Below are 143085 nucleotides of genomic sequence, written 5' to 3'. Positions count from 1 at the left end.
GTTACTGTTTACAGTCAACTGTAGGTGAACTGGGGTCAGGCCTGTGGTTCTCACTTCAAAGTCTGAGATAATCTGTAAATGGTTTTCTCCCTGGTTTCCTTTCCCAGCAGAAGTAGTTCACCAAAAAAAGTTTGTTTTTGCAAGAAAAGTGGCTCAGAACTTGATCATTGATTTTGCTTCTTCTTGAAGGTTTTCTGAAGGATTTCTAGAATCATGCAGCAGATCCCACACCACCGGGAGGGTTGCAGCCCGTGGAAACGGGGAGGCAGGAAGCACTGGGGAATCCCGGAGGGAAGTGGGCAGAGGAGGGAGGAGGGAAGAAAAAATAGATCTGCCCTACGATCCAGCAATTGCACTGCTGGGGATTTACTCCAAAGATACAGATGCAGTGAAACGCTGGGACACCTGCACCCCGATGTTCACAGCAGCAATGTCCACAAGAGCCAAACTGTGGAAGGAGCCTCGGTGTCCAACGAAAGATGATGGATAAAGAAGATGTGGTTTATGTATACAATGGAATATTACTCAGCTATTAGAAATTACAAATACCCACCATTTGCTTCAACATGGATGGAACTGGAGGGTATTATGCTGAGTGAAATAAGTCAATCGGAGAAGGACATTTTATGGTCTCATTCATTTGGGGAATATAAAAAATAGTGAAAGGGATTAAAGGGGAAAGGAGAAAAAATGAGTGGGAAATATCAGGGAGGGAGACAGAACATGAGACTCCTAACTCTGGGAAACGAACTAGGGGTAGTGGAAGGGGAGGTGGGCAGGGGGGTGGGGGTGACTGGGTGACGGGCACTGAGGGGGCACTTGATGGGATGAGCACTGGGTGTTATTCTATATGTTGGCAAATTGAACACCAATAAAAAATAAATTTATAAAAAAAAAAAGAAAGAAAGAAAGTAAAGAGGAGAGAAAAGCAAGGAGGGAGGGCAGATGACCTTTGACCAAGGCTTCAGGTTGGGTGGCTTCAGCTCTAGCTGCAGCAGCCCTGCCTGCCTCTCTAAGCTCACCCCTGCGCTGGGCTGGGTTGTCCTGGGCCCATCCCCAGGTCCCCACTGTGCACCCACTTGCTGCTATTTTAGAAGGCTGGCTCTTGATGAAATCCTCAGCTTCTAGCTGAAGCTGCCCGGGAATCGGGCCCCGGGGAGAGGGCAGCCAGCAGAGATGACTAGGGGAGCTTGAAGCTCTGCACAGCATTTCCCACTTGGAGCTGGTGCCCCAGGACTCTCTGCAAGCTGCTGGCCCAATGCAGTCGTTGGCCGCTGTGGCTCCAGCGGGAGGACCCGCTTCAGAACTCAGCCCCAGACTTCCACACCTCATCCTGGGGCCAAGGGAAAACAGAGACAAGAAGATGAACGGAGCAAGGACCAGACACATTTTAATTAACAAAGCACTTTTGTATTCATCCTTTGGTCAGCTCGTTGGGACTTCTATATTCCCCATTTCACATATGACAAACGGAGGCTCAGAGAGATTTGCTCAGGGTCCATCCACAGGGAGCATCATAGACCACATGCTCTACGGGCCAAAGCCCAGGCCGTATCTCCCATAATTCCTCTCCCCAGCCCAGTGAGACAGACGGTACTGTCCTTACTTAAGCAGAGAATGAGGTTGAGTGACCCAGGGTCTCACAACTAGTGAGTGACCAACTGGGGACTCACCACCAACTCTGTGTCCACTTGATCTATGTGGGAGGTTTCCTCCCATCCAGATAGAACACCCTACTTAGATAACAATACAAATAATCTGCATGAAAAGTCTGTTCTGTTCTGCTCTTGTGCTAACTCCCTAGTCTGTAGAAGTCCGGAAAACAAAGCATTTCACAGATACTCAATACAAGCAATGAAAACATCCCCATTGTCTTTTCAGTGACGTGCTCCTAAGAGGAAAACTGATGTGCCAACAAAGACTGGCCCCAAGCACAGAATCTATATGAAAGAACAAATGCTTTAAAAAAAAAAAAAAAAAAAAAAAAAAAAAAGCTTTGTAAGCAGAATGCAAAATGCTATGCTCGCTGTGTGATTACCACTGAGTACAAAAAGTGCACGCATACGGACAAAGGCTGGAAAGGAAATGCAAAAAATTGAATCTGTTCTATGGCAAAGAAATGGTTTGTTTTTCTTTCTTTCAAAAATATATTTAAAGTTTTCAGCCTATTTGTGTAAGAGCAAAAAGACTCTGATATCGTGCGTAGTGGAGCTTCATAATGTAAAGTACAAAAGATCTTCATGCCGCGCTCTAAATCCACGATGCAGCCGATGCAGCTGCTGGAGTCCCCGGGAGAATTGCTGCTAGTTTGACCACGTTTGACCTTGACCGGTCCTGGTGATGGCCACCATAGCGATAGACAGGAAGGGAGAGGGGAGGGAGCTGCCTTCCCACCCAGCAGTTTTGCTGGTTGCTTGTTAGTTGTACCATTTTGAATGCAGACTGTTCCCCGTATATGCATTTTTGTGGAGCCTCATGGTCAGGTCAGAATCAATGAAATGCTCTCAAGTTCACTGGGCACCTACTCCTCTCTGTGCTGAGCCCCAGGACCTCTGCCTTCTGAGAGTTCACACCCAGTTCAATTCTTGGCGGGTTTTGGAGCCTGTGGAGGGTGAAGCCATATGGTCTTCGTACACCCCTTCCTCCCACAGCCTGTCTCTCCCTTGCCCCCAAGCAGAAGTCCCCCAGAGTTAGAGGCTCTCTCTCTGCATCTCATCCATTGTGTCTAACACTCAAGCGATGTGAGGCACATGGTACGTATATATTTATCAAACAAATCTCACCGCTACCTCGCAGCTGACACCTGCTCACTGGATGCATGACCTAGGCAAATCTCCTGAACTCCCTGTGCATCATTCTCAATACAGCTAAGTTATGAAGCCACCAGGGTCGGCTAGTGTCTTATCCATGCACAGCCAAGCCTGGCATGGTAGATTGCTATTTGGGGGGCTCAGCCAAAGCCTATTGAGTTGACTCAACTTGACTCAACCTGGGCTTGAGTGAACTTCAAGTGGGCTTCTGTGAACCTGTGCCACCTCCTCAGCCCCTTACAGATTATCCAGGAACTACCAAAGAAGCCACTGCAAGGGCTTCACCATGAACCTAAAATGCTTCTGGCTTGCCTCCCTTTCCATGATCCAATGTTTGATCTCAGATCTTGCCTCCCTCTTGGGTGGACCAGAGAATGAGGAGAGGTCTGGCTCAGGGGCCCAAGGAAGAGCCATCCTCCCAGGACATAGTAGGTGGCAACTGGCCACCAGGAAGCCTCTTTCAGAAGGAGACATTGATCATTTAATCTGGTCTCTCTCTTTCTGTCTCTTAGAAGACAAACAGAATATTTTAGAGCCAAACTACTTCAAAATTTAAAAATAACAGAGCCCAGAATGTACCTCCTAATTCGTCTCCAAATTGTGCTGAGTAATTCTCCAGGTTTTTCTTTTGTTTTGCCACTAGATGCAGAGAATTATCAGAAAATGGAGTGTGTATATTTTAGTCGTATGCATGGACTGTAACACCAGCTTCTGGAGAATAAGGACTGTGTATTATTTGCTGCATTCTTATTATAAGACTTAGAGCCAGCCATAGACAGCACCACAGTAGGTGCTTAGTGTTTGCTAAGGTATTGAGCATCCACAATGAACTCTGCACTGTGTAGAGAGGAAGTAGTATATGGGTGGGTGGGTGGGTGGATGGATGGATGGTAGGTGAACGGGTGCATGGATGGATGAATAGATGGATGGATGATGAGCGGATGGGTGGGTAAGTGAGTGGATAGAATTGTGGGTGGATGGATGGGTGGATGGGTTGGTAGGTGGATGGATGGTGGGTGGACGGGTACATGGATGGATAAATAGATGGATGGATGATGGGAGGGTGGATGGATAGGTGAATGGCTAGTAAGGAACTGTGTCAAGAAACATGCACAAATTGGGAAACTAGAGGAGAATTTAATCAAGAGCTATTTACAAAGAAGTAGATAAGGGTTTAAGGAAATCAACAAGATATGGATGCAGTTTCAGGGCAAAGGGAAAGAGTAATTACCAGAACCCTGAAAGAGTAGCCAACAGGAGAGGAAGCTGTGGCTTCCAGTAGAGGAAATCAGTGAAACTAGAGAGCAGGCAAGAGACCTTGATTTCAGCTCCTCCTGGGGTATCACAAGTTGAATTATTCCCCTAAAGGATATGTTGAAATCCCAACTCCAGTACCTCAGAACATGACCTTCTTTGGAAATAGAGTCATTGCAGATATAATTAATTCAAGTGGGGTCATCCTGGAGTAAGACAAGCCCTTAATCCAATGTGACTGCAGTCCCCATGAGAAAGGAGAAAGCCACGTGAAGACAAAGGCACCCAGGGAGAAGACGGCCATGTCATGACAGAGGCAGAGATTGAAATGACACATTTGCAAGCCAACGAGCATCTAGTGGCAAAACAAAACAAAACAAATACCACCTAAAGAATTACTCAGCACCAGAGGCCTGGCCATTTTAGAGACAAAGTTTAGGTTTGGAAAGGGCAGCTGTCTCAAGTCACCCAGGGAGTAGGTGGCAGAGCCAAAGCTAGAAGATCTACAGTCTACACCCCATTGCTCCCCTAGCATGGGACCCAGGGGCCCGGGCCAGGTGTGGGAAGGTAGCATGCTCTCTCCAAGGCATGCCACAGAAGCCAGGTGTGGGGTGAGGCCATGTGCAGCACCTGCCTGGACTGCTAGATGTCGGGTGTCCCCATGAGTATAATGGGTTGGAAGGAGGGCCTTTCACAAAGGCCTCCCTGGTCTGGTTCCCTACATCCCGGAGTGTCCCTAGTTGGAGATGGCAGGGGAGGAAACCTCACATGCATTTTACACTTATAGCAAGCACACCTCAGGGCTAGCCACATCTCAAGTGTTGAGTATCCACATGTGGTTAGTGGTTACCATATCAGACAGGCTGGTCTACACCTATTTCAAAAATAAATGCCCCAAAAAGGCAGGTAACCTTTCAAAGTCACACAGCTAGTAGAGTTGAGATATGCATTTTGTCTGCCTGACACCAAACCAGGGCATTGCCCGCTACCCCACATAACCAGGACGTTAGGGTTCACACCCACCACTGGTCCGAGGCATCCCACATCGGCTGGGCAGAGGTGCTCCCCACTGCCTGCCAGCTCAGGAGATGGCCCCTGAGATGGGGTGGGGGTACAAAGGAGTGAATCAGGGGCAGAAGTTGCAGTCACAATCCTGGGCCGGAGGGAGGACTTGTACTGAAGCATCCCAGGAGAATCTAACGAATGAAGCTGTTGGCTGGAGGCCACTCACCCAGGCAAGGTCTCCACATGTCCTCTGCCCAAGCACCAGCCACTGTCTGTCCCTCACTTCTATCTCTACAAACCCCACTTGGTTGCAGGGCCCAGTACCTTCCAGAGAAGCCAGGAGCACACAGCTTCTAATCTCCCAGTATTTGCTGTCTCTGCAAACCAACAAGGCTGCTGCCAACAAAGAATGTTGATGGGAAGGCTGGCATCTGAGGGTGATGTTGGGAAAGAACTGGCATGGGCCTGAAAGCACGCTCGCTGGTCATGAAGACACTGGGAGACCTGGGGGAGGATTAACACCCTGTGGGTGGATCTCATGCAAAGCGGCAGCACTTGAGCAACCAACAGGCCAGCCTCCAAAGTGGGCTTCTAAGGAGTCTGGAAGGAGGTCTCAGTGCTTACAAGCACGTGGTTTTTCAAATTCACATTGATGCTCATGGAATGGACGTCTGCTCAACAAGTCATGGGTTTCAGGGATTTTCTCAACTTCAAAAAGTCTGAACTTCCTTGCCCTGCATATCATTTCATAGCCCATTTCAATCCTAAATAAATAAGAAGCAGTTTCAGCTCTGAGGGGTTTGCTTTGCACACCAACTACAAAGCACTGGGACCTCATGCTGGGACGTTTGGGGATCTGGAGACTAGTCTTGGTTCTGCCACTAAGCAACTGGGAGCTCTCAGATGTCACATTAACTAGTTGGAGTTCAGTTTCCTCATCTGTAAAAAGGGTCTAGACTCTGTGGTGTCTCAGGTGTCCCCAGGAGTTAGCAACAGGTAAAAATGAGGACTGATGAGAAGGTCCGAAGACAAACAACTTGCATACAGAAAGAGCTCAATAAGTGATAATGAATGGAATGAATGTAGCGTGTAACTGAAGATCTCTCTGCAAATCTCTTTACAACCTGTCTGGCTCTCACCCCCGCCTGTCTTCAGCCCTACCCCTCATCTCTCTGCCCTGCACTTGAAGTTCCCAACATGACCACCTGCTCGCACTTTCCCAAGCACTCTTTGTTTCCCACATTCGATTCTGTGACTTTGCATATGCTGTTCCCCCTGTCTGGAATTGTCTTCCACCCGCACTGTCCCGGCTGACACTTACTCATTCTTTAAAACCCGAGTTAGATGTCATTTCCTCTGGGAAGTCCTCTTTATCCCCTCCCTCCACATCACATGGGAGTTTCCTTTCCCCTGTGGGCATTCATCTCTTCCTCTTTCTCGGGGCTACTGGGCATTTGGGGCAAACTCTTTCCTACTGTACATCCTGTATTGGACTGTCTGGGGGTTTACCCTATCCCCACAGACCCGGGAGCTCCTCGAAGGCAGGGCGTCCTTGTTCCTCTCTGTGGCCCAGCCTGGGACAGAGCTCAGGAAAGTGGGTGCAGTTCTGACAGGCCCTCCAGTGCCTATTTCTCTGGGGAGGCCTGAGGATGCGCCAGACACCCTTTCTGGGGGGTCTTTTCCTTAAACTCTGAGGCTTCAGGGTGCCTGGATGGCTCAGCGGTTGAACATCTGCCTTCGGCTCAGGTCGAGATCCCAGGGTACCAGGATCGAGTCCCATGTCGGGGTCCCTGCAGGGAGCCCGCTTCTCCCTATGCCTATGTCTCTGCCTCTCCCTGTGTGTCTCTCATGAATATACAAATAAAATCTTAAAAAAACACAGACACAGCCTCCGAGACAGGTCCCCTGAAGGATATGTGCTTTTCTGTGTCCAGGAGACCCCCTATGCCCAAACACACCCCCTGAGAGGTGGGCCTGTTGTGTACTCCCTGCCCCCAGACACTGCCGAGGCTGTGGGGCTGGGCAGGTGGAAGCCAGGTGAGGAGCCCTCCAGGCAGCCAGGAGGCCCCGAGCCTACCCTCCAGTCTCCCGCTGTGCCTACCGCCTCTCTTCTTCCTCCGTGGCTGCCACTGGCCTTCAGAGGAGCACAGCGCCCAGGGCACCAAGAGACTCGGGTTATAGACAGGGCCCCTCCATCCACCCCTTTCTCTGTCCCTGTACTTCTCTTTCTCTTGGAAGCAAACATTTGTGAACAAATTGCCATGTGGTCTGGTCACTCAGCCAGGCGCTTGGGGACATAATAGGCCCTGTCTTTGGAAAGTTCACCAGGAGGAAACCATGATAGCAACAGGGGATGGGAAATGCAGTGCCAAGGGCTGCCAAGGCCCAGGGGTGCAGTCAGGGGTGATCCACAGGGCGCTGTCCTGCCAGGCCGAGGCTGGGGAGGTGGGGACACCCACAGACCACCTGCACGATGGGTGGGGGGCTGGTTGCCTTGGCAGAGCCTCTTCACGGGGAGCAGGAGGATGCCATGTGAGGGCCAAGGGGGTCGTGATGGGGGGTAAGAACCAGGAGTGGGTGCTTGGAGCCACACCTGGAGGTTTGGATGTATCCTGCGTGTGATGGAGAGCCATCAGAGAGGTTCACACCAGGAGTGGCATCATCCTGTCCTCTCTCGGGTCCCTCTCTCTAATCATTTCTGCCTCACCTGGTCAGCTACCTGCAGGTAGTGCCATCACTTCCCATGGACACCACTCAAGCGCCAGCATGTGAGTCCTCAACCTTCTGCTACCATGTCACGAAGGGCTAGTCCCCTGCAGCACCTGACTTCCCTCTTCCGAAGTGCTCATCGGTGGGACTCCCTGGTGCATCGGCTGCAAGTCCACTGCCCAGCAGTGACAGCCAAAATATCTAACCCCCCAACATGGCTGCACAGCTGGACTCCCTACCTCACCCCCAGGGCTGCAGCAACCACTGAGCCTTTTGTTGCTAGAAAGGAGTGTGGAGAGTCTAAGGGGTCTCAGAAAGGAACAGGAGCAACGGGGTGGCATTCATGAGGGTCAGAAGCAGCCACCGCTTACTCACAAGAGCAGACCATTCCAATATGTTAATATTGGTGTATATCATTGTCCTGGGGTGCACACAAGTCCGGCATGGGCCCCCAAGGGCTTGTGACCTCACAGTTCCACGGAATAGAAGCTCACTAAAATTTCTTCCCACAACAAATAGTACAGACCCTAGTCTAAGGGAAGCATAGTTCAAGTTAGACTCAACAAGGACAAAACCGGAAGGAGCATTTGTCTGTCAGAAATATTCTTCTTGGGATCCCTGGGTGGCACAGCGGTTTGGCGCCTGCCTTTGGCTCAGGGCGTGATCCTGGAGACCCGGGATCGAATCCCATGTCGGGCTCCCGGTGCATGGAGCCTGCTTCTCCCTCTGCCTATGTCTCTGCCTCTCTCTCTCTCTCTCTGTGACTATCATAAATAAATAAATAAATAAATAAATAAGAAATATTCTTCTTGGCTAACCAATACAACAGCCCTTTGTCCTCAAAATTCTGGGTAATGATGAAATTCCATGTAAAATAATTCTGGGGGGGTGTAGTGATTTTCCTGCCTGCATTTCTTTTTTTTTTTTAAACATATATTTATTCTGTTAGTGTCTTTTTATTAAGTTCATTTATTCATTTTAGTAATCTCTACACCCAACGTGCGGCTCGGACTCACAACTCCAAGATCAAGAGTTGCAGGCTCTTCAAACTGAGCCAGCCAGGAGCCCCTGAACTTCTCCATAGAAGCTGTCAGGGGACTAGAATCTTACCCCAGGAAATATAGATAAACACTTGCTGTCATCAGAAACCAGGAAAATGGTCACAAAGTGAGAAGTGTGTGTGAAAAGAGACACATCATGTTTCTGGGAAAGTGTTCCTGCTGAACACACACTCACAACCACCAGCTGGCTGCAGGGTAACCAAAAAGGACACCAATGGGCACATATGTGCTTATTCTCAGGCAGCCTTGAGCTGGGTCTCACCTGCCTGAATCAAGGAATCAGATGTGCCCATAACTAAGAAGTTTCTGAGTTCAATTGTCTGGAAATGAATCATTTTTGCTGTAAAAGATTCCTGACATTAATATTAATTGAGTAGCTGCTATGTGCTTGGCGGGGGGGGGGGGGGGGGACACAGTCCCTGCCCTCAAGTTGGGGAAATACTTTGGCACATAGTAAACAATAAATCGCTCATCAAAGACACCGAAAAATGTTTGAGCATGAAGAGTAAACTGCGTGGAGTGATAGAGACCCTCAAGCCGCACACTCAAAGTACCTTCAGCATCTATGATGTTTGACTTCAATGAGCAATTCTGTAAAAGAAACTTAAAGCTTTTTTCATCCACAAATATTGGATTCTCTAACCTGGCAATGAGATACCTGCCCTGACCCTGTGGATTTTGTCTACGAAGCCTGTGATTTAAAACTATATGCCACTGAGGAAGCAGAATGCATGCGTTCTCCCCCAGGCAGACAGAGCCTAGTCCTGTGGGAACAGACAAGGCTTGCAGCATTTCCTATTGGCATGAGTTTCTGAGATGCCTCCAACCCTGTCCCATCCCCAGCACCTGCCAGTCTCTTCTTAATCAGCAGAGTTCACAATGGCCCACACCTTGCTCTCAGTGCCCCCCCTGCATCCATTCACACACCACCAGCCCACTTGGAGCTCAGGGTGTCAATGCATGGAAAGCCTCATTATTTTAGTTTTTAGGTGAAATCCTGCGCCCAGAACACACCTTTCAGAAGGGCACCGGCAGGGGAGCTCCAAGTGGTGGGAAAGGTAGAGAGAGAGGTAGGTGGGCAGGCAGAGAGAGAGTGTGCAAGGCAGTTGGAGGGGGAGCCGGCTGTGAGGAGGGGCTCATCCTCCACCTCCTGGGCTCCCAGACCCAGCAGGAGAGGCAGGCATCGTGGAGGCAGGAAAGGACAGGTCTCAGCTGCTAAGGGACACAGGGTGGTTTGGGACCAGAGCAAGTTGGGAGAAGAAATGGGGGGTGGGGGAGAACAAGGTGGGCAGAAGTGTCATGTGCAACATTTTTTTTCTTAGAAAGCTAAGGCCGAGTCTTCAGGGAGAGGATGATTCCTTTCTTTTTCAGAACAACAAGGAATGGGTGATTCCATCTCCCTCTCAGGAACGATGCACAGCTCAGGGCTTCAGCGCTGAAGGAGCCCTTCGGGGTGTTGGTGGTGACCATCATCATCATCAACATCATGACCGCATAGCAAGACAGCCCAAATTGTGCCCTTACTGCAGGTCAGACACTCTTCTCGTGCTTTTTCCAAATCAGCTCATTTATACAACAACAATTTTACTGAAGGAGATTCAGAAATGCAGAGAGGGTAAGTAACTTGTCCAGGGCCACACAGTCGAGAAGTGGACAGAACTGGGCTGGAACCCAGGTTTTCTGAGACCCTACCATCAGCTGGCTTTTGAACATAAGCCTCAGCTAATTTTCCTAGCACGGAAAATGTTCTGAGTTGCCATCACACATTTAATGGCCACAAACTACTCTTGTGAATTATTTCTCTTTTGTAAAATTGGCCAAAGTGTGCAATGATCCCATCTGTCCCAAAGTCATCTTGTACACCCTACAGTAATGATGTGGGGATGAACTTCATTCATCTACATAGGCTGTAATTTTGAAATATTTATGACCCAATACAGCCTGAGGATTATTTAAAAATCAATTTTATAGCATCATCAATCTCCTTTCCTCACACAAGAAGGCATGCAGGGGTCAACAAAGAGAAAATAAAGTAGAAGAAGACACCTTGGAGTAGTCTTGGATGGCTCTCCACTCCTACATCTAATCACTATCCCTAAAAGATCCTTGCCCCTTCCACTCCCATCTGCCACCCTGCACATTGCCATGATTCCTCTTCCTTAGCTCTTCTAGAGTTCTCTGCAATGGCTTCCTGCCTCAAGGCTGCTAACCCATCATTTTCATCATAGCCAGAGGAATCCTTCTAGAAAATCCCATCAGGTCATTCTCTTGCTTAAAAGGATCTGATGACAGAGACAGAAAGCAGGTGGTGGTTGCCAGAGCTGGGTGGAAAGACAAGGGAGGCAGAGTTGTTTCATGGGCACAGAGTTCCAGTTTGGGAAGGCGAAACATTTCTGGAGCCGGATGGTGGCAATTGGTACGCCATGATGTGAACATACTTACTGTCACCAAAAGATACACGTAAAGATGGTTAAAATGGTCAATCTTACTTTATATATATTTTACCACAATAAAAAAAAATAAAAATAGGAACACCTGGCTGGCTCAGTTGGTAGAGCACATGACTCTTGATCTTAGGGTCATGAGTTTAAGCCCCATGTTGGACATAGAGCTAAATGAATGAATGAATGAATGAATGAATGAATGAATAAATAAATAAATAAAAGTGTATCTGGTGATTCCTAGTGGTCTCAGGATACAACACCCATTCCTCAGAAAGACAAACAAGGCTCCTCAGAATGTGGTCCCAGTCTTCATTAGCAACCTTATCTCCCACTTCCTTGGAGGGGCCACATGCTCACAGCATGTCCCACCCATTCTGCTACCCAGACACAGCATGCCTTCTCACGATACCTTGTCTCTGTCTATACTGTTCCTTCTCTCTAGAATGTACTTTTCCCCCTGCCCCCTCAATGGCCAAGAACAGCTTAATCTGTAAGACCCATTTAAACCAGGTCACCTCCTCCGAGAAGCCTTCCCACCTCGACACACCTGGCACAGATATGCCTTCTTTCTCTAAGGCACAGGCCCTGCCTTTGTCCCCGTCAGGCTCGGCAAGGCCTAGCAGACACTCAATAAATGTTTGTTAACTGTTTAATGAATAAGATTTTTGTCTCCATCCTGGGGGAGATTTTGAGACATACATAAATGAAGTGATTCATTTCTTAAAAGTATGATGCAATCTAGAGGTGGAATAGCATCTTCTGAGAGAGAGAGAGAGAGAGAGAGAGAGAGATCTTTGTGGATCTGGGAGGAGGTCAAGTTTGAGTGAGGACAAGCCTTCTGGACAGAGGTGTCAATGACAGCAAAGCCCCCCTGTCTTTCTTCCAGGAAGAGAAAGATGAGATCCAGGCTAAGGCTTTTTCCAGATTCCAACTTTCATGCCCCCCACCCCCACCCCAGGCTTTTGTGTTTCTCCATACAGATCAGAAGCCCAAGTGTAACTAAGGGACGTGGGCTGTTTTCAGGCTGCCCGGCATCTGAAACCCCTTCTGTTGTTTGAGGAATTCCTCACTTTATGAGTTTTAGTGGAGGCAGAGCCTGCTTTCCTCCCTGGAAGGTATATGTTCCTGATACCTGCTTCCCCGGCCTTACAGTGAGGTGTGGTGCAAGTGACTCAGGCTTGGCCAGATGCCCCACCCAGGATTTTGATTCTAGAAAGAATGACCCAAGAAAAGGGGATGGTAGAGAGTCCCTTCCAGGGGCAGCAGCTAGGCTGCCTTGGGTTTCAATGAGGATGGAGCCAATGCAGGATCGAGGGCCAGTGTCTTGTACCCACATGAAGTGCAGAGGGGACTGGTGTCAGGGGTCCAGAGGCTGAAACAACAGGGATCTTTCTGAGCAAGGTGATTTTGTCTGCAATGTGATTTTGGCTGTGGTTCTGGCTAGATGCCTGCCCTAGTCCCCACCCATTTAAAGGCCCGGTTTGCCAGCCTCCCTCATGATCAATAAGAAGTAATGGTCTCATATTTAAGTCCACTGGAGTCGTTTCTGCTACTTGCAGCTAAGGGCTCTAGTGCAATAATTAACTTTGTCCAAGCTGGGTCCCGGGACTCCAGGAAGGGGAAGGGAAACTTGCATTTTCTGAGCACCTAAGAGGTAACACAGCAAAACATGCTTTTCTCATTGAGGCTCTGAGAGTCCCGAGGGCCCCGTGAGGCTCTCCTCTAGGCCGGCCAGATGCCTGTGGATGCATGTCCAGCCTGAGCTTCAGCAGCGAGGCTCCCCATCCCCAGGCCTTCAGGGGCTGCCTGTGTGGCCACAACCTGTCAAAGCCCCAAGACTGCCTGCTGCCCGCTGCTGAGCAAATTCGCATTTCACCAACTTCCTGGAGGTTGTGGGTTTTTTAAATCTCTCTTACTGGGTCTCGTGTTCTATATCCATTGGTTCAAGAAACAAGTTGCTGCCTTTTCCCCTTTATTTCCGGAAGCTGTGGGACAGCTGTAGCAGGGCTGCTGGGTTCCGTTTGAACACACTGGGGCTGGCTGGCAGCTCTCCGAGTTGCAGAGCCAGGAGCAGGGCCGGGGATCCTCCATCCATTAGCATTGATTAGAACAATCCCCGTCTCCAGGCACCTCAAGGCACATTAATAGCAGAGCAAGGTGGCAATCAGCTCCCCTCTTCCAGGGGCTGCTTTGGATAGAACAAGCTCTTAAGGGTTTTGCTTAGATGTGTGACACCCCCAAATTTCTCACCTGGGCTTATCCTGGCTTTCAGGAAATCCAGAAAAGAAATTGTCCAAATTAGGGAGTTATTGTATTCAAAAGCGTTCCTTCCTCTGCAAAAGGTTGCTTCCCTGGATTCTCTTCGTTACTGGGCCTGATGCAGTTGGGAGTTTGTTTACAGAGCCCGAGAGGACTGAGAGGAAGGAGGGCCACAGGGGGCTGCCTAGGAGCTTCTAGCCCCTCCCAGCTAGAGTCCTGGGTGCCTCCAGCTGGGGGCTGGACCCAGGCCAGCCCGAAGCCTTCCTGAGCAAGTAGCCTCAGCTCACCCTGTCCTGCGGCCACTGTGCGCTTGCCCGTGACTCCTCCCTCTGTCCATCTTTTTGTTCATTTGTCCATTGGTCATCCATTTCTTGGCACCCAGTGTATCCTCCAGGCACCTTGCTAGGCACTGGGGCTCCCCAGGTAAATCCCGGAGGCATAATCCTGCCTTCCTGGTGCCTCAGCCTGTTGGGGAATCAAACCCAGGAGAAGTGATGTCATGTGCTTCATGTCAGAGAGCTCGCCCAGCTGGGAGAGGAGAGGAGTGTCATTTCTGCTGAGATTCTGGAAATGAGAAGATGAAGATGTAAGGAAAGAGGGAAAGAGCAGGAGCAAAGCTCAGAAGGGGCTGAGGCCCAAGAGAAAGAGGAGAAGCCAAGGCATAAGGAGAAAGGCTCCAATGGAGATCACTGGGGGCTCGTGAGTCCCCTGAAGTATTCTGAGTTGATTCTGTTTATCTCACGAGCACAGTACATAGCACTGTTCAAAGCACTTTATCCATCTTAACTCATCAAATCCTCATAATGACCCTCTGAAGAGGTATTATTATCATCATTCCCATGTCACAAATGGGAAAACCGAGGCACGGACTAGTTAGGTAACCTGCCCAAGATCACATATCTAGTGAGAAGTAGAGCCAGGATTCAAACTCAGGCCATCTGGCTTCTTCTGAGTCCAACCAGGAGCTGCAGCTAAGCGCTGCTGAGGATTTTTAAGCAGGAAAGTAATGTAAGGGTCAGACTTGCATGTTTTACAAGATCCTCCCCATGAGGGGGCAAGGAGGTTAGCGTAACCAGTCTCCCCAGCGTGGCCTGCACTTGTTAAGCTGCCTGTGTGGCTGAGCTGGTTACGGCAGAAGGAGGTGAAGAGGCGGAAAAGATTGCTCCTCTGGACACCAAGCTCTCCCTGGGTGGGCTGCTTTCCAACATGCTGTCCAGAGCTCTCTTCTTGGGGTCAGGCCCATCCAAGGCTGACTCCCACACAAGGAGAAGCAAGTGTACCCCTTCTGTCCTCCCAGAGGCATCCCCTGGGGCAGCGGACCAGCGGAGGGAAATGCAGACCTTCCTCCTCCTCTCAGTGGCTCTCCTCTTTTCCTCTGGTGACTCCTTTTCTCCCGAAGCTTTCTGGTGCCCGACATCTGCTGCAATCTCTCCAGCCCACACTCGTGTCTCTCTTCTCTCGACGTGCATAGCACTTACTGTGAGAGCCACACAATCGATTCCTGTGTGCATTGTTCTCTAACTGTTCTGTGTTCATTCAACCGTTCAACTGTCCTGAATTGTCTGGAGATGAGTCATAATTTGGGAGATGTTGAAGATTTGTTGCTTTTATGTACCCGTACTTAAATATATATAAGTATATCACTGACTTCTTCAACAACAACAGAGTGAGAACATCATGAACATTTTTTTGTGATGATTAAGGCTCATTGCTGTATGCCTCAGCCCTGTCTGGGAGAGATTTGTCGGGTGCCCGTCCCCTGATTGGCGCCAACCTCTAGAACTTTTTCATGTGCTTTTTATGGGTTTGATGTCTCTGCCCTGACAACTGATTGCCTTGCATAGAGGGGATCCCGACACAGCCCCTGGGGACAGGCCTTCTAAAGCCTCAGCTCTTACTCTGCCCTGAATCATCAGATGAGAAAGGTAGAGTGTATTCGGAAGGACTTCCAGGTCTAATTCTACTCCTGCCTTCTATGCAACCACCTCTAGACCCACCACAGGCTTGGAAACCAGGTAGGTGAGCACCCAAGAACCAAAAAGAGAAGGACACCCTCCCAGCTCCTCGTGAGCTCGAGGTTTAGCACCCCACCTCTGGGATCTCTGCCAACGTCCTTAGAGGTACAGGCTGTGTCGTAATCGTTTTTGGAATCCCAGCCTCTAGGATAGTGTCTGAACATGGTAGACCATTCAATACTTTGTGACCTGTCAAGAAATGGATTGAGCGTGAGTTAGGGCTTGGGAGTGCTCCTCTGAGCGTGGTGTGTGTGTGCACTCATGCGGGAAGTTGAGGAAGGACTTCTCAGGGGACCTGCCACACTAACTTCAAGGCTCTTCGTGTGCTCTTCATAGCAGATGCAATCCCGTGTTTATGGCATTTGTGAATTTACTACCGTTCTAGTGATTTCATGTATGATTGGGTGCATGGTAAGCATTCAGTGCAAAGAATTGCTATGAGCTGGGCAGCCCAGGTGGCTCAGCGGTTTAGTGCCTGCCTTTGGCCCAGGGCGTGATCCTGGAGACCCAGGATCGAGTCCCATGTCAGGCTCCCTGCATTGTAGCCTGCTTCTCCCTCTGCCTGTGCCTTTGCCTCTGTCTCTCTCTGTCTTTCTCTGTCTCTCTCTGTGTGTGTCTCTCATGAATAAATAAATAAAATCTTAAAAAAGAAGAAGAAGAATTGCTATGATTGGAAATGCCCCCCTTGACCACCTGGATTCACTCACCAAACAAAACTTTGCTAAATGCCTTCTATGGGTCAGTCAGGGAGGCAGAAGGCACATGAAGGTCTGCCTACTGGAAGGTCACGGGTTAACCGGAGAGATGGGCATGTAATTAATTAAAGGGAACAAACAAGGAACGAGAAGGTGCCCTCTCCCTGCAGATGTGTTGAGTGTAAAAACAGAGATTTCCATATGAAAATAAAATCAGCCACCGACTCACTGGCAGATATATACTCAGCCACCCACCAGCCTCAAATAACTAAACATTATTTCTGGGCTGGCAAACCTGGGAGTTTCTGTCTTCCATCTCAGATAGCACAGTCTTATTTATTGTGGTAGAAGAAGATTGAACTCAGACAGCCTTGTTTTTTTATCTTAACTCTATCGTTTACCAATTTGGACATGTAATGTAGCCTCCCTGAGAGTCAGTTTATTCAACCACACAGTGGGATTATAATACCTGTCTTTTGTTGAAAGGGTACTAGTGATACAGGATCAGTAAAGAAAACTCTTGGGGTGCCTGGCTGGCTCAACTGGTAGAGCATATGGCTCTTGATCTCGGGGTCCTGAGTTGGGGCAGGGCACCTGGGTGGCTCAGTTGGTTGAGCAGCCAACTCTGGACTTTGCCTCAGGTCATGATCTCAGGGTCCTGGAATTGAGCCATGCTTTGGGCTCTGCTTTCATCAGGGAGTCTGCTTCAGGATTCTCTTTCTCCTTCTCCCTCTGCCCTTCCCTTGTTTGTGCTGTCTCTCAAATAAAGAAGTAAATCTTTAAAAAAGAAAGAAAGAAAGAAAGAAAGAAAGAAAAGAAAAGAGAAAAGAAAAGAAAGAAAAGAAAGGAGAAAAGAAAAAAAAAGAAAAGAAAAAGAAAAGAAAGAAAAGAAAGAAAAGAAAGAAAGAAAAGAAAAGAAAAGAAAAGAAAAGAAAAGAAAAGAAAAGAGGGATCCCTGGGTGGCGCAGCGGTTTAGCACCTGCCTTTGGCCCAGGGTGTGATCCTGGAGACCCGGGATCGAATCCCACGTCGGGCTCCCGGTGCATGGAGCCTGCTTCTCCCTCTGCGTATGTCTCTGCCTCTCTCTCTCTCTCTCTCTGTGACTATCATAAAAAAAAAAAAAGTTAAAGAAGAGAAGAGAAGAGTAGAGAAGAGAAGAGAAGAAAGAAAAGAAAAGAAAAGAAAAGAAAAGAAAAGAAAAGAAAAGAAAAGAAAAGAAAAGAAAAGAAAAGAAAAAAAATTCTTACCACCAGGAAGCTCACAGTCTGGCTGAGAGAGATTAGATATGTCATAGACATATGCTTAAAGCTATTTAAAAATATCATGTCATTTGTTGAGTGAAAAAAGAAAGTTACTATTGTATTAGTTGAGATTCTCCAGGGAAAGAAAGCCAATAGGATGTGTGTATATACAGAAAGATTTTTATTACAAATAATTAGCAAATCCAAAATCTGCAGGGTGGGCTTATAGGCTAGAGACCCAGGAAAACCAATGTTTCTGTTTGAGTCTGAAGGCTGCCTGACTAAAGAAGAGCTGATGTTTCAGATGAAGTCCAAAGGCTATACGCTCGAGAAGTATCTCTTGCTCAAGGGAAACTACTCTTTTGTTGTTTCCAGGCCTTCAACTGACTGGATGTGGCCCACCCACAGTATGGAGCACAATCTGCTTACTCAAAATCCACCAATTTAAATGTTAATCTCTCCCCAAAACACACTCACAGAATAATGTTTGATCAAATACCTGGGCACCCTGTGGCTCAGCCAAGTTGACACATTAAATTAACCATCATACGGAGCAGAGTGAAGAATGTAATCTCATAAATGTGAAACCACAATCATATGTCCAAACAAAAAGAGAGAGATCTAGAAGGCAATCACCAAAATGCTAACAGTGGTCACCTCTCAGAGTCAGGCTCTCAAGGTCTTTTTAATCTCCCTTGTACTTTTATGTATTGTTTCATTTTTTTGGTAGAATGAGTGCTATTACATTTTCGGTTAACATTATCATCATCACTATCATCATTACAAAACCAATCAAGCATTTTGAAAAATACTCTATTGCCTGGCACACAGGAAATGCTGGGGAAATGGCAGGATGCTGGAACCCTTCACCAAGAGGCCGGTTGTCCAAAAGCCAGTTCAGAATGCCTGACATTCTACCAGTGAAGTTTTGTTCTTCAAATGGAAGAGCTTTCTTTCCTCTTAAAATACAAGTTGTGAAAAAAAAAAAAATACAAGTTGTGGCTGAAGAAACACCACTTGAAGACTTATATGTTTGTTTGGAAGTAGGCTCTTTATTTATTCATGAGACACAGAGAGAGAGTGGCAGAGACACAGGTAGAGGGAGAAGCAGGCTCCATGCAGGGAGCCCGACATGGGACTTGATCCCGGGCCCCCAGGACCACGCCCTGGGCTGAAGGCGGTGCTAAACCACTGAGCCACCCAGGCTGTCCAACCTACATGTTTTTTAATGAAGGGGTGACTTGATTTTTTTTTCCCCTTAAAGCCCATACACTGAGGGTTAGAAAACAGTTACACGGCCAAGGGGTGTCCAGGAGACTCCAGAAATGGGGCAACCATGGGCAAAGAGAGATGCCTGCACACGGCAAGAGTAAACTTCACCCACTGCAGGCCTGATGGAAAACAGTTCTACAGGCGTGACCCAGCCCTAAGCCAGGGAATGTCTGGAAGACTTCCCTGACCAAGCTCCCTTGATTTTCCCACCTGTCTGGTCTCTATGGGACTCTCATTTAGCACCTCCAGGTGGAGTGAACAGGGGGTAACTCTTCAACTATCCACTAAACAGAAATATCGACAAGGATCATCCAGGGATTTGAATGAAGAGTCCCACTCAAATGTTTTGCGTGTCAGTAAAATATCTGCCATATGGCAAGAGAGGAAGAAGTTCCTCTGAAATGACCCACTGCTCTGTGCAAATAAACCACCAAAATAATTTATGAGTAAACTCAACTGGGAAGACTCATTCATTCTGCAAAGTACACCGACTGTGGCCATTCCGCAGGCCATTAACTCCACTAATTACAGCAGTGATTCAAGAGAGAAGGCTCCTTGCTGCGGACGGGGACAGGCATCTCCCTCCCTCCTCTGTGCCCCATCCCCAAACACAGGGAAAGGAGGGGGAAAAAAAAAAAACTAGCATTCACCAACATGTGCGATGAGCCCAGTATCTATCTTCCTATGGGGTAGCTCTGCAACAACCCTTGAGGTAGGGTTGATTTTCACAGGTTCGGGAGATGAAGTTGGGCGGTGGGGTGGGCGGGGGTCATGGGTACCCAAGGTCAGGCTGGAATTTCGGATCTTCAGGCTTGGAATTCAGCGTGCTCCCTCTTGTTCCAGCAGCTTCTTCCCACCAAGTAATTTAGCAAAACTCACAAGATATGTAACAACTTCTCAGTACTTTCTTTGTGAGCAGTCTGCTCCCTCCAGTGCTTCCCAGCATGTTGGGTGTGGATGTTTAACACATTTTATCTTCACAGGGTGAAACCCCTGGAGAGAGGCTGGTCTGAGCTTTCCCAGGGGCCCTACCGCACCCAGTAGAGTTCTGGCACAGTGCAAGCAGAGATGCGCCTGAGTGCCCAGACCGGTGCCCAGGTCCGCATCCAGGTTCTCCCGCTCACCAGCTAGGGGTTCTGGTGTAATTCTTAACCTCTCTGTGCTTTAGATTCCTCATCTCTGGGCCGCCTGGTGGCTCAGCTGTTGAGCGTCTGCCTTCGCCCCAGGTCGCCCCTGGGTCCTGGGATCGAGTCCCATGTCGGGCTCCCCACGGGGCACCTGCCTGCTTCTCCTTCTGCCTGTATCTCTGCCTCTCTCTGCGTCTCCCATGAATAACTAAATAAGGGGATCCCTGGGTGGCTCAGTGGTTTGACGCCTGCCTTCAGCCCAGGGTGTGATCCTGGAGTCCCGGGATCGAGTCCCATGTCAGGCTCCCTGCATGGAGCCTGCTTCTCCCTGTACCTGCTTCTCCTTCTGCCTGTGTCTCTGCCTCTCTGTGTCTCTCATGAATAAATAAATAAAATCTTTAAAAAAAAGAATAAATAAAATCTTAAAAAAAAAGATTCCTGACCTCTGAGACAGATGTGATGGTCATAGTAGTACCTACGTCACAGTGGCAGTAAGCAGATTAAATGAGTGAATACGAAAGACTTAAAATAGCATCTGACACATGCATTTCACTCAATAAATGTTAGCTTTTTATGTGTCAGGGAACTGCAAGTTCCCAGGGCTTTAATTTCTCTCCTGAGTTCGGTCAAGTGCAGAGGTGTTCAGATACGCACTTGTCCCTCTAGACCCTTGTAAAATACTTTGTAATTTCATAGCGTGCCATTATTTCCAAGCAGTTTTTCATCCATGATTGCAGATGATCGTAATGATAGGAGTTGGTGCTCAATGAGTGTTTGATGATTGAATGAAAGCAGAAATGTTAGAGGCTAAGTTACAGAGTGCAGCAAAAACTTGCCCAAGGTCACCCAGGGAGATGGCAGGACAACTCAGACTTTCTGACAAAGAATTAGTGTGCTTGCCTGTTCCCTCCCTGCCTCCCACAGAGGTTCAGTCCCCTGACAGTCGCCTTCAAGGGTCTCTGTCCCACCCCCACTCCGGTCAACCTCCACCAGTATGTCCCCTTGCTTGGGCTGTCTCTAATTTCTAAGCTTGAAACTCACTGGTCATACAGAAAGCATTTTATCTGACCTTCCACATGCAAATTCTTTCCATTGGGATTTCTTGGTGTCCGGCTCCACCCCAGCCCACATGGCCATAAACACTTGTGTGTCTGCAGCTTGGCCCCAGGGATTCCAGAAATAACAGCAGGGCCCTACATTAGAACGCTAGGACATAGTAAGGCATTTTTGCATCCACACAGGCCCTTCCCAACCCAGGCCTCTCCTGTCCGTCAAAGCACAAAGCAACCTTTACAAGTCAGGACAGGGAGGGGCACGTAGGAGGGAGTTTAGATTTCTGGAAAGTCTGTACCTTCTCCTGCCATCTGTGTGAACTCTCAGATCTTCCATTCTAGAGATTCTCCAGATCTGCTCCAGCCCCCATTTGGATTTAAAATTCCTTCTCAGCTCTGGCATTCTTTGGCTTTGAAACATCCACTCCCTTAGACGTGCTAGAACTGGAATCGTAGCAGTGTGAGCCCAGATGGCAATTTTCATCTTAGGATGGCACAGAGGCCTCTTCCCAGACACCCAGGACGGGCTACCTTATGTGCCAGGCACTGGCAAAGTGCCAGGAGAGAAGGGAGTGGCTGGAGGGGTGTGCCTAGTTTTAAAGAGGAAAGAAAGTGCTAGAGATGACCCCAATACAAAGCATCTGGGGCAAACTTTCTCACTTCTCAAGAGTGTGAACAGCAGAAAGTCCAGGAGAAAGTCAAAAGTGAACATCGAGGGAGACAAGTTTAGGTTTTCACGTGTGCTCTGAAAAATAATACTAGAAAACAAAACCCATATACACATAAAACGAGATGGAAAAAACATGTATTTAGATGCATAACCTGCAAAGACGAGGAAGAGATATAACAACAGCTGCTTTGGGCGGGGAGGGGTGTTGAATGTGTGTTTTTCTCCAAAACATCCTGACTGTCAGAATAAAATTAGAATATCTGGCCATTGCCCGAGAGACCTGCCTGGACTTTCTTGGGGGTTTTACAAGAGAATTTTAGGTTTTGGGTGCCCGCCTGAAAACTCGAGTTGATCACGAAGACACATTCTTAAGCGACTTTCTCCTGGAACAAATTCCTCTTTAACGGGGATGGGATTATTTCTAATTCGCAGCTCCAATCGCAACGTCATTAAAGGCTGCGTTCAGCGTCTGGAGCTCCAAACCTTTGTCACGAATGGGAAGGTGGAGGAAAGAAAGGGGCTTGTGCAACCAAAGAGCCGCTTAGGTCAGCCTCGCGGGTCCTCCCCGCCAGGGCCGAGTGGAGCCGCGGCTGCATTAGCCCGCTAGGTGCAACGCACTAGATGCAATGCACGATCTGCAGCGCTGCTGCAGCAGGAGACGCTGCTACGGCGGCAGAGGTGGTGCGAACCTCCCGCTCCCGTGCCGCACCCACAAGCGCTGGGGGTGGCGGGGAGGCTGAGGGGAGTTGGTAACAGCATCGCCATGGCAACAGTGACGTCCTTTTACCCTGGATCTAATTGGAGGAAACCCCGTGGCCGAAGCCGCAGCCTGCCGGCCAACCGAACTTGCCCAAGCCGACCCACCCTCCTAGCCTCCGCTTCCCCTCCCGCCCCGCCCTCTTTGCCCCCTTCCGCGCGCTCAGCCTTCATTGGCCAGCCGCGGAGCCGGAGGCGGGACTCCCGGGAGCAGCTCGGCGCGTCATTGGGCGACAGGAGCGAGGGCCGCGGCGCGGCGCCCCGCCCCTCGGCTCCGGGGTAGGCTGAGACGGGAGGGTCCTCGGCTAAAGCCCAAAGCGGATCAAAGTGGTGGGACTCGCGCCGCGGCCGCGGAGACGTGAAGGTGAGCGCCGCGGTCGCCCCGGGTCGTCCCCGGTGGCCGGGCCCGAGGGCAGGGCGGGAGGCCGGCCCCGCGAGAGTGGGCGGCCTCGACGCCGCGCTCCTCGGGTCGGCTCTGGCGGCAAGGTGTGGGCCAACGGCCGCTTCCATCTTGGGCCGGGCGGGCGCGGGCGCGGGCGCGGCCCTGCCTCCCCCCACCCCCGAGCCGCGCGGGCCGCCTCCGCCTCCGCGGGGGGCGCCCCTCGGCCTCCCGGGCGCCGGCGGGGAGCGTGGGCGGGGGAGGGAAATTCAACTGGGCGGCGCGTGCGGGGACGGACAAAAGGGGCGGCGGGGCGGGCGGCCCGGGGCGGCGGGCGCATTGTCTGAGGGCGCCGCCCCCGCCTCTCCGCCCGCAGGCCGTCCGCACGCCTCCTCGCGATCCGGGTCGGTGCTCGCCCTCGCTCTCCTCTCCGCGTCCCCATGGAGAAGACGGAGCTGATCCAGAAGGCGAAGCTGGCCGAGCAGGCCGAGCGCTACGACGACATGGCCACCTGCATGAAGGCCGTGACGGAGCAGGGCGCCGAGCTGTCCAACGAGGAGCGCAACCTGCTCTCGGTGGCCTACAAGAACGTGGTCGGGGGCCGCAGGTCCGCCTGGCGGGTCATCTCGAGCATCGAGCAGAAAACCGACACCTCGGACAAGAAGTTGCAGCTGATTAAGGACTATCGGGAGAAAGTGGAGTCCGAGCTGAGGTCCATCTGCACCACGGTGCTGGTGAGTCCGCGCTCGTGCGCGCTCGTCCGAGCTGCGCAGGAGGGAAGGGGTGGCGGGAGCCGGTCCTTTTGTGTGTGAAAGCCTTTCATTGAGAATTTCACGGGGACGGGGAAAGAAACGTGGGCCGGGGCTTGCCTGATTGTCTGCGGACGCGTGGACGGTTGGAGATGTGGTTGTTTCGCTTCGTGAGACTCAAAAAGCTGCTTTTCCAGGGCGGGGTGGTGGTGGTGGTGGTGGTGGTGGGGAAGCAGATCTCTGCCCAGGTGATGGGCTGCTCCCGAACCGTGCAACTTTGAAACATCCAAGTAGGTCTGTGCAAGACTGAACATCATTTTCATCCGCGGGCTGAGATCTCGGAAGCCTTGAAATGTGCGGCATCAGCTCGCAGGCTCCAGCCTTTTCGAACGAACGTGCAGGCACCTTTTCGATAGAGACACTTCTGCGTGGAATAGGTTTTCCTCGCAAAGCTAGTAACGGGAATTTGTACTTCAGAAATCTGAACAGGTAGCTCATCTTTCAAGCAAGAGTATCCGTGGAGCTTTTCCGTACTAAAAAAAAAAAAAAAATCAGTGGAGGGGGTGGCGAGAGTTCTAGTTCTGTAGCTGAAAAAGGTACAGATAAATCTAAAGGACAGAGTGTCCTGATAAATTTCAGTATCTGGTAACATTTTCTTGCTATTACTTAGTTACACTTAAACGCTAATGTATCAAATCAAATTCGTTTCTGGAGCAGGCAAGAAAGCTTTCCAGGTTTCAAACTGTCCAGTCTTAGCAAGGGTGGCTATTGGGTGGAGTAGGTAACTGCTCTGATTCACTCTTATTAGTGAGAACATTTTTAGCTTTGTCATGGCATTGGATCTTTTGATCGGTAACAAGTTTTTAAATTTTAAATGCTATCATCATATCCCGGAGTGTTATTCTTAAGTACCACTTTTACAAAAGGCCTACTGAATTTTGATGTTTTAGGAGGGCTTGAAAGGCAAGCATGCTAGATTGGTGATTATTCAGGAAGGAATAGAAGAGAAAATGCCTCTTTCCTTCCCGACCTTCCTTTCCCTGCCCCATCAGATAGGTGCGGCAGGAAAATTTTTTCTTTTCCTTTTTTTTTTTTTTTAGTTCTTGAAGGTAGTTTTATAATACAAAGAATGAGTGATCTGGTCTGAATCATGGCTACCGGAGATAGGAGGTAAAGCGGCAATGCGGAGAGTGTACTTTATGTTGTATTTATAGGTTTCTTTAGCTTCCACTCCCTGCCTGGCATTGAGGAGGCACTTTGAAAGCTTTTTGAACTGAATTGCTGCCACTTGGCTTCAAGAAATTTCCCAACTTGAAAGTGATGGCAGACTTAAATAGCATATGGTAATGGTTATTGACAACATAGACTTTATTATCAAGGGAAGACTCGTACAAATTCCATATGTTAAGGAGAAGTTTTTTTGTGTGTGTATGTGTAGTAGTTTGGTGGCTCTCACGGCATTGTTTCATCCTCTTTCTGTTCAGTTATTACTTTGCGTTTTGTTACTTACCTTGCAGCAATTCAGAATTACCACAGAGCTTTTCCTGTTTTCCAAAAAGCAAGTGAACTCTGGGTCAAAGGAATATTTGTTTTATTTTATGGTTCTTAGAAATTTAGTTTTTATGATGGCATGAGGAGAAAAGAGTTTTGCTTTGTTGACAAGTGACTTGAAAGAGACACTAAGTATTCTAGACTTTCATACAGATCATTTCAATAGGAGAGAACCCCTGAAATGAGGACAATTTTTTTAATATACCAAGTGAAATAAAGTTTAGTTTGATTAGTTGGAGACACCAGGGTGTAAGTAAAGTGTTTTTTTTCTTTTTAACAAAATTGCTTAAGTAACTAATTAGATTTGATGGCCAGGCTATAAAGAAATCCTACGAAAGCCCATCTTCAAGTTGGCAACTGTATTTGAGAGCTTTGGTATGTGCATGGCACTTTGCTAAGCAGTATGGGGAGGAACAAGACTAGGAACCATAGATTTTCTTCCTCTAATCATTTGTAATAAGGAGTGCATGTGAGAAATACCCAAATGTATAATTTCCGTAAGTTGGTTATGAACAAAAAATGCTGTGTGGTTCAAAGGAAACGGAAACCCCAGGAAAGGCTTTACAAAAGCGTGGTTTTTGGAATGAGCTCTGATGGAGGAGAATCAAGAAAGCGAGGTAGAAATCATTTAAGAGAATGTCAGAGTGAAATTTCTTCATTTGGTTGACCAGGGAGGCATCAAAGGTTTTTGAATGGCGTACATGTGGCAGCATCTAGAATTCATGATTTGAGTGCTAATTACCAGCTTGTAATCTGAACTGACAGATGAGGAGGAAGTGATAAACTAGTGAGCAAGAGTCTGATGATTGATAAGTTAGTAATTTAATGCAGAGTCTACCAAAATAATGAGGAAAAAAGAGTGAAACATGAGATTTCTGAACGTGGGTGCTAAAATGAAATTTCCTCTTTTTTCCTTTGGTGAACAAGAAGATGAATTTGGTGTGGAGAAAAATTAAGTGAAACTGACTTGTTATAGAAGACTAGTAAAAGAGTAACCTGAAGGGTAGACAAAACTTTAGTTCTAAATAGAGATTCTTAAGCTCTTGGCTCCTTTATAGAGTAGCAGGTTGGGGTGAAACTATTTGGACTATTTACTCAAAATGACCATGATGTACAGCGCTTAACTCTTGATAATCACTCTATTGAGAGAGGACACTGAACTGGGGAGGCAGGAAAAAAAATTTAAATCCAAATGAGTAATTGTAAGAGCAAAGGAGGGTAAGAGGGCCCAAATGGCCAAGACCAAACTCTTCATAGTATCTTAAAAGAGGTTAGAGATTTCACCTGTTACTGGTGTCTCAGTGTTATTTGTGAAACCAGAGGGTTGGGCTTAGTTTTGAGTCCCTTTTCATTCTCATTTTTGGGGACTAGAAAGTTCTCTAGGACCTAGCCATTCAACCTCTGTTCTGACATTCTCCCAACTCTAGAGTCCAGGTTGAAGAACGTGTCATTGACAGTGTATGAAACGTTGGAAAACTAACAACAGTGTGGAAATGGTTTCAGGAGGAGATGATGCATGAGTTGTTGGTTTATTGGGAGTAGCAAAGTTTAATCAAGAAAGATTAATAAGTTACATGACAACCAGGCAATGTAAATAGCATATTTAGGGTATATGGGAGTCATTAAGAACTTAGGTGTGAGGTAAGGGCAAATCAAAGAAACCAAAAGGTTCACTAGAGCCTTCTGAGACTTGGGAACGAAATCTGTCATTTGCGAAGTCAGTGACCTTGGAGTAAGAACAAGACACTTAGAGAATGTACACATGATAATTTCTGTCACAGGCAACCCCATGTTATCCTTGGGTGTTGATGGTCTTTTAGTAGACTAATCTTAATAATCTGCTTCGGTATAAAATATAAATGTCTAAAACTAAGGTGTATATAAATAAGAATCACTTGAAACGGGATATAGAAACAAAGTTGTCTGTGTCCATGTGCAAAAGCAAGTGACTTTAATTTTAATTCAGTAATATGGTTGAATTTAGTTAAAGAGTTCTAAAATAATCTTTTACTGAAAATGTGTCTTGTGTTATTATTTTGAAGTAAGACTGATATGTTACTCTTGATACTTAATGTAGTTTTATTTACATAATGGAAAAATTATGGGCTGTGGAATCATAGGTACTGTTTTTTGAATAATTGCACCATAGCATTACAGTTTTGTGACCATGAACAAGTTTCTTAAATCTCTTGACCTGTTTCTTCATCTATAAATTGGTGATGATGGTGCCTGCCTTAATAGGCTTGTAGTTAAAATAATATCAAATAACTGATATTTATTGGGCATTTACTATACACTAAGTACTGTTTTAAGCATTTTATACTCCCTTTGTTCCTGTAAAGTTAAGTTGATAGTATTATTTCTGTTTTAAAGTTGAGAGCACTGAGGCATAAGGAAGTTAAAGAACTTGGTCAGTATCACAAAACTAGTAAATGGTAGAGCGGGGACTTGAACCCTAGTGGTAGGACTCCAGATGAGATTAAATAAAACCTGTTTAGTGCTAAATACAGGGTAGCTGACTGAAGATTACAGTGTGAATCTCTGTTTTGAGGAATTTGTACAGTTTAGTATAAGCCACTATGTCTGTACGTTGTGAAGGAAGAAAGATAGGTCTGTAGTGGACAAAACTCCAGTCTATAATTTTGAAGCCCTCCTCTTACACAGGATATTGCAATAAAATTCTAAAACTTCTTGACTCTTGCCTTTAAATTGTTAACTCCTTGAAGCCAAGAGTTGTTTTTGAATAGTGAGATGGATTAGAATGCTGTGTATTCAGACATACAAGTGTAAAGTTAAATCAGTGGTTCTCAACCAGGGTGAATTTACGCGCACACACACCCCTTCTTGGGTACATTTAGCAAATTCTGGAGACAGTTTTTGCTTGTCAAGAATGGGAAGGGAGGGGTGCTACTAACATACGGTGAGTTAGAGGCCTGAATGCTGCTAAGCATCATATGCACAGGAAGATCCACAACAACAAAGAATTTCCCAGCCCAAAGTGTCAGTAATGCCAGCGTTGAGAAACTGGGCTGGAACATGAATAAAGTGAACAATATTAAGTTGTACTGGATTGTATAAGGCCTCTCTTTGGGTTTTTATTAACATTGACATCTTGTCAGAACCCTTTGTCTAGACTTCAGTCCATTTTTTTTCCCTTGTTAATATCATGTGTGTACTATTTTGACTCTATAGTTCACTTTTCTGGAACTTAATCATTGAGTCCTGTATTTTCAAGGATGTACATCATGGTTGCCTCCAAAGCTCTAAGCTTTGCTCTTTGAAAAACTTGGCACAGAGAAAAAAGATGCAACTGAAATTATAGTGAAATTTATTAGGAATAGGTGATTAAAATTGATGAACAGCAAATATTCCTCTCTCATTCATAACTGCCATGTATGCTAGTGTATATGTATATATACAGTTACGCATATGTGCATATGCATATGTGGTTCCGGGCTTTAAATCCTTGGTGTGTGTTTATTTGAATGTTGCATAATTATACTAATGCCCTATTGAACATTTAGGTTGTAAACAGTTTTTCTCTATTACAGGCAACACTGGGAAGGACATCTTTGCTGGATGCTAAATGCTAGGAAGTGAAATTTCCAAATCAAAAGATGGGCTTATCTTTTTTCCACATAGCCCTCAGAAAAGATTGTATGCATTTACGCTGTCACCAGCAATTGTTGAGAATGGCCATTTCCCCTTATACTCTCCAAGACAGATAGGTTTTTGAGGATAACCAAAATCTAGTGACTGGAAGAGTTCAAATTTTACCTCCTTGTTCAGTTTTGAAGGTAATGAGGACTGCCTTTGTTCTCAGAAAGGGCTAGTTACCAGACTTTTTTTTTAAGTCTCATGTACAGTTTCACTTCTAAAATGGTACCATAGCATGGGATTAGTTAATTTAGGATGCTTAACAACTGGGTGATCGGCTTGATCATATTGATGTTCTTAGGTGATATTTCTCAATACCAGGTTTTGTGTTTAAGTTCCTTCAGAGGAAGAACAGAATATATCTTTTTCCTGTTGACTCTAGGTAGTAAGGAGGGGTGGTAGAGAAGACCTCATTTAAAAGATAGGAAGAGGGCAGCCCCAGTGGCACAGCGGTTTAGCACCGCCTGCAGCTCAGGGCGGCGTGATCCTGGAGACCCTGGATGAGTCCCACATTAGGCTCTCTGCATGGAGCCTGCTTCTCCCTCTGCCTGTGTCTCTGCCCCCCCCCCCCCGCCCCGTCTCTATGAATAAATAAATAAAATCTTTAAAAAAATAAATAAAAATAAAAGATAGGAAGAGAAGAAAAATTAAAGTTCATTCACTGCTACTTAAACTCTTAATCCATAGGTAAAGCAATGATGAAGGTTTCTTAAATCCTTCATGATAAATAATATGACCAAATTTAAAAACATTTTTTACATATTGAAGTATTTCAAAACAAAATGATGGTGATGGTATCTAGGACTTCAAAATAATGAGTGAAGACATAAATGAAACAGGAGAGTTCATGAATCAATATAGATGCAGCTGGCTTTAATGGGAATCCATTATACTATTTTCTCTGTTGTGTATGTTTGAAATTTTCTGTAATTAAAAAGGGTTTTTTCCTCCTAGAAATTCCACTCCTAGGTATTTACACAAGAAGAATGAAAATGTAAGTCCAGAAAAAGACCTAAAAAAGAATGTTTATATTAACAGTTCTATTCTAAGAGCAAAAAACTGGCAAGAGTCCATTAACGGTAAAGTGGGTAAACTGTGGTGTACTCATACAATGGAATACTATGTAGCAATAAAAATGAATGGAATGTTGCTATACACTACAAGATAGTTTAATTTCAAAAACATGCTAAGTAAAGGAAGATTTACCAAAAAGTACATCATGTAATCCCATTTATATGAAATTCTAGAACAAGCAGTAGTAGTCTGTGGGTGAAAAGTCAGAATAGTGGCCTCTGTGGGGATGGAGGCAGAGATGGACTTGACTGGAGGGAACTTTCTGTAGTGATTGTAACGTTCTTTATGTTGGTATGGGTTTGAGTTCCACGGGTATATGCATTTGTGAAAACTCACCAAATGTACACCTAACATTTATGCATTTCATCGTACGTAAATTTTGTTTCAAAAGTAAGGAAAACTAGTGATGCACGTACTGGTGTCTTCAGTTTACGTAGAAACTGTCCATTAATAGAAATGGATGGGTATGTGATAAAGCAAATATGGCAAAAGGTTAATGGTAAAATCTGGGTAGTGGGTATAGGGATGTTCGCTGTAGTTGGTAGTTGTTGTGAACTAGGGGTATGATATTTTACACTGCTGTGGTTGAATGGGACACCTGGGTGGCTCAGTGGTTGAGCGTCTGTCTTCAGCTCACAGCATGATCCCAGCGTCCTGGGATCAAGTCCCACATCAGGCTTGCTGCAGGGAGCCTGCTCTTTCCTCTGCCTATATCTCTGCCTCTCTCTATGTGTCTCTCATGAATAAATAAATACGATTTTAAAAAAGTAAAAATAAAACCTATGGCAAGAAAAACTGAAACCTAGGTCTTACTGCTGTCAAGGTATGAGCAGGTATGGAAAGGTATCAGTATCCACCTCAGAAAGGACTGATAGACTTGGCATCAGGTGAGCTTTTGTTTTTGTTTGGTGATGAATATTAATTAGATTGATGGAGTTATGATGTACAGTGGAAGACTTACATAATTGACCAATACTCTAGGGCAGTGTTTTTTTTTGTTTTTGTTTTTGTTTTTGTTTTTGTTTTTTTGTCTTTTGTCTTTGTTTTTAGTAAACTCTTTGTCCAATATGGAGCTCAAACTCACTACCCCAAGATGAAGTGTCTCATGCTCTACCAACTGAGCCAGCCAACCGTACCGCTAGGGCAGTAGTTTTCAAACTTCTTGGACTCTGGACATCTTTGCAAACCTAAACATATTGTGGAACCCAAAAGCTTTTGTTCATGTATATTATACCCGTAGGTGTTTACATTATTAGAAATTAAAAGTGAGAATTTTGTAATCCATTTAGAGTGCATTTGGAATAATAAACTCATTAGAAATAGTGTGTGGTTTTAAAAATTGTGATGTGTGCCTGGGTGGCTCAGTGGTTGAGCATCTGCCTTCCACTCAGGGTGTGATCCCAAAGTCCAGAGATGGAGTCCCACATCAGGTTCCCTGCGGGGAGCCTGCTTCTCTAACTTTGCCTATATCTCTGCTTCTCTCTCTGTGTCTGTCATGAATAAATAAATAAAATCTTTAAAAATAATTAAAATAAATAAAAATTGTGGTGGAATATATCTGACATAAAATTTACTATTTTAAGTGTACAGTTCCGGGATCCCTGGGTGGCTCAGTGGTTTAGCGCGTGCCTTTGGCCCCAGGGCATGATCCTGGAGACTGGGATCGAGTCCCATGTCTCCCATGTCATGGGGCTCCCTGGATGGAACCTGCTTCTCCCTCTGCCTGTGTCTCTGTCTCTCTCTCTCTCTCTCTGTCTCTCATTAATAAATAAAATCTTAAAAAAAATATTTAAGTGTACAGTTCTAGGGCATGAAGTATGTTTACTTTGTGCAACCATCACCATCATCCATCTCCAGAACTTTTTCATCTTCTCCAACTGAACTCCTTTATTCTTCTCTTCTGGGTATCACCATTCTACTTTCCGTCTCTAAATTTGACTACTCTAGAGACCTCCCTCATATAAGTGGAATTACAAATAGTGGCATCACTTTGTTATGTCTATTGTAGTATCACATCTCTTAGAGCTGCTGGAAAACCCTACTCAACCTTTTTTTTTTTTTTTTTTAACCCTACTCATCTTAAGAGTGACCATGAAAAAGCAAAATAGCATCTTAGTATTGTAAAAATGATTTGACTTTGTGCTCCTTCCCCAAAGAGTGGAAGGGGGACTACTAAAGGCCCCCAGACTGCACTTCGAAAATTACTAATACCCTGGGGAGATTCTGCTTTGAAGCTTGATAATCATCACTATGATCATCACTGGGTGATCGAGCAGTTTTCTGAGTAGTTGTCATTCATATATGGTGATAATGAAATTTGTAAAACCTTCCCCTCCCTTCTCATTGTCTCATCCCTTCATCCCTTAAATTATTTTAGGAATATAGGTTTTAGGAATTATTTCAGGAAGGGGCTCAGACTTGGTAACCAAGAAAAAGGAAAAGTCGGTTTTAGATAATTGAGTAATAAAGAGCCCCTATTCTTGAAGAAAAGAAAAAAAAAAAAAAAGAATGGTGTGTTGGAATGACTTCTGCTTACTTAAATTGAGAATGGTAATGTAAGGCTAAGATGATATCTCTTTTCACTCATGAATTCCCAACCCAAAAGCAGAATTAGTATGAATGAAATATGTAGGTTTAGCTAACTGCAAACTTGTGCAGTTAGGTTTGAAAGTTACACAGCTTTTGGAGATAGGTTAGATGTTAGCCAGCATGGTTGAAGTACCTCAGTGAAACTTGTCTACACACAGATCTTCAGTATCCATTTCACAGTTCTTCTATTCACATGACCTGTATTCTATGATCTTTCTGTCCTCTGGACCTTTTACTCCAGTTGGATTTAGTACTAAACTTGTATGTTATCCTTAGTTTACTGACTTTCAACTTTGACTGTGAATGTTCTCCTGTATGTTTGCATAGACTTTACTTGGAGAAATGGGGAAATAGTGGTACAAGTAGTAAGAACATAACTATAAGGATTTCTATAAATTTAATGTAAATGCTTTTTCTTAAAGGACAATCTTAGATTGCTGTTTTTAAATGTCCGGGTAACTATGGGAAATAAGGACATGAAAATGCTTAAATTAATGTTACTGATGTTCAGATTAGACTTTTTACTGGCCAAGTTATTCTTGCTGGTGTTTCTCATCTAGTATTAGTCTAGTATTAGTACTTCCACTTTCCCCCTTATTTTGCTTATTCCACCAAACAGATGAGAAAAATTTTGCTCTTTTAAGAACTACAGTGAAAAAAAAGAACAAAAAAAAAAAGAACTACAGTGTTAGATACCTGCTGTTAGCTCGCGGGGTGTTCTGATCTTTCAGCTTGGTACTGTTTCCAAGTGTTTAACTATATTGTATTTATTTATTTAAGGATTTTTTTAAAGTACTCTCTACACCCAGTGTGGGGCTCAAACCCACAACCCTGAGATCAAGAGTCGCACACTCTACCATCTGAGCCAGCCAGGCACCCCAGGAATATATTTTTTAAATCTTCCATGCATGTGTTGTCCTCTCATAATTCTGATGGACTATTGAAGAGGTTAGAAAGGTTACAGTGTTTACACATCCTTTAATCAGAAAATGCTTTACATTATTTGGAGGCTGATGACAGAGACCAGATAATTTGTTTCTTGGTGATGTCAAAAACTTATGAGTTTGGCAGGATCGATTATCCAGTTAATATAATCATGCTATATGAATGTTATTTTTAATGTAAATTAGGTTTTACCGCATTTAATTTTTTTTAATACATTTAAACATCCAGGGACTGCCATTTAAAATGGGAAATGGTGCACTATGTTTTAGTGACTTCAAATTGAGATGGGAGCCTTTATAAAACTACTGGTGGTTCCCAGAAAATTTTTTTTCCTCCTCCTTCCCCATACCTGCCAAGAGATTTGAAGTAGAAGAAAAATTGGGGACCATTTAATTAGAGAAATTATTAGGAGAATAACAACTTCAGTAGATGGGGGAAGGAGGTAGAGGTAGTGTGTGTTGGCTGGGCTGGATGGCTAAGTTTAAGAGTAAAAATATTTAAATGGCAGTATTTATTTGTTTGGCAAATTTCTTTTGTTTATCCAAGTTTGCATTTCATTTATTTTACACAGAGATAAGGCTATGTCAAGAAAATGACATTTATTTTTATATTATTTTTATTATGATTTATCTTTAATTTATTGCTGTGTTTAAATAGTGCAAAAAAAAAAAAGGCACATGGCTGGCTCAGTTGGAGGAGTATACAACCCTCAATCTGGGGGATTGAGTTCGAGCCTCAACTGGATGTAGAGATTACTTAAAATCTTTTGTTTTGTTTTTAAGATTTTATTTATCTGAGCGAGGGAGAGGGAGAAGGAGGCCCTTCGCTGAGCAGGGAGCCTGACTCTATCCTGGGACCCAGGATCATGCCCAAGCTGAAGGCAGACAGTTAACTGGCTGAGCCACTCAGGTGCCCCCAAATAAAATCTTTTTTAAAATAAATTAATATATAGTCCAGAGTAACCTGGTGCAGTTTGAATAACCCAGCAGGTAGAAGTGAGGGCTATACTTCTGTGTTATTTATAACCAGCTGTACATTTTTAGGAAGAAAAAGACTGGTGATCCTCTTTCTGCGGATGTCAAAAAAAAAAAAAAAACAAACCACTTAAATGATCCATTTTTGAGACAGACTTCTGAGAATTTCTAGTTTTAATCTAAATGGCCTGGCAGATGTTTATAAAACTTATTTCAGCTATTGATAGAACTAGTTTCCTATCAGTTTTCTTTCAAGATTTCAAAGCAGAATATCTAGCCCCCAAATCTGTTGAGTCTTTGGGGGACCTGCTAAGAATTGTTAGTATAGGTTCTCAAATATTTTTCCATAGGAGGTACCTGGCTGGCTGCCCCACGTTGGGCGTAGAACTTATTTAAAAACAATAAAATAAAACAAATATTTATCCATAGGATATAGTTCTATCTTTCCTGCGGTAGAATTTATAATTAGAGAGTTATGGGGAAAATAGGATTAAAGGGGTGGATGGAGTTTAAAAATTAATCTCTCAAACTCTGAATGTTTTTCATTTAACAAGTGGTCTCTGATCATCTGATCTTGTGTGCTGTTATTCTGTTTATAAATATTTTCTAAAATAAAAAGTCAAGGCACTCAATTTTAGTGATATTTTACATATATTTTAAAGTCCTAGTATTGAGTGCTATACAGATAATTTCCTTTTTTTCCTCTTTTTCCTGTAAAGAAACTTAATAATCTTCCTCTGGTTTCAAAGAAATGCTTGCAAAGTAATTTGTTTTAGTTACAGATACTATCTATATTAGAGAAGCTTTCTATCTTTTTTCACTGTCTTTATTTAATGACTTGGAATATCAGTCATATTTATCTTTTTTTTTTTAATTAATTTCCATGCCCAGCATAGGGCTCGAACTCACAAGCTAGAGATCCAGAGTCTCATACACTACTGACTGAGCCAGCCAGATGTCCCCATATGTATCTTTTAATTACATATAACTCAAGTTGTTTTTAGTATATTCACAAAATTGTGCAGCACACTACAATCTAATTCCGAATGTTTTCATCACCACAGAAAGAAATCCCATGCATATTAGCAGTTATTCCTCAGTCCCACTTCCCCCATCCCCAACAACTACTGATTGACTGTCTCTGTAGATGTGCCTATTGTGGACATTTCATCATACACATGGAGTCCTACAGTCTATGACCATTTGCGTCTGGCTTCTTTGACTTAGCGTAATGTCTTAAAGGTTCATCCGTTACTTCTTAATGGCTGAATAATATTCCATTGTATGGATGTACCACATTTTTTATCCAGTTCTCTGTTTATGGACATTTGGGTTACTTCCATCTTTCGACTATTTCAAATAATGCTACTGTGAGCATTCATGTATGCTTTTTTTTGAGTTTTTTCTTAAAAATGTTATTTGTTTATTTTAGAGAGAAAGTGAGTATATGAGTGGGGGGGAAGGGCAGAGAGAATCTCCAGCAGACTCCCTCCTGAGCATGGAGTCCGATGTGGGGGTCCATCCCACGACTCATGAGATCGTGACCTGAGCCAAAACCAAGGCTTAACTGAGCCACCCAGATGCCCCTGAGGTATTATTTTTAAGTAATCTTTATACCCCATGTGAGACTCAAACTCACAACCTCTACATGAAGAGTCACGTGCTATACCAACTGAGCCAGCCAGGGGCTCCCCATGTACATGTTTTTGTGTGGACAAATGTTTTTGTTTCTCTTGGTTATATCCCTGGGTTGTATGATAACGGTAACACTGTTTAACCATTTGAGAAACTGCTATAGTGCCACAGTGGCTGCACCATTTTAAATTTCCACTAGACTTTTTTTTTTTTTTGATAGACTTTCAAGTATATACATCCTCGCCAACAGTCCTAGTACGTATGAAGTACTATCCCATTGTGTTTTTGATTTGCATTTTCTAGATGATTAATGGGTGTTGTGTATATTTTCATGTGCTCACTGCCCATTTATCTGTCTTTGGGAGAATTGTCAATTCAAATCCTTGCTCATTTTTTAACTGGATTGTCGTTGTTGAGTTGTAATAGTATTTTATATATTCTGAATACTGTACCTTTATCAGTTATATAATTCACTTCTATAGTCTCCCATTCTATAGGTGGTCTTTCATGTGCTTGATAGTGTCCTTTGAAACACAGAAGTTGTTAATTTTGATAAATATTTGAAACACAAATAATTTTGTTTTCTTAGGTTGCTTGTGCTCTTCCCCCTGTGTAAGAATGTGTTATATTGTTAATACACATTTTCTTTCTCACCCAGCCTAATAATGAGGCCCAATTCCATACTCTCTGGAGTTTACCTGTGTCCTGAGTTCCTCAAGTAACTGCCCCTAAAATAAATTGTAACCAATTCACATCGGTACTGGTAAGCTTTAAGGATATGTAAGAATAAGGACTTTATCTTTCTTTTGTCCTCTCTATACTTTAAGCACTACTATATTTTTCAAAGTTATTTTTTGTACTGTGTCCAGTTCAGTTGAATATAATCAGTAAGCCATATAAATAAACCATTTAGTTTCAAATGCAGAATAATCTTCTTACCACAGTCTCTTAAATTCCTATTGACTCTGTTCTTCCCTTTGTGCCCTGTCACAGACCTCATAGACTAGAGCACTGTATATATATAAATATATATATAAATATATATATAAATATATATAAATATATATAAAAATATATATATATATAAATATATATATATAAATATATATAGCCGCAGAGATAAACGTAGATGGCATGGGTTAGCCATAGAGGGAAAAATTAGTCTGCAAATAATTTATAGTTTCTGTGATGTAGAAATGGCTTAATCCAATCTGTTACAGACTTACAGAAGACAAAGTTCATATGAAAGTATACTGGTGTCTTTGCTAGTGTATGCTATTATCTTTTTTTAGTAGTTTTCCTAGGATATCTCAAAACTTGACCCATATACTAAGTTAGCAAGGAAGTTTTGACCTGTTTTTAATCAATAGAACATACTTTCTATTAGGTACCAGGATGTCTGTCAGGACCAAACTTAAAAATTGACTTCCTGTTTTGTTTGGGTTTTTTTCCTTTTAAGGAAAACTCTGTTTTCTCACTACCATTTTTCTTTTACTTTGCAAATCAGTGGCTAGAGTTTTTTCTGGATACCGGTAAATTTTAGTTTCTCTGAGGGGGAGGAAATAGACACTGGTGTTAGCCTTGGTTCTTTTGGTAGCACTGATCTGTAAATGTTGGCATATTGTGGTTGTGTGTGTGTAATTGTTTTTTATGCAGATTGACAAATTTGGAAAGTAGTGTTAGTCAGTTGGACGTATTAAACTGTCATTCCAAACCTGTATATCTTGGCCAGAGAGTTTGAGAATCTTTGAACAGAAGGTATAAAATTCCTCTCTTTGCTGTTATGGCCACTCAGTATCCCGCTGCTAAAATATGAAGATACATAACAGACAGATAAAGGACTGGGCATTACATTTGTTTCCAATAATAATACCTGGAATTGGTTCAGCTGCTTTGTGTGAATTGAGGGTACAAAGACCATGATTTTCTTTGATACTGGCTATGGCCATTCATAGACACTCTGATATTTGTTAGAGGCTAAAACTTTCTGTTATGTGTCTTTACCACTGTAGTCATAACAGCTCTGTAGCTGAGTTGGAAGATAGGGTGAACATTCTTACATGTGAGCATTTTATTGGTTTTGGGTTTTCTAAAGTACTAATTATTTAGGGGAACAGAGGGGGTGAACTGTGTTCACCAAAAAGCCATCTTGGCCCCTTAAAAAGCACCATTGTCCTATAGCAGGTGTTGATAACAATACTACTGTCATTGGTAATCATTTTTCCCCACTAATGGGTTGGTGGTGGCTACAGATCTTATGGACCAAGAGAAGGAATTTAGAAATATTTGGGACAGAGAGATAGATTAAACTTACTCTCTTTTTAGTGAGAGCCCTGGATTTTTTTTTTCCTGCCCTTCCCCTCTAATTTATCCCTTTTAGCTCTTTACTTTCTTTTGCACACAAAAATAACCGCTTGATTGTATGGACTTATTTGACTTACTTCTTACTTTTATTGTAACTACAGTGGCACATATCCCTTTGGGTCTAAAGAATCCATATTAATTCTCTAACCATGATGATAATTCATTATAACAAAGTAATCATATTAATATTGATTGGTCAATTTGACAAATATCCCAACCAGTGTTGGGTTTTAAGTCTTTGTTACTTTTAGAATTATGTTTCAAAAGTTTGAATATATGGTGGTTTTTAGCCTAACACTAATATCAGTTCTTTCTCCCAAGAATGCATATGCACATTCATGAGTGCCCTGGAGTTGTATGAATTTTAATAAATAGTGACTATTGTGGGGCACCTGGGTGGCTCCGAGGCCAAGCATCTGCCTTCGGCTCAGGTTGTAACCCTCCACTCCTGGGTGGAGTCCTGCATCAAGCTCCCCGCAAGGAGGCTGCTTCTCCATCCATCCACCTATGTCTCGCCTCTCTCTGTGTCTCTCATGAATAAATACATAAAATCTTAAAACACATACACACACACACAACTATTGTTATCATGGTCTAATAATACTTTATCAGGGATTTCCCCACTGTGTTTTTTTCCCCACATTAAAAAAACAAAACAAAACAAAACAAAAAAACAATAGCGTACATTTACAGTCCAGGGTTTGTCCCATTGGTGTTTTGGGCTCCATGTCTAATTTGCTGGCACATTGAGAGTGGAACTGCAAGATTATAAATTGATCAGAGAATAATGGTCTTGTGTTTATTGCCTATGGACAGATTTACAGGGAGAACCGATTTTAGCATTTGGAAATTGGTGAGCGGAGAAATCCAACATAAGGCAATAGTTGGATGATTTTTTTTTTTTTAAATTTATTTATGATAGTCACACAGAGAGAGAGAGAGAGGCAGAGACACAGGCAGAGGGAGAAGCAGGCTCCATGCACCGGGAGCCCAATGTGGGATTCGATCCCGGGTCTCCAGGATCGCGCCCTGGGCCAAAGGCAGGCGCTAAACCGCTGCGCCACCCAGGGATCCCATGGATGATCTTAATGACTAGTTTGACACCTGCTGCATCCAGCCTTTGTATAGGTGCTTTGCTGTTGAAAGACTGTGTTCATGGACCGAGTACCCTCTCCTCTTAATAGTGTTAGAGATTACTCAGTGTTTCTGCTTTTTCACCTTCTCCCCAGTACCTGCTGTATTGCCAGCTTCTAACATAATGATTGCCAGTATGTTTTGCTTCAGGTATTTGGGAGACACCCCATTTTTGCTCCATGCTCTTCCTGCTGTTGAAGGAATGGTGATGATAGAAATAAGATTGGACATCAGTCACTCAGAACAGTGCTTCCCTAATGTTTTTGTGTTATGGCACACAACTATGTTTATATGATATACTGGGGAAAGTGAATTTTTCTCCCAGCTTCATCCTGTTGCTGTGATGGCAGAGGGGATCAATATCTTGTTACCATTTATATTAGTTAGAAGCTATAGGTTAGAGTCTGATTCTGGAGGATGGTGAATGCTAGGCTTATAAATTTATTCTTTCTTTAACAGGCCATTGGGATTTTTGAGCAGGAGATTATTAATACCCAGAATGGAATTTAAGGTTAATCTGGCAGCAGGGTATAAAATGGATTAGAAAAAGAAGAACCCTAAAGCCTGGTAGATCAGTTAGGTGATTGGATTAGTTAAGGTGAAATGATATGGTTAACTCGGGTAATAGGAGTAGGAATGAGACTGAGAAGATGGATCTGCATACTATTATAGACGCAGAATCAGTTGAGCTTGTCATCTGGTGACTGTAGGATGGGAAAAGGAGAGTAAAAGTCAAAGGCAATGCTGATGGCTTTGGGTAGCTAGGAGAGGGAAGAGGATGGTGTAATAATTAGTAGAAATATGGAATATAAGTATAGAAACAGCTTTGGAAATAAATTCATTTCTGTTGAAGGCACTTGAGATTTGGTAGAAACTCATTTACAAATATATGAGGATACTCAACCATACAACACTACAGAGAGGTTGAGAGTGTGAATGGGCTGCTGGCAGGGCTGTATTACTACCTGCATGAGTTTAGTCCACTTTATTTTTTTCTAAATGATTATATTTATTTGAGAGAGAGAGAATGAACAGGGGGGAGAGGGAGAAGCAGGCCACATGGGGCTCAATCCCAAGACCTTGGGATCATGACCTGGCCCAAAATGGACTGAGCCACCCAGGCGTCCTGTCGAGTGCATTATAAGAGTATGGCCTTTAGCCTTGTGAACTCAGACACACTGAGGGGGAACCCTTTTTCAGGGATAGATCCCGGCAATCAAGTTCATGTGACTGGGGATACCTGGGTGGCTTAGTGGTTGAATGTCTGCCTTTGGCTCAGGTTGTGATCCTGGGATCAAATCTCACATTGAGCCTGCTTTACCCTCTGCTTATGTCTCTGCCTCTCTGTGTGTCTCTCAGGAATTTAAAAAAAAATTTTTAAAGTTCATGTGGTGTATAAAACCAAGAACATTATTCATTTATAGTGAGGAATAACTAGCACAGATTGCAGTACTTGCGTTGGCATGACCAGTATGTTCTCTTTCAGTAGGCAGAGACTCACGTAGAAATGAAGTCATCATCAGGAAATTGTTTAGTAAATGTGACCTTATAATGAGGAATTCTGTTGCTGTTCAATGGTATAATGGCCATCATCTCCACAGCAGGGCATGGATTTTTCAGTGGGTTGATTGTCTATGATTTATACTCCTTAGGCTATATATTGGATTGTTTTCTTCATTCTTTTTTCTTTCCACGTCTCTGTTCTTTTGACTGACTCATCCTTATTTTTAAAGTTTATCTTCCATTATGTCAAATTATAGTCTTGCATTTTTATTAATTTGCTATACAAAGCATTATATATCAAATCTAGACAACCCTTTTCCTTCAGTGGTTTATAGTTAAGGAGAGAGGAGATCTATGTTCCCAAAGTATACCATGCTTATTTATTTGTCTGAGGTTTCCTTTTTTTTTTTTTTTTTTTTTAATTTTTATTTATTTATTATAGTCACAGAGAGAGAGAGGGGCAGAGACACAGGCAGAGGGAGAAGCAGGCTCCATGCACCGGGAGCCCGACGTGGGATTCGATCCCGGGTCTCCAGGATCGCGCCCTGGGCCAAAGGCAGGCGCCAAACCGCTGCGCCACCCAGGGATCCCTTGTCTGAGGTTTCCAAATGAAATCTTGACTTGGATAAAACTACATTCACGGGTTTGGGTGACTAAATATCAGAGGGCTAGGGGAGTAAGGCCAAAGGAAACATCAGGATGACACCCTGGTTTCTAACTAGGGCATTTGCTTTTCCTAAGAAAATGGAGTAGGGGTGGGGGGAGAATCAACAGATTGTGTTTACAAGGCAAATTTAATTTTTTCTTACGGGGTTTAAAGTCCCAATGGCCCATCCAGAGGTTTCTGTGTGTGCGCACATGTGTGTGCATGTAGAACACTAAGTCTGATATGTAAGAGAAAGATATATGTGGTGGTGTATGCTTGATGACGTTTATGTACCAAGCAGTATTCTGAGCAATTTGAATTAACTTACTTGATCTTCATGACAACCCAGTGAAGAAACAGAGATTGGCATCAACTGTTTGATGGATGAGTAAACTGAGGTACAGAGCTGTAAAAGTAAATTACCCAAATAGGCAAGGGGCAAATTTGTGAGTCATTAGCTTGTAGATCTTGGTTAAAGTCATGCCAATAAATAGCTCAAATGAACCCACACCTTCTCAGTTACCTTAAAATGAACTATTGAATGTTTGAGATCTAGATGATTCTGATGAAATATTTTTTCCTGGTAGCAAATTTCATAGTTAGTCATCAGATTTTAGAAAGTATAGTCATAAAGGCAGACACTTGTTGAAAAAATACTTAACTATACTTAAAAATGTAGAAATTTTTCTTTTTTCTTTTTTTTCTTTTTTTTTGAAATTTTTCTAAAAAGAGTTGGGAGACCCATGTCCTTTTTATGGCCTCAGTTCTTTGCACCTACTAAGTATGAAAGAACTCTGTGTTGCTAAGTAATCTGAAATATTATCCTTTGCAAACCTGATGTATCACACCTGTGCTGTTATTTAGCATCTTATACTAATTCTGGTTACAGTTTTAGGAACCAGTTTTAGGAGAGTGGAAACTTCACAGATTAAGACCAAGGAATTTTTCAATTACTTGAAATTTCAGTTACTGTAATTACTCTAATGGATGGCTTCTCTTTTATTCCATTACTTTTCTTTCCCACTCTTAAAAGGGTTATTTCAGTAAAGGTCTGAGTGGGAACTTTATCTTTGGATAGATTATTTATTTTGCATCTGCTTATATATGGTACTTCTGTTGGTTTAAGGAATTGCAGTCAACAGGTGTTTTTCTCAGCACCTCAAAGAGACTTGTTTTCTGATGAAAAATCATCTGTCAGGATCCCTGGGTGGCTCAGCCGTTTAGCGCCTGCCTTTGGCCCAGGGCGTGATCCTGGAGTCTCAGGATCGATTCCCGCATCAGGCTCCCTGCCTTGAGCCTGCTTCTCCTCCCTCTCCCTGTGTCTCTGCCTTTCTCTCTCTCTTTCTCTCTCTCTCTCATGAATGAATAAATAAAATCCTTAAAAAAAATAAAAATAAAAAAAATAAAAAATAAAAAATAAAATCTTTAAAAAAAAAAAGATAAATCATCTGTCGGGCATACTTACTGTCTCTTCCTTTATAGGTAACATGTCATTTCTCTGGTTGCTTTTTTTTTTTTTTTTTCCTATGGTTGCTTTTAAGAATTTTCTTGTCTTTGGCATTCTTCGTTTTTACCATGATGGTCTAGGTATGAATTTATTTTTATTTTCTTTTGCTTAGGATTCAGTGTGCTTTTCTCATCTGAAGATGATTATTGTCTTTTATACTAATATTGGGAGAGTCTCAGCCTTATTCCTGAATATCCTGAATATCATCTCTTCCTCATTCTTTCTCTTCTCTCTGGAATTCCAATCACATATTATCCTAAACATTTTTATTTAATGTATTTACTTTTTTTTTTTTAAGAGCAAGGGGAAGAGGAAGAGAGCGAATCTTTAAGCAGACTCCATGCCCAGCTTGGAGCCTGATGAAGAGGTTGATCTCATGACCCCAAGATTGTGACTGAGCCACCCAGGCACCCCTAAACATATTTTAGGCCTCTCTATTTGCATCCTTAGATTTACACATAATTTTTTCATCTTGATTTGTTTTGCATTCTGATTAGTTTCTTAAAATCCATTTTACTGATTTTCTCTTTTTTAATTGTAAAAACTTTTCCCTTTCTCCCCTCAATTCAGGCTGCCTTTTCTTAATTTATTGTACCCTGTACTTCCCCCTAATTTCTGTTTCCTCCCCCCCCCCCCAACCTTTTTGGTTATTTTAATCAAGTAAAAGTTTCAAACTTCTACAAAAATAGAGAATGTTCTAAATAACTCATTACCCAACTTCAGCAATTATGAATTCTGTTTTGTTTATATACTTGTTTATATACCCACCAGAAATAGTTCACCCTCCCCCCCGCCCCCTTTTAAAGATTTTATTTATTTATGAGAGACACAGAGAGAGAGAGAGAGAGAGAGAGAGAGAGGCAGAGACATAGGCAGAGGGAGAAGCAGGCTCCATGCAGGGAGCCCAATGTGGGACTCGATCCCAGGACTCCAGTATCACACCCTGGACCAAAGGCAGGCGCCAAACCGCTGAGCCACCCAGGTATCCGCCCTTCCACCCCTTTTGAAGCTAGTCCTGGGCAGCATCATTTATTTTATCCATAACTATTAAGATGTATATCTTTAATCATTTTTAACAAACTTATTTTATGTTTTATTACACACTTTTTTTTTAAGTTCTTGGATACTAACTGTCCCTTGTTTGTGTGCTGATCTTTCATAATGGTGGATTTGTTCCTTGAGTAGTTTTGTCATTTTTAATATGAATGTAGCTTTTTCTATGGAACTTATGTATGCCTTGGATTGGAAGTGTCTTTATAGTGGTTTTGGTGATTTGTTTCTGCTGGGCACACTGAACTTTGACCCATTTTTACATACATTTTCAGCTTGTGGATTCATACATTGTGTATGAAATAAAAATCTAAATAGCACTTGCACAGAACATGGATTCGGATTTTAGTTTTTTATGGGAGACTGTACCCACCCACCACACAAGCCCAAGGAATTGCTTTCTTGCTACTTCTCAGCAACAGCAGGCAGTTTTTCTATGGCCCCTACTACCTGCCCACACCACTGTCACTGTGTTATAAACTTTACTTTTCGTTTCATCTTCCTATCCAGCACAAGATACCCCTTTTTTCTTTTGGAGTTCTGTTGTAGTTTTTCTATTTTATTTGCTTCTATTTAGCATTTTGATTATTTTTAGAAGGGAAAGTCTGCCCAGTCTTACTGTATTTCCAGAATCAGAAAGTCTTGTTTTTGTCCATCTATTTTAAGGTAGTGAGTCACAAATTTCTTAAGTACTTCATACTAAGAGTGTATGTTTCTGTATGTGCATTTTAATTTGATGTACTGCTGTTCAGGTAACATTTAAGATGTATTACCATTTGATATGGTCAGGTAGACCATATCATTAAACACATTCAGACTTGTATTTTAACTAGAAGTCTTCTGTTTGTGTATTTTATTTGTGCTAAAGTTGAATAGTCACATTAACTTGTACTTCTCATATTGGTCAGAAATGTTGGTAGTATTACATGATTTAATATAATAAAAAATATTAACAAATGCCATTTAATTGCCAGTCTTTACATGAAATTTATATAAGATACATCTGGGAAATGAACTCATATCATTAACTTATAAAGAGTTTCTACAAATCAATTTAGGAAAATGGCAAAGGTTATAAATACAGTGTAGAAAAAATCTCTGACTTCATTGATAATAAAAGCTACAAGCAAAATACTCTGATATTTTTCCCTGGCTAGACTGGAAAAGAGAAAAAATGTTTGATAAGACTCTTGAATTCAGAGGATGTTGAGAAATATGAACATTCATAACATTGCTAGTGGGATTATAAATTGAAGTGGCCTCCAGGAAGGACAGTTTAACATTCTATCCTAAGGATAAAATGCACATTTGGTACATTGTTGGAAATATCAAAAGATTTGAAGCAACTTAAATGTTTATCAGCGGAGACTATTTAAACAATTATAGTATGCCCATTTGGTGGACTACAGTGCAGTGTTCCATATACAAAGAGGCAGTTATAAATAAATGGATATGGAATGATCTCAGAGGGGTTATTATATGGAAAAGGCAAGGTATAGAACAATGTATAGTGTGGTGACATGAGGGGGGGGGACATGGATTTTAAGTGTATAAAATATCTGGAAAAATGTACAAGAAACTAGTAATGATGGTTGCCTTGAAGGAGAGGAAGAACTGGATGGCTAAGAACCTGAGGAAAGGAGAGAAACTATCGCTTTAGAAATTTCTGTGATGGACTTGTATTATTTTAATGGAAACCAGAGTCTTTCTTTGTGTCAAGAGAAGATACAGATGAAGGAAGAATCCTTCCCCTAAGTCTAAAGATTTTATTTGCGAGAGAGTGTGTGCGTGCACACAGATGTGTGCCGCGTGGTGGGGGGTGGGGGCGGAGGGAGAGGGATAAGCAGACTGCCCTGAGCACAAAGCCCAATGCAGGGCTCCCCTATTATTCTTTCAGATAACCCCATCTATGTGATTAGTATTTTATGTGTCCTTAACTAAATGAAAATGAATTAGTAGGTATTTTAAATATGTTAATGTGATATACATTAAGACTTAAGGAGAAATAAAAGTAATTTGTAGTAAAACAGTATGTATTTCCATATATAAATGTTCACATGTCTAAAGTATAAAGCATAATGTAGCCAAATGTTTGCCCCTAAGAATCACCATGAATGCAAGAACCTTCAAATACAGACTTCCACAGTCTGTACAAGATTAAGATTCTCTTCCTGTTTCTCCTCTCTTTCCCTCTTAAACATACGCACGTGCTCTCATGCTCTCTCACGCAAAATAAATAAAAATAAATAAATAGATCTTTAAAAAAATAATAAAATAGAAGCTGTTCAGGGTAGCTCAGTTAAGTGTCTGATTCTTGATTTCTGCTCAGGTTATGATCTCATCAGGGTTGTGAGATCGAGGCCCAGGTCAGGCTCTGCACTCCGCAGGCAGTCTGCTTTATCTCCCTCTGTGCCCCCCCCCCCCCGCCCCCGCCTCCCCGGCAATAAGTAAGTCTTTTTAAAGAAGCAATAATAAGGGCAGCCCCGGTGGCTCAGCGGTTTAGCACCACTTTCGGTCCAGGGCATGATCCTAGAGACCTGGGATGGAGTTCCATGTCGGGCTCCCTGCATGGAGCCTCTCTCTCTCTCTCTCTCTCTCTCTCTCTCTCTCATATGAATAGATGAATAAAATCTTAAAAAGCAATAATAAAAATATAAAGATGTTCAGGGAAAGAACTGCTGTTAGGGGACGCCTGGGTGGCCCAGGGGTTGGGCACCTGCCTTGGGCTCAGGGCATGATCCTGGTTCTGGGATCGAGTTCCACACTGGGCTTCCTGCATGGAGCCTGCTTCTCCCTCTGCTTGTGCCTCTCTCTGTGTGTCTCTCATAAATAAATAAAATATTTTTTTTAAAAAAAGAACTACTGTTAGTAACATGACCTCACTTATTTCTCAGTACGTGCCTAAAAATTTTAGCGCCTTTTATGCAAATGTTAAATGGTACGGCAAGAAGTTTAATTCCTTATCTTTCAGTATTGAAATAATGCTCTGAATTATGACTCATGCCTTATCTTCAGGATGATTATATATCTTCCGAATTGGGATACTTACTAAGAATGAGAGAGCGCATAGAGTCACTCTACTTCTCTGGTATAATTTATTGTTAAAATGTGTGTTTGCTTGTAGAGGTTTGGGATTTGATACAGGCTTAAGTAAAGGAAGTAAGGAACCTGAATAGGCTTTGCAACTTGAGTTTGAGCTCTAACTGATCTCATCTGTCATGTTTTGTCAGCTAAATCACACAGCCTATGGGATCCCTTATGCTGGTCATTGGCCTCTATCTATGAAAATTTTTACTTCGTTCCTTCATTTTTTAGTTGGGCACCAGAGCTGGAGTTTCAAGACTTAGATTCCAAGTCTCTTAGTTCTAAATCAGTAAACATTTTAAAATAGTGCAAGGGCAATTCACTGTTCAAGGCACTCATTTTATTAAGAGTAGAAAATACTTCCATTGATTGATGATGTAATATATGATCAACACTTGGATTGTGTTACAGGTAATGTTACTGACTCCTTGATTAAGGCAACAAATCCTTTATGAGATTCAGCCCTAGCTGCTTTAATTGTAATAGAATGGTAATTTCTAAGAATAGAAGGTCTTTGGATTTTTTTTTTTTTTTTAAGATTTTATCTATTTATTCATGAGAGACACAGAAGGCAGAGACACAGGCAGGCTCCCTCCAGGGAGCCCAATGTGGGATTCAGTCCTGGAACTCTGGGATCACACCTTGAGCCCAAGGCAGACGCTCAATCACTGAGCCACCCAGGCATCCCAAATAAAATCTTTAAGAAGAAAGATCTTTAAGAAGCTGTGATTTGCCACAAGATCACAGAGCTAATAACAAAAGTCACTTTCACAAATAATAATCTAATTTCTGAAAAAAAAATTTTTTTTTGAAATTTTACATTGTAAAATAACCCAAAGTTACTCTTGACCTTCATCTTCCTTACTCTTGGACCCAGCCATAATTCTGGCCTACCACATGCAGCCTCTGAAGGGTTCCCTCAGACCTTTTACCTCAAGGGTGGGTGGTTGTGTAATTTCTTTCTGGATGACATAGGACTTCCTTCTTGAGTTTTACTTTGATTTCAATGTCTTGAATTAATCTAATTAAGAGTTCTGTCTAGAGACTATTTTTCATATATACTGCGTCAGTGGTTCTTTGTACTATATAAAATATTTAAAGTTGGAATGTTAGAAAAAGTTAGTTCTTACCATTCAGTAAATGTTCCAGTTGTTAAATAATTATATTGCCCTGTATACCATATTAATTCTTTAGTTTTACTAATTATATATCTAACATAAGGCCAAATGTTTGTAGATATTTTTGGCTATATTAACATTTATTTTATCAGGTAGTGATTAAAAATGCTCTAGTTTCAGATTCTGGCTCCATTTAATTAGCTGTATGACTTTGGACACATTTCTGGACTCCAGTGTGATTTTTTATTGTCAGTGGTTTGTTTATAGGTAAATGGTACATAAAGTGGTTAGAATGGGACTTGGCACATGTAGAGCACTTGAATATTTACTGAATTGAATGAATATAGTGTTGTTTTGATGGTAATATGTGCTGATTTAAACTGCTAAAAATATGCAGATAATGGTGAGTAGATATGCCCTAAAGTCAGAGATTGAATGTCTAATAGTTTTTTATTAATGAATTTCAATAAGCTACTAATAGGGAAGTGAAAAATCCTTAGAACATTTTTTTTTGTTTCCTTTTGATTATTTCGTTTGTATTTTAAAGCTCTTCACCAGTTACCAGTTACCTACTCTTTTCATTAAATCGGTTTCTTATATAAAGAGTAACCTATGTAATGAGGGACAGAAGCAGTTTATATTTTGTCTATAAAACAGAAACCACTTAAATGAATTTAAGGTAAAAATAATTGTTATAGTTTGTTGAATGCCACGGAATATTTCCATTGAAGCCAGGTGAATTGTTAAGAAAAAAACTGTTGATGTGATGGTTGAATTATTATATACCAAAATAATTGACTCCTAGAGAGAGAATTCGTATTGAAGTTTTGGTTTTTTCCTAGCCTTTTTTTTTGAAGACATGGGATTGAAGAGGAATGGTTATGGTACTGAATTTACATCAATTTCATTGCCATCCTATTTGTATGAGATTAAGCTTGCTCTAAGGTCCTTTAGCATCTCTTAAAGTGACCTCTATGGTAATTGATATTTTTCCCTCTGATTCTGCTCAGATTTGAGTTTCTTTGATCTAGATCTCAATTACAGTCCATCTTGTAATTTTGGGGAATGAGTACATCAACTTCTTTACAAATCTCTCAGAATTGTGGGGCACTTGGGTGCCCCATTTGGTTTTGTCTGACTCATGATTTTGGCTTGGGTCATGATCTTGGCGTTGTGGGATTGAACAGGCTCTGCACTCAGCTTGAGATTCTGTCTCCTTCTGCCCCCCCCCCCCCCCAATTCTCGAATGCTCTCTCTCAAATCTTAAAAAGAATCTTACATTTTCAAAAAGGAATGCATCACTTGCCTTTTCTGCACAAGTCAGATAACATTGTCAGTGCTGGAGAGAACTTCAATCTTAGCTCTCCAAGTCTTCCAGGATCATAAAATCTGTGGGTTGAAGATTTATAAAGGGGATCTCATGCTTAATCAGCAAGAATAATGCACAAGAGGGATCTCTGGGTGGCGCAGCGGTTTGGCGCCTGCCTTTGGCCCAGGGCGCGATCACGGAGACCCGGGATCGAATCCCACATCGGGCTCCCGGTGCATGGAGCCTGCTTCTCCCTCTGCCTGTGTCTCTGCCTCTCTCTCTCTCTCTCTGTGACTATCATAAATAAATAATAAATAAAAAAAATTTAAAAAAATGCACAAGAGAAATTAAAGGGGAGCTTTTTAAACTACATATAGTTAACTGATTCCCTTTCGGTCTTCTGACTTCTTACCAATGACCGTATGTGGAAAGATTTTCTTACTCAGGGAGCCACTTGTCATTTCTGATCCATATTGAGTTTTCTTAATAACTTTTATAAAAACTGTACACTTAGACTATATTTCTTAAGTATTCATAGCCTTTATTCTATCTGGTATTAATAATTAATACTGGTATTGATACTACTTGTTAACAGCCATGATCATTTGGTAAGACATGAAGCAGAATCCACTGTCTTTTTGGGTTAATATACCATCTCTACTACTGATAGCATGTGGAAAGACAGAACTATTCTGTACCTCTTGTTTCCTTCACAGATAGCCAGCTAGTGGCATCTGAAAAGAACCGTGTTACCTGGCTGAAACTCCAGGTTGAAAGTGATGTACAAGTACCTCTATAAAAGCCAGTATTGTCAATCGTATGTAATGGCTGGATGCAAACTAGTAATCCAGATTTGAGAAAGGAAGAGTTTAGCTCGTAAGTGGCTGTGTAGTTACTAGCGCAGTAGCTGTTGAGCCACTTGCCAAAGTCTTTGGGAAGGCTAGTAAGCCATCCTCAGGAGCATGCCCACATCTGGCTGTGGGAGTGAGGACAGATCGGTGCTAGAACCACATTTCCCTTCTTACCGCAAGTCCTCACTCAGGCTTTTCTCAGCCGCTGTTACCACACTTCTACCACATTTAATCACAAAGTGCTAGGTCTTAAAGGTACCAAGTAGCTTTTTTTGTGACTAAATAGCTTCACCAGAGTTGGCACCTTTTTGGAGATCCTCTGAGATCTTATCTTAACTGACTGACTCACTTGGAAGAAAAAGAAAAGTGAGAGGCACTTTGTTTTACATTATAGTTCCTCAGTTTGGGTACAAGCAGAGGTGGTGATTCCCACAGAATAAATACTGTCTTTGCGTTATTTAATACAACTTCTCAGAATCCACTCTTGTTTGAGTTTTCTTTTAAGATAGGGATGACTATGAGTCAGTTTGAGATTTCACAATAAGTAAAAAAACTTTTTGTGGCAGTCACACTGTTGCCTTTCTCCCTGCAAAGATCCTAAATTCAGGTGTTCCCCAAAGTAGTTTTTAAGTTGAAAGTCATCCAAGATAGATAAAAATGGTATTAGAGTAAAAAGTTAAAGTAGTATGAATTTAAGATTCTGGGAAAATTTCTTAGGTTCATTTTAGTAACTATTAAAATTGAATTGGTGGGATTCCTGGGTGGCTCAACCCTTGAGCGTCTGCCTTTGGCTCAGGGCCTGATCCTGGGATCAAGTTCCGCATTCCCGCATGGAACCTTCTTCTCCCCTCTGCCTGTGTCTCTGCCTCTCCCTGTGTGTCTCATGAATAAATAAAATTGAATTGGTGATGTTGAGCAGAAGAAATTCTTACAAGCTGATCCTTCGAATCTTGTCTTAGTTAAGAGGATGGTGGTATGGAAGCCTTCATTTTCACCGTTGCCTCTCTCATGTTTGGATGTGGCCCTTAATGCTGTGTTGCTGGCCTGGCAACTTTCCTGATTGAAGCCATAATTTTGATAAGAGTTTGCCAGTTTTATAATATATATAGACTTCTGGGGCTTTGTTGGGCAGTTTTAAAATTTTTGAAGTAATTTTGCCTGGCACACCTGGGGGGTGGCTCAGCGATTGAGTTACCTGCCTTTCTCTGGCTAAGGGTGTTATCCCGCAGTCCCAGGATCAAGTCCCACATCAGGCTCCCTGCATGGAGCCTGCTTCTCATAATTATGAAAATTAATTAATTAATTTTTCCTGTGGCTTATGTAGACTTAAAAATTGGGGGTGTAAAATATAATGTTTTTCTGTTTTTTTCTCCTTTAAAATAACATGGATGTAACCACTGCATTTTGTTTAGACCGTTTTTTTCTTTTTTCTTTTTTTTAGATCATTCATTCATTCATTCATTCATTCATTCATTCATGAGAAACACACACAGAGAGGCAGAGACACAGGCGGAGGGAGGGAGAAGCAGGCTCCATGCAAGGAGCCCCATGTGGTACTCGATCCGGGGTCTCCAGGATCACACCCTGGGCTGCAGGCGGCGCTAAACCGCTGCACTACCAGGGCTGCCCTAGACCTTTTTTTTCTTAAAGATTTTATTTATTCAAGAGAGACACACAGAGGCAGAGACACACAGGTAGAGAGATAAGCAGGCTCCATGCAGGGAGCCAGGATCACGCCCTGAGCTGAAGGGAGGTGCTCAACCACTGAGCCACCCAAGTATTCCTGTTTAGGCCACTTTTAGATACATGAAAGTTCTTGAGTTAGAACTGCGTTTTCTAAACTTTTTCTTAGCCTTTTTTGTTTTTAACCTGTAAAAGTCTGCTTTTACTTTTTCAGTAATATACTTACATGAAGGGATCCCTGGGTGGCACAGCGGTTTAGCGCCTGCCTTTGGCCCGGGGCGCGATCCTGGAGACCCGGGATCGAATCCCACGTCGGGCTCCCGGTGCATGGAGCCTGCTTCTCCCTCTGCCTGTGTCTCTGCCTCTCTCTCTCTCTCTCTCTCTGTGTGACTATCGTAAATAAATAAAAATTAAAAAAAAAAATACTTACATGAATTTGAAACAATTTTAACTGAGTTCTTTTCCAAACTTCTAATTTTGTATTGTAGTTGATATTTTCATATAATGTTAATTGATAATATTGGTGGCAATTTTTCCAGAATGCAAACATGATTGTGTCTGTTCCTTGCTTAAACTTTTCCACTAGTTTTATATCATTTAGATCAATGCTTCTCAAACTATGCACCTAGATAGAAGAGTGGGAACACCTGGCTAGCTAATCACTAACATTAGCACTTCACATGCTGATATCATACCATACTTTCACATCTATTTATTGGTTTTATTCTCCAAACAAACCTATGAGGTACAGGCATTAGTGTCTTAAAATTTCTATGAGAATTTTATTCTACTCCATAATATTTTAAAGATTGTATTTATTTATTCATGAGAGAGACACAGAGAGAGGCAGAGACACAGGCAGAGGGAGATGCAGGCTCCCTGCAGGGAGCCCGATGTGGGACCCCATCCCAGGACCCCAGGATCACGACATGAGCCAAAGGCAGAAGCTCAACCACTGAGCCACCTATAATACTTTTTTATTACAAAAAGATTTTTACGTACCATCAAGTAAAATTGATAGTTCAAGAAGATCTCTATCCTATTTGTCTTCTGTGACTTTTTTTTTTTTTTTTAAGAAGATTTTCTTTTTAAGTAATATCTACACCCAGTGCAGGGGCTGGAACTCAAAACCCTGAGTTCAAGAGTTGCATGCCCCACTGAGCCAGCCAGACACCCCCTCTTCTGTGACTTTTTATTCTTGTGGCACATCTTGTATAAATCCCTCAGTTTGAGAAGCGCTACTAGCTCATTGGATCCAAGGGTACATTTCTTTGAATAAAATAGGGAATGAAGTCGTACTTAGTTACTAACCCAATATTTTTTCAAATAATTCTATTCAGTAGACATGACTGTCATTGTTTCTAAAGTACTTTCTCTTGATCCCTGTATTTACCCTTATTTTGGATGAGCAGTAGTCTGTAAGAGACACTGAACAGCCAGCCCTGCTCTGAGCCATGCTGACTTACTTGTTCTGTGATTATATTCTTCATACTTGATGTCTTAAACATTTTGTTTCCCTTCTTTAAAATGATTGTGCCTGGCTGGCTCAGTCAGTAGAGCACGTGACTCTTGATTTGGGGGTTATGAGTTTGAGGCCCACGTTGAGTGCAGAGATAACTTATACACACACAAACACACAAACATGTAAAACTAAAAAAAAGCTGATTGCACATGCACATTTCTGAACTGATACATTCCTACTGTTCCTTCTTAACAAGTCAGAAATATCCCTTCAGGGAAATCCTGTTTAGCTAGTGGCCACCTCTAGCACAGCCAGATGCTCTCTCTGTGGTGCTACTATCCTAGATAAAGGATAAACAAGATAATGTTTCTGTATCTTACTTAAGACTGTGAGCTCCTTGAGGGCAAGAACTTTGTGTTTTCTTTATATCCCCTCTGGCCAAATACAGTGCCTGGCACCCAGCCAGTACCAAGAAATGCTTACTTGAATGAATGGATGAGTGAATAGACAAGCTCTTTATATTTAGTGTTTGATGTAACCTAGCTTTATTAGAAACTATGACTTGCTATAGGCCAAAGCATTCAACTGATGACAACTACATGACCCCTGCTCTCAGTCCATGCTTCAAGTCCAAGGTGGAATGGTTGTAGTTACTGTGGTAGTCCTTCATTGTGCTTACCTGTAATAAAATAGCTTTTTATTGGTACCTAATACTTTATCTTCCTTCTTTTCAGGAATTGTTGGATAAGTATTTAATAGCCAACGCAACTAATCCAGAGAGTAAGGTCTTCTATCTGAAAATGAAGGGAGATTATTTTCGGTACCTTGCTGAAGTTGCGTGTGGTGATGATCGAAAACGTAAGTATGTTTGGTTTATAGGTAAAGTTAAAAAAGGAAGGGAGGATAAGTGGGACACTGTGACAGTAGTCGCTATGTAATCTCCAGGTCCTCTGTAACTTTTTAAAAAATCTTGGAATCTACATACGATAAAATTAATGTAATGTGACCTTAATGTTCTAAAAAATGAAAATAGCCATGAATTTACATAATGTACTGTTTTTGAAAAATTAAACTCAAATTCTGGTGATAATCTGCTAAGATATTATTTAAAAGGCTTAATCTTGGGCGCCTGGGTGGCTCAGTCATTCAGCTTCCTACTCTTGATCTCAGCTCAGATCTGGATCTTTACAGTTGTGAGTTCAGGTCCTATGCTGGGCTCCACACTCAGTGTGAAAAATAATAATAATAAAGAAAAAATAAGAGAGGCTTATTATTACTCTTTTATACTTTAGAGTTTGGTGAAGCATATTTTTTAGCCCCCTAGTTATTTGCATATGCTTTGAGAGTTTGTGCTGTTACATGGCCTTTTGTGTCATCGTACCTTGAAACTTACTGGAAATTACAAAGAGAATATAGAAACAGCATGTTATGCTTTTTCTGTTTGACAATTTATTAACTACCTATTTTGAAGGATCATTACATTGACTACCAATACTTACAAGACCAAATTTCTGAGGAAGAGAGGTGAGTGAGAGTTTTGCTGGTATATAGTTTGTCATAGAAAATATAGATCTGGGAAAGAGAATAAATGAATTGCTAGAGTTGATTGTAAAAAGAAAATCAAAGCAATTTATTACTAGTGGACTTAGCCTCCTGGAGTATTAGTAGCTGAGTACAAGTCAGGTCCTATTAAATTTTGTGTATGTGCCTGCTATCATATTTATCAAATTCTAGTTAGAATTTTCACCCAATTCCTTATTTCTGGTAGGTTTATTAATTTGTTTTTAATTTTGCCCCATCCAAAAAGAGTGTACTTTTTCAAGTAGTTACTGTGGCTTCCTACCCTCAAAGAGGTACTAACTGAAAGTGGAACAGTTTTACCACCCCAAATATCAGTGTAATTGAAGATACAAAGAGAAAACTATTGCATCCTACTGTAACAATTTGTATACTAAACTTATTGATGTATAATTTCTGTTGTCATAAAGATAAGCAAAGCTGAAAGTAACAGATATTTGCAAGTCACAAGGATATCTTTGGGAGACTGGGACATAGCCCCAGCATTAATCTTATTTAACCCTTTCTAGCTTCCTGGCATTTCTATCCCTATCCATAGAATACTCCGGTAGACTGGGACTCATAGTCTGTATTTACAGCTTAGGAGCTGAGACCCCTTACTGCTACTCATTACAGTACTTCCTTAAATGCCAAACAGCAAGAACTCCTTACTATGTGAGGGCTCTACCAGCTATATTTAGATTAATAAGTGTGCCATTTCTGAAGAAGGAAAAATCCTTATATTCAGGCCATAAAAAGGTTAACTTTACATTTCTATTAGAGGAGTATTTCTAAAGCTGTAATGGGCCAGTGGTCTCATTGAGAAAACCTACCTATTCTTTTGAAAGCATGGCTATAGTCAGATTAGAATTGGTAACAATCACTGAACAGCTTTTTTCAGGAAGGTAACCTTTTTATTAGGCCAGTAATCAATCTCTTGTCAGAGCAGATTTTATTTTGTATTTTGACACTTTTATATTGCCTTTTACATAATACATCTTGATACCAAGGATTAGTATTGTTTTTACAAATAAGTCACAAAAAAAGAGATTTTGGTGGTATGATCTTTGTAAAGTGTTTTCATGATTTTGAGAAGAGATAGCCAAAAATTTTTTCTAGCTTTATTGAAGTATTATTGACGTGTATCGGTGAAATTATTTTTAATTGCTGCATTTCCAATTAGTAAAATTAAAAGATACGGAAAAAGAAAATTGTTTGAGTCACAGATCTGGAAAAATCCAATTGCACTATCTCATATTGGGTTTTTTAAAGCTGATTATAAGCAAGCAACATGGGACGCCTGGGTAGCTCAGCAGTTGAGCATCTGCCTTCAGCTCAGGGCGTGATCCTGGGTCCAGGGATCAAGTCCCACATTGGGCTCCCTGCAGGGAGCCTGCTTCTCCTTCTTCCTGTGTGTCTGCCTCTTTCTCTGTCTCTCATGAATAAATAAATAAAATCTTTAAAAAAATAAAAAAAGCAACATTATAAACTAGTTTCTCCATAAGCTGGTATGAGGTAATGTTTTCAGTTTGCTACTATGGTTTTAAAGGAAGGCCACAGAGAAAAATCCAGCTCTGCATGAGGTAGTAGCATAAGTTAAAGGTTAATATGCTGTATACTTGATGGATATTTTCAGTATTGTGCTTCTTTTGTCTCTCCCCCCCCCTCACAGAAACGATAGATAATTCCCAAGGAGCTTACCAAGAGGCTTTTGATATAAGCAAGAAAGAGATGCAACCTACACACCCCATTCGCCTGGGGCTGGCTCTTAACTTTTCTGTATTTTACTACGAGATCCTTAATAACCCAGAGCTTGCCTGCACTCTGGCTAAAACAGTAAGTTTCGGGTCATTCTTATATGTTCTTACTCATATTGATAGGGTCATTGTCATAAACTGGGAATCTGAAAATGATTCCATTGAGTTTTATTTTAATTGATAGTAGAACATAAAGTGGATGTTCACCTATTTTATAAAAATGGTTTATAGTTGTAGAGTAATGCAGTTTGTTTTGATGCAAATATCTACCATGGATATTAATATTTACCAGGCTTTTGATGAGGCCATTGCAGAACTTGATACACTGAATGAAGATTCATACAAAGACAGCACCCTCATCATGCAATTGCTTAGAGACAACCTAACAGTGAGTTGTTCGTTCTTTTAATTTTATTTTTAAGAATAAAAGTACTTCTATTTTAGTTCAGTCTTCCTATCATTTGGGGTGGTTATGTAAGAGCTACACTTTCTCTTAGAAAACGAGTATAAAGATACATAAGTAAAAGTATTAAGTGCTTGTTAGTGTTTTGTATTGGCCATCTGTTCTTTTGTGGGCAGATTTTTAAATTGAGTAGGCGTTTTATCAGACCTAGACCTTTCCTGAGAAGGTAGTAAGATTGTAGGAACTGTTAATATTAATGTCATTGGCTATTTATTTCATTGGAATGAAGATGTTGATAAATTATGTTAATATAGAAAGTTTTTGTGGTTGCAGTATTTTCTTCCTTTGGGTAAATTAGCTACAGCAGGTTAGGGACTATGTAGGTATCTAAGCTTTCCTAAAATCCTGTTGAAGTGCCTTGTAATGAAAATTCACTTTGTGAGCTCTGCATGATGTCTTACAGGCATTTGATGGGGGAATAAACCTTAACCTCAGTTTACTCCACCTATGCCTGTAGGCCAAAACCTGTTTCACTTAATTATCTTTTGTTTTTCTCTCTGCTTTGTGGATAGGCAGATAATGAAGGGAAAAGTAATGGAGAAAAAAAATATAAGTTGGACTTAGCTTTTATAGGTTCAAGTAGATGGATATGTCAAAAATTTTATGCTAAATGTGGCAGAAATAATTCTCTAGGCCTTCAGTTTGGAGCTTTGTCTTTTGCAAGGAGGGATTTTTTTTTTCTTTCCTTTTTAGTACTGTATCTGTTCAACTTTGCTGTTGAACAAGGAAGTTGTGATGCTTCATTCCCAGCCATTAGAATTCCCTGCACTTGTGGGGTAACACTGGAAGGATGGGCATAAAGCACTTCCATAGAAGAAGAGCAGATGGAGCCAGTACACCTCTTCTTAAGAATACTATGGAGCTAGAAATGCCAGTAGTCCCCTTGGTGTTGAATAGTGATTCATTTTTATGAACTGTTGATTGTAGTCAATAAGTATTGATAGTCCCTTCTTCACTTCATTGTTCCATCCTAAAATTGGAGATTCCTTGGAGATCAGTTCTGTCTTGACATCCTGTCTAATTCAGGAATGCTCTCTGCACCCTCCTGCCCACTGCTACTTCTTCTACCCATCAGGCAAGCATAGTAGGTTTGCCTCCTTTTTCCATAGGATTGCCTTTCAAATGTTTGGAAACCGTTATAATGACTATGGTTCACCTTCTTCCTATAAAATTTTTTTTGCCTTACTCATCTCATAAATGATATTTCAGTAGTGCTTTCAGGAAGAACATTGGGGCTGCTATGAACAGAGAGAAAGTTAAAATCTAAGGATATTGCCTTTTTTTAAAAAATTATACTATTTAAAAAGAGAGAAAGCTTTAAAAATATACTCAAATGGTGTGTTTGTGTGTCATTTGTAAATGCATAGTGAAAGTTTACAAAGATACACTTTGGGGAGGGAGTTGGTGGTGGTTGGGATTTTGAGAAACCTAACTTCCGTTCTAAGTCATGGTCTATTGTCTGGGTAACTTAATTTTTTTTTTTTTTTTTTCTCCTAGTTATGGACATCAGACAGTGCAGGAGAAGAATGTGATGCAGCAGAAGGGGCAGAAAACTAAATGCATACAGGGTGGTCATCCTTCCCCTCGAGAAACCTTTTTACTCATCTCCATTCCTTATTCCATTTGGATTTCCTATAGCAAAGAAACCCATTCATGTGTATGGAATCAACTGTTTATAGTCTTTTCACACCACAGCTTTGGGAAAACTCCATTCCTTGATTTGTGTTTGTCTTGGCCTTCCTGGTGTGCAGTTACTGCTGTAGAAAAGTATTAATAGCTTCATTTCATATAAACATAAGTAACTTCCAAACACTTATGTAGAGGACTAAAAATGTATCTGGTATTTAAGTAATCTGAACCAGTTCTGCAAGTGACTGTGTTTTGTATTACTGTGAAGATATGAAATGTAGTCATTACAATTTAAAAGTGTTCCACATAACTTCTTAATTTCTACATTCCCTCCCCTACTCTTCTTCAGGGGTTTCCTTTCAGTAAGCAACTTTTCATGCTCGTAATGTATTCCTTTTTGGTAGGAATCCAGAAGTATTAGATTGAGTGGAAAGCGTTTGGCATTTCTGCGCTGGGGGTCACAAATTGAAATGCCTCCCGTATCATATATGATGGAGGTCTTGTGTATCTGTGACAACAGGAAGTTTCCTTACTCATTCTTCATTTGCTGCTGTTTAAGTTGACAACTTCCCTTCCCAATAAAAATTCACTTACACCTACTGCCTTTGTAGTTCTGGTATTCACTTTACTATGTAATAGAAGTAGCATGTTGCTGCCAGAATACAAGCATTGCTTTTGGCAAATTAAAGTGCATGTCATTTCTTACTACACTAGAAAGGGGAAATAAAGTACACAAGTCCAAGTCTAAAACGTTAGTACTTTTCCATGCAGATGTGTACACATGTGAGAGGGTGTCCAGTTTGTCTAGTGATTGTCATGTAGAGAGTTGGACCACTATTGTGTGTTGCTAATCATTGACTGTAGTCCCAAAAAAGCCTTGTGAAAATGTTATGCCCTATGTAACAGCAGAGTAACATAAAATAAAACTACATTTTATAAACCATTTACTATGGCTTTGTAACAATGGCACACTCGTTTTAAGGGACAGATGAATTTACTACTTTCTGAAGTTTACTGATACTTCCCTTTTATCTTATGTAAATTGTAGTGATACCTGTACCTGCATTGTGATTGACTTGTCTAGGGATGCCTGGAAATGTATAAAATTGGACTACATGTCTTAGAGTTAGTATTTTACCATAGATCAGTTATGTGGGCCATCTCTTCTTCAGATGTAAATGATACCTAGTTAAGTGTTATATGGAATAAAGTGGACATTTTGAAATTAGAAGAGTTAATTATGTGAGTATGAGTGCTTTGGCTGGTGTTAGAAGTATGCTTCAGTGGATATTGAAGCAGAATGTCAAAGTTTGAGAGTATATTACTTGTTTAGTTTTCAGTTTTTGTAAACATTGTTGTGCCATTAGTGAGCTTCAAATAATTTTGATTTTATAATATCACATTGGCTGTTACACTAACCTGTCTTAGATATTGACCTGAGGATTTTTTTTTTTTTTTTGAGGATTTATTTTAAAGTCAGAAGATAATCTGAAAAATTCAGCTGTGTAGGATTAACCTTTATCTCCTAAAATGTGACCATGAAAAGAATTGAATGGGACTTGGGGAGATACCCATTTAAATATAGAATTTTGGTCCCCCCAAATCTAAGTCAGTAAGACACTACTTTTTTTTTTTTTTTTAAAGATTTTATTTATTCATGAGAGACACAGAGGCAGAGACACAGGCAGAGGGAGAAGCAGGCTCCATCCCGGGTCTCCAGGACCAGACCACACCCTGGGCTGAAGGCGGCGCTAAACTGCTGGGCCACCCAGGTTGCCCAAGACACTACTTTTTAAATAAAAAGTTTATTGAACATAGGAAGAGCATTGTGAATTAGGAGAAAGAATTACCACATTTTAACAAGTACTGGTAAGTACTATGTAATCACTGAGTAATTACAAAGTAGCCTGCCTGGTTGCTTGCTGGCTCTTCCTTTTCCTTTTCCTTTTCCTTTTCCTTTTCCTTTTCCTTTTCCTTTTTTTCTTTTTCTTTTTTTTCTTTTTCTTTTTCTTTTTCTTTCTTTCTTTTCTTTCTTTCTTTCTTTCTTTCTTTCTTTCTTTCTTTCTTTCTTTCTTTCTTTCTTTCTTGATTTTATTTGAGAAAGAGCAAGCATGAGCAGAGGAATTTGGGGGTACAGAGGAAAAGGGAGAAGCAGACTCCCTGTTGAGTGCCGACTTGGGACTCCCTATCTGTATTCTGAGATCGTGACCTGAACCAAAGGCAGATGCTTAACCAACTGAGCCACCCAGGTGCCCCAAAGTGGCCTTCCTCCTTAAAGAGCAGATTATTCTCAGCATTTAGTCTCAAATATCAGCCTCTCCTTGCTTTAGGAGAAAGTGGCCTCTAAAAAGGAACCGAGCCTTGTGGTATCTCTTGACCCTCTGATTCTGGGGCTTCCTTACGCTAGATGTAGAGTTTATTTGTAGAACACTGCTGAGAACTCAGTAGGAGAGAAAACACCTCAGAGGAAAGGAGTACGTGAATGAAGTTTCTGGTGGAGGAAAGGTTCAAAGGTGTATTTGTATTCAAACTTTTCAAATTACTTTCAGACCTCAAATGTTAAATCTTAACTATTTTATAATTCGAACTTATTAATTGGGAGGGTGGTTTGGGTTTTTTAAATGTCATTTTGGATTTAATAAAATAATTTGGGAGGATTACATTCTAACATGGACTATCCAAAATAGAAGCATTGGGGATTCCTGTTCCCCAGTGAACAGTACAGTGAACTATGACTTGTTTGAGATAAGAAAAACTACTTTTTGGTTGGGGGCAGGATTGGTAGAACAACATTCAGGTATATAATTTAAAGTATTTATCGGTGGAGACTTTACTGTGGTTTTTTAAAATGAAAAACACTAGAAAGGAGGTGTGTAAAAATTCTATTAGAGTAAAATAATTTAAGAAAATCAGAATTATAATCACTTATTTTTTAAATGCACTGATTTTTAAGGAGTTGAGCCAAATATTCAAAAACATTCGAGGCCTATTACAGGCATGGACATGTGACTGCTTCTCTCTAATTGTGAGCCTGATTTTATTTGGACTGATTATAGGTGAGTGCCATCTGAATATATTAAAATGAACATTTAACCTCATCTTTCTTTATATGGTTTAGGAAGATTTTCACTTTAAACTGGTGAAGGCAGTTACACTATATTTTCTTCTGACCTACATCTGTTGTCTTTCCTTCTTTAATTTGTATTTGATGAGCTTTGCAAGAGGACAGTTACCATGTTATGTATACCATGTGTAGTAACTACTGAATTTTGAGGACATTGCAATTAAGTTCCAATATAAACCACAACAAACTTTGGATCCTTTCAGCAGGAGCTTAGACAACCAATGGTACCCTGAAGATACGAAGATTATCATTATGAAATCAAGTTTGAAGCAGTCTTGCCATTTACTGCTTATCCACACTTTGTCAATGGCTATATGCCTTCAGAACTAATGTTTTAAAGGGAATAATAATAAATGTCCAGAGAATAAAGCTGGAGACTTATCTCATTTTCAGTTTAAAATGATAACCCCTTGAGCATGTCTATGGATGTTCCAGCCCTTTGCTTTACTTACAGGGAACCCATATTAATTAAATAGATTCTGGTGCCTGGTCACAGGCCATGCACATTCATATTTAATTGAATGGATTCCCCTCTCAACTTCCCTGTCAAGTTGAGAGGATTCCCCTCTCAACTTGACTGACAGGACATCTAATGAGGAAAAAAATGAAATTACTTGCCCAAAATTATGTGTCTTATTAAAGTGACAGACCTAGAGTTTGAATTCAAATGGCATACCAAATTAGTTTCTATGCCACTGTTCCCTGTTATAGATGGATCGGTTTGCTTATTATAGTGAGTAAATAAAATTAGTATTTTTCTATCGTATTTGGAAGTTTAGGGATTTTTTTTTTGTTTTACCTCTTACTCAAATACTTCAAATCTGTCAGTTTTGCCCTTTGAGTAAAACCTCAAGAGCAGCTTGAGAAATTCTAGGATATGCTAGACTTAACTCATGGTATGGAAACTAGTCTGAAAAGACCAACTGACTTACCTGAGGGCTCAGCAACTAGCTGTTTGGCCTGAAACTAGACAAAAGAACCAGATGCAAATAACCAAATTCTCAGTAATTCTGTACTAGCTAAATTGAAAAGGATTTTCGATGAAAATTACTCTATTTCTTCTCATCAACCAGATTTTAAAAATGAAGGCTTTACTTTATGCTTCTCAGATTTTTTTTAAGGGGTGAACCCTTTGACAATCTTAAGAGAAAGTAAGGAAATCACATTCATTGCCAAGCAGTTTGTCAAATTTATGGCTCAGATATGTTCATTGTGTATGCTTCCTGCTGAAGGCCATTGAATTTTAATCCTGCTCAGTGCTGTATTAGAGTGGGAGAGCTATCAGGCTATTCCAGCTCAGGTTTCCACTCCCGTTGCTCCATGTGGTCTTGGGCCAGCATTATTGAGGCCTGACTCTCTCATCGCAACAGGTCCTTTTTCTTAAGTATCTTCACAAATAGAAGTTCATTTCATGAGGTTTGGGGGTTAGACTTTTCTCCTGATTTTGGAGGAAAAAATTGAAGCACAGAGGCTAGCACAGGTAGTATGATGACGATTTGAACTTGAGTGGCCTACTTTCAAGTTGGTACTCCGCTCCTGCACTGTGTTGCCCTGTTTTTGGAGAGTAAAGCAATAATTGCTACTTTCTTACATTTTAGGTTGTAACCAGGTAGTGGATTGTGTCACTGCCAGTTTTATTTTGTTAATAGGATGGGAAGTAGGGTCCCTGGCTGTCTCAGTAGGCAGATTGTGTGACTTGATCTCAGGGTTTTAAGTTCGAGCCGAACCTTGGGTGTAGAGATTAAATTTTTTTTTTTTTTTTTTAAATTTTTGGGGACGCCTGGGTGGCTCAGCGGTTGAGTGTCTGCCTTTGGTTCAGGGCATGATCCCAGAGTCCCGGGATCGAGTCCCACATCAGGCTTCCTGCGTGGAGCCTGCTTCTCCCTCTGCCTATGTCTCTGTGCCTCTCTCTCTACCCCCCCTCCCTCCCCCTGTGTGTCTCATGAATAAATAAATCTTAAAAATCTTTGGGATGCCTCGCTGGTTCAGTTGATACAGCATGTGACTCTTGATCTCAGGTTCATGAGTTCAAGCTTCCATGTTGGATGTAGAGCTTACACTAAAATAATAGGATGGGAAATATATGACATGTTAATAAGGGTAATAGTAAAGTCAGTTTATGTAAATATTGGATTATGTAAAGTTTATTTCAAGTGAGCTTGGAAACCATTTCTCCTAGGTGATCTTACAGGTTTCTTTGCGGTCTATGTCCTAGGACTATAAATTCATAATTTTACTGTAGTGAATAATCCCAGTGTTTAATGGCTGGGCCCCTTCCACTTACAGCATTGTGATCACGGTGACACTTTCTACTTTAGAATGTGCTGAGCAGTGAGTCCCTTGGTGCCCTCTAGAAAAAGGAGAGACTCCCTCCCTCTTTTGAAAGTGATGGTTTTATTTCACATTGCTTGAAGGATTATGTAAAGATTAATTATTTTATCTTCCCTTTGTCCTCAAACACTATTTCTGCAACACATCACAGCCTTGGCCTAAGACTACGGAGGAAGTACTTAAACCCTGGACACAGGGCCTAGTTAGGATTTACTCAAGTAGCAGAGAGGCTTATTGAGGGCTTTCACGTGATAGGAATTACTAAGGGCAATTCATTCGAAATGCAGGATTGAGCCCTGAGTTAAAAGAAGTACCAAAAAAAAAAATACAATAGGTCTTACAACTCTAAACCCTTAAATTCTTTTGTGTGAGCTGGAATACAGCTGTTTCGGGGATATCTGGGGTTCTCAAATGCTTATCAAAAGGGTTAAGTACTATAATTTGAACTGAAGATTTAGTGATTTCCTTGCTAATTCAGACATAAAATTACATGTTGTGGGCTCATTTGTTTGGGAGGCAGGCTTCCTTCTCTACTTCTCTGGGGCATTTGCTTTGCTCTTGCGATAATGTGCCGCTGAGTGAAGATAGCCATCACTGTCACCTAGGCTACTTAGAAACGCCCTGTTGTGGTTATTCATAGATACTTGCATATATATACAAAAATCATTTTTCTTTCTGACAGCCTACTGTTTCCTAGATGTCATTGGTGAAAACTAGAAGAGGTTTGTTTAAAGCCAACTAAAATTTAACTTAGGGCAGCCTGTTTTCCTTTCCACTACAGAGACGTAGAGGAGTTAAGCCCACTGAATGCGGCTCGGGTTAACCTCATTTCTGCATATGTGTGGATGTGTATACTGGAAGTTGGCATTTAGTGTAAAAATACCTGCCGTTCATTCCATACTGTCTGACTTTAATAACTCAGGCCCCTGGCAGAGACCAAACCTCTTGTTTTCAGCTGATATCACCAGTTCACCCATCTGGACTTAGTGCTGTTTCTTCATCCTAGACCTGAGGGTCTTGAGAGAAGGCCCTGTGTTCCAGCCATTGTCCTTGACGCACAGTGTTCTTTCAGGTATCCTGGAACGTGGTAAGAACCTTGGAGGATTCACCGCAAAGATCTCTGAAGACTTGTGTTCTCTGATTGCTGGCAACACGACTACTTGAGAGCTAGGACAACAAATGGGACCAGATTGTTAACTCTTCCAAACTAGGCTGGTCTGTTCCCACGATTGCGTAACATGAGAGACAGTGAGACCTAAGTGGAGAGAGTAGCAGCCCGGAAGTCAAAAGGTCTAACTTAGACATTCATTACTATAACTTGCAGCTCTGCCACGTTCCAGGTGTAGGCTTAATCTCTCTCGGCTTCAGTTTTCTTACCTATGAAAGGTAGACACCTGTTCTGCCTGTGAGCCTATGTGTTTATTTCCAAGGGTAAAAGATTGTGGAAAATATGTATGTGGAACACTTACGTGGGAAAGAAGCCTAATTTCAGAATTGGAGAGATCTAATAAAGTGAAAACAGTTTTGTGGATAAAATCAACCACACTTTGAACAGACCTATTGCCCTAGATTTTCAAGGACATAGACACAAAAAGAAAATGACAGTGTAACTTGGGAATGCGAAGTTTAAAAAAAAAATTAAGCAATAGTTTTGCTTCTAATTAGCATTCTCTGATGGAATAAAATGGGGGAAGGTCATTGTGTTAAAATAAGAAAAATCAAGACCCAGAGAGTAAGTGCTGAGAATTGCCTTCGTTTCTCAAGAGTTAACTAGTAAGTGATTGATGGTGCCTCCAGGCCATAATTACCAACTTTAGCAGGCTTCAGGAGTACGGAGAAGGCCTGTTGAAACAGTGTTTGGTTCTGTAGGTGTGGAGTAGTGCCCCAAAATAATGTGCATTTGTAACAGATTCCAAAGTGGTGTGGGTGCTGGTCAGGACTTGGTAATTCTGAACCACTGCTTTAAGGAAGCATGAATAATTAATACCAAAGTAAAAATCAGGTGAGTTTCATGGCAGGGGAATAGAAAAAGAATTCTGGGAGGAGCAGGACACTTGAGATTTGTGCTCCCTTGAAGCTCATCAGTGTGACGGTTTTCCTTTCAGCAACTGAAATTGGGTTGTATATGCAGAAGAGCACCAAAGACTCTAGATAACTGCTTAGGCCCTCAGTCATCATTCTGTGTCAACAGTTTTGTATTAAAAGTAAAAATACAGCTTTACTCTTGTCCTGACCAAGCAGATTTCATGATTTGACAAGATGCTGAGAGGAATAAGTTAGTAGACTTGATCCTTAAGGCCTTAGGTAAGAAAGCCGGGGATCTGGCTGCTGGGTATGTGGCCAGAGATCTGCATTCGGTGTTAGTGGGAGATCCATGTTGATGGGAGATTAGTGCCAAGCTGAGGCAGGAAGCCAAAGAGGTGTCTCAGCAGTGGGCGGGAAGCCAGAAACCTGTGAGGGCGTCATGTGAGCTGACCTGGTTCTTTGGGTCTCCAGGACCAAACTGAGGGCCCAGTACTCCTGTTAGGTGGTAGAGCACTTTGATCTCTCCTGCTTCTCTTATTTTTATTTTTTAAGATTTTACTTATTCATGAGAGACCCAGAGAGAGGGACAGAGACCTAGAGGGAGAAGCAGGCTCCATGCAGGGATCTAATAGAACTAATACATAGGTATTTACTGTGTTTACGTATTTCATTTGCTTTTAAGGTGCGGGGCTATAGTGAAAGGATCAGAAAGCAACTTCAGGCTGGATCACAAGTGCTTCCTGTAGGGGGACAGATAACCTGAAGTGAGCTCTGCAAGTTTTGCTTAAGTCTCTAATAGATCAAAATAATGAGGATAGTGTTTCCAGTCCTGTGTTTAGCAATAGGAATTGACGATCTGGCACACCTGGGTGGCTCAGTGGTTGAGCATCTGCCTTTGGCTCAGGGGTAGGGGGGTGGGGGGCGGTGATCAAGTCCCACATCGGGCTCCCTGCATGGAGCCTGCTTCTCCCTCTGCCTATGTCTTTGCCTCTGTGTGTGTCTCATGAATAAATTTTTTTTTTTTTTTTTTTTTTTTAAGGATTTGACTATCTAAAATGGCTGGCTTCACCTCTCAGGTGTATGGTCTGAGGGGACGTGTTTAGTGAACACCTGGGACACCAAACACCAAAACACAATGCCTGTTGCATGTTGTGGCTCAATAGATCTCATCTGTGAGTGGAATGTGTGCAGTACACTGGCAGAAATGTCTTGAGTTTGGGCATGGGACATGAGTGCAACCTGCAGGAGTGTGGAAAAGTAGGCTGATCTCAATATTACAGGATGCTGGCTAGAATTTGTTTTGCCACTTGCCCAGTAGAGTTCCTGAACTTAAGCCAAATTCTACAGGTGTTTGTTATAAAGGTGAAGTCAGATGGTTCTGGATTTGAATCTTGTGACCTTGGGCAAGTCACCTCATATGTAAAACAGGGATAATGCTTCACAGGATTGTTAGAGGATTAGATGAAATATTTTATGTATCTTGCATGCAATAAATACTTGATTATGGTATGCCAGGCATTTTGCCAGATGAACAAACCAACAAGGGCCTGGTTCAGGCAATAGTAGGAATCTGATAGTTGTCTCCATAACGTACTGTGTTTCATGCCACTATATCATTTTATTTTAATTCTTTGTTACAAAATATTATTTGCTGAAGTATTAAAGCAGACAGCAGGCATTCTGTATTTTTTTTTACTACTACATGATTCAGGGTATATCTCTTAAGAAATACGGCATATTCTTTCATTATCACATCCATTTTCACACCTAACAAAAATCACATTCATTCTTTGGCATCATCTATTTAGTTCATGGTAGTCGTGCTTCCCCAGTTGTCTCTTCCCCCCACCCCCACTAGTTGTCTCAAAAGCATATTTTTAGTGAGTTTGTTGGAATCTGGATTCAGAAAAGGACCACATACTACATTTGTTTGCGGCGCTTCACATCTCTTACTCTAGAGCATGTCTCTTTTTTGGATGAGGGCGTTGGCTCGCTGCAGAAGCAGGATAGGTTCCTTTAGAATGTCTCTCATTTTATTTTTTAAAAGATTTTATTTACTTCGAGACCCACTGAGCAGGGAGCCTGACATGGGGCTCAGTCCCAGAACCCCAGGATCACGACCTGAGCCGAAGGCAGACAGTTAACCTACTGAGCCACCCAGACGCCCCAGAATATCTCCCATTTTAGATTTGTCTCTTGCTTCCTTGTGATTTTACTTAGCTAGTTTCTTTATCCCCCACCCATATCTCCTATAAGTGGAAATTAGCTCAAGAGGCTTTCTTGGGTTCAAGTTCAGCTTTTCTGGCAAGAAATCGATAGCTGTACTGTGTGCTTTGCTGTAGCACATCAAGATGGTGCCACATGCTTATGGATCTTTATCCATGCTGCTCCCTATGTCTAGAATGTCCTTCCTTTCCCTTTCTGCCTAGCAAATTCCTAGTCCTCCTGTAAAACCTTGTTTCAGGGTTGAGTGCCTGCCTTTGGCTCAGGTTGAGTGCCTGCCTTTGGCTCAGGTCGTGATCCTGGGGTCCTGGGATGGAGTCCCACATCGGGTTCCCCGCAGGGAGCCGGCTTCACCCTCTCTTTGTGTCTCTGCCTCTCTCTCTCTCTCTGTCTCTCATGAATAAAATATTTAAAAACAAAACCTTGCTTCATTGAAGTAAAGCTAATGAAAACCTATTGCTAGCTTATTAAAAGAAGAAGGCTCCTGATGGTTCCGGGGAGATGTTACTTAGGTAGAAATAGGATAACTGATCACTTTCTCCTCAATTCTTAATAGGTTAAACCAGAGTAAGAGAGATTACAAACACAAATTTGGCTGCCCTCCCTTTCTCTTTTTAAGAAGAATCTGAAGGGTGAATATCCACCTCTCCAGTTGGAGCTGAGAGCTCCTAACTGTGTAAAGAGAATATTGTACCCTCTCAAGTCTCCCAAAACTTATTTGAAGTTTGCATTAAGCACTCAACTTTGACCTGTTACTAAGGCATCAGATGTGACAACTGGTGAATAATTGGCCTTCCAGCTGCTCTTTTTGCGTATATTGTACTGTGTGGACATTCCTGTTACTACCAACTGTTGGACCGACCGCACACCTTATCCATCAGTTGGCATTCCGGAACTAGCCTGTCCTCAGCTGGGGCCCAGTTTTAGGAGTTGTCTAAAGAGTAAACCACTGTTTAGGCAACAGAACCCTGGACTGTAGATCAGAGGCCTGGGCTATCATTCCTGTTATTAACTTGCTGGGGGCTTTAAGATCACTGAACCTCCTTCTGGAAACTTCAGGAAGGCTTACAGATTCAATGAAGATGTTTCACAAGTATTTTAAACCCGAAGGCTCTGCTTTGATGTATATAAAATAGATTGCTGCATTGTTCCTGCAAAAGATCCCTTTGATGGATAGAGTGCTACAGCTAAAAGTAAAAACTATCCTTAAAAGGGGGCCGGGGCTTGAAAACATCACTGGACGGGGGCCGGGGCTTGAAAACATCACTGGACTAGATGACAACCACATTCCCTTTACTATTTAAAAATCATGTCTATGTCACTAACTGGAGATTTGTGTTTTGTTTTGTTTTTAAAAGTAATCCCACACAACATGAGGCTGGAACAACCCCGAGATCATGAAATTAAGAGTTGCATTCTCTACCAACTGAGCCAGCCAGATGCCCCACTACCTAGAGTGGGGTTATTTTGTTTTTTTTTTTTTTTTTTTTTTGTTTTGTTTTGTTTTAAATAGAGGGAGAGATAGATTTTTTTTTTTTTTGGTAAGATTTATTTGTTTTAAGGGGGAAGGGCAGAGGGGGAGAGAATCCTGAAGCAGACTCCACTGAGCGCGGAGCCCAACACGGGACTCCATCCCAAGACCCTAAGACCATGACCTGAGTCAAAATCAAGAGTTGGATGGATGCTCAACTGACTAAGCCACCCAAGAACCCCTACCTAGAATTTTTAATGGATGTCTGCTTTGAAATTATTTCTAGAACAAGGCAGGGTGTAAATAATACATAGCTAGATGGTCATACTGATGAAGTATCGAAGGCTGTATAGGATCCAGTGTTGTAATGCAGCATCAATTTATGTATCTGGTCTACACGGCTTCAGATCAGCCAATAGAGAAATGGTGATGTTCCCCCCCCATCCCCACAACTCTGTTATGTTCTGGCTTTTCCGTGTGACCTGTCCCTCAGAAGCAAAGCACAGGACTGCATGGTGACCAGGTAGATCAGAATTCAGGAATTCGCACACTGGAGAGAGGCACCACTAGACCAACAGTTCTCACTGGTGGTCGTGTAATCTGAACGGCATGGAAGCAAGAGTGCTTCTTTCTGTTGTCTAGATTCTAATGTTTTTATAAGCAGATCTCATTGATCAAGATCCTAGACTCTGGCCTCTTGGTTCCCTGCAGCAATGCCATGGTCAGCTGTGTGCACTGCCTACTGCCCATTGCCCACTGCCCAACTCAGTAGGGCCATTCACATGGGCTGCAACATTGAGTGATACCGCCTAAGAGCAAGGAGTCTGCAGCACAGATACTCCAGCTCTGTGACTTCTTTCTCCTAAACCAAATTATGGGTAAAAGATCTGTTTTTGTATAAAAAGGAGAGACTTGGGCGCCTAGGTGGCTCAGTTATTTAAGCACCTGACTTCGGCTTAGGTCATGATCTCAGGGTCCTGGCATCAATCTCCGCATCAGGGTCCCCACCAAGCGAAGAGTCTGCCTCTCCTTCTTTCTCTGCTCCTCCTCCTGCTCTTGCACACTTGCTCTCTTAAATGAACAAATAAGAATCTTAAAAAAAAAAAAAAAAAACAAAAAAGAACACTCATTCCTAATCAGCCAGGACTTTCCAAGCCTGAATTTGTTTCTTAATAAACTTTTATTGAGAACCAGCTGTGGATGGGCGCCGCTCCTCCGACCCTGAGCCAACACGTTCATGGAAAATCACTGAGCTATTTTAAAGGTGTAAAAAGCACTCCCCTAAGATCCCGACACTTTTCATTCAGGGCCTACTTCCCTCCAGCTTTGCTGCTTTTCTCTCAGTCTCCTGGTTATTTTATGACTCATGAGACACTCTGCCAGCAGGCAGGCCAGGGGGAGAGAAGGGGCCAGAGGCCAGGCACACGACTACCTCTTAGCTTTGGAAAGTGGGTGAGGAGGTTAAATTACCAGGTTAGGTAAAAAACATGGGAGTTTCTTGTGGATTTTATTGTTCACCCTCAAGCAAGAATAAACTGGAACTTGCCCAAAAGCAAAGAACAGATCATTCAAGACTATTAGCCAGTTATTTTATTTTCTGGGAACAGATTCATGAACTAAGATTCCTTACATGGAACCTGATAAACACATTTTCTCAGAACAGCATGTGGGGCCCAGGACAAGGACAGCTTTCCCCTAACTGGGAATAGAAGCAAGGGCTTGGGTCCATATCTACCATGTGACCTGGCTTCAGGGCTTCTTAGAACGGGATCAGTTGAACAATAGTGATTAAATCACAAGAGCTTTCATATTAAAATTTTGAAGACCCGGAAGAGTAGAAAACAATGCAAATTTATTCTCTTCTCTGCAGGCTACCTGACATCATCATCCTCTGTCAAAAGGGCTTTGAAAGACCAAATATTTGCATAGTGTTTTTTTTTTTTTTTTAATGTATGGCTTTTTTTGTTTTTCCTTTGATCATGCTGTTGCTCCAACAAATTGCTTTCAAATGCTACAGCTATTTTCCCATCTCTCTACTGGACAACACCAGCCTCTCTAAACCCTATAAGGCTGGTTCTCTTTACTTCCTGTTTGTTTTAAGATTTTTATTTATTTGAGAGAGTGAGAGAGAGAACGCATGCAGGAGGGAGAGGGAGAAGAATAATCCCTAATGAGCAGAGAGCTCAATGTCTGGCTCCATCTCAGGACCCCAGGATCATGACCTGAGCTCAAGGCAGACACTTAACTGACTGAGCCACCCAGGCACCCCTTACCTCCCTGTTTTAAACACGAGGTGACTTGTCAAAAGTAATTGCCGAGTGTCCAAGCCCAAACTGTGTGGCTGCAAAGTCCATACGCTCCTTTCTAAGCCATAATGAAATCTTCAAAGAACAGAACAGAAACTTGGAGGTAGGGATCCCTGGGTGGCGCAACGGTTTGGCGCCTGCCTTTGGCCCAGGGCGGATCCTGGAGACCCGGGATCGAATCCCACGTCGGGCTCCCAGTGCATGGAGCCTGCTTCTCCCTCTGCCTGTGTCTCTGCCTCTCTCTCTCTCTCTCTCTCTCTCTCTCTCTCTCTCTCTGTGACTATCATAAATAAATAAAAATTAAAAAAAAAAAAAAAGAAACTTGGAGGTAAAGCATCAATTATGGAAAACAAAGGGTGAGACATAGCTCCTGGACCAGACAACGGTGGCCCTTCTGCCTCCTTTGCTAGGAGGGCTGCTGTGATTGGAAATGGCATAGTAGTTAAAAGAACCTGGGGAGAATATTGAATAATGTTGGAACTTATGAACTGCATGAAAACTTCACTTAGTTGGGTTTGGATTAGGGAGCTAATTCTCATGTCTTGGTAGATGCTTTGTGTCCACTAAAAAACAGTCTCCTAAATATACTCTCCTGATTAACTGCTCTCTGCCTATATTTTTTCAGTTACCGTGGAATCTTCGAAAGGTGGAAAGTACTGAAAAATGGTCAAGGAGACCTGGAATTGACACAGTATCTTAAGTTGGCCCCTGAAAGGTGGTTAGGTTTTTGATAGCTAGAAATATGTTCTGAGCAAGAGGAATTTCAGAAGAAAAGGCAAAAGGGGAGGACACACACACAAACACACACCCCCCACCCCACCCCCACCCCCCACCCCCGTGTGCCCTGAGCCAGGATTAGTCCCTGAGGTCTGCATAACAAACGATCACACACTGGGTGGCTCAAAGCAACAGAAATCTATTCTCTCAGGGTCCTGTAGGCCAGAAGTTCAAAATGAAGGTGTTGGCAGAGCCATTTTCCCTCTGAAGGCTCTTGGAAGAGAATCCTTCCCTGTCTCTTCCTGGCTTCTGGTAAGTCGTGGGCAACCCTTGGTTATTGGCTTCTGGCTGCATTACTTTTTTTTTTTTTAAGTAAGCTCTGTGCCCAACATGGGGTTCAAACTCATGACCCCAAGGTCAAGAGCCACATGCTCCACTGTCTGAGCCAGCCAGTTGCCGCTACTCCATTTGCCTCTCTGTCATTACATGGTGTGCATGTATGTGCATGTGCATGAGGGGCTTCTCTTTCACATGAACACTAGTCATTGGATTTAGGAATGCATGACCTCATCTCAGCTTGATTACATCGGCAAAGATGTTATTTTCAGATAAGGCTAGATCTGTAAATACTAGGGGTTAGGACTTGAACCTATCTTTTTGGGAGGAGATAGTTCTACTCACTACAAGCATTAAAATGTCTAATTTGATGAAAATGGGGAAATTGTGAGATATCTGGCTGTATGTCAGATAGTTTATATTTATTTAATCAATACTGTTGACTTCCTTATGCACAGCATTATAACTTGCTCTGGAAGGGAGCAGGGTACCCCTGCCATAGGAGCTTTTGCTCTGGTGGAGAAAAGTAAGATACCAAGTAGACAACAAGGCAAGGTAAAACAAATAGATGATATGGGCACCTGGGTGGGTCAGTCAGTTAAGTGACTAACTCTTGATCTCAGCTCAGGTCTTGATCTCAGGGTCATGAGCTCAAGTTCTATGTTGGGCTCCATGCTGGACATGGATCCTACAAAAAAAAAAAAAAAAAAAAAAAAGGAAAGAAAGAAAAGAGAAATAACACATGGATGATGAGAGAAGCAAGAAACATGCCACGAGAAGAAGACATTTAGCTAGCCCTACCCAGACAAGAAGAGGTGTTGGTGGAGAGCAAGCAGACACAAGAAAGTCACTTCAGAAGCAGAAGAGAGGGGGAGGTAGTGAGGGATCATGCTGGACGATTTCGGGATCCCTGGGTGGCGCAGCGGTTTGGCGCCTGCCTTTGGCCCAGGGCGCGATCCTGGAGACCTGGGATCGAATCCCACATCGGGCTCCCGGTGCATGGAGCCTGCTTCTCCCTCTGCCTATGTCTCTGCCTCTCTTTCTCTCTCTCTCTGTGACTATCATAAATAAATAAAAATTAAAAAAAAAAAACATGCTGGACGATTTCCTTAAATACCAAGTAAGCAAATTAACTAGTGCTTCTCTACAGAATGAAATACTTAGAAATAGTTTATGAAACCCTAAAGAGTTAAAAAGTTAACGTAACTGGGGCATCTGCCTGGCTCAGTTGGAAAAGCATAGGACTCTTGATCTCAGGGTCGTTAGTTTGAGAGTTTGAGATTACTAAAAAAAATAAAAAGAAATTAATGTAACTAGATAATAGGGTGGTATCCTGACTTGGACTGGGGAACAGAAAAGGAATATTAGTGGCCAAACTGTGTGATCCAATTAGTGCTTGCTAGGGGCTGGGAGGGGGTAACAGAGTGACTGTGGGTGTGGAATTACTCTCTGAGGTGATTAAAATGTTCTGGAACTCTTAGCAAATTTTAAGATACAACACAGTATTGTTAACTATAGTCATTATACTCTATGTTAGATCCCTAGAACTTACTCATTTTCAAAGTGTAAGTTTGGGGGAACCTGGGTGGCTCAGTCTGTTGAGTGTCTGGCTCTTGATTTGGCTTAGGTCATGATCTCAGGGTCCTGAGAGAAGCCCCTGTCAGGCTCCATGCTCAGAAGGGAGTCTGCTTGAGTCTTGCTCTCCTTCTCTGTCCCTCCTCCTGCTCATATGCTCTCTCTCTCTCTCAATAAATCTTTAATTTTTATTTTTTTTTTTTATTATTTATTTATGATAGTCACACAGAGAGAGAGAGAGAGGCAGAGACACAGGCAGAGGGAGAAGCAGGCTCCATGCACCGGGAGCCCGATGTGGGATTCGATCCCGGGTCTCCAGGATCGCGCCCTGGGCCAAAGGCAGGCGCCAAACCGCTGCGCCACCCAGGGATCCTTTTTTTTTTTTAATTTTTATTTATTTATTTTTATTATTTATTTATGATAGTCACACAGAGAGAGAGAGAGAGGCAGAGACACAGGCAGAGGGAGAAGCAGGCTCCATGCACCGGGAGCCCGATGTGGGATTCGATCCCGGGTCTCCAGGATCGCGTCAATAAATCTTAAAAAACAAAACCAAACCTGAAAGTGTGTGCCTTTGATCAGCATATCCCATTCCCACCTGTCCTCTCCCAGCCCCTGGCAATCACCTGAATTTGCCTTTTTAAAAATTACACATCTGAGTGACTTTGTACATGTACAGTATTTGTCTTTCTGTGTCTGATTTATTTCACTTATAATAATGTCCTCCAGTTTCATTCATGTTGGAAATAACAGGAATTCCATTTTTAGGGCTGAATAATATTCCATTGTATGTCTATACTACATTTTCTTTAATCATCCATCTCTCTGAATACTTGGCCTTGTTTCCCTATCTGGGCTATTGTACATAATGCTGCAATGAACATGACAGTGTGGATAGGTCTTCAAAATACTGATTTCATTGCCTTTGGGGATATTATTCTTAAAATACTAGTAGAATTGCCAGATCTTAAACATTCAACAACTGAGTCTGTTTTTCTGAAAGGTGCTAAATAGAACAGGTTTTCAATTAAGGTCGCTGGCCACTGTAGAACCAGAGGGTAATTGGTGATGGCCTCCTCTCTGGGGCCTGTCAACCCAAGAGTGATGACTTATGGCCACTTTAGACCTGAAGTAATTTCAAACCAGCACGAGTTTCCATTTTTTCTCTTTATCCAATCTACTCTCTATATTCAGTTATTCATGCGGTTCAATTACTCTGAGATCTCAAGGGAGAGAGAAAGGATCAAAGAACAGAAAGAACTAACACAGCTCCATATTTTCTATGGCATATAATATAAGGAGGTATGATTCCTCTGCTCACGATGTCCAGTGAGTTGCTGCAAATAATCCTCTGATAAAGATGCCTGATAAGAAAAAGGCATAAAAAAGATGCCTGATAAGAAAAAGGCATTAAAAAATGTGTGTATGTGTGTGTGTGAGAGAAAGAGAGAGAGAGAAATGGTTACTAAAAATTTTTAGAAATGAATCTCCTTGAAATAATATTTTCAATGAAATGGCTTGTTTCCAAAAAAAAAAAAAAAATGAAATGGCTTGTTTCCTTCTCTTTTTGAACTTGGGAGGAAATATTATTCCAGTTCCAATTAGGCCTGGTTATTGTCTTGCCCATTAAAATAATTTACAAAAAATTATTGCTCAGGATCCTCAAATATTATGCTTTGCTCTATGCATGATGTATTTTTCAATTTTCTTTCTAAAAGAATCTGAAATAAGTTACAATTTCTGAACTAAAATCTTGGATGTAATCATCTACCAAGAACTCTAGTTTCCAAGAGAGGAAAAAATAAAACAAGAGTTAAAAAATAAAACGAGGAAATCAGAGAGGGAGAAAACCATAAAAGGCTCTTAATCATAGGAAACAAACTGAAGTTCATTGGTGGGGAAAGCAGATGCTTAACTGACTGAGCATCCCAGGTGGCCTCAGATTTAAACTTTTTAATTCATGTAAGAGTACTATAGCTGGGACATCTTGTAACTTCTTGTATTTTTCAAAAGACTTATTATCTGAACTACATTTTACCTTATTTTAAAATGCTAAGTTCAGGGGCACCTGGGTGGCTCTGTTGGTGAAGCGTTGCCTTTGGCTCAGGTCAAGATCCCAGGAGTCTGGGATCAAGTCCCACATCTGAGACTGAGCAGGGAGCCTGCTTCTCCCTCTGCCCCTCCTTGCCCTTTCCTGCCTCTTGCGTTCTCTCTCTCAAATAAATAAAATCTTCTTAAAAATTAAAAAAAAGGGATCCCTGGGTGGCGCAGCGGTTTGGCGCCTGCCTTTGGCCCAGGGCGTGATCCTGGAGACCCGGGATCGAATCCCACGTCGGGCTCCCGGTGCATGGAGCCTGCTTCTCCCTCTGCCTGTGTCTCTGCCCCTCTCTCTCTCTCTCTCTGTGTTTGACTATCATAAATAAATAAAAATTTATAAAAAAAAAAAAATTAAAAAAAAAGCTAACTTCAAAGCACTATTAACTGGGACTTCCTCTTTGATGTGACTATTACCTGACTAGTTTCTCTATATAAACAACTATAAAAGTGGATAAATTATAACTAATGATAATTTATGAATAACTAATGAATAAATTGAAACTAATAAAATTGATCCACAAGCAGCACAAGATGTTGTTCCCTAATAAAAACAAAACAAGGCGGGGCAGCCCGGGTGGCTCAGTGGTTTAGCGCCGCCTTCAGCCCAAGGCCTGATCCTGGAGACTGGGATCAAGTCCCATGTTGGGCTCCCTGCGTGGAGCCTGCTTCTCCCTCTGCCTGTGTCTCTGCCTCTCTAATAAATAAATAAAAAACAAAAACAAAGAAAAAAAACAAGGCAAGGAAAAAAGAAAAAGAGGAAACTAGGATCCAGTCAACTTGCTTAAGTTTTTTTTTAAGTAGGTGCTATGCCCAACTTGGGACTTGAACTCAGGACGCTGAGATCAAGAGTTGCATACTCTATGGACTGAGCCAACCAGGTGCCCAGGCTGTATTTTTTAAAGCAGATGATAGTGGCTGTGTAACAAATTCCTCCTAACTTAGGAACTTAAAACATTTATTCTTTCCCACAGTTTCTAAGGGTCAGGAATGAGGGAATGGTTTAGTTGGGTGGTCCTGGCTCAGGGTCTCCGGAAATTTGCTGTCCAGCTGCTGGGCTGGGGGACTGCAGTCACTTCAAAGCTCACCTAGGGCTGGAGAGTTCATTTCCAAGCTCACTCTTACAGTCTGCAGTAAGTCTCAGTTACTTGCTGGCTGTGGGCCTCTGTAGGCTTCCTGCATGTTCCACTGAGTGACCTAAGAGAGAGCAAGTAAGAAAGAGAGCACTGCAGATGGAAGATAGTCTCTTACAATTTTGGAAGTGAAATACCGTCACTTCTGCTGTATGCTGTTGACCATATGGACCAACCCTTTGTCCAATGTGTTATTGAGGGACTGACTATACAAAAGTGTATCAAGAAGCAGGGACCGCTGAGGGCTCCTTGGGGGCTGGTGACCACTGTGGCTATCAAATCTCTCAGATATTTAGGGGCACCTGAGTGGCTTAGTTGATTAAGCATCTGCCTTTAGCTCAAGTCATGATCCCAGGTCGTGGGAAGCAGGCTCCCCGCTGAGCAGGGAGCCAGATGTGGGTTGTAGCCCCACCCATGGGATGTAGCTCAGCGGGGAGCCTGCTTCTCCCTCTCCCTCTGCGGCTCCCCCTGACTGTGCTCCCTCCCTCTCTCTGTATCAAATAAATAGAATCTTAAAAGAAACAAACCTCTCAGATATTTATATCCCATTAGGTAAATTTAAAAGAATGACCCTAACAATTTCAATTTTAAATGTATTTACATTATGATGCAAAGTTCATTCTGATCAATTCTTTTGGGGATAAGAGAATGAAGATCACTGGCTCAGATTACTAGTTCTTCTAACCTGTCCCTCTTATCATGTTCCTCTGGCTCTTTATCTCCCCCACGTGGTGTTAATTTATCTTAAAGATATAGACAACTGATAAATGAAAGGCAAACCTCAAACTGGAAATCCTAATTTGGGTACTGATTTGTAAATCGGATTGCTTCATATCTGGACTGTCCCTGAAAATCTAGGACTATTGGATATGAGTAAGAAAATGGATCAAGAGCTTTACATTTTAATAAACAGCATTTATTGGGGCACCTGGCTGGCTTCGTTGTTAGAGCATGTAACTTGGTCTCGGGGTCGTGAGTTCAAGCCCCATGTTGGCATGGAGCCTACTTAAAAAAAAAAAAATTAAATGGCATTTATTAAATAGATAGCTAAGTGCCTTCTGTGAGCAAGACACTATAGAGCTGTGAAAGACACCAAAAAATATAATCTAGGACCTACTAAAGTTCTAAGCTGGAGAGTATGGTGCCTAGCTGTTCAGGAAATGATACTCTAATTGTATTTAAAAAATTGTGGGGGTCCCTGGGTGGCTCAGTGGTTTAGCACCTGCTTTCAGCCCAGGGCATGATTCTGGAGTCCCTGGATGGAGTCCCACATTGGGGTCCCTGCATGGAGCCTGTTTCTCCCTCTGCCTGTGTCTCTGCCTCTTTCTCTGTGTCTCTCATGAATAAATAAACAAAATCTTAAAAAAAAATTGTATACAGGGGCAATTGGGTGGCTCAATTAGTTAAGTGTCTGCCTTTGGCTCCAGTGGTGATCTGGGGTCCTGGGGTAAAAGCCAAGCTTTTTATTTTTTTTTTTATTTATTTTTATTTTTTTTTATTTTTTTTTAAATTTTATTTATTTATGATAGTCACATAGAGAGAGAGAGAGAGGCAGAGACACAGGCAGAGGGAGAAGCAGGCTCCATGCCCCGGGAGCCCGATGTGGGATTCGATCCCGGGTCTCCAGGATCGCGCCCTGGGCCAAAGGCAGGCGCCAAACCGCTGCGCCACCCAGGGATCCCAAAGCCAAGCTTTTTAATGGCTTTCCCCTACTCCATGGGGAGCCTGCCTCTGCCTCCTCTCACTCATCCTTTCTATCTCTCATGAATAAATAAATAAAATCTTTAAAAAATTATATACAATGGTCGCATTTTTAAATCATATATATATATATTTAAGTAGGCTCCACACCCAGCCTGGAGCCCAAGGCAGAGCTTGAACTCACAACTCTTTAGATCAAGACCTGAGCTGAGGGGAAGGGAGGGAAAAATAAAACACGACAAAATCAGAGAGGGAAACAAACCAAAAAAGACTCTTATCCATAAGAAACAAACTTAGGGTCGCTGGAGGGGGTCAGCGGGAGGATGGTAACTGGGTGACTGGCATGAAGGAGGGCACATGATGTAATGAGCACTGGGTGTTACATGAAACTGATGAATAACTGAGCTCTACCTATAAAACTAAAGATACACTATATGTGAATTAGTTGAAGTTAAATTAAAAAAAAAAAAAAAAAAAAAGACCGGAGCTAAGATCAAGAGCCAGAGGCTTAACCAACTGAACCACCCAGGCATCCCAAGGGATACAGTTTTTTTTTTTTTTCCTTGGGATAGTTTTTTTAAAGCGTGCAATTTACAGAGATAAAATTTTGCTTACTTTTTGATTAGGTCTGCCGTCAATGTTTATATTTAATATGAAGGCATACCTCAGATGAACAGACCAGGGGAGCCGAAAGTGCAAAGCCAGTAAGTAACCGTGGGTAACAACTGTTGGAAAAGATGCTGAGATTTTCCTGAGGCATACCACAATGAACCTGTTTAAACCACAGTTTGTGTATTTTATTAGGAACTAGCCTTGAAACGAGGTCACCGAGGGAGTCTATATCCTATTCCTAACAACTTACCGCTTGATAATGGAGAAAGAGGCTCTTCCACTCACTCTCAAGTGGAAAATGTGTTATGTCCCCACTTGTATAAATTCTAGTTGAACCCAACGAGCCCTACGCATCCGAGGCTATGGGAATGTTTTCTTCCGTACTATAAACACTCAACTACACAGGGCTAAAATTATGCAAAGGATTGCAAAACAAAACAGAACTGCTTTGGGACGTCTCCAAACCAAGCTACACGAACCAGGCGGAATTGACTTTTTATTTTTATTTTATTTATTTATTCATGAGAGACACAGAGAAAGAGAGAGGCAGAGACACAGGCAGAGGGAGAAGCAGGCTCCGCGCGGGGAGCCCGATGCAGGACTCGATCCTGAGACCCTTCGTACCCCAGGCTGGAGGCGGCGCTAAACCGCCGGGCCACCGGGGCTGCCCCCGGAATGGACATTTTTAAAAGCCGGCTGCTAGACCCTAGCTCCTGCACTCACACAGGCGAGGAGTGGGGCTGGGGCGCCAGATTCTCCGGGTCTGCAGACCCCGGGCCTGCCCGCCGAGCCCCGCTCGAGGCCGCGGGCGCCTGCAGCTGCGGGGCCCGGGGCTGCTCCGGGGTCAGGCGCAGGGCCCCCGCCGTCCTGCGGCCCAGGCGCCCCTTGGGTGGTCGGTGCCCCCGAGCACGCACCGGGCCCCGCGCCCCTCGGCCTCCCCCCGCCCCCGCCCGGGGGCTCAGCGCGGCTTCTACAGCAACGGGGACCCTAACCAGGTCGGGGGCGCCCAGGGCACGGACGCCTCCGAGGGCCTGCTCGCGCGCTCCCGCCTCCCTGGCGGCGGTCACCCGGGGACACAGGCGAGGCCAGGGTGGGGCGAGTCAGGACGTCCGGGGCCGCGTCGGAGAAGCAGCGGGCGGCGCCGGCCCGGGAGGGAAGGACGGGGGGCGGGGCGAGCGAGGGCCTCCCGGCAGGCCGCGCGGCGCCGGGCTTCCGGCTGGGGGCGGAGCGGGGGTCGGCGGCAACCGGAAGCGGGCTGAGCCGCCGTCTCGGAGCGCTGCCCGCACTTCCGGGGGCCTCGAGCCGGGCTCTCTGGAGTGTTCCGGTAGGCGGCGCGGGAGGAAAAGGAGGCGAGAGGGGCCGGGCCGGGCCGGGCGGATCCCCTTCGCTCCCAATGTGAGCAGTGTCCCGAGCCCCCGTCAGGCGAAGGCTGCCCAGAGAGGTGGAGCCGGTGGCCGGGCCGGGAACATGAGGCGGTGTGTCCTCTTCTGGACCAGCGTGGTTCCCTTGGTGCTGGCGCCGCGACCTCCGGAGCAGCCCCCGCAGCGACTGGGTAAGGGCCGGGCCGGGGCGGGGCGGGCTAGCTGGGGGCCGGCGCCCGGAGCCCGGAGCCGGAGCCGGAGCCGGAGCCCGGCGCGCGCCGCTTTCGGGGAAGAGCAGGATCTCTCAGGTGTTTAGGGGCGGGGTGTTGGACGGCCGCGGCGCGTCCCGAGGTTTTGGGTGCTGGAAGGGGGTGTGGCTCTTGGAGTGCAGGGAAGGGAGGGAGCCGGGCTGGCCTCTATGAATGGGAGAGGGATACTGGAAGGGGCCCTCGGGGGGGACTGACGGCCTGGGGGTCCGCCTCCGGAGCGTGCGTCTGGGAAGGAGGTAAGGGGTGTGTGTGGGGGTCCAGGTCCTGAGGCGCCCCCGGCCTTGAGGGGTGCGGGTGCGAAGGGCCCGCAGCTCCGCGGCGACTCCTGGCTCTGCAAGGAGCGAACTCGAAGTCCTGCTGGTGGAGGTTCTTCTGTGTAGTCATCTGGTTGGAAGGCGGCGACTGGAGAGCGCATCCCGGACTTGGCGCTTTGCGAACGTCGTAAGCTTTTGCCCTGAAATTGTGGCTCATTGGAGGGGCTGCGAGGGGGGCGCCTGAACCTACCGGGCCGGCCCTTTGATACCGCTTGAACGCCTTCCTGGCCGTTTTAAACGAAGAAATTATCAGGGATGACCAGTTGCCTCAGTTTCGAGCCAAGGAGGTGGAGGGTTCCTATTTAGATTTTTCTTTTCTTTTTTTCTTTAGTTAAAAGGACATCTTTTCTGTATTTAAATTCAGTTTAGCTAACAAATACCGTATTATTAGTGTTAGGGGTATAATTTAGAGATTCATCAGTTGCATGTAACACCCACTGCTCATTAGCATCAAGTTTCTCTTTTCTTTTCTTTTTTCTTTTCTTTTCTTTTCTTTTCTTTCTTCTTTTTTTTTCTTTAGAGATTTTATTTATTTATTCATGAGAGACACACACACACACAGAGGCAGAGACACAGGCAGAAGGAGAAGCAGGCTCCATGCAGGGAGCCGGATGTGGGAGGAAGGCATACAGATGCTCAACCAACCACTGAGCCACCCAGGCGGCCCTCAAGTGCCCTCCTTAATGCCGGTCACCCAGTTATCCCTTCTCCCCACCCAATCTTATTTAGCTTTTCTAAAGAGATTGAACTTTAGGTTGGACGTTCATTAAGGTGTATGAAATTTGTGTAAACTTACGAAATCTTAGGGTTCTTTGCCTTCTAAAAGTTGGCATGTAAGACAGTTTAATTTGTCATTATGAAACGTAGTATATTTTCCCAGTGGGCAAAGTTGATTTTTCATGGTTGGTTTTTTTTTTTTTTTAAGATTTTATTTATTTATTTATGAGACACAGAGAGAAAGAGAGAGAGGGGCAGAGACACAGGCAGAGGGAGAAGCAGGCTCCATCCAGGGAGCCCAATGAGGGACTCGATCCTGGCACTCCAGAATCACGCCCTGAGCTGAAGGCATATGCTCAACCACTGAGCCACCCAGGTGTCCCAAAAACCTTAGTTTCTAGATGAATCTTCCATGACATTCACAGATCATAGAGTTTTTTTTTTTATTTTTGTGCTTTTTATTTTCAAAGTGTAGACCACCATTGCCAGAAAAATGGGTACACTTATTTATTCACCAAAGGTTAGAAGAACATGTGCTGTGTGGAAGTATTATGTGTGACATTGGAAATAGAAAGATCACATAGTATCTGTCTTCAAAAAGTTTTGCATAGTTGTACAGAGATATCTAAACAGACAGTTCAGAAACAACATGGAGGAGAGAGAGATACACTACATTATGGCAAGTATTGTTACCGTGAAAAGATGTGGAACAGAGCCTGGGAAAGTTATAGAAGACTCCCTGAAGGAGGTGATACTTGAGCCCAGACTTTAAATTTAGGTAGGTGAAGAGGGAAAAATTAGTGGGGGTACTTAGAGACTGTAGAGTTGAAAGGAACCTCATAGATCATGTTTTAGTTTTCAAAATAAAAGGACAAAGGAGTCTCAGAGACATTGTGAGTTGTCATGTTCTCACAGTGATAAATCTGTGCCTTGTGGATATTCTTCCTTTTTTTTTTTTTTTTCTTAAATTTTGTTTATTCATGAGAGAGAGAGAGGCAGAGACACAGGCAGAGGGAGAAGCAGGCTCCATGCAGGGAGCCCGATATGGGACTTGATCCCCGGTCTCCAGGATCACGCCCTGGGCTGAAGGCGGCGCTAAACTGCTGTGCCACCTGGGCTGCCTGGTATTTTTTCTTTTGAAGAATAACGGTGTATGTGTGTTTGATGGCTCCAGATGTGATTAGTTCCTTAACTTAATCTTACCATTTTTTAGATTGAACTGGTCAAGATCAAAGAATAGTTTTATAGTTAAGGAGCATTGTTTATTGTAGCCTATTTGTCTTATAAATGTTACTGTAGGGATCCCTGGGTGGCACAGTGGTTTGGCACCTGCCTTTGGCCCAGGGCGCGATCCTAGAGACCCGGGATCGAATCCCACGTCGGGCTCCCGGTGCATGGAGCCTGCTTCTCCCTCTGCCTGTGTCTCTGCCTCTCTCTCTCTCTCTGTGTGACTATCATAAATAAAAAAAATAAAAAAATAAAAAACATGTTACTGTAACCTCAGTATTAAATTTTTAAGCTGGCATGCCTGGGTGGCTCAGTGGTTGAGCGTCTGCCTTCGGCTCAGGGCATGGTCCCAGGGTCCTGGGATTGAGTCCTACATTAGGTTACTTGCAGGGAGCCTGCTTCTCCCGCTGCCTGTGTCTCTGCCTCTCTCTCTGTGTGTCTCATCAATAAATAAATAAATAAATCTTAAAAAAAAGTTTTTTTTTTTTTTTTTTTTTTTTTTTAAGCAAACTACTTGCCATATGGGTTCAAACTCACAACCCCAAGGTCAAGTTGCATGCTCTATCAACTGAGCCAGCCAGGTGCCCCTCAGTACTAAATATTGATTAGGGATTTGATAATATATTTCTAAAATATTTTATTTTATATTTTATAAAAAACATCTTATCCCTACTGAGCAGGGAGCCTGACATGGGCTGGATCCCAGGACCCTGAGATCATGACCTGAGCTGAAGGCAAATGCTTAATCGACTGAGCCACCCAGGCTCCCTGGGACGACATTTTTTTCTGAAGGATAGAAATATATACTAGAATCCTGGCTTTTGGAGTACTCTACAGGACACCCAAGATGATTTCAATTGAACTGTTATGAATTGCATAATTCAGGAAAGTTGTGAGTCATGTGAACTTAGTCATGATGATATCTTGAAGTTGCAGCTGGGGTGTATAAGTCTCACTCTGATTTCAAAAGTGTTTTCCCTTTGTGTTACTTTTAATAAAAGAGGATGTAGTGGGTGGAGGGGAAAAAAATATAGGTCACAGATGAGGGATAAAAGTTTGTATCTGAAACAGATTTTGAAATTTACCTTGAGGTTATTGGTGTGGGGATTCTCCACATTGCAGTGCTTGTTTTTCATTATTGACAGCACCATTTTGCTCAGTATTTGACATCTGGCTTCCTCTTTTGATGTTAACTTTGCTTATAGGGTCCATTCCTTTGAAACCGAAATACTTAACCACCCTAACTGTTCCAAAGGAGATTTAATTTAATGCCAGTCTGCTTTGAACTAGTCAAAGAGGTAAACTGTATTTCAAGAATAGAATGAAGAATAAGCAGAGAGCCATGGTGGAGACTTTGTGAGAAATCCTTTTAGCTTTTATGGAGTTTCCAGAACATTAAGTATAGGTGTCCTTTGAGGCCATGTGTGGTTGATTTTCTTATATTCCTTAATTTAGCCCTAAAATCAACCAAGGGAATTGGTATCTCCCTCCCCACACTGCTTATTTTTCTCTTTTTTTTTTCTTTTAACATGAGTTGTAGGCTTTGACAAATCTCATCTGCTGCCTTGGTTTCACTTACATTTGATTGTATTTTGGTAACTACTTATCCCTGACCTAGACTTATTCTCTGAGGCTCCATACTCAGGTATCCAACTCCCCACTTGATATTTCTGTCTCTGTATTCACAGGCACTTCCAATATAACATGTGCAAAATTACTTGGGTATGTTTATTTGATGAGAAGAAAGTATAGGATACAATGTCTACTCTAAAGAGATGGGTGCTGAAAAAAAAAATAAAGAGATGGGTGCTGGAAATTGTGGAAGTAGTCTCATTGCCTGACATGGCTTTGGGTCCCTTTCAGCTACAGAGCTGTATGGACCAATCCCGGTTTCCTTAGAGGATCCTTTGGGTTATGCTGACTTTTATTTAGGCTCAGAGTTTCCATGTGACTGGTCTTGCTGGAGAATCTTGGCTCTGATGAAGAGTTCTTGATAGGGAATGATTGAGGCAGCTCATCCTCTATCCGCCCTAACTGCTGTAAACCTAGAAAACTAAGTTTCTAACTCCCAGGCCTTGGGGGTCTACTGCCCAGCAGAGAGCACTTGCTCTGTTCTCATTTTTCTCATCCTTTAGTCCAGGGAGGGATTCACCCACATGTAGGGCCTACTTCACAGTAACCTGTCTAGGTCCCTACCTTTTCCTGCAGAATTTGAGGAGTCCTCAAGAGCATTCAGGTCTCATGTGTCTTCTGTACAAGCAGAATAAAGAGTTCACAGCAGTCCTGGCTTTTTTCTTTTCCACTTCTGACACCAGACATAGGAGCCTGATACTGATAGTGTCATCTTGGGAAATTCTTTGTACTCCACAGGGCAGAGGAGTTGAGAGTGAGCGGTGGGCTACAGGGGTTCTGCATTATACTTGCAAGTTATATTCCAAGAATATGTGATTTATTGAAAAAAGAAAAGAGAAATTAAGTAAAAAAGGCCATAAACATTCCTGGACTACTTTTGATACAACAGTTGATTGTTTAAAAATTGGTTTTAATTAATTAATTATTTATTTTTAAAGATCTGTTTATTCATGAGAGACACAGAGAAGCAGAGACAGGCAGACGGAGAAAGCAGGCTCCCTGCGGGGAGGCGATGCAGGACTCAATCCCAGGACTCTGGGATCATACCCTGAGCCAAAGGCAGACACTCAACTGCTGAGCCACCCAGGCGTCCCTAAAAATTGGTTTTATTTTTTATTTATTTATTTATTTTTTTAAAAGATGTTTATGTTCGTTTTTTTTTTTTTTTTTAAATTTTTATTTATTTATGATAGTCACACAGAGAGAGAGAGAGAGAGGCAGAGACATAGGCAGAGGGAGAAGCAGGCTCCATGCACCGGGAGCCCAACGTGGGATTCGATCCCGGGTCTCCAGGATCGCACCCCAGGCCAAAGGCAGGCGCCAAACCGCTGCGCCACCCAGGGATCCCTAAAAATTGGTTTTATATTAAAAGTGTTGACTCTGGGCTTGATGAAAGTATAGTTTGTCATTTTATCAGTAAGCGGCCATAAAAGCATACCCCAGAGATGAAACAATTTGGGTGTAAAAGAAGGATGGAGTGGAAGATTTATCAAATCTATAGGCCACTTTACCCCTACATTGAGAAAGACGATTTATTGCAGGCCTGAAACTCCAGCTTTCTCCTGGTTCTTGGAGAACATATACAAGGAATGAAGTATCAGCTGCCTTTTACTGCTCATGTCAGTATTGAAAATCATACAAAACAGACTTGATTTCTTCCTGCCTAAAATCACTATGTGGCTTATCAGTAAGGTAATTGTAAATATATGATGACATAATGCCGAAAAGTCCTATGTAAATGAACAATGTAATGTAATTGCAAACTACATAAAGAACAAGATGTAGTGTGGAACTCCAGAATCTTTCAGCATCCAGCTGTCCTTTTCTATCAACTCCTCCCCCAAACCCGCTTCTACTCGTGTTTTTTTTTTTTTTTTTTTTTTAATCTCAGTGAATATGGTGCCAACTATCTACCCACATACCCATGCCAGAAACCAGGGACTCTTTTCTTGATCTCCGCCTAGATTGCTTGGCTGCTTACTAGCCAATTTTCCAGACTCCAGTCTTGTTCCCCTCTAGCCCACGCTCCACACTGCAGTCACAGTGATATTTCTTAGAGCTGTTGCCTGTCCGCAGTCCAAAATTCTTAATTTAGTTCCATGGCCCTTCATAACCAAATTCTGCCCGCCTGCAGTCTCACACCTCTTCCCATCTGTGTGCTGTTGTGTCCTCTAGCTTCAGGGAGTTGCTTTCATTTCTTTGAGTGTTATGCTCCGAGTTTCTTGGGGACGTCAGGGTTTGTGTTATGCTCTCTACTTAGAATCCTATCCTTTCTTTCTCTTGGCGATCTCCTCTTCCTTTTGATCTTAACTTCACTACTGTTTACTTGGGAAAACATCCTTGGCTCCCCAGGCAGGGGTTCCCCCTGCTCTGCCCTTCCATAACTTCTTGCAACTTCCTCTCCCTTGGTACTTGACATACTTTATAATTTTTTTGTATGGTGGTCTTTCCTTCAGCGTCATACTATCAGTAATATATTTCTCTTTCTTTCATTATATCCCTAGTGCCTGGAAGGTGGAACATTTTCAGTAAATGTTGAATAAATGAATAGGTGGAGCCTGGTGGAAGGGAGGAAATGAAGTGCAGAATGTCCATGCAGGAAAGGAATGGTGAGGGTGGAAAAGACACAAAAGCAAAGCAATATCTTTTCCACCCTCACCAGGGAGGGTAGGGTCTCAGACTAGAGACTAAGCTGACAAGAGGCCAAGTGAGGGAAACCATAGCATGTGACAGAGAAGAGTGAGGAGGGATGAGTAGGGGATACCGAAATAAAGTACTCTGGTCTGACCTTTGGAATTGTGCTTGTTGTTTTCTAATTTTGTGTTCATAGCCAGTCCAAATGAGAAAAGCTCAGTTGTTTACGGGACTGCCTGAACAACTCGTAGAAAGCAAGGAAGGGGTTCTTATCCTGCAGCCATTGTGGAGTGCTAAGAAAGAGAATTACGTGGCTTATACTTAAGCTTATTGGGAGATTTGGATATAGATAAATGATAAAATCTTGGGAAATGTTTGAGATTCTGTTGAAAAACCTATAAAAAATTGAGATTGCTAGTGGTTGGAATTTTGGAAGTGAAGTACAGTGAAATGCCAAGTATCTGAGAGACTCCTTGCTAGTGAAGGGCAGTAGTGAGAGCAGGATGTCTGTTGGTTGGGTGAGGGGATGCTTTTACCATGTTGTCTGGAATGGCCCCAAGGCATCCAGTGTGAGATATCTAGTTATTATAAAGGGACAAATTACAGTTGAAACACATTACTTAGGTATTTTAAAGTGCTTTAGCAAGCTATATTTTAAAAGTGCTTATTATGAAAAATATACCTAAAGATAACCAGTGATATTACTATCGTGTTCTTTCTTTTCTCTAGGCCTATTTTTATACATGGTTAAGATCATGCAGTGTGCATAGTTTTTTTTTAACCTATGTTTGTTTATTTAATGTTATAGCATATTTTCTCATGTTCTTAAAAATCTGTTACCAGCCTTTTTAATGATTATAGATTTTTTTTCATTTGAAAGTGCTATAATTTATCTGTTTCTCAGTTATTAATTTACCTTATCTCTGATTTTTGTTTTTAAAAATAATGCAAGGCTGAACAAGGACTGTCTTTGTGCCTAAAGCTTTTATCTTCACTTTGTGCTGCTTCCTTGAGCCTGGTTCTAGTTCAGTGGTTCTCAAAACGGAGTGTATCAGCATCACTTGGAATGCATGTAACACAGATTGCTGGGCCTCAACCTAAGGATTCCTGACTGAGTAGGACTGACAGGAGACCTGAAAGCTGGCCTTTCTAACAAGTTTCCAGGTGATGCTACTCATATGGGGACCCCACTTTGAGAACAACTGGCCTGTGTTATTGACAATGACAGTACAGTATTGAGGTTAAGTTTCTCAGTCAGTAGGAGTGATTATGATCTTGAGTGAAACTGAATTCATGTATCAACCTGTATCAGGGAGGTAGAAGAGCTATAAAAGATTGTATCAGCATCTCAGCATTGAGAATTTGTGCAATTTGTACACACAGCAGTGCAATTTTTGTAAGGTTCTGTGCATAATAAAACCCAGCTCCCATGGGATGCCTGGGTGGCTCAGCGGTTGAGTGGCTGCCTTCGGCTCAGGGCGTGATCCCGGAGTTCCAGGATCAAGTCCTGCATCGGGCTCCTTGTGAGGAGCCTGCTTCTCCCTCTGCCTATGTCTCTGCCTTCTCTCTGTCTCTCTCATGAATAAATAAATAAAATTAAAACAAAACAAAACCCAGTTCCCTTTTGTCTGTTTTACAATCTACTTGTGAGATAAGACAAATATAACCCAAAAGTGCCAGAAAAAAGGAATTTAACAAAACAAAGGGCTACAGAATTCAGAGGGAGGCGAGATCATATTTGGTTGACACATCAAAAAGGAGGAGGCCAAGAAGTAGAAGGTCCAAGAAAAGCTAGGATTTTTTTTAAACTTTTCTTTTAAAAATTAATTTATTTAAAGTAGGCTCCATTACCAATGTGGGGCTTGAACTCAAGACCCTGAGGGGATCCCTGGGTGGCTCAGTGGTTTAGCACCTGCTAAACCAGGGCGCGATCCTGGAGTCCCGGGATCAAGTCCCACATCGGGCTCCCGGCATGGAGCCTGCTTCTCCCTCCTCCTGTGTCTCTGCGCCTCTCTCTCTCTCTATCGTAAATAAATAAATAAATCTAAAAAAAGAAAAAAAGACCCTGAGATCAGGGGTGCCTGAGTGGCTCAGCGGGTGTGTCTGCCCTTGGCTCACGTCATGATCCTGGGGTCCTGGGATCGAGTCCCACATCAGGCTCCTTGCAGGGAGCCTGCTTCTCCCTCTGCCTATGTCTCTGCCTCTCTCTTTGTGTCTCTCATGAATAAATAGTCTTAAAAAAAAAAAAAAAGACCCTGAGGTCAACAGTCACATGCTCTACCGACTGAGCCAGCCAGGTGCCCCAGAGCTAGGATATTTTTAAGGAGTTTTACAAGTATGGCATCAGTGAAGCTTGGAGTTTTTGGCCAGAGAAGCCCAAGTTCAAGTCTTGGTTCTGTGCTAAATTAGCTTTGTGATATAATTCTCCCTGAGCTTGTTTCTTCATCTGTAAAAAGAAGATACTATTTCAGGTATGTTTGTGCAGATTACATAATAAAATACCCAACAAAGTATCTTGTAGGAAACACACACTCAAAAATTGTTGAATAGGCTGGCTCAGTCAGTAGAGCATGTGATTTTTGATCTCAGGCCACGAGTTTGAGTGGAGCCTACATTAAAGAAAAAAGTGGAAAAAAAAGATTGAATAAATGTAAGCTTCTTGAAGGGTTTTTCATTGATGCTTCTATGCGGTGTAATCAACAAGGCCAAATCACCAAGGACCATCTATTGGCATAAAAGTGATTGATGCCTTTTCAAACAGCTTTTTTTCGGATTAGATTTTAAAGGAAATTTTGTTGATGGAAAATGAGTGGTACCCAACAAATGTAAACTTTGCTGCCGCTTTATTTAGTATTATCTTGAATTAGACCCTGGATAGACTTTTTTTTTTTTTAAAGATTTCATTTGTTTATTTTAGAATGAGCATGGGCATGCTGGGGGAGGAGTGGAGGGAGAGAAGCAGACTCCCCCTGAGCACAGAGCCTGACACCAGGCTCAGTCCCCATGACCCTGAGATCATGATCTGAGCTGAAATCAAGAGTCAGTCGCTTATCCGACTGAGCCACCCAGGCACCCTGACTTGGATTGGTTTTGATGAAATTTAACATGCTTATCTCTTGTTTTCTTCAGGTTTTTCCTGAATAGTATAATAGTGAAGCATCTTCCTTTAGACCACTCTTTATAAATTGGCCCTGCCTCCCTGTCTTTGCTGTTCTGCTCTAATGTCCATAGCACTAACATATATTGTGCATTGTATGTCTCTCCCACACTGAAATGAGTGCTGCAGTAGGCAGGAACTTGGCTCTATTTAGTACTGTATCAGTACTGCAACCAGTGCGTGGCACATAACCATGAATTAGTGAATTGGTAAATGAACCAGTTGAAGATTTCAGGAGAAGAGGGAAAAGAAGAGTATTGTGTCAGTTCTTTTAAAAGTGATTTTGTGGGCATATTTATTTTATTTTTTAAAAAGATTTTATTTATTTATTCATGAAAGAGAGAGAGAGAAGCAGAGACACAGGCAGAGGGAGAAGCAGGCTCCTTGCAGGGAGCCCGATGTGGGACTCGATCCTGTGACTCCAGGATCATGCCCTGGGCTGAAGGCAGGTGCTAAACCACTGAGCTACTCAGGGATCCCCTTGTGGGCATATTTAACCTCAGTAACAATATACTTGTATTTTAAGCTCCTGGTGCTGTATTTTAAGGACATTCTAAGTCCAATGGAATGATTTTGAATATCATTGCTTCTGTAGTGATATTTGTTGAGAGGAAAGAAAGCTTCAGCTTAAGTATTTTTAGACAGTTTCTACAGAGACTTTAGTCACCAAAGTTGTCTTCCAAAAATCCTCTTCATTTTGGAAGAGACAGCAGAGTTGCTGATAAAAAGTGACTTACATGGGTATCATATACGTTAGAGTATACTTTGGCTCTATACCAAATAAAAACATTTTTGTGCATGTTTTATCTCTGGGGCAGCACATCTTTGCTTTTCTTGGGTTTCAAGTCAGTTTAGTAAAAGAATTAAATTTTTTTTTTTTTTTTCCCCCAGGGATTAGTTTGGTCATATCACTGCTGCTTCCTGAAGTTCAGTGGATTGTTGATTCTGCTGTGTCTGTTGAGGGCAGGAGTGATTGGGATATTACCCCTTTTTGCTTTTTAATTTGGAATATGTAATTTTTCTGTAAAGATTTACTTTTGGTTTGTTCAGGCCATTGATATGTTTGTTGCTCTTTCATACTACATGTCAGCTGATAAGGAATTGTTGTAGCCTGGGTTAGCAGTGGTCAGGTGGAGTTGGTCACCTTCATCTTAGAAATTCTAAGTAGACAAGCCAGAAATGCCTTTAATTTAGAATTTAGTTGATTATGTAGTATGATACTTTTTGAGGTATCAAAATTATTGGTGTCTGGTATGGATATGAACTCATGTTCAGATTCCCTAATTGTCACAAGTACCTTTCCACATTGATTTGTTTGACCTAGGATCCAAAATGGTTCACACATTAGCTTGCTTGCTGTATTCTTGTCTATAGAAGTCCCACTTATCTGTGGGGGATACATTGCAAGACTCCCAGTGGATGCCCGAAACTGGGTATGATATGGTAAAGTTTCTTTTTCTTTTTTTTTTTTTTTAAATTTTTATTTATTTATGATAGTCACAGAGAGAGAGAGAGAGAGAGAGGCAGAGACATAGGCAGAGGGGGAAGCAGGCTCCATGCACCGGGAGCCCGATGTGGGATTTGATCCCGGGTCTCCAGGATCGCGCCCTGGGCCAAAGGCAGGCGCCATACCGCTGCGCCACCCAGGGATCCCGGTAAAGTTTCATTTATAAATTCAGCATAGTAAGAAATTAACAGTAATAATAAAATGGAACAATTATAATAGTAGACTGGAATGAAAGGTGAATATGGTCTCTCCCAAAATCTTTCTCTCTCACTCTCTTTTTTAAAAATATTTATTTATTCATGAGAGACAGAGAGAGAGGCAGAGACACAGAGGGAGAAGCAGGCTCCATGCAGGGAGCCCAACTCAGGACTCCATCCTGGGTCTCCAGGATCATCACACCCTGGGCTGAAGGTGGTGCTAAACCGCTAAGCCACCCGGGCTGCCCACCCCCGCCCCGTTTTTTTAAGTGAGCTCTATGTTCAATGTGGGACTTGAACTCACAACTCCAGGATCAAGAGTTGCATGCTTTACAGACTGAGCCAGCCAGGCATCCCCCTTAAAATCTTATTTTACTATACTTAACCCTTCTTATGATCATGTGAAATGATAAGCTGCATATACGTTCAGATGAAGTGAGGTGAATAATATGGGCATTTTGACCTACTGTTAGGCTACTGTGTACTGACCTTCTGACAGACCACAGCTGACCTCAGGTAGTTGAAACCTTAGATAAAGGAGGACCACTATATTGTCTCCACCCGTCCCTTCTTTCCCAAGCCATTTATCTTCTAAAGAACTTGGAAATATTTTATTCCAACAAAAAATACTTTATTTTGTAGGAATTCTGATATTCTAGATGTGGCTGATTGCTTCCTAAGGTGGTTGTTGTTTTTTTTTTTTTTTTTTCTTCCTAAGGTTGTTAATTTGGTAACCTAATCTCTTTATGTCTTAAGAACTAAAAGTTAGGTCTTGATTAAATTCAGTTTTTTTTTTCTTATATATCTATTTTGGCAAGAATTTTTCATAGGTTGTGCTTAGCACTTCAAGATGCGTTATATCAGGAAAAGTTTGTTGTTAGACTCTGTCATTTTAGTGATATTGTAATTGATTAGTAAGTTAGGTGTTAATAATCATCTTACCTTTATTTCAGAAAACCTTGATTCTTTACTCTCAGACTACGATATCCTCTCTCTATCCAATATCCAGCAGCACTCAGTAAGAAAAAGGGATCTACAGGCCTCAACACATATAGAAACACTACTGACTTTTTCAGCCTTGAAAAGGTAATTTGAACTATTTATAGAAAAATATTGGGGTAACTGGGGACTTAGTTTGGCAAAGGTAGAAAAATAAGGGTGTTTATTAGAGTCTTAGGAAGTTATGTTTTAAAGATTTGTAATTGATATAATTACAGTCAGTCATAATTCTTATATCACTTCTTACTCTAAAATTCATAGTGATGATTATTAAAAACAAGCAAATGAGTATTCCAAAGGTATTAATGATAGTAATAATGTTTATAGGATTCTAACAAAGGATTTTAATTAATTGAATGATTTGTAGTACTTTAAAATATTTTGTGCTACTTTACAACCATGAACTACACACTAAATATTATCTTTCTTTTATATATGAACACACTGAGTTTTAGAGATCAAGGGTTTTTTCAGGACCCCACAGCCTTGTGGTAAGTTGAATAGAGAATTCAAAGCTGTGTGTATATTGAAGTCCCCTTACATTGTAGCATAAATTGATGTGATCTGTTTGGGCAATAATTTTGCTTTCTCTTACATTTTACAGATGTAAATCTGTTAGATAATTGCAGGCCTTTTTGTAAAGTCTTTTTAGGGAGCTTTACTAATATCAAAACAAACACTGAGAGAATGTTAATGGACTGAAGCAGAGACAGAAACACACTTCCTGCTGGGCAGGTGCCTAAAGAGGGGCTCTATCCCAGAATCCCAGGATCATGACCTGAGCTGAAGGCACTTAACGGACTGAGCCACCCAGGCACCCCAACAAATATTTTTCAAAAAAGAAAGTAATACATGTACTTGATTTAAAAAGCAAACTGGGGGAGGGGGTTATAAGAAATTTTCACTTCTTCAAACTTCCCAGACATAGAGAGCTTTCCTGAATAAACCTCTAAAAGATTTTTTTATTTTTTAAAGATTTTATTTATTTATTCATGAGAGACACAGAGAGAGAGAGAGAGAGAGAGAGGCAGAGACACAGGCAGAAAGAGAAACAGGCTCCACGCAGGGAGCCCGACGTGGGACTCGATTCTGGGACTCCAGGATCACGCCCTGGGCTGAAGGCAGGCGCTAAACCACTGAGCCACCCAGGGATCCCCTCTAAAAGATTTTAATGCATATTTTTTGTATATAGATCTGTGTATATGTAGGTGATATAAGTAGATTTACCTCATTTTTATAGCTGCATAAATATTTATTTTTTATTTTTTATTTTTAAAAATTTATTTATGATAGTCACACAGTGAGAGAGAGAGAGGCAGAGACATAGGCAGAGGGAGAAGCAGGCTCCATGCAGGGAGCCCAATGTGGGACTCGATCCCAGGACTCCAGTATCACACCCTGGGCCAAAGGTAGGCGCCAAACCGCTGCGCCACCCAGGGATCCCTTTTATTATTTTTTTTAATATTTATTTTTTAAAAAATATTTTATTTATTCATGAGAGAGACAGAGAGAGAGGCAGAGACGTAGGCAGAGGGAGAAGCAGGCTCCATGCAGGGAGCCTGATGTGGGACTTGATCCTGGTACTGCAGGATCACACCCTGAGCCAAAGGCAGGTGCTTAACCACTGAGCCACCCAGGCGTCCCTGCATAAATATCTCTTTTGCATAGAATTATAACGGTTTGTTGGCTAGTAGCTTACAGCTACATATTATTTAACCAAAGTGATTATTATTTCTTATAGCAAATCTCCAATAAATATCTTTGTGAATATACCTTATCTAGGTTATTTTTTTTATAGGATACTTTCCTGAAAGAATGAGTCAAGGATATACATATTACAAATGTTTACTGCTGTTACCATATTTCTTCCTAAAGACATTAGCCCAATTTATTCTTCTAGTAGCAGTTTATGAGCTTACCTGTTTCCTGTTACCCTTAGCAATACAAGGGTTTATCAGCCCTTAATTTTTGTCCCTGTGAAAGGGGATGTATCTCCTTGTGTTGGATTTTTATCTTATTTTTTTTTAAGTGTTGTGGCTCCTTTTTTTTTTTTTTTTAAGATTTTATTTATTTATTCATGAGAGAGAGAGAGAGAGGCAGAGACACAGGCAGAGGGAGAAGCAGGCTCCATGCAGTGAGCCCGACATGGGACCCGATCCCGGGTCTCCAGGATCATGCCCTGGGCTGAAGGCAGGCACCCAACCGCTGAGCCACCCAGGAATCCCTGTGTTGATTTTTATCTTGTGTGAAATTGAGCATCTTTTCATGTGTGTAAATCATTTATTTTTCTGTGTCTACCTTTTTGTATCCTTTTACCATTTTTCTGATAGGTTTATTCGATTCCTGAATCATAGTCATGCTTAGTATATTTACCATATGTGTAACTGATATTTTATGCAGATATATTTTATAATGTCTTTTTCGTTTTTTTTCTAGTTATTGCCATCATCCTTAGATTATTTTTGAATAATTTCTTTCTGTTAGAGTTCATGTCAAAATATTGTTGTATTGGTTTTCCAAGCTTCCAGGCCTATAGCAAATTTGAGCAGTGATGATGATGATAATCTACCTGGTGCTTAATTTCATGTAATTTATTTGAGGCACTTTGCACATGCTCTCTCTAATTCTCACCATGCTCCACAAAGAAGTTTTTGTTACTCTCTTTTTGGGGGAAAAAGAATTGAGACTTAGGTTGGGTAACTTGCTCAAGGTCACTTAGCTAGTAAATGGAAGATAAAGGATTTGAATACAAGCCTGTGCTATTTCTGCTGTGCTGATACGGATTTTGGTGAAGAAGTGGATATAGTTTGTAAGAGATAAATAGGAACAAAGGATAAGGGGGAAACTGCAAAATAAGAACTAAAAATTTGGCTTTCTAGGTTTTTTTAAAGTTAGGTTTGGGGTGACTCATAGAGTCTTTTCTGTGGGGGGAAGTGTTGCCATACCCCATACATTCCTCTCTTTCAAGTCTCATAGATGACATTGATTCTTAAGAAAATGTTCAGTATTATCTATGTATACTCTTTGTTTAAGGAAGCAGGGAGGTTTGTAATTTATTTTACAGGCTTTCCATCTGAAGTGTTTAAATGGAAATGGATCTAACCATGTAGCAGAACTTTGGACCAAGTACTTTAAAATAGTTTATATCATTTAACCCTGAAAACCATTCAGTTAGTAGGTATTATTTTCATTTGTAGATGAAGATACTTATTTCAGAGGTTAAGGCCAAGATTAAGCATCGAGTTAGTGGTGGAGACAAGATTTGAGCTAGGTTTGTCAGACTCCAAAGCTCTTTCTTTTATGCTGCATCGTTAAAAGAAAAAGAAGGTGGGATATTTGAGATGATCAGTTTATATAGGGCTGAACTTACCAATGTGAAGCTGCTCATTACCAATGTGAAGGTACTCATAAATGATTAGATTTTCTGGTTTTAGATAGTAGTCTAAAAGGCTAATTTAAATCAAGGTGATTAGATTTGTGTATGACTATTATAGCAGTTGAAAAGCATGGAAATGCTGAGAAATTATATGAGGAGTTAAATAGTAACTTTATGAAGAAAAAACCCTGAAATTTGCCTAGAAGTTACAATTCCTCTGTTTTATAAATTAAGAAATGCTAAAGTTAAAAATATTGTTTTAATACTTTTTTTAAAAAAAGATTTTATTTATTTATTCATGAGAGACACAGAGAGAGAGGTACAGACATAGGCAGAAGGAGAAGCAGGCTCCATTCAGGGAGCCTGACATGGGACTTGATCCCGGATCTCCAAGATCATACTCTGGATTGAAGGTGGTGCTAAACCGCTGAGCCACCTGGGCTGCCCTGTTTTAATACTTTCTGATAATGTTGCACTTTAAAAAAAATTTAGATATTTTTTATATCCTCTTAAAAGTGAAATATCTTAATTTATTTGAAGAGGGCTAGAACTGATAAAGAAATGGAAATAATACATATCCAGCTAAATGGACTATTAAAAATAGATATGAGGTACAAACTTCCAGTCATAAAACAAGTCATAAGGATGTATAGCATGGTGACTGTAGTTAATACTGAATTGCATACATGAAAGTTGCTAAGAGAGTAGATCTTAAAAGTTCTCTTAAAATAAATTGGTTGCTCTGTATGGTAACAATTTTAATTAGATATTATGTAATATTTACAGAAAAGGAGGAAAATATTGTTAATTCAGGTGGATTAACACTAGTTTGTAGTTACTGTAAATCCTTAAGCCAAAAGTCAGAAAGATAAAGGAAAATGCTAAAGGAAATCTATTAGTACATGACTTCACATAATTTTGAGAGGATAAAGTAAAATATAAATTCTGACTGAAATAACCTTTAGAGGTTTTACAAGTCAAAGATGAAGATTGGAAAGTCAGAAAACAGGAATTTTACCATTCCTTGGTCCTTATCTTTATAGAACAGATTTTTAGTGTAAAAAACAATGCAGGGATCCCTGGGTGGCGCAGAGGTTTAGCGCCTGCCTTTGGCCCAGGGCGCGATCCTGGAGACCCGGGATCGAATCCCACGTCGGGCTCCTGGTGCATGGAGCCTGCTTCTCCCTCTGCCTATGTCTCTGCCTCTCTCTCTCTCTCTGTGACTACCATAAATAAAAAAAAAAAAAAAAAAAAAAAAAAAAAAACAATGCAATTTCAGTGATTTTTCTGGAAAGAATAAGTAAGAGTAACATTGAGACTCGTAGAGGGCTTCGAAGCTGAATAATGAGGCATTTAGAATAGGGATACGTTTCCTTACAAAGATATCAGCATAACTGATGGAAAAAAATCATAGCTGTGAATGTGTGGGAAGATATGTTTTAGGAGAACAGGAGAAGATGTTCCAAGGATTTCTGAAATAATGTTCTATTGTCTCTTTCCCTTTGACCATTAAAAAAACCCACAAGTGAACTAAAATTACTTTGTTATGCTCAAAAAGTTAAAAATATTTATTGCTGTGGAGGCCGCCCCTGTCTAGATTCTTTCTGGCAGTTTAGACTTAGGCAAACCCATGGGGAAGTAACACTTCATAGTTTCGACCCCACAGCTGACAAAATTTGTTCCTGTGGTTAAGATAAAAAACATACCTTTATCTTTAGTGTTCATGGGCACATTGAAAGGGTAAATAATAATTGAAAAATTCTTGCTCACCACACCCAGATTTTATGACAGGACTGAAACTGAGAGAAAACAAAAGAATATTAAGCTGACTAAACTGGAGTATGTGCTTTAATGTCTCTGTTGGATCCTTATATTTATTTTCCTCACAGGAATTGAGGATTAATTTTTTTCAAGATACATTCTCTTTAGAAGGAGAAAAAAAGCATGAGTGCTTTTAAATATAGAAAGTAGCAATTACTAATTTTGCCCAGCAATAAGAACAGCTTGATTTTTAGAGGCAGCACAGTACAGGCCCTTTTTTTTTTTTTTTTTTTTTTTCCCAAAGATTTTATTTATTCATGAGAGAGAGGCAGAGACACAGGCAGAGGGGGAAGCAGACTCCACACAGGGAGCCCAATGTGGGACTCAGTCCTGGGACTCCAGGATCACGCTCCGAGCCAAAGGCAGATGCTCAATCACTGAGCCACCCAGGCGTCCCAACAGTACAGGCTTTTGAAATACACCTAGTTTGGTGTCTAGTTTCATCACTTACTGGCTGTGTAACCTTGAGTATGTTGATAGACCTGCAACCCTCAGTGTTTACTGTATGAAGTGGAAATAATGTAAGCAGAGCATGTAATGCTGAGTAGTATTCAGTAGTGGTATCTAGTAATACCAGTCTTTGATAAATTTTTCAGACAAGCAGGATTCCAACTTAAACTATCCACCTGTGTGTTTCCTTATTCAGTCTCAAAAAGATGAATGCATAAGCTCTTTTAATCTTTTTTCCTCCAATTTTAGTCTTTTTTTTGGTTTGCCAAATTCTTATAGCTAAAGAAATTTGTCTGTTTGTCTTTATATGTGATATAATGCTAAGTACCTAGTAAAACAGTAGTTATAACTGGAATAGTGTTTTATTAATGTCCACTCTGTCAGCTTATTTTTTAAGTAAGTTGGATTTTATGGGTTAGAGTAAATTTTATGTGTTTAGAGTAAAATATGGCTGCATTCTTTCTTTAGGCATTTTAAATTGTATCTGACATCAAGTACTGAACGCTTTTCCCAAAATTTCAAAGTCGTGGTGGTAGATGGTAAAGATGAAAGTGAGTACACCGTCAAATGGCAGGACTTCTTCAGTGGACACGTGGTTGGTTAGTATGAAGCTTGTTTGTTTGCCCTTGTGTCTGTTAGGGTGTCCAGATCTAGTTTGCATATTTTTTTTTTTATTGGGAAGAAGAAGGGGTGTCAGAGAAGTGCTATTCTTTGTTTCATATGAGTTTTATAAGTTTGGAAGGAGGAACATGTAGATGGGGGGAAATGGGGATTATCTAAGCATGTGTATATATATACTGTCTATTTTAATGATTAAAATTAATTTCCTCCCAGTTGATAAGAATTTAACCTCCTCTTGTCTCCAGGGAAGGATGTAGGCTTCCCTTATGAGATTTTAAACAAGGAAGCTAGGAGATAGAATAATTGACTTTATGATTCTGTTAAGTATTTAAGACATTATGTCAAACAAGCAATTGTGGTTTACTTCTGGAACTTTCTCTGCAGAAAAAAGAAATGACATTAAAATCTGCAAATCATGCAGTTCAAACTCTAGATTCCAGATCATGCTTTCTGCCTCCTTTCCTTCCTCATTCTTCCTTCTCTCCTTTTCCCCTTCCCCCCTTCTTCCCCTTCCTCCCTACCCGCTTTCCCTTTCCCTTTCTTTCAGAGAGGGAGAGGGGGTAGGGAATGGGATGGGGACAGAGGCAGAGGGAGAGAGAGAATCCCGTGCAGGCTCCACACCCAGCATGGAGCCCAATGTGGGGCTTGATCTCAGACCCTGAGATCATGACCTGGACTGAAATCAAGAGTCGGAGGCTTTAGCCAATTGACCCACCCAGGCACCCTCCTCTTAGTTCTTTCTTAACCAGAACTCAGTGAAGTTACTCCTGGAAGAACATCTATACATTTGTTTTTGGTTTTGTTCTTTTTTTTTTTTTTTTAAGATTTATTTATTTATTTGTTTATGATAGACATAGAGAGAGAGAGAGGCAGAGACACAGGAGGAGGGAGAAGCAGGCTCCATGCTGGGAGCCCGATGCGGGACTCCATCCCGGAACTCCAGGATTGCGCCCTGGGCCAAAGGCAGGTGCTAAACCGCTAAGCCACCCAGGGATCCCTTGGTTTTGTTCTATAACACACTCTAGATAATTTTTAGAAGAGAATTAAGGGAAAGAGAAAGATTTCAAATGAGTTGAGGCTACTCCTTAGGAGTGTGAATATTTTGCTGCTTGCTGGGCCCTGTGTTTCTTTGTTGTAGATTTCTATAGTACCTAGGCAGATTCCACTCTGATGAAGGACTTGATCGATTTTTATTGACGGTAGTGCATAGTTTATTTTTTGATAGAAGTATTTGTAAATGATGGAATTTTTTTTCTCTTAAGGTGAGCCTGACTCTAGAGTTCTAGCCCACATAGGAGATGATGATATGACGATAAGAATCAACACAGATGGAGCAGAATATAATATAGAGGTAAATCTATATGTAAATTTTTTTTTGGGTGGGAGCTGTTAAAACTGTTTCCCAGTTGTTTTAAGAAGACAAAAGTCTTTAATTGTACTTCTTTTTTCCTTGTGTTTAAAGTTTTTAACCGATGAAGTAGATGGTTCTTTATTAAAAGAAAAAGAAGATAATATTTTTTACACGTCTGAGAGACTGCCCTAAGATGCACTCTATTTCTAAGTGCCATAATTGAGAGAAAGTCATATGGGGGGTGGATAATGGGAACAGAAAACTTCCTTTCTCTCCTGATTCATTTTTTTATTCTTTCTCTAATAATCCTATTATAAGTGTAAATGTTTGCAAAGACAAAAGTCAAGTCTTCTCCTGTTACCCCCTACACTCTCAGGAAATGCAAAATTAATAAAAGGTGATAGTTTGAGAAGTTAAAAGAGGGAAACTCAGGCTCTGGCTACTTCTCCACTGAAGTACTAACAGCAGAAACCAAGACCAAACTAGCAGCCTTCCCGTTTTTTTTTTTTTTTTTTTGTTTTTTTTTGTTTAAGAGATTTTATTTCCGGTTAGCCAGTAGGCTATTAGTATTTGTTTTGGGGGCATTGAAGTTACATGTGATAGATTTTCAACTGCATGGGGGGAGTCATTGCCCCTAATCCCTGCATTGTGGGAGAGTCAACTATATTTAACAGCTTTATTGAGGTAAAATTCACATACTATACAGTTCACTCATTTATATCCATTATGAAGGATATAATTCATTGGCTTTTACTGTATCCCAGTTATGGAAGTCATCACCACCATCAATTTTAGAACATTTTCACCACCTGCAAAAGAAATACTGTACCCTCTAGCAGCCCACCACCCTTTGCTTCCAAATCCCCTGGCCCTAGGAAACCACTGATCCATGATCTCTTTAGATTTGCTTGGTCGTACATATAAATGGAATCACAGAATGTGATCTTTTATGACTGGCTTCTTTCTCTTAGTATATTTTTAAGTTTCATCCATGCTTTAGCCTGTGTCAGTACTTCATTTCTTTTTATTGCCAAATATTCTATTGTATGGATATGCCACATTGTGCTTATTTTATGGACATTTGGATTGTTTTCACTTCTTTGGCTATTACAAATAATGCTTCTGTGAACATTTGTGAGCAAGTTTCTGTGTGAGCATTTATTTTCAATTCTCTGGGGTTTATATCAGGAGTGGAATTTCTGGGTCATATGGTAACTCTATTTTTAACCTTTTGGGGAACTACCAGACTGTTTTCCAGACTGTGGCTGCATTCCACATTCTCACCATTTTACATTCCACAGTATATGAGACTTCTGACTTCTCCACATCTTCACCAATACTTCTTATGACCTGTTTTTGATTCCAGCCATCTTGGCAGATGTGAAGTCATGTCCTTGTGGTTTAGATTTTCATTTCTATGATGGATATGGAAGGAGATTTTATATATCCATATATATATATATATATATAAAATATGAGAGTGTGTGTGTGTACACACAGTATCTTTTTGTACTTTGCTCATAAGCTGCCTAGTTTGGATGAGACCAGCATCCTTATTGGAACTTTGTTTTTGATTTGACTAACCTTTCAAATGTGTTAGTTCTGATTTACGGTGACCTTGCAATAGGGAAAGTGAAGATATTTTAAAAACTGCTCTTCCTGAAAGGTATAATAAGTTTTAGGCACATTACTGCAAATTTTCTGTCTTCTCTCCTGTGTATAAAACCTTCATGGTAAAAAGATACTAAGGACACTGGAATGAGAACGGCGCAGGGACCAAAGGCTCATCTCCTGTTTGTTGCTATAGGTCATTACCTGGAGTGGGGTTGGCATGCTGTAGGTGCTACAGAAATGTTTTTGAATGAATGAAAAACGTTCTGCGTTTCCTTTTCTGGATCTTCTAAAAGGTTTCATAACTTGTACAAAATAATGCTTTCTTCAAATACAGATAAAAATCAAAGGGTGTGGGATCCCTGGGTGGCGCAGCGGTTTGGCGCCTGCCTTTGGCCCAGGGCGCGATCCTGGAGACCCGGGATCGAATCCCACGTCGGGCTCCCGGCGCATGGAGCCTGCTTCTCCCTCTGCCTATGTCTCTGCCTCTCTCTCTCTCTCTCTGTGACTATCATAAAAAAAAAAAAAAAAAAAAAAAAAAAATCAAAGGGTGAATAATCCATGTATTTATTTGCCAGCATAGAAGCTCTGAGAAAAGTTGAAATGATTTGTTTTTGTTAAAATGACTAGTCAGTTTACTTAAGCTGGAAATGAATGTTATCTAAAAACAAAGGATATTGTAAGAATTGATTGTTTGGGAATTCTTATATTTTGCGTCTCAATTATATGATTTCTGTTTTAGCCACTTTGGAGACTAATTAACGATACTAAAGACAAAAGAATGTTAGTTTATAAATCTGAAGATATCAAGAATGTTTCACGCCTACAGTCTCCAAAAGTATGTGGTTATATAAAGGCGGATAATGAAGAGTTGCTTCCAAAAGGGCTGGTAGACAGAGAGCCACCTGACGGTAAGACTTAAAAATATATTTCAAATAAGAAATTATTTCAAATATGCATTATGGCTGTCAGTTGATTAGTAAATGTAGTATTTGACTTGAAATTGATTAGTAAATGTAGTATTTGACTTGAAAATAGAGTTTTATTCAGAATTTTCTTTAATTCTTTTGCCTGTAAGAATTGAAAACACTCAAATAATGATAACAATAAAGGTTGGAAAAAAGTCTACAGAAAGGGGAAATTGAATAATCTGAGGGAATTTTTTTTTTTTTTTTTGTAAATAGTAAAGAAGGATTGACAATACATATAGTGTTTAAGTGGGTATGGAGAGGAGAGAAAGTGTTTTTATTTGGGGTATTTAGAAATAACAAAATACTGTTGAAAAATATTATCTTTAGATAAGCTTATGAGAAATTAGTTGGTACCAAGAGAGGTCTGTACTGTTTAGAAAGAGGTTATCAGTCTTGGGACAGCTCACTTTATTTTTATTTATTTATTAAATATTTTGTTAAAAGATTTTATATATATATTGGAGAGAGAGCACAAGTGGGGAGGAAGGGCAGAGAGGGACAAGCAGACACCTTGAAATATGGGGGTCGATCCCAGGACTCTGAGATCATGACCTGAGCCAAAGTAAGGCACTTAACTGACTAAGCCACCCAAGTTCCCCAAAGATTTTATTTTTTAAGTGATGTCCACACCCAACATCAGGCTTGAATTCACAACCCGGAGATCGAGAGTCGCGCACTCTACTGACTGAGCCAGGCAGGTTCCCCGTGACAGATCAGTTTAGGGTCATGGAAAAACCTAGCCATCATGAAGAATTACTCGACTGTCCTTGTTTTTGAAAACTTACAAAATATGGCTAACATTTTAGTATATAAATAATCAGTTGAGTATTTGATAAGGAGAAGGACCTATTACCATAAACTAATTTTTAGTGTCTGATTATCTTGGTGGTTTTACTCTTACTTTGGTTAATTGGTAAACTTCTGGTATATGTGCTGCTGAAGCGAGCACAATTTGTAAACTTCTAGAAGAAAATGACCAACAATAAGCTAGATGGTTGTCTTACCTTAAGTACTTTTTAAAAGTTTCGTTATTTTAAAAACTGAAGGAGGCCTTTTTCCTTGGTTTTGAATTCTATTTTAAAACCTCATATTACTTTTTACTTTTCTGTCTCCAAATTGTTTTTTGTGAAGATATCTTTAAGGGATACTAAGCTCAAATAATGTTTGTTTCAAAAATATGGTAGATTTAAAGTGTTACTATAAAAAAAACTCCTTGTTTTGATGAATTTTGATTTAATAGTGCATACAAATTCATATTAGAGTTTGTTCATCGGGTGAAGAGAAGAGCTGATCCTAACCCATTGAAGAACACCTGTAAATTGTTGGTGGTAGCAGATCATCGCTTTTACAGATACATGGGCAGAGGGGAAGAAAGTACAACTACAAATTACTTAGTAAGTATCTGATATTGGATCAGGTCACTAGACATAAAAATCGAGGTAGGTAGGGAAATTCCAATTAAGAGAAGACTGCTATGATGTGAAATGTAATGAAATGAGATGTTTCAGATGCCTTGTTATTTCCTAAAATAATGGGGAGCTCTCTTAGGTTCTTATATTACTCTGTAGAGATTCTAATTTCAAATTTTTTAAAACCCATTTTACCTTTGGACTAATGTTTTGCACATTAGAATTTTTATGCATATTAGGTTTAGGGAGAATTCATAGCATAGGCCTCCCTTCTTTATTCAGTTGAACTCTCAAAACATCACTGCTATAATGCTGTGACTCATGTGTGAATATATGCTCCAGAGTGGAGAAAAAAAGTATTTATATGAACCTCTGTGTGTTCTTTGCTTATATGTATATTTCACAGAAGATGATCCTTTTGGCTTATGTTGTATAAAATAGCTAATTGTTGGACTATAACTATGTGAAGTAGGTGGAACTTTCATGGTCATAACTAACTGTAGAGCAAAGATTCAAAAAGAAAGATTACAGAAGTACTGACTCTGAGTTTTTGAGCCTTTACTATTATAATTTGAAAAACCAAGGGAATCCTTTTTCATTGACATTTTTTGTTAGTATGATCTCATTCGTTGTGATAATTTGGCACTGACGAAATGTTTTTGTTGAAGGAATAAAAGAGAATGCAACTATTCATGAACCCAGAGTGTAGGCTCCAAAAGATGCCTTTCTCCTTGCCTTGCTTTTTCCGTTCTCTTGTTTTATTTGTCTCCCCTCCCCCTATTTCCCTCCCCTTCCAATGTCAAGTGAAAGAATTTATTATGAGGGTAGTAGGAGTAGTGTGTGAAGTCACTGCAATTCTTGTTCCTAAGTAAAAGATTCTTTCTTGAAAAAGTTACTTCTTAATGTGAGTTTTGTATTAAGGGGTCTTAATATACTTTTTTGTTTATTACACTACAAATATGAATATGATGATAGGTCTAGTCTTAAAAACTGCATTTCTTAGTTTTACACTTACTATAAGCAAACAACAGTTTTTAGATCTCTAATATGCTTCACAGTTGCTAGAACAAACCTCATCTAGCCAGTTGGTGAACAATAGAACAGTCTGTTGGAGGTAAAGATGGGCAATGAGCATTTGTTCTTCTGTAGTTGGAATCAACCCTTGTCCCTTCTCCCCCAGTATTCTCTGTCTACCTTACCTCCCTTCCCAAATCATAGGACAGAAGAGAGGGGAATGGTGGGAGTTTGCTCTTCTGTCCGTCTCTGCTGGACTTTGGGGCTGGACTTTGCCCAGTGAGGTTTGGGGATAGCTTGAGCAGCATCTGTCATTGCCCCTCACCTCTTTCTGGGGAAGACATTTCAGATTCTTGCCAAGAAATGGAGTGGAGATGGACTACTACTTTCTTAGAAGGCCATATTTTAGGTACATTGGTTGATCTTTAACTTTCATTTTTGTAGTTGAACTATTTTAGACCTTTAACTTTCATTTTTATAGTTGAACTATTTTAGAAGTTACTTATAGTTTGGTTCATATGCAATTGATAATCTAAAATTTGAGATGAACTGTACCACTTCTTGATTCTGGCATAACACTCTAAGTTTGAGGCTAGGAGTATTTGTTTTGTTAGTGTCACCAATATTACAGGATATTATCTTAGTGCTAGTTTTGTAATTGATGGAAACTCTTACAGTGGTATTTTCTCTAAACTGACCATTTTAATCCCTGAAAAATTTATATTCCGTTGCAGAGTGATAATTATACACATGTCTTCCTCACACTCTTTCCTTTGTAAACACAGATAGAGCTTATTGACCGGGTGGATGACATCTATCGGAACACTTCATGGGACAACGCTGGTTTCAAAGGTTATGGAATACAGATAGAGCAGGTATTTACCAATGGTTGTGGATGTGGCTTTTGTTACTCCGCAGAGTGATGTGATGCAAGTATTTGTAACTCATCTTCGACTCTAATCTTAAAATGTGGACATGCCAGTGAATTGTATAGCATTTTTGAATTAATTATTTACAGATGTGAAGTTTTTTTTCTTAGGCTTGTTGTAGGCAGAAAGCCGCCTTTTGCTGTGATCTTTTTCTGAATTTATGTTGGTTTTATACTCTTCATTGTTTTACTTTATTTGATTATGCTTTGTCTTTGGTTACAATGTTGGCACATATTGTTGAATCCTTAGAAAATTTACTCAAATATGGTGTACATTGGCAGGGCATCTGTACATATAGAACCAGTAGATCTCCCCCCCCCCCCAATTTTCTGGTTTCTTATAATCTGTTCATAGAGCACATTCAACAATGGATTATTGATGTCATCTTAATTATATCTCATAGTAAACACTGTTTGAAATTGATAAGACTAATTAAAAAGACTTCTAAAGTTGGGTATTGCTTTGGACAGACGTTTAATATGTAAATTATTATCTGTTGTTGTTTCCAGGCTCTTTCTATAAATTAACCATATTCTTATAGGTACTGAGGTATAGGATTTAGAGATTAAGAAACAAAACTTTTGAAATTTTACATCATACTATACTTTATAAATGTTAAACTTTTATAGTACTTGTATAAAACTAAGAGAATTATTTTTCCCTTTTCTATTCTTTTACTGTTTTGCATTTTCTTTTAAGTTGTTATTTGAATAGGTAATATATACACAAGGTACAAAAGCCAGTGAAAAGTAAGTCTCTTCAACCTCTGCCTATTGTCACACCAGCCCCTTTCCCCATGAGATGCCTCCGTGTCGCAAGTCTCATAAGTGCTGTCCCGGAGAGATTCTGTGCATGTATAGCATGTGTCTGTATATGTGTGTATTTGACACATGGTGGTGTGCTCTACTCTTTTGCACCTTGCTTTTTCCATTTGGCGAGTATGTTGGTGATTGTTCCATTATGGTACATAGAAAGCTGCCTCACTTGTCTAAAATAGCTGTATCATGTTCAAATTTTAGGGAACTAATAGATAAAACTCCCTTTGCCTTAAGAACTTGGGACCACTTGGAAAAATAGGTGCAGTAAAGGAGATTAAATATCAGCTTTATAATAATGATGATGGATGGATTGGAGGGTGTGGTTTACGTGTGCAGTCATAGTGGGCTTCCCACCTATTTCATCCTGGAATTGATCTTGACCACCCACCACCAAAGCTGCTGAGCCCTCCCCTGTGAGCTTCCCATGTGGTGGCAGAGCAGAGCAGAACAGACCAGAATACACCCTCTCCAGGCAGGCACATCCATAAGAGAGGCCAGAAATGGCTGACCTGAGATGGCTTTGTTCTTTTCCCTAAACACGCTCACTGGTCAATAACGTTTCGTCTCCTTGGAGTAAAGCCTTTATTCCTTTTTTATTAAAGCGGGATTAACGTGAATTTTTACTATATGTACAAGGAAGAGCTCCTGTTCTTTGTAATCTTTTTGTGGAGTGCAGTGACAGACATCTAATTCTTCTGGGTCTCTGAATCAGTGACTGTAGTTGGAGTAAATATTTTAAGCTTGTGGAACCCAAGTTCTCATTTTGTCAAACTAAATGTAGAGGAAATAAGAGTTGAGGATTACATTTGTAAATTGATAGATAAATAATTCATTGACATACATGTTTTCCATACCATGTGCTTCTCAGTTTGTTTTTAAATGGATATTAGAGCTGAAGAATTTTATGGAATTTTGGTTTTAAAACATTTTTTCTAGAATGGTAGATGATCTTATTTTGAATAGCTAAAAGTGTGGTTATTACTTTAGTCTTCTGCCTTTTTTCTTAAGTGTTCTAAGTATATTGTCTTTTTAAGTATAGATCCGCATTCTCAAGTCTCCACAAGAGGTGAAACCTGGTGAAAGGCACTATAACATGGCAAAAAGTTACCCAAATGAAGAAAAGGATGCTTGGGATGTGAAGATGTTGCTGGAGGTAGGTGGCAGAGTCCTGGATATGCTGTTAGCGCCCTTTGTGGTTTCTAGTACATGGGGCATGTCTGCATCTCAATTAAGGGGTATGATGACAAAGGTAATTGAGAACCAGGAGCAGCCCACCCCAGCTAATCCAGCAATGACCTTACCCCTGTAGCAGGGCAGACAGCAAGATAGGCCAAAAAGTTCTGAAAACGAAAAATGCTAGAAAGCGGTACTTCTTGACCTTAATATCTTTGAGAATCTGGTTGTTGAAGTATTGAGACTTAAGAAAACATATACCCAATATAGACACTTTTTGCACACCATTTTGTTCAGGTTTCTTTGAAACTTATCAGTAGATCTCCCAGGTCAATAATTGTCAAACAGTATGAAAATGTATTAGTAGAAATATAACTTGGAGATCTGAAAGTTTTCTATAGAATTTAAAAACCTCTGTGACTGTATTCTAGTAATAAATCTAAAGATAGCCTAAACATTCTATGCCATATAATTCTTGCCTCAACAGGGTAGGATTGATCCTTTTTGCTACAGATTTCAGTGTCTTGGGTTTGTGTATATGATTGCTTTGTTGTAAAATGACCTTCTGTGAGGTGATAGTGATCTTTTAATAAGTTAGTAAATGTATTGATTTCCTATGGCTGCTCCAACAAGTTACCACAAATTCAGCAGCTTATAACAATACTTATTTATCTAGTCATTTCCATGGGTTAGTCCATGCACAGTGTGGCTCATCAGTCTCACAAGGCAAAAATTAAGTTTTCAAAGCTTGAATGGAGTTAAGGATATTACCAATTCTTTATCCAGGTTGAGATCCAAAGAATGCTGAATGTGTAGAGTACTCTGTGTGGCTTAATCTCCTGTGATCCACTGCCACATTCAGAGGTTCAGACAGCACCGTTCACTTCTAAAGAGGCTTGGCTGAGGTACTAATCTGTTAGTAACAGAGCACCACAGACCCGGCAGCTTAAACAGCAGAAATTTATGTTTTATGGTTCCAGAGGCCGGAAAACCAAGGCAAACTTAAAAAAACAAAACAACAAAAAACCCCTGAGCACCTGGCTGGCTCAGTTGGAAGAGCATGAGACTCTTGATTTTAGGGTTGCAAGTTCGAGCCCAGTGTTGGGTGTAGAGATTACTAAAAATAAATGAACTTAGAAAAAAACAACCCAAGCATATACAAAGCCAATAAAATCCTTGAAATACTTTTGAGGGAATCTGGGTAGTAGGTGCTGACATCCCTTGGAAGGAGTATCCAAGCACGGAGACTTACAGATTTGGAATATCCCCAGGGCTGAGCTGCACAGCTCCACACCAGCCCTCTTGGGTTTGAACTGCTATAAAAAGCTCCCAAGTTCTTCCCTATCCTACCGCCTCCCTGACTTGACAGCACTCCACTTCCTACCTATATAGGTGGGTGAAAATGTAGGTGAGGAGGCTTGGTGCCGCACAGTTTGGTGGTTGCTGATGCAGAACTGCAGTCAGTCATAGGGTGTTTTTCTCCAGTGCGTGGTTGAAACTTCTGGTCTGATGTAATTGTTAATCTAATTAAGAATCCTTTTTTTTTTTTTTCTTAAAGCAATTTAGCTTTGATATAGCTGAAGAAGCATCTAAAGTCTGCCTAGCACATCTGTTTACGTATCAAGATTTTGATATGGGAACTCTTGGGTTAGCGTATGTTGGTTCTCCCAGAGCAAACAGTCATGGAGGTGTTTGCCCAAAGGGTGAGTTTTCCATTTGTTGTGTGGTTATGTGGGGATGGCAGGTTGATTAGATTATATGGTAATCCTGTATTAAATAAGTGATTTGTCACTGTTACCTTTGTCCTCTAGCTTATTATAGTCCAATTGGAAAGAAGAATATCTATTTGAATAGTGGTTTGACCAGCACAAAAAATTATGGTAAAACCATCCTTACAAAGGTATGTTCTCATGTTTTTTAAAAGGATAGATTTTGATTTTATTGTAGTAGAACCCCAGCTGTATATATTTATGTAGGAATCTTTTTAAAAAGTAATACAAAAAAAATAAAAATAAAAAATAATACATATTCTGTTTGTTTCTGCCTAAAAAAATACATGTGTTTGGTGGGGAATGGGAAAATAAAAAATATAAAGAAAAAGATAAAAGCTACCTGTGAGATTTCTTTTGTTGTTTTTCCTGAAGACACCACTTCCGGAGCCTTTCACCCTGTGGTTTTCTCTGCAGGCTACGTGGCTCCCAGTCCTGCAGTGTAGCTGTCATTTGAAGACCTCCCCAAACTCCCACATTTCCTGGACTTCTTGTTCTTCCTCTTTCTTGATTTAGACCATCCTTTTGGTGTAGTGTATCTTCTAGGAGCTTCCTAAGAAAAGCGTACATGAGAGGAAAATTGAGATTTTTACATATCTGAATATGTCTTTTGTGTTAATGTTAGAATCAATATGGAGTCATTCTGGTTTTTTTAAAGGTTTTATTTATTAATTAATGAGAGGCAGAGAGAGACAGAGACATAGGCAGAAGGAGAAGCAGGCTTCCTGCAGGGAGCCCGATGCGAGACTTGATTCCAGGACCCCAGGATCATGACCTGAGCTGAAGGCAGATGCTCAACCACTGAGCCACCCAGGCGTCCCAGTCCCTCTGATTTCTTTTTTTAAGATTTTATTTATTTATTCATGAGAGACACACAGAAAGAGGCAGAGACATAGGCAGAGAGAGAGAGAAGCAGGCTTCCCGCAGCCTGATATGGGACCCTGAGATCATACCCTGAGCCAAAGGGAGATGCTCAACCATTGAGCCACCCAGGCATTCCAGTCTTTCTGATTTCTTATCCTTTGTACGTGACCTGTTTTTTTCCTTTAGATTTTAGGATCTTATTTTTGCCCAGGTATATCCATTAGGAATGTGTTAGGCACATTCCAGCAAATCCATACAACTAAAAATCCAAATCTTATTCATAAATAAGAGGTGTATTTGCCTCAGTCAGCAAGGTCATGGATAGCATCCTGTGGGTAGCTGCAGCAGCATAGTGATGCTCTCAGGGAGCCAGGATCTTACAGTTTTCATTCAGCCCCTCTGAGCACAAGCCTTTGTCCTCATGCTTCTCATCTGCTCACAAGATGGTTCTCCTCTATGTTGCAGAAAGGGGGATAGAGCCCTGTCTGTCCCTTCTAAAAAAACTCAAAGTCCCACTCTCTGGCTTCTGTTTATGTCTTGCTGGACAGACTCAGTCATGTGACTGACCTGCCCTCAAGGAAATATGGGAAAATGGCTATTTTAGTAGAGTACATTGCCAACGTGAGCAGGATTAGGATTTTTTAAGGAAGAAGGGAGAATGGATATTGATAGGAAATACTGGCCTCTGCTACACTGGTAGTTTGGCTATGATGTTATAGGTGGTGTAGTTTTTTTTTTTTATCCCACTGTGCTGGGCCCTTCAGTCTAGACACTCCCAACTCCCGCAGTCCAACCACTATCCTCTTGTTGATCCCATTTATCAGGACCCCATTTAAGAAAAGCAGGGTGTGGCTGGCTAGAGCAGCTGATGGTTGGATATTAAGAAATAATGTTTTCTTTGCGTGATCCTTAAGGAAGCTGACCTGGTTACAACTCATGAATTGGGACACAATTTTGGAGCAGAACATGATCCGGATGGCCTAGCGGAATGTGCCCCAAATGAGGACCAGGGCGGAAAATACGTTATGTATCCCATAGCTGTGAGTGGAGATCACGAGAACAATAAGGTATGTATCTTTTGGAGCTTTTTTAGGTTAGGAAAGAAAGAGGCTATGTTTAATTATAACGAGAGCACAGAAAAGCATTCCATTCCAGGGATGGAACTGCAAATTATGGAGTACCGTCGAACTTGTTTTTTTTGTTTTAGAGTGAAATGTGGTCCATCAATCTGGTTAAGGCTATCATTTGTACTGTTACTAAGCCAATTGTGTTGATTTGAGCTATATGGAAAATTAGTGATAGCAATGGCTCGTGTTAGAGTTCTAGATGGCAGGGTCTGTGCAGGTTAAAAATTTCATGTCGTTCCTTATATAAGCTGTTATTCATTTTAACTCTACTTAATTTGCATGTTTCATAAACTTTAGCAACAAAATACATAATTTGCCAGATTATAAACTTCCCATGGGAAAGGCCCTCACTTATCTTGTTCACAGCTGTCTCCAGTGCCTAGCAGGGGTACCTAGCACATAGTCATTTGCTGAGTAAATAAATGAATAGTGTGCTAGTGGGGGTTTCTGAGAGTACGCTAGTCCCGTGGGATATCGTAGACGCCTGCAGAAACTTCAAGAGTGGCTACGATGGATTCGTAGAGTCTGAGCTGAAACTGTTCACAGGCATCTGGTTTGTGCATTTCACTTGAGGTTAAGCAGCACAAAGCCTCATGAAGAGAACATAGGTGTTGCCGAGTTAGAGAGGGCTGACCCTAACCAGGAAAGACTGTGAAGTATTTCTCCTGATTTCCTTTTTCAGGTGGGGCCATGGCTCTCTAAAGGCTGGCAAGGAGCTAGAGGAAAGGATTACTCTTGTGTTTCTCTGGCTTTGCTTTGGGAAGTTTCTCTCTTGTGTTTTTTGTCATATTTTTCCTTGGCTATTATGTATAAACATTCTCTTCCCCTCTTGCTTTGTACCTTAAGTTTTATTTTTCCTTTGCTTGATGACTTACACCTCAGGCGCTTTGCCTGCCTCACTTCTGTGTACTCTTCTGACTTGTCACATACCTGGTTGAATTTTCCTCTGCTTTTCAGAGTTGTCTCTGCATTTCTTTTCTTCTTCTTCTTTTTTTTTTTAATGAGTAATTTATTTTTAGAGAGATTGTGTGTATGAGAGCTGGGGTGAGGGGGCAGAGGAGGAGAGAGAATCTCAAGCAGACACCTACGGAATGCAGAGCCTGACACTGGGCTTGATCTCATGACCCCAAGATCACGACTTAAACCAAAACCAAGAGTCAGACGATGAACCGACTGAGCCACCTAGGCGCCCCTGTCTCTGCATTTCTAAGCACATACATTGTAGCTCAGTGCTATTCAGTAGAAGGTTTTGGGATGACGGAAACATTCTGTGTTAATACAGCAGCCACTAGTCACAGGTGGCCGTTGAGCACTCCAGATGTGGCCGGGGAGACCAAGTAACTGGATTTTAAGTTGTTTATTTTATTTATTTTTATTTTTTTTTTTATTTTTATTTATTTATTTATTTTTTTTTTATTTTTTTAAAGATTTATTTATTTATTCATTCAGAGAGAGCAGGAGAGAGGCAGAGACACAGGCAGAGGGAGAAGCAGGCTCCACGCAGGAAGCCCGACGCGGGACTCGATCCTGGGTCTCCAGGATCACACCCCGGGCTGCAGACGGCGCTAAACTGCTGCGCCACCGGGGCTGCCCTTAAGTTGTTTATTTTATTATTTTAAAACTCTGTTTAAATTCAATAGTGGTTGCCTGGGGCTGGAGCTGGGAATGGGAGTTAACTGTAAAAGAACATGAGGGACCTTATTGGGACAAGAACATGTCCACAGGCTGATTTACACTCATTGGAAATCACTGACTTGTGCACTTGAAATGGGTATGAATTTTGTGGTATGTAAAATATGCCTTAATAAAGCTATTAAATAAATAACAGCCACCACTAGCCAGTGTGGGAGCCGAGAGGAAGCAGTGAGCATGCAGAGGAGTTATGAAGCCATGAGTTGATCATTGTTGAAGCTGGTGAGGGGCATGTGGGTGTTCACAATACATTCTGTCCATTTTGCAGATGTGTGAACATTTCTATAGTAGTATGAAATATGTGGTGAGAGAAAAGAAACTAAAATAGTCACATTTGGCTCGTGGCTATAGGATTAGTGCACTATATAGTCATTTGCTTCTTTGTTAGGATGGTGTGAGTACTTTGGGGGAAACTGTCTTACTTTACAGACTCTTCCTCTAAAACTTTTTTTTTTCCTCTAAAACTTCTTTTTTTTTCCTCTAAAACTTCTTCTTTTTTTTTTAATTTTTATTTATTTATGATAGTCACACACAGAGAGAGAGGCAGAGACACAGGCAGAGGGAGAAGCAGGCTCCATGCACCGGAAGCCCGACGTGGGATTCGATCCCGGGTCTCCAGGATCGCGCCCTGGGCCAAAGGCAGGCGCTAAACCGCTGCGCCACCCAGGGATCCCTCCTCTAAAACTTCTAAGTGAGATTTCCCTGGGAGCTCTTCCATGGCCTGGTAATGACACCCTAAGGAGAACCGTGCCTGGCCAGAACCTTTTTTTTTTTTTTTCTTTTAAATTCAGGAAGTGCCAGTCTATCCACATTGGGCGTAGAGCTTACTTAAAAACAACAACAACAACAACAACAAAAAACACAACTCTTGGGGCACTTGGCTAGTTCTGTCAGTAGAGCATGTGAGTCTTGATCTCAGGGTCATGAGTGTGAAGCTTATTTAAATAAAAATGGAGGGACAAGGAAAGGAAGTACTAGTTTATCAAAAAAGAAAAATTTATCCATTTATTTATTTTGTCCCAAGCACATCATATTTAGTGTATTTTCTATTAGTTTGGTTTACCCAAGTATCAATCTTCTTATAAAAACACACTGAGCATCTTCTAATTGACATTTTTTTTAAAGATTTATTTATTCATTCAGAGAGAGAGGCAGAGACAGGCAGAGGGAGAAGCAGGCTCCATGCAAGGAGCCGGACATGGGACTCGATCCTGGGTCTCAGGATCACACCTTGGGCTGCAGACGGTGCTGAACCACTGCGCCACTGGGGCTGCCCCTAATCTACATTTTAAAGGAATTCTTTAATTAAAATGTTTGTGAGTAGATTTTAAAGCACCTTGGTTTCCTTGACCTCGAAAGATAGGGCCTGGCACCTCCCACAGATACGCTGCTGAGAAGTGACTTGCCTTGGGCCTTGCTGTCATCAGATGGCACAAGGTGGGTGAGTTCGTAGGAGGGTTTGTTAGCAGAAGAGGAGAGAGTGTGGGAAGGGTGCAAAGAGAAGACCTGACTGAGGTTTTCAGGGAACGTGGAGACCACAGTCCCGTTAGCCTTGCCCAGGAGCCCTACTCAGGGTATGGCTCTGGTAAGTTAGTGAGAGGATTCTTAACTGCTTCCGTGTGAATTCTGATTCCTTAGTGTCTGATCTCCCATGAGTTAACTGCTAAAATTGAGTTTATGAATCTGCAGTGCTCGTGAATAAACCCAGCAGATTCTAATTGCCGGAGGCCTAGACTGAAATAACCAGACCCCTTAAATCTCTTTACTATAGGGCAGCCCCGGTGGCACAGCGATTTAGCGCCGCCTGCAGCCTGGGGTGTGATCCTGGGGACCCGGGATGGAGTCCTGAATCAGGCTTCCTGTATGGAGCCTGCTTCTCCCTCTGCCTGTGTCTTTGCCTCTGTGTGTGTGTGTGTGTGTGTGTGTGTGTCTCTCTATGAATAATAAATAAATAAATAAATAAATAATAAATAAATCTCTTTACTATAGAATTAATGGGAAGGTACTTAAAAAAAAAAAAAAAAAGCCAGTTAGTATGTCTGTTTAGGGTGTCTGGATATCTTTCCAAAAGTAATCCTTTCGGTATCTGATTCACAGACCTATGGAGGGTCTTATGCCTCTGCTCCTCAGAGGCTCTTTTCGGGGGGCAAAAGTGAAGCGATTTTAGCAAATGTGCATCATTTGTGGACACCCTGCCCTAGGAGCTAACTACGCAAGGGACCCCTGGGTGGTTCAGTGTTTGAGAGTCTGCCTTAGGCTCAGGTCATGATCCCGGGGTCCTGGGATTGAGTCCCGCATTGGGCTCCCCCGCAGGCAGCTGCCTCCTCCCTCTGCCTGTCTCTCTGCCTCTCTCTCTCTCTGTGTCTCTCATGAATAAATAGATAAAATTAAAAAAAAAAAAAAAACTAGATAAGTTTTTCAAGTTTCTTACTCCCTTTCTGGCTAATTTCAGATGGGTTTGGAAAATGGACTCCGTTTCAGAGCTCCTGGTAAAAATCCCCAAATTTAGAAGACCATTTCCTTGATTCTATATTGCAGGTGGGGGAGCAAGGGTAGAGGCTTCTTTTGGGACATTGATCAACTGTAGAAATCTCAAAGAAACTTAAAATCATGGAGACCCATGTGAATGTTTAGGTAACAATTCATATTTTTATCTAATAGGCTGTATGTAATATACGTCTTACTGTGTTCATCTATTTAGAAGCATTTATTTATTTATTTTATATTATTTTTTATTTAGAAGCTTTATACATGGGTCATTCGTACACATAGCCAGGGAAAAGAGGAGGTAAATCAGAGATAGACTGTGTTTTGCATCCCTGAGTCGTTATGTCCAGGAAGATGATGCTGTATGCTTGATTCTTACTGTCACTGCATTGGTACAGAGTGTCATGCCTGGGGACAGGACAGCATGGAGTCTGGTGGAGCCAGACTGGGTCCTCTCGATGGGATGGACTGGGATGTATGGTCTCAGTGTTTGTATAGCTTGCCTGTGGAGAATTTTAGGCTCTTAACCAAATTCACACCAGTTTTTGAGTACCCTCCTGAGGGAGATAACTTGATTCTGTATAGTTGGCATTTTGAGGTGACAGTGATGGAATTTGGCATTCCTTCACGGTAGCTCAGATTGTGGCTGTTACAGTAAGAGTTTGTCTCTAGGTAAGAAACATAAACACTCCATGGGAATGAATTTTTATTGTTATTTGGTTCCTTTGTGCCCTTTTTTTCTTTTAAGATGTTTTCAAACTGCAGTAAACAGTCCATCTATAAGACCATCGAAAGTAAGTCCCAGGAGTGTTTTCAAGAGCGAAGCAACAAAGTGTGTGGGAACTCCAGGGTGGATGAAGGAGAGGAGTGCGATCCTGGCATCATGTACCTGAACAATGACACGTGCTGTAGTAGCGACTGTATGCTGAGGGCAGGTGTGCAGTGCAGGTGAGTACCTGAGCATCAGGTGAAGGGTGTGTGCACATGTGCGAGTGCATGTTTATCTCTTTTTGTCCTTTACAGCAAGAAAAATGCTTTCTGGAACACAGTGTGACTTTATGTTACAAAGTATTTCATCTTACATACTTTTTGATTCAGGATCCCACAGCTCAGAGAGTCTTTTCTAAGGAAACACAGAGGTGATTTAATGAGGATGTTGCTGGCTGCATTCTTTTGTAGTAACAAGATATTAGACACAGATGACAGTCCTGAGATCTAAATTATTGTGTTTCTGTGCAAAAAAATAGTGTTGGAGAGTACTATTTAGTGGCATAACTAAATGCAGACGAAGTAGTACAAATTAGGAGGTGCCTGTGTTTTCATTTTTCTGACCAGTGCCTGGCTCAGCATAGAAGGGAAAAGTTGGGTTAATGATGGGTAGCAGGTGTGACCATGTAGCATGCTCACTTGTCATGAATATGATGGGGACCAGGACTCTGGCTGCCTGTTTCCTCACTGTTGATGGCCTTGCAGCCCTTGTCTCCCCCCCCCCCCCCCCCGCATCCCTTAAAAAAAAATTACTGTATTAAGTTAATGAAAACCAGGGACATAAAGATGTTTTAAGGATGAGTTCCCCCCCCACCTTGGATTTCTGTGTACTTACTCTGCATCACGGCTGCCGCAGTAGGAAGGACAGAGCATCTGTAGGTGGGCTGGTGCCCAGGAAGGCTGAGTGTGCAGGACAGGTGGCCAGGAGGCCTTCTCTGCCATCCTCAGGGCCCCGTGATATGACTGTAGTGTTTGCTGTGGAGCTGACATTTAACTCAAACCATCCTTGTCTGCTTTACCTTTGCAGTGACAGGAACAGTCCTTGCTGTAAAAACTGTCAGTTCGAGACCGCCCAGAAGAAGTGCCAAGAGGCTATTAATGCTACTTGCAAAGGCGTGTCTTATTGCACAGGTGAGTGCCCCTGGTGCTGCTTCTCTTGGGCTACTTTGCTCAGGTGAGTATGTGTGTGTTGGAGACAACACTGTATTTTGTTCACATGAAAATCACCTTCATAATCATACTCCTTAGTTTGAGATACACCTACCATTGGTGCCAGGCCCATTCTACTTGCTTGCTTATTTCTTGCTTTTCGTCCACTTAGTTGTTCTTATAGGCAGCACTATAATGTGTTTAATATTTGCCTCGGAATGTGTATTTCCTTGAAAGATAATATAGTGTTATTTTATGTATGTATGTTTTTTTTATTTAATTTTTTTTCTTTTAGATTTTATTTATTTATTAGAGACAGAGAGAGAGAGAGAGAGAGAGAGGGAGAAAGGGAGAAAGGGAGATACAGGCAGGGGGAGAAGCAGGCTCCATGCAGGGAGCCTGATGTGGGACTTGATCCTGGGTCTCCAGGATCATGCCCTAGGCTGAAGGTGGCGCTAAACCGCGGAGCCACCTGGGCTGCCTATATATATGTGTTTTTAACATGCTAGGATAATACTCTACTTTAGATCTCTTTTTAAACTCAATGCAGTATTTTTATGAATTCTCCCTATTGTGCCACCTTTGTCTGTATCCATGTCTGTACATAGTTCGTTGTTTGGGGTACCTGCTGAGTTTACTTGTGTTATTTACTGTCTTTTACTATCTGTTCACTGAGTGTTGGCTTGGATTGCCTACATCTTCTGGCTACTGCAGGTAGGACTAGGACAGTCCATCTCCCATGCCTCTGTCAGGTGTTGTAAGAGTTCCTGGGTGTACATGGAGGAGTAGAATTGCTGGTCTTAATTGTTTTGCCAATCTGAAGAGTGTAAAGGTATCTCCTTTACAAATCTCCTTTTTGAACATCTCCTTATATATGTTAGCCATTCAGATTTTTCCTTTTGTGAAGAGGCAGTTCATATGTTTGGCCCTTATTTATTTGTTTGTTTATATTTTATTTATTTAATTTTATTTTATATTTTATTTAATTTTTATTATTATTATTATTATTATTGTTATTATTATTATTATTTTAAAGTGGTCTCCATGCCCAACATGGGGCTTGAATTCATGACTGAGATGAAGAACTGCATGCTCTGGGGTGCCTGAGTGGTCCAACTCTTGGTTTGGCTCAGGTCGTGATCTCAGGGTTGTGGGATCAAGCCCCACCTTGGGCTCAGCAGGGAGTCTGAGATTATCTCCCTCTCTCTCTGCTGCTACCCCCGATCGTGCACGTGCTCGCTCTCTCTCTCTCTTTTTTCTATTAAATAAATCTTAAAAAAAAAAGTCACATGCTCTAATGACTGAGCCAGCTGGGTGCCGCCATTTGGTCCATTTTTAAAAATTGGGTTTCATGTCTTTTTGCTGTTGCTGAGTTGGAGGAATTCTTGTATGATATTTGATTTGTTTATTTATTTTTTAAAAGATTTTTAGTTTATTTATTCATGAGAGACACAGAGAGAGGCAGAGACACAGGTAGAGGGAGAAGCAGGCTCCCTGTGGGGAGCCCGATGTGGGACTTGATCCCAGGACCCTGGGATCATGACCTGAGCCAAAGGCAGATGCTCAACCAGTGAGCCACACGGGCATCCCTACTCTGGCTTTTAAATGTGCATTTTACAAGATACTGCTCATGCCTCTTACATTCTGAGATATATCAGCAGCATGACCACAGTTTGCAACGTGTCAGGAGCCGGAATGTCTCAATCAGGTTTTCACACAAACATTTTCTAGCTGTGCTCAATGTTTCAGGCTTTATTACAATAATAAAGCAGAGTCAGAAAAATGTTCTTTTTTAAATAAGCATAAGCAGTTTGAAAGAATTTATTCGTTCTTACGAATAGCGTTTTCTTCCCTTGATATTTTATATGAAGTAACAGCTAGCAGAATCTAAAACTCATTGTAAGGACTCGGCGTTCATGATCAAGAGCATAAACACCACCTGGGATCTCATTTGAAGTGAACATTGTTGGTCCCCCTACGCTGGGTGGGGCCTGGGACACCAACAGCTCTGAGGACAGGCCCAGGATTGTGCCACTCGTTTGTTCTACTGGCTGGGTCTGATGCTGTGATACTAGTCTTTTGAGAACAGGTGTTCAGCAGATAGCCATGGGGCATTTTGTATGTGTCTGCGCAGGGCAGCAGCACACCAAAAATGCGGTGGCAGTGCAGTCTCCTCCTTCACTGGCTTGCTGCCCTTTTCCCACACCCTGCTTCCAGCAACAGCAAGTGTGTTATGTGCCCGTCCTGTTGCCACTGAATGCCCAGTGCTGTGAAGGGTTTTGTAAGACCAGAGGCAGATGTGCAGCATCTGTGTTAGTGTGTGGTATATACAGGGTACTTCGTGAAGGGCTGCTTTTGTTTGAGGCAGGGCAGATTCCTTAAATTCGGTGTCACTGCTCCACTGACTGAAGTCTGAGTTCTTTCGGGACTCCGTGGACCGGTCCTATTTGTCAGGTGAAAGGTCAGACCTCCAGCTCTGGTCACCATCCGCTATTCTCATGCAATAGTTCTCTGTGATCGTGTTCCAGAATGAGCCCCTCATTCCATCCTCTCACTTCATGTTAAGAATGCTGCTCATGTTCCAGAATGAGCCCCTCATTCCATCCTCTCACTTCAAGTTAACATCCTTCCTTCTGTGGCTTTTGTTTTGGCTGGAAGAATCACTGATTCACTGAAATATTTGCAGCGTATTTATGGCGTGTGATACGGATTGGATATAAGTTGATTAATAGGTTTGATCTTTGCTCTTGTGGAGCTCACCAGTCTGTGACAGGGGAACCAAAAACACATCATTACTCAGATGTAAATGGAGGGGCGCCTGGGTGGCTCAGTCGGGTTGAGTGCCTGACTCTTGATCTTAGCTCAGGTCTTGATTGCAGGGTTATGAGTTTGAACCCAGCTCTGGGTTCCCCACTGCGCATGGAGCTTTCTTTAAAAAAAAAAAAGGTGGGCAGCCCCGGTGGCTCAGCAGTTTGGTGCCTCCTTCAGCCCAGGGTGTGATCCTGGAGACCCAGGATCGAGTCCCAGGTCAGGCTCTCTGCATGGAGCCTGCTTCTCCCTCTGCCTGTGTCTCTGCCCCTCTCTCTCTGTCTCTCATGAATAAATAAATAAAATCTTCAAAAAAAAAAAAAAAGATGTAAATTGCAAAATGTGTGCTTGAAGGAGAGAACTGTAGCTATAGCAATGGAGCACAATGGGGTGAAAGGGCCTCTAGAGGCCTGGGTGGGGGCCTGAAGGGGTCTGGGGGAGACTATTGAGCCAGATTTAAAGGATGAGAAAAAGCCAACCACCCTGCATGGTGGAAACGAGAGCGTTCCAGGTAGACCGAAGAGAGTATGTTATGGTTCTGAGGGCAGAGCCCTTAGGTGAAGAAATTGGAGGCCGGCTGAGGTGAGGGCTTGGAAGTGGCCACTGGGGAGGCCGCAGGGGCCCGGCTGGCTGCTGCCCTGAGCCTTCCTGCAGAGCTTGGATTTCAGTCCAAGTAACTGCTGTAATGTTTGTTGTGTAGCGTGTACGTATTACATATGTATATATTCTGTCATATGAAGTTATGTTTCACAATAAAAAGGTAGAAGCAAAATGTTAAATAGTCGCTGAGGGGTTGTTTGGGAGCACAGGGACCCGCACTGCCCCGAGCTAGGTACCTGGCCCGGCCCGTGCAGTGCCGACTGTGGGAATCAGAGGCCTGCCCGGTAGGATTGGTGGCCATGTGACTCGTTGTGACCTGTGTGCTTCTTGTGTGCTTCCAGGTAACAGCAGTGAGTGCCCGCCTCCTGGAAATGCTGCAGATGACACCGTGTGCTTGGATCTCGGCAAGTGTAAAGATGGGAAGTGTGTTCCTTTCTGTGAGAGGGAGCAGCACCTGGAGTCCTGTGCATGTAATGGTGAGCACATGTCCGTGCTGCGTCCGTGCAGGAGGGAAGATGATCTTTGTTCACAGTCTCCTCCCTTTGAGGGTCCAGCAGGGGCCACTGCTGGCTGGACAGTGGCAAGAACCCGGGCAGGGGAAGCGTGGTCTGTGAGAACTCTGTGGATTCAGATCCTGGCTTGTCTGTGAAATGTCGTGGTGGTCTTCCTTCTTGCTGCATTTTCAGACCATGTGGCAGCATTAGGGGCGGGATAGGAGGGGATCTTGTTGCCATGAGTGGGTCGATGGGGGTCTGTCCTCACCACCCCGCCTACCCCCCCAACGTCTTAGACACCGTGAGTATAGCAGGAGCTGTCTGTAGCCTCCTGGCAGTGAGTTCTGACGCTCCCTCAGGACGTAAGCCAGAGAGCAGATTCCAGGATCTGACCCTGTGTGTCAGGGTATCTGCTGTTGTCACCAGGGCTGAGCCTGCTGCCCTCTGCTCCCTGCCAGATGTCTGGGGCAGGGGCCTTGCTTAGTGATGGTTGGTGACAACATGCTGGCCTCTCAGACACTTGTCCTTAGGTTTCCTCCTTCTGTTTTTGGAACTCCTGAGTCTGAGAAGGGGCCGCAGGGACCGACCGGGCTCCAAGCTTCCCACCCCACCTCACCTCAAGAGAGTTCTTTTGCTTTCAAAACAACCCAGAAGTCCAGAACCACTAGGTTGGGGACTCACCGTGTGTACAGTGGGGTACACCGGGGGGAACAAGTAAACATGGAAGGAAACACAGTAGGTTCCAAATAAGCAGTTTCCCGAGTGAGTGGCAGGAGGCTTGGGATGCCCTGGAGAGACATGTGCAAATGCTTAGGAAATACTGGATCAATGAGTGAATGATGAAAAGGTTTTTCTTTTCCCACAAAAATGGTTTTGCTTGTTTTGTGTTGTAGTTGATTTCAGTTTCTCCCAAGTAGATGTAAATCTGGACTTCCTCTGGGTCGCGTGCTGTCCCGAGTTACTGTTTGGGCATTTCTGCTGGTGGTCCATGTGCCATGAGGGTTATGTGGTGCCTGGTTGTGTCCATGACCCCATGCGGTCGGCGGTTGGCCTCGAGGTGGGGCGTCTTCGTGTGGCTGCCGTGCTCCGGTCGCACGGTGGTGCCCTCAGATCTGCCCCGGGCTGTTCTGTCGCAGGCCGCGTTGGCTCTCCTTGGAGCCTTGCTTCCCCAAGGGTGTGTTTGAAATAGAAGCCAAGGGTTGAAATCAGTGTAAGAAGAAAGGATGAAGGGAAACATTTAGTATCATAAGTAGAATAATTTGGCTTTTAATCTGTTAAAGGAAACTCTTTGGTGTAAATTGGTTTTACCTTGTGGCCTGAGGACCCAGGAGCATGAACTCAGAAGTTAGTCTTGGGGTGAATGAGGAATAGTTTGCCATTGAAATGAAAAACAAACGCATTTCCGCATTTCCTTCCCAGTTGGGAGCTTGGATCGGAGCTTGGGAGCGGGGTGGGAGGAGAGAGGGAAGGAGGAGCGCCATGTGCGGAGCAGAACTCCAGCCTTCCACGCCGTTCCTGGTTCTGTTTCAGAGACGGACAACTCCTGCAAGGTGTGCTGCCGGGACCCCTCGGGCCGGTGTGTGCCTTACGTGGATGCTGAACAAAAGAACTTATTCCTGAGGAAAGGAAAGCCCTGTACGGTGGGCTTTTGTGACATGAATGTGAGTATCTACTTAGGTAGAGCTCTTTCCGTAACAGCCAGACGGGCAGCTTTTGTATCGTAAAGACTTATTTGCTGATGGCAGGAGTGTTGCCAGGCCTCCTTAACCCACTGTTTGCTCACGTGTGCCCGGCTGTCTGGGTGAGGGTGTGGGTGTGACCCCGGAGGGCTGGGACAATGGAGCACTCCCTCCAGAGCACGGGACCCTAAGTCCCAGGACTTGGTGGGACCATGGGGGCCCCTTTGTGATAAAGGTGCATTTTAGGCAGTCAGCATTAATTACTTGGTTTCCTAGACTAATTGTAAAATTGATTAAGATGGCAAAATTGCAGGTTTCGATTTTGAAATCAGTGCTGATATAACAAAGACCCAGAGGTGGCTCGATACACCTTTGTCAGACCCTCTTGTTCTCTACTGAAACACATTTTGTTCCCGCAGAATCATGGAGGAGGTTTTAAAGGGGTTCGGCGGGCTTCTCTGGCTGTGGTTAGGCGGCTCCTGTTCCTGTTGTGTGTGTGATCAGTAGAGCCCTTGCTAGAGTGCCCCATCTTAAACAAAATTGGTTTTCTCAAGTTTCATTTCCTAGTGATTCTAAATTCACTTATAAAAATGGACTAATTGTGTAGGTGGCAATGACAAGTGTATCCTGCTTTCTTAGGTCCTGCGTCAAAAAATGGGTCCTCTGCATGTTTGGTTTAGTGTAGCTTTTCTCGTGTCCATTATTTTTATGCAGCGATGTTGCTTCTAAATGCAGCACTTGTAGGGGCAATACCGTATGTTTTCTGTTCATAGGGCAAATGTGAGAAACGAGTACAGGATGTCATCGAGCGATTCTGGGATTTCATTGACCAGCTGAGCATCAATACTTTTGGTAGGTGATTTCCCCGGGTGGCTGATTGCTTAGACCTGAGCCGATTTCAGTGATGACATGAGAAAAGTGCTTTCAGATTAATATGCTCTAGTACTGCAACAGCAGATGGAAATATTCCCAGCTTTTGTGGAAACAACTTTGTCAGCGAAGATAAAATAGATTCCCAGCTCTCCCCCTGTGTGGTGTGGATGCACAGATTTTCAGACAAGGAAAGTCAATCCTTTGTCAAAATATTGGCTTCTTTCTTTAAAAAATGAACACCTGACACCATAAGCATGGCTCAGTCCCATAAGTTGTAAATCTGACTCCTGTTTGATGTAAGCGTCATTTATTTAAAAGTGGGCCTCAGATTTTGCAGAAACAACGATGTCTTTCTGTCTTGCGGGGTTTATAATTTAAAGTCCCAAAAATAATGCCCCAATAGCAACAACTTTATGTCGTGTTTTGAGTAGTAGCTTCCTGTGTGGCCGGTCCCTGACCCCACCCCTCCAGGGACCGTGTTGAGCATTGTGACGTGATGTGTTCTTGTCAATAAGTAGGTCAGGGCTCTGTGTGGAATGGCACTTGTGGGCTGGGGTGTGGGCTGAGGGGGGCGGTGGTCCGATGTGGCGTGGGTGACACGGTGCTAGGTGCTGCGTCAGTAGCGTTGCCTGGCCGGCAGTGTGGCATCTGACACCATGATAGTATACCAAGAGCATTTAATTTTGAGTCTCTAAAGTACTTGATCAAAATATTTGCTGTTTGGAATTGTTCACAGGGAAGTTTTTAGCAGACAACATCGTAGGTTCTGTCCTGGTTTTCTCCTTGATATTCTGGATCCCTTTCAGCATTCTTGTCCATTGCGTGGTAAGTCACCAACTTGTAGGTAATGAGACATTTTATTAGCAGTTTGAGCAATTCTGGGTGCCTGGGTGGTTCAGTCTGTTAAGCATTTGCCTTCGGCTCAGGTCATGATTCATGATCTCAGGGTCCTGGGTTTGGGTCTTGCATAGGGCTCCCTGCTCTGCAGGAAGCATGCTTTTCCCCCTGAACACCTCCCTCCCCCCATGAATAAATATGTAAAGTCTTAAAAAATTTTTTTCCCAACCTTACTACTTTTGAAAAAGATAAAATTTGTTCTTAGCAAGACCTGACCTGATGTTTCCAATGACATTTTGCGGGGGTTATTCCCTAGGAAAGCTTATTTTGTGAAAAGTTTAGCTTTTTTTGCTAATTGTTTTTTAAAAGAAATTATGCTTTTTGTATGTGGATATTTGTTCTCATATATAATTTGAGGAATGTTCTACTTCTGAGCCTAGGAGACTGCTTCACTGGATGTCTAGGACCTCTGTCTGAATGAAGCTTTGAAATGACCATTTTAGGCTTTGTTATGATGGAACAAATATCAAAGCTCAGCATTTCAAAGACGGCACCCCCACCTTATAGATTCCTGACCTTGTCATATGAGGTGCTCAGATCCTCCTGTCTGATAAGAGGGAGCATTCTTTATTATTCTCCTTCAAGATAAATAACAGCTAACAGGGTGAATAGGGCTTTCCCTAACGAACTCCACGTGATAGATAAACTTGGGGACTTAAAAAAAAACTCTTCTTATGACTCCATTCACCTTGCTTCGGTGGGAAAATGGGGATTTGTCTGCTGTAGGGATGAGAAATGGGACCCAGGCTTCCAGGCTTGTGCTTAGGCAATGTCCCCTCAGGGGAGCACTTGGAAGATTCCAGCACAGCTATCTCTGGAGTCGGTCTTGCCTGGGCCCTCTCACCGAGCAGCTGTTCCTCAGGGTGGTGAGCGCAGTGGGTGCGAGGAGGGCAATCTGGGGGGCAGCCCTGCTAAGGCAAAGTTGTGTTAGGGTGACATGGTCGAAGCTCTGACAGGTGGCCGACTGTGCCACCTGTTACTGTTTTTACCTGTGAGGCTGACCTACTTTGTTTTCGCTGAAAGTTACCATCGTGGACTGAGGCCTGACCCTTGGTTTTGGAGCAGAGCAGAGAGGAGGGAGGGTGGCGCCTCGTTGCTGACCACAGACTGTGTTATGGCATCTGGACTGGAAGCCAGGCCTGGGTTCTCAGGCTCCACCTGCTGCCTTGTCCATTGTCGTGTTCTCCTCGGGCAGGGGCCGGGGCAGCGGGTGGAACCACGTGTCCAGCCTTCTGCGGAAGTATGGTGTAGGGCCTTCAGGCTCAGTTCCTCTGGGAATTTGGGCCACAGGAACTCTGGAAACAGCTGAGTGTAGCGGCCATGGCGGGCTGGGGCATTTTGAGCCCAGGGCCAGGTGAGACTGCACGCAGCATCCCTATTCCCGGCAGCTGCCCTCGTGGTCTGACCCCTGAGCACACAGGGAGATGCCTTTGGGGAAGTCTCTCAGAAGAATTGCACTTCAGCATTTCTTGACTAGTTCCTTCTTGATTCCAAAACACTTGTGCGCTGGTGGGAGGACTCTGAGTCTGTGCAGGAAATTGTCCCCTACTGGAGCTGCTAACACATGCCACACTCCTGTTCTGAGGTGGTTCCTCACTCAGGAGGAGCCTAAAGGGAAAGAGTGTGTAACTGAATTGTCAGAATGACCTTTTCCTGTTCCTTTTCCTTCTAGGATAAGAAGCTGGATAAGCAGTATGAGTCTCTGTCTCTCTTCCACCCCAGCGTAAGTACTTGGGAAACGGTCACTGCCAGGCAGGCGCTCAGAGCCCCTGCTAGAGCCGGGGCCACTCCAGCAAGGGCCCACCCTGGCAGTAGGTACCCCCTGTCCCCAGCAAGGGCCACCCCAGCAGGGGGCTGGTGGCCTCTGTGGCTGCAGGGCTGCACCCTCTCTGCGGTAGTAGGTCCTTCCTGGCAGGAAGGATCTACGTGGGAACTCGGACGAGTTGTGTGGATGGATTTTTTTTTTTTTTTTTTTTTTTTTTTGGTGTGTGTGTGTGGATGGATTTAAACTCAAGGGTGGGTCGGCCTGCCCGCCCGCCCGCCCCCAGCCCCAAGTTAGCTGGTCTGCATTGACCTACATTAATGTTCTGAGAACTTTTCCTGTCTTCTGGGATCCTTACTTGATAGGATTGGGTCTTCAGGTGGCAAATTGTCAGGACCTGTGGGGTGTATGGGGGGGCCTCACCTCATGCTTTCCTTAGTGTGGGGGCAGTCATGGGGCCCGGAGCGGACCGCCTTTTGGCGGGGAAGGTTGGAGCTGCAAGACCTGGACCGCCTTTGGCTCCGTGTCTTTGCAGAACGTGGAGATGCTGAGCAGCATGGACTCGGCCTCGGTCCGCATCATCAAGCCCTTTCCTGCGCCCCAGACACCCGGCCGCCCGCAGCCCCTGCAGGCCGCCCCGGTCCCGCCGCCGATGCCTGCGGCGCCCAAACTGGAGCACCAGCGCATGGACACGATCCAGGAGGACCCCAGCACAGACTCGCACGTGGACGAGGACGGCTTTGAGAAGGACCCCTTCCCCAACAGCAGCACAGCCGCCAAGTCCTTTGAGGACCTCACGGGCCGTCCGGTCACGAGAAGCGAGAAGGCTGCGTCCTTCAAGCTGCAGCGTCAGAACCGCGTGGGCAGCAAGGAGACGGAGTGCTAGGCTGCAGCTCCCGAGCTCGGGCTTCGGTGCGCAGGGTTTTTGAACCGTGGGCTCGAAACCCCTGCGTCTATTTTGTGAAGATTTGGGAGAAATAAGGGACTTCCCAGCAGATGCTGGTCATGTGTTTGGACTCCTTTACACACACAAATTACTCCTTGTCCTTTGGAAGAGGTAAGGTGAATCTAGCTTATTTTGAGGCTTTCAGGTTTCATTTTTTTGTTTTGTTTCTAAAATATCCTTCAACCTGTGGTGCAAAAGCAGAAAATACAGCTGGATTAGGTCTTGAAATATTTACATTTTTGTAAATTAACCTTTTTATCGAGAACAGCACTGATTAAGGAGATGATCAGTTTTTTTTTTTTTTTTATATACACTGTAATGATCCGCTGACTATTGGGAGGCATTAGGCAGTTACTTGTGAGGACAACTGGAACACAGATTTTATTTTTTGCCTTCAGGTAAAGACAAAGGAGATAAACAGTTAACATATTCTAGAATGTGGGTTCTGTTTTCAGGCATTACCCAGAGCTTTCAGTAGCAGGGAGAATAACCCAGATTTATTCCTAAACTTAAATGTGTTAACTTTACACACACACACACAAAAAAAAAAAAAAAAGGTGTTAACTTTTTTTTTTTTTTCTCTCCAAATTCTAAGGTTAGCACTTCTAGGATTAAAACACAATCTAGCTTACAGATAGCCAAATTGAATTTACAGGATCTTGCCAAGTGATCAGGGCTCCAGTCTGCTGGGCAGTTTGTTTTCTATGTCTGGTACTCTCGCCGTGCTCTTGAAATGCTCCCTGTTCACCAAGCCTAAGCTGCTTCAGCGTGAGAGCATGGTTGCCTCCTTGGAGACACTAGCTAAGAGGGTGCGTGAGCGAGTTCTCCCCAAAGCACGGCTGGTTTTGAAAGGCCGACGGCTGTGCTGCGCAGGGAGGGAATGCAGCCTCTCCCTACATGGCTGGTTCCGAAAATCCCTTTGTAGTGACCCACAGGTGGACAGGTGTGTCGCTTCTTGCTTTAGGGCTTCAGGACTGTGTGCGTTTACTTTGTGAAGGATAAAAATTTATAGTTAAAAGCTCCCCCCACCCCAAGTAGTGAAATGTGCTCACAGCCAAAACATTGAGATAATTTGTAAACTTTGAGGGCAATTAACTGAATCTGTGACAAATCAAATCTTTTCTTCTAAGGACGTTTATTATGCAGATGCCTGTTACACTAATACTTGAACTTATCATGCCTTGTGGTGTTTGCTGTCTTAACTAGTCAATGATAGAGTAACACTTCTGGAATCTGATAGGTGAGTGGGTGTATGTGAGAGTGAACGGTTCCCAGCTCCATGTAAGAAAATCATTTTTTTTTTTATAAAATTATGACTTTTTAAACAAATACGTATTTACCTTATTTCCATTTATAGAGTTAACAAGCCGTCCAGGGTTTGCACTGATGACACCTGCGCCTAGTCAGATATCACCAGAACACAACAATCTGAGAGCTTCCCTAAAAATTCTAATGCTTTTATTAATCTTGGTGGGGGAGGTTCAGCGTTTTTTATTCCAAGGTCATGAGCAAAGGTCTGATCACTTATCTTTGTCACTTCTGGCAAGTTAATGGCCAGACTTGGTTTTCTGTGGTTAATGGTCCCCGTCTCCCAGAAGACTTAGTTCTGGTTTGGCTTCTGCTACGTCTCGCCAGTAAGGGAGCAGCAAAGGCAAGGAGGAGACTTTCTTCTCTATCAGAGGCCACAGGTGGGAGAACAAGAACTCATTTCCCTTTGGTGACAAGTGCAGTCCATCTGACAGATAGGACGAGAAGTCCTGCAAGGGAGGAGAGAAGTTAGCGCGCGCTACCGGCTGCGCAGCCCCCCCTGCTGCCCGGACGGACTGAGCTTCATGAACCGCCTACCATTCAGGGCCGGCCTGAGCCACCTTCCAGCTCATGAGATGGAAGAGGAGGCTGAACGAGTGAACACGGTGCACTGATGTCAACAAAAGCCCTGTCTGCTGGGCCCGGGGTGTCCCACTGCTGGACTCCCCCCGTCTGGGTAGGAGGCAGACGGAGCTTGTCCTGTCCGGTCCTGAGCTATAGCTGCCGGGTGCCCCGTGTCTACCCTTAGAGCTGCGGGGAGCAGCCAGCGGGCCAGCTCGTTCACAACTCTCCCAGACCAGGGGTCCCCAGGCCTCGGGGCTCCTCTCTGCCCCACTCCCTGCTCTAGAACCTTCAAGCGTTCTTTGTAAGAGCCCCTCATACAGTAGCGTTCAGTTCTCAAACTTCTCAGATGGACGCCAACCCAGACGAAGCCAGGACCCTGGATGCTGTCCTCTGCTGCTCCTGGCCTGGGAAACCACAGGAGGGCAAGGGCTGGGAGGGAGGCTGAAGTGCAGGTGTTGGTTTTGTGGGGGGAATTGCCCAGCGCGGGGGCCGCGGGAGCTGCTGGGGCCTGCGGAGGTGGAACTGCACGGGAAAGCCTCAGCCCTCCTGCCTCAGCTGTGCCTCGTGGTGGGGGCTGGTAGGGACCCACCACGAGGTCCTGCTTAAATCCGTCATTTTGCCTTTTAATGAGTTTTAAACCAACCCTCCCCCATATTATAAAAGAACTTGGCCTGAATGTCCTTAATAGGAACCATTTTTTGGCTCCTTTTGCTCTGTGCGGATTCCTGACCGTTTGAGGGGTGCCAGGGAAGGATGCCAGCTGCTGGGTGCAGCAGAGGAACCCGGTGGAGCCTCTGGGGGCTCCCCCCACCAACCTCAGCTTCCTGGTTTAACTGGTGAAAGGGATAACAGTCTCACCTACTCAGAGCCACAGACAGCCGGGTCACGTCTGTGTGATCCCACTCCCTCCGAGGACCAAGCCAGCCCCGGTACCTGTGTGTCCTCCTGCATCAGGGTCCACAGGTCAAGGACATCGATCCCACAGTCTTGGGCCACCTGGAGGCAGGCGCCTGCGTATTCACCAACAACCGAGTTCAGACGATTTAATTTGCAGCCTGTTGAGGAGAGAGTGCAGGCAGGTGACGGCGGGCCCTTGTGCAGGCCCGGTGACCTGGAGGCTTCTCCATCCACAGGCACGTACCTCATCTACGTAAGCGAAACGAGTCTCACGGAACAGTGCCTACTGTGTTCCAGACATTGTTCTTTCTATTCCGTTAAAGAAACCTAACTCGCTCGGTGTTGTGACCTACAATCTGGGAAGCACCAAGGAGCTCTAACTGGCACACCTCCGCTCACCTGGGCTGAGCACAAATGTTCTGGGAGGACAGACCTGCCACCCCACAAGCCATCATGAGGGCCCCCCACTAAGCTCTGAGCCAGCAACAGGGCGACTCATCCACTTCCTGTGACGGTGGGCAGAGCCCCTTCCTCCCTGTCCGTCCTCTTGAGGGTAAACCTGCCTACTTACCTCCGTGGGGAAACTGTATTTACAGGACAGCCGCCCTCCCTAGCCCGGCAGGCAGGAACCGGGGGCCAGGTCCTGGCTTAGCACCCAAGGTGCCTCCTGGCGTGGCTGGGCGGAGACTTGGTGTCGGCCAGCAGCCTGCTGCTGCAGAGCGGTGGCACAGGCAAGGCTGCGTGTGGACAGAAAAAGGGCACAGCAGCGGCCGAGGCACTTCCCGCTGCTGCAAAGTTGGGAGGACAGCCTGGTGCGTACCCAGGCAGGCGGCGGAGATGCTCGCTCAGCGTCCGCACGGCTCCTTCCAGGCCGGGGCCCGCCTCAGCCACAGTGAGGATCCCTCACCCGGGCCACACCTGCAGGGGTCCACATAACCCAAGCTCTGCCTTCTGGGCTTAATCTCCGTTGACAAAAAACAGCCCAATAAGGACGTGCAGGCCTCAGACCCTAGGCGCACAGACGGGAGTCTCTCCGACGCTGGCGCTCTGGCTGCTGGGCACGCTGCCGACATGCTTACCTTGCAGGAGGCACTCCTGCTCCCACGCAGCCTCCCCGAGTGGGGGCGGCGTGATGAGAACGATCCTGTCCTCAGGGACATCCACGGACTTCAGGTACTGCACCATGCTCTTTAGGTTCGCCACGTACTCGTTCAGGGGGATGTGCTGCTTGGGATTCTCATCTGTTGGGGAGTAACACGGATACCCCAGGTGCACACTTGTGACAGGTGACAACAGGAAGGTCAGTACGCACTCCAGGTCTGAGGCTCTGGAGGGCGCCTGGCGGCGGCGGCTTACCACCCAGGACCGCAGCGCTCGGCTGGTGCAGAGGGAAGCTGCCAGGTTCCGGCCTAGCCTGCGCCCTGGGGGACACGCTCGGCCTTCCCGTGCTGTGACTTCCTCACCGGGGAGGACGAGAGCTGGGTCTGCCTGACGGGGTCGTGAAGATCCATCGGCACAGCGTGGGAAGCAGCCGGCCAACACAGGTCAGCCGTGGCCCCATGCCCATCATGGTGACGGAGGCTTATTTCTAAATGGGCTCACGTGCAAGTGTACAAGAGCCACTGCAGGCGTGTGGCAAACAATCCACAGTACAATCCTAGGAGGAGACTAAAACCACTCTGATCCCACCACCCAGAAAACCGCTGGCAGCACATGGACGTACTTCTGGTCTTTTCCATATGATACGTATACTTTAAAAAACAAACTGGGATCATGCTGAAGATACATAACCACACTGGACTTTTTCATGTGACATTATATAGATTACAAGCGTTTCTGTGTCCACAGGTCCCTGAAACATGGCTAGTTGTCAGGGGACCAGCCTGACCACGCGGCGCCCTACCGTTTGCCGTGGCAGATGCCCTCACAGAAGCGTCTGCACCTCTGCGTGCTGCTTTACTGAGTGTCGGGCTGCTTCCAGGCGAGGCAAGCCCTCCGCTGCAGCCCTCAACTATCTTTCCAGACGGCAGCTTTCCCCACCGGCTGGAAGAGCGTGCCCATCTCACTTCACACTCAGTAGCTCCGAGCACGAGAGCTTAAGAAATAAGTTCCAATTTGAGTCTTTATGGTTTGACATATTTCATAAGCCTTATTTTTTCCTTTATGATTTCCTCCATTGCTTTTATGCTTGGAACCTGTTTCTTCCTTGTCTTAATTCTGATAAAAATTCACCTTTTGGGAGTTTCCTTACAGCTTTTGGTGTATGACATAAAGGGTCTCTGCTAACAGTCACGGTTCCTAGAATAGCTTTCTCAGCGACGGCGAGCACCCCTGGCTCTCCCTGCAGCCTCACCCGCGCCGTCCCCACCTGTGCCCAGGGCTTGCCGACTCTCCCGGTTACGCTGCGCCCGGGGCCCCCCTCGCAGGAGCAGGAGAGAGGGCAGGGCCCATGGCGGCCAGCCCTCCATCCTCAGGGGCAGCGCTTTCCAAAGGCAGGGACACAGCCCCACTTCATGCCTGTTTCTCAGCACCTGGAGGAAGTCCGTGCCCGGGCTGGGGTGGCATCCTGAGCTGCTCCCCCACAGGTGGTTCACCCCCTGCAAGGTGGGCGCCCTGCTGCCAGCTACCCCAACTAATGAGAAAAACATTCAAAACTCAGCACAACACTAATGGACCCTAGAAAACATTTTAAAGTGTTTGAGATCTTAGATCGGCCAATAACTCGGGTAGAAAGTAAGTCGGGAATAAGACCTGCTGACATTAAAGCCAGAAGAAATACAAATAAACTCTGGGAACTCTATAAATTTGGTAAGACTATCTATTGGGCAAGAAGTACACAGTTGAAGAAAGTTTGTAAGTTTGCTCTGACACAAAAACGGGCGCTTGGGGGCTCAGTCTAACCTAACCCATGGTTTCTGCCCAGGTTGTGACCTCAGGGTCATGAAATCGAGCCCCAGGTTGGGCTCCACGCTGGCTATGAAGTCTGCTCGCGGTTCGCTCTCCCCCCTGCCCTCCCACCCCTGTACACGTGCACTCGCTCACTCTCAAAACAAAGTTAAAAATGAAGTAGAAAAACCCAAGAATGCCTTTACCTTTCAGTGCACTGTCATTGGCACCGAAGAAAATTGTCACTGCTGCTGGGCGGTCCAGACTGTCCCCTTTCCTGATTAATCTCGGAAGGATGATTTTGGCCCATCTGGTATTGTAACCTGAAAATCCACGATTCAGAACATCACATTTTCTGAAATGGAGAATTTTTTAAAAAAAGATGAATTGTGGTCAAGGAATGGTTTCTAGTCCTCCCTGCAGTGAACCAACCCATGGTGTGTGCCCTCCAGGCCGTGGCACCTGCTGAGGTCAGGTGGCTCTGATGTGCTTTCACCTTTTTACAGTTTAAGTCACCTCTGCCCTCAACGTGAGGCTCGAAGCCACAGTCCCGAGATCGTGTCACAGGCTTTTTGGACTGAGCCAACCAGGTGCCCGAGGAGTTTCATTTGAGAAGAGCAGGCACAGAGTTGAACGTGCCGGCCTTAAATCTGTCCAAGACACAGGTCAAGCCCTTCCTTGACAGGAGTTCTGAGTAACTGAGCAAAGGGGCTGTCATTTTGTCTGCAGACTCACGCATGGGCGGCGAGGTCCCGTGACGTGGAGTTTGCAGCAGATGGGTGCTATGTGAGCAAGCATCGTGGGCAGAAGTCACCAGCAGCTGGAGCTCGGGGGTAACGATGGTTTGGGTCTGTACATGGAGTTTTGAGGCGTTTTTACAGACTAGTTTTTAAGAAGCATCTTAGGGTATGCAGCAAACCCAAAAGGAGGAAACAGTTCCCACACACTCCTGCCCCCGAGAGCGGCACATTTGTTGTGATAAACCTACAGTGACGTGTCATTATCAGTATTAGCCCACGGTTTTCAGTCCTTTTAGTTTTTTAAAAGATTTTGAGAGAACACTAGATGGGAGAGGGGCCAGAGGGCAGCGAGAAGCTGACTCCCTGCTGAGCAGGGAGCCCCACGTGGGGCTCAAGCCTGGGACTCCAGGATGAGGACCTGAGCTGAAGGCAGATGCTTCACCGACTGAGCCACCAGGCATGCCTGATTCAACAATTTTAGAAAATACAAAAAAAAAAAAAAAAAAATTTTAGAAAATACGTTGTTTTTCCTTCTTAAAAATATGTGGTTTGGGGGCACCCTCCCTCTCTCCCCGCTGCTTGTGCCCACGCACACTCTTAAATCTTAAAAAAAAAAACAACAAAAAAAACCAAACCTGTGGTTTGATTCCCAGTACCCTATGGTACAATGGAATCTTGGATCTTGACTGGTTGCCTGGGTTTGTGTCCCTGCTCCTTTACTTGGTGGTCAGGCCCCCTGCTGTTTGTAGATGCTTATAGTTGTCCATAATAAAATTAAGAAAACACCTCAGTACAATCTATGGTTAGCAAATTGACATGGTTCACTTTGGTATATAGTTCAAATTCCTACATAGGAGCAGAGAACCCAGGGCACCAACCAACAACTGCAGGCTACCAGGCCAGTCAACAGATGTGGAGACAAGAGGAAGGGACTTGGTTTGACATTACTCGAAAAGCTCTCAAAATTTATAAATCTTGGGGACAATAAAATTTAGCCACATTTTTTTTTTTTTAAAGATTTTATTTATTCAAGACAGAGAGAGAGAGAGAGAGGCAGAGACACAGGCAGAGGGAGAAGCAGGCTGCATGCAGGGAGCCCGACATGGGACTCGATCCCGGGTCTCTAGGATCATACCCCGGACTGAAGGCGGCGCCAAACTGCTGGCCATCGGGGCTGCCCATCCACATTTATTTCTAAGTGTGATGCTTGGGGTTTTTAATGCATAATGATTACAAAAAGCTGGCTAGCCACTTTAAAGACTCCCTTAATTTAAAAATGGAATACTGTGAGGTGCCTGGAGGGCTCTGTTGGTTAAGCATCTGACTCTTGACCTCAGCTCAGGTCTTGATCTCAGGGTCGTGGGTTCAAGCCCGCTTTGGGCTCCACACCCAGTGTAGAGCCTACTTAAAAAAAATTTTTTTTGACAAGAGGAGTTTGTTTCTTGTCCCTCCAATGGTTTACTCAGTGCAATGTTTTAAAAACCAGAAGGTGAGGTGGCTTCCTCCCTAAGGCCTTCATGATGTGGGAGGAGAGGGGAAAGGTCTGGAATCAGAGTGACCAGGGCCTAGATCTTGTTACCCTTGACTAGCAGATCAGGCTTTGGCCCTTAATTTCTGAGTTTCAGGCTCCCCAGCTATGAAAGCTGAACCTAATACCTTATCTGCTGGGCAGTGTGAAGATGAAAAGCAGCCATTACAGACTGAAAAAGAATCTCTATTATAAGGCTGTGAACCAGGAAAAAAGTGGGAATGAGGGAGGCTCAGGGTTCAAACTGCTGAGGTTCCCTTCTGAAAGGGGAGGCGATCAGAGTTGCTTCAGATTGAACAGTATCATCAATGTGCCCACCTTACTCCACAGCCTACAGAAACTGGCAAATTAAGACTGGCTTTTACTTAAATTCATGAATAACAAGTATTTAAGTTCAGATGAAAAGGGAACAGGTAAGAACAGAAAGATTCTTTGCCAAACGTCCAGCTCTCGGAGATTGCCTTCCAGAAACAATATAGATTATGCGGTTTTATAAACCGGGCAGAGGCTGATCTTTAAAAGCAAACAGCTTTTAAAAACTGAAAAGGGTGAATTTATTCTAACTTCTTCAAACCAAGTATTTTTGGTCAAAGAAATACTTTTTTTTTTTAGCCTTATCTCAGTAAGTGAATTTTAAAAGGCTTTACATAGATTTAAGAATTATTAAAATGGTTTTCTAATGCTAAAACTAAATGCTAAAAAGATGTCACTATAGGGCAGTGTATTTTAGATTTATTCCTATGCACATAGCAGTGTACAGAAGGGCAGTTACATGAAGCCCTCCTAACTTTAAAATGTGGAAATTGGGTTACATTTGACAGAGTTAGTCCACCTGAAACTAACACTGCATGTTAATTACACTTCAAAAAAAAAAGAAAAGAAAAGAAAAGAAAAAAACCCACCCCAAACCACTGTGAATCAGTTCAGGGCTGTGCCCACAGCTGAGGCTGACATCAAAAATCCACCCCGGGGGCACCTGGGTGGCTCAGTGCGTTGAGCTTCCTTCCGACTCTGGGTTTCCACTGGGGTCCTGATATGGGATTGTGAGATGGGCCCCAACCCCTCTCCACTCAGCAGGGTGCCTGCCTGGTCCTCCCCCTCTCCCCCCCCACTCGTACATTCTCTGAAATCAAGCTTTAAAAAGAAAATTCACCCTAAGTGTTCATACAGCTAAAGATGAAAACATCCACCAAAGGGGCAGAAAGAACCCAGGTCTGGCACTAAAAAAGGAGGGTGGAGTGGAATCCTCTGGAGTCTCCACCTCCCCTGCCAGTTGTGCCAACCACAGCTGGGTCCGCCCAGTGAAGAACAGAGGCTGTGGGGCTCCCTCTGCCAGGGGTCTGCTGCCCCAGCAAGGGATTTTAGTTCCTAATCCTTGGTCGAGTGTGCCCAGGAGAGGCGGGCACTCTGGGCCCGAGCCCTAAGGGGCTAGAGGTCACTGAGATGAAGCCTCTGTGGGGTGGGCCAGCAGCCACTCCGCTGCACGTTGGGTCTCAACAGGATGCCTGTCCGGAGTAGAGATGGGACCACACAGACCACACGCTGTCTCCAACTCTGTCTTGTAACTTTTCTCAATTCTAATTAAGCGGTCTTCTAGCAAGCATATTTGGAAACTGTCAATTCTCACCAGATTTTAGTATTAAAATGATTATTTATTAAACATTTGGTAAAAATTATGTGTGGGTAAACATCTGAAATGCCTGGTTTTCTGGGCCACTTGAATTATTTAGCTTTTCAGAAAAAGTAAACAGGCCAATTAAACAGTGGATTACTAAACATTAAAGCTACTATTCAAGGTACACTTGCAGGCGCCTTAGCAAGTTCACATTACATTTCCAGCCTCCCCAACAGGAGAGCAGGTGCCCTAATCATCTCCAGAGGCTCAGGACCACCGGCTCCAGAGCCGGGCCACCTGCCACTTCCTAGGTGTGTGACCTCCATCTTCTCAGCTCTAAACTGGGTCAGAGACTAACACGCTCTGTATTACAGGGTAGTTGTGAAGACTAAATGAGCCAATACACATGAAGCATTTCAGTTTCTGGCACATGGTAAGCACTCAGTAGAACTTAGCCATTATAATCCTCCCATTTTACAGAGGGAAAACTGAATGATAGTTTCATGTTCTAGATTAAGTCCATCTAAATAGGGAAAAACATTTGGGAACAGAAAAAGCTGGAAGGTCAAGTTTTTCATTTCTAGGTTAGGGGATAAACATGAAGGAGAAAGTGAAGATATTTTAAAACACATTTCACATTTGGAGATAACTGAAAATACATTTTCTTGGTGTATTAATTATACTGGTGAAGAAATTACCAAGTACTAATAAGATGGTAACACATCCAGCTTATTCCTTATAAAGGAGAAGACAAAACTCCTGATCAGTTTACTGATATTCCAAATACTTGTGTTTACTGTTTTTAATGTGGAAAACATTTCTAAATATTCTGTAACCTTTTGAATTGGGGCAGTTTCCAAAAATGATGCTAATTTTGGGTTATGAATATACATGGCTTTCTTTCGATTGAACTCCTTATGACTTGTTTAAATCATATCCACTGTTGGGGCGCCTGGGTGGCTTGGTGGCTCTGTGGTTGAGCGTCTGCCTTCAGCCCAGGGCGTGATCTTGGGGTCCCAGGGGCGAGTCCCATATCGGGCTCCCTGTGTGTAGCCTGTTTCTCCCTCTGCCTGTGTCTCCCATGAATAAATAAAATCTTAAAAAAAAATCATATGCACTGTAATAACTGGAAAAGAACTGGTCTTTAGATGAATACCGGTATCTGTTTGGCTCCAAACCTGGTATCCTTCCTACAACTTTTAGGGTTTGATTTCACATCCTGCAGAACTTCTGCTGAACCCTGAGTGCCTGTCCTTCCTTCTGGCCCCCAACCCTGTAGACACACTAACGAGCTCAGGCCAGCAAAGAAAGGAGGAATATACTGTTTGGAAGCGTATCATGCGCTCTTCCTCCTCTGAGAGGCAGTTACGGTTTCCATCAACAGTCTCGAGCGTCCACCCAGAAACTATTCTCACCTGACCAGCCTGTCAGCCAGGGACGCTCCCCATCCACCCTGCTGGAAAGAGAACTGAGAAAGGAAAAAAAAAGTCCGTTACTACTCATCCGTGTAATCCGCGCATTTTAGAAGCGGGGCGTTTTGGTCGGCGCCGGGTTTCCCTCCTGCTCCCGGACTTCCTGCCCCCTCATGTGCTGCCCTCACACGTCATTTCAGGAATTAACTGCAGCGCCCCCGCAGCAGCGCCCCGGGAAATCGGGGTGGGGGGGCGTCTTCTTTCCTACCAGCTGGGCCCCTCACCGGCATCTTACTGAGAACTAACAGTCATTTCTACTTAGAAAAGCCACTGAAATTCATACACACGAGACAACAATCAACTGTATGAGCAGTCGGGAAGCGAGGCCCGGGCCGTACATTTCCAGGATTCTCAAGGAATAAGGAAGTGAATCACAGGGCTCAGGGGGTGACGTTTTGAAACTATATGTTCCTATAAATTTGGGAAGCCCTTCCTTACTGCCCAGACACAGAAAATTGAGGAAATCATGTTTGAAAAGACAAAAAAAAAAAAAAAAAAATCCACCGCGGGAACAGCTCTGAGAGGTACTTGGTCGCCCCGAGGTCGAACGTGTCCTCCCCTCGGGCGGGCGGGCGGGCGGCAGCGGTCCCGGGGATTCGGCCGGCCACGTCCCCGCCCGCCCCTCGCCCGCCCCCGCCGCGCCCCCGCCGCGCCCCCGCGGGGCCCGAGCAACAGGGACGCCCTCCCCGCCCGCGGCTCCGAAGCGGCCCGGACGTCGCGGGGCAGGGGCAGGGGCAGGGCGCGGGCGCAGGGAGGTCGCAGCCAGCGAGCCGCCAGGTCCGCGGCCCTCGGGGGGCGCCGCCCAGAGGGGGACCCGGACGTGTGCGGACCGAGCGGCGGTACCTGGGTGATGGAGTCTCCGAAGAGCAACACCCGCGGCCAGAGCAGGGACGACCCGCCGCGCGCCGCCTCACACAGCGCCATGTCGCTTACCAGCGAGCGGCGGGGCCGGGCCGGATATCCGGGCGGGGCGGGGGGCGGGGCGGCACCCGAACGGTCCGTCGCCCTCCTGTCGCCCGTGGGGTGCCTGACGCCGCACCCCCGGGGCTCCTCGAGCTCGACTCTTTGGCGACCCACCGGTCACTTTTAACACCTGCCGTTGCCCCTTGGAAAGCTCCTTTTTGTCCGTTTACAAAACGCGCTCTGCTGGTTGGTTCATCCCGGCGGTCGGGGGCGGGGCGCCCGCGGCCCCTCCCGGGGAGTCGGCCCGGCGGGGTCGCGCGGCAGCTCCCCGGACCCGAAGGGAGCGCACCCCCCACGCGGGGTCAGATGCTCCGCAAAGGGCAAGAGCGTGAAGAGCGGTGGGGGGTAGGTGCTTCCGAGGGACTCGTTCATCACACAGCCCTCCTTAAAGGGACTCCGCCATCGGTTTCGACCTCAGAGAAAACCTTAGGACGTTTGCTAAAGACGGGAAGGCAATGGCTTCTCGGCCTTTGGCTAAGATCAAGTGAAGACAGGAAGGCAGACTCTTCAAGGACGATGGGGTTTTGCAGTAGCGGAGAGAAATGAGCCGAGGCGGGGATCCAGAGCCAAGGAGCAGCGTGAGGGTATTAGGATGTACAACTGCTACAAGGTAGAGTGATTAGTTGCTCAACCATCTCCACAGGCTTCTTGCTGAAGGCAGGCAGGGTTGGGAGGCTGAGGAACTGAAGCGGATCCCCAGCAGGATTCCAGAGGGGCCAGGACAGAGCCAAGGTGGGGGCCCACTAGAAGACACAGGAGCTCCAGGACTCAGGAGCTTGACTCAAGTTTGGCCAGAGCCGGGGTCACCTCAGCCACGCAGTGGAGTTGGATGGCTGTGATAGAAAATGAGCCAGAAGGATGTTTTGAGACAAGTGAACTGAAGGAGAAAACCAGAAGAGCAGGGGGGGAACAGCACAGAACAGCAAAGCCGACATACCTCGCTGTGGCTGG

The 143085-nt window shown here is 43.0% G+C and overlaps 3 protein-coding genes across 16 annotated transcripts; 2 read left to right on the top strand and 1 right to left on the bottom strand.

Moving 5' to 3' along the window:
* The first annotated feature begins 22577 nt into the window (after nt 1-22577).
* Nucleotides 22578-59983, top strand: YWHAQ (tyrosine 3-monooxygenase/tryptophan 5-monooxygenase activation protein theta). The gene is made up of 6 exons (XM_025454691.3): nt 22578-22734; nt 23126-23483; nt 54369-54492; nt 56864-57027; nt 57241-57336; nt 58909-59983. Exons 2-6 carry the CDS (start codon nt 23190-23192, stop codon nt 58966-58968), a joined length of 738 nt encoding a protein of 245 aa, XP_025310476.1. The 5' UTR covers nt 22578-22734; nt 23126-23189; the 3' UTR covers nt 58969-59983.
* Nucleotides 59984-81881: 21898 nt separating this feature from the next.
* Nucleotides 81882-131490, top strand: ADAM17 (ADAM metallopeptidase domain 17). 6 transcript variants are annotated; one of them, XM_025454693.3, is made up of 19 exons: nt 81882-82240; nt 94657-94789; nt 100818-100948; nt 102233-102321; nt 104675-104843; nt 106164-106297; nt 108112-108201; nt 110113-110226; nt 111805-111949; nt 112058-112146; nt 113794-113946; nt 118934-119133; nt 119981-120084; nt 123852-123986; nt 125535-125665; nt 126457-126535; nt 127293-127381; nt 129126-129176; nt 129751-131490. In XM_025454693.3, the coding sequence occupies exons 1-19, from the start codon at nt 82156-82158 to the stop codon at nt 130099-130101; spliced, it is 2472 nt and encodes an 823-aa protein (XP_025310478.1). In that variant the 5' UTR covers nt 81882-82155; the 3' UTR covers nt 130102-131490. The 6 variants fall into 6 exon arrangements, with proteins under 6 accessions (XP_025310478.1, XP_025310479.1, XP_035556551.1 ...); XM_035700659.2 differs by lacking the exon at nt 81882-82240 and adding an exon at nt 82629-82759; XM_025454694.3 differs by lacking the exon at nt 94657-94789 and having other exon boundaries at nt 81944-82240.
* A 112-nt stretch (nt 131491-131602) lies between these two features.
* Nucleotides 131603-142368, bottom strand: IAH1 (isoamyl acetate hydrolyzing esterase 1 (putative)). 9 transcript variants are annotated; one of them, XM_025454704.3, is made up of 7 exons: nt 142015-142148; nt 141115-141167; nt 136023-136171; nt 134010-134171; nt 132967-133088; nt 132352-132437; nt 131776-131918 (listed from the first exon to the last, which is right to left on the bottom strand). In XM_025454704.3, exons 1-6 carry the CDS (start codon nt 142093-142095, stop codon nt 132360-132362), a joined length of 645 nt encoding a protein of 214 aa, XP_025310489.1. In that variant the 5' UTR covers nt 142096-142148; the 3' UTR covers nt 131776-131918; nt 132352-132359. The 9 variants fall into 9 exon arrangements, with proteins under 9 accessions (XP_025310487.1, XP_048951772.1, XP_025310492.1 ...); XM_025454703.3 differs by having other exon boundaries at nt 131779-131918; nt 132320-132437; XM_025454702.3 differs by lacking the exon at nt 132352-132437 and having other exon boundaries at nt 131603-131918; nt 142015-142368.
* Nucleotides 142369-143085: the final 717 nt, after the last annotated feature.

The sequence above is a fragment of the Canis lupus genome, chromosome 17, assembly GCF_003254725.2.
Source record: "Canis lupus dingo isolate Sandy chromosome 17, ASM325472v2, whole genome shotgun sequence".
Lineage (NCBI taxonomy): Eukaryota > Metazoa > Chordata > Mammalia > Carnivora > Canidae > Canis > Canis lupus.
The sequence above is the reverse complement of the archived record's forward strand: the minus strand, read 5'-3'. Positions and strand labels throughout refer to the sequence as shown.

What these genes read in the sequence shown, in the direction of transcription:
- YWHAQ (XM_025454691.3), top strand. Translation starts at nt 23,190, where the DNA reads ATGGAGAAGACGGAGCTGATCCAGAAGGCGAAGCTGGCCGAGCAGGCC. An exon ending in GTGTGGTGATGATCGAAAAC is followed by an intron (nt 54,493 to 56,863) that starts GTAAGTATGTTT and finishes CCCCCCTCACAG; the next exon opens with AAACGATAGATAATTCCCAA. An exon ending in TGCTTAGAGACAACCTAACA is followed by an intron (nt 57,337 to 58,908) that starts GTGAGTTGTTCG and finishes TTTTTCTCCTAG; the next exon opens with TTATGGACATCAGACAGTGC.
- ADAM17 (XM_025454693.3), top strand. Translation starts at nt 82,156, where the DNA reads ATGAGGCGGTGTGTCCTCTTCTGGACCAGCGTGGTTCCCTTGGTGCTG. An exon ending in GAGCAGAATATAATATAGAG is followed by an intron (nt 102,322 to 104,674) that starts GTAAATCTATAT and finishes TTTCTGTTTTAG; the next exon opens with CCACTTTGGAGACTAATTAA. An exon ending in ATGTGAAGATGTTGCTGGAG is followed by an intron (nt 110,227 to 111,804) that starts GTAGGTGGCAGA and finishes TTTTTCTTAAAG; the next exon opens with CAATTTAGCTTTGATATAGC.
- IAH1 (XM_025454702.3), bottom strand. Translation starts at nt 142,095, where the DNA reads ATGGCGCTGTGTGAGGCGGCGCGCGGCGGGTCGTCCCTGCTCTGGCCG. An exon ending in CAATGACAGTGCACTGAAAG is followed by an intron (nt 134,172 to 136,022) that starts GTAAAGGCATTC and finishes ACTCCCCAACAG; the next exon opens with ATGAGAATCCCAAGCAGCAC. An exon ending in TGATGCAGGAGGACACACAG is followed by an intron (nt 131,919 to 132,966) that starts GTACCGGGGCTG and finishes CCTCCCTTGCAG; the next exon opens with GACTTCTCGTCCTATCTGTC.